The 144,179-nt window shown below is 38.2% G+C and overlaps 5 protein-coding genes across 12 annotated transcripts; all 5 read right to left on the bottom strand.

Annotated features, from left to right (window-relative positions):
• Positions 1-1,364: 1,364 nt before the first annotated feature.
• klhdc4 (kelch domain containing 4) lies at positions 1,365-10,858 on the bottom strand. Its single transcript, XM_079604323.1, has 12 exons — positions 10,565-10,858; positions 10,389-10,480; positions 10,227-10,305; positions 9,253-9,351; positions 8,916-9,052; positions 7,552-7,644; positions 6,986-7,148; positions 4,227-4,305; positions 3,909-4,117; positions 3,421-3,832; positions 2,583-2,708; positions 1,365-1,947 (listed from the first exon to the last, which is right to left on the bottom strand). The coding sequence occupies exons 1-12, from the start codon at positions 10,661-10,663 to the stop codon at positions 1,775-1,777; spliced, it is 1,761 nt and encodes a 586-aa protein (XP_079460449.1). The 5' UTR covers positions 10,664-10,858; the 3' UTR covers positions 1,365-1,774.
• Positions 10,859-19,747: 8,889 nt separating this feature from the next.
• slc7a5 (solute carrier family 7 member 5) lies at positions 19,748-38,844 on the bottom strand. Its single transcript, XM_079603189.1, has 10 exons — positions 38,061-38,844; positions 34,263-34,388; positions 26,706-26,811; positions 26,256-26,300; positions 25,656-25,779; positions 25,399-25,502; positions 25,057-25,153; positions 24,221-24,370; positions 22,985-23,162; positions 19,748-22,694 (listed from the first exon to the last, which is right to left on the bottom strand). Exons 1-10 carry the CDS (start codon positions 38,638-38,640, stop codon positions 22,639-22,641), a joined length of 1,566 nt encoding a protein of 521 aa, XP_079459315.1. The 5' UTR covers positions 38,641-38,844; the 3' UTR covers positions 19,748-22,638.
• A 9,321-nt stretch (positions 38,845-48,165) lies between these two features.
• On the bottom strand, positions 48,166-55,678 carry ca5a (carbonic anhydrase Va). The gene is made up of 7 exons (XM_079603288.1): positions 55,089-55,678; positions 52,430-52,627; positions 52,010-52,128; positions 51,221-51,316; positions 51,065-51,127; positions 50,706-50,864; positions 48,166-49,376 (listed from the first exon to the last, which is right to left on the bottom strand). The coding sequence occupies exons 1-7, from the start codon at positions 55,228-55,230 to the stop codon at positions 49,224-49,226; spliced, it is 930 nt and encodes a 309-aa protein (XP_079459414.1). The 5' UTR covers positions 55,231-55,678; the 3' UTR covers positions 48,166-49,223.
• A 535-nt stretch (positions 55,679-56,213) lies between these two features.
• uba2 (ubiquitin-like modifier activating enzyme 2) lies at positions 56,214-67,841 on the bottom strand. Of its 5 annotated transcripts, none has more exons than XM_079603362.1 (18): positions 67,698-67,841; positions 66,544-66,729; positions 65,463-65,546; positions 65,314-65,384; positions 65,122-65,186; positions 64,944-65,044; positions 64,732-64,853; positions 63,937-64,004; positions 63,559-63,680; positions 60,698-60,797; positions 60,453-60,604; positions 59,928-60,021; positions 59,138-59,250; positions 58,756-58,911; positions 58,539-58,635; positions 58,336-58,441; positions 57,746-57,885; positions 56,214-57,401 (listed from the first exon to the last, which is right to left on the bottom strand). In XM_079603362.1, exons 2-18 carry the CDS (start codon positions 66,682-66,684, stop codon positions 57,205-57,207), a joined length of 1,929 nt encoding a protein of 642 aa, XP_079459488.1. In that variant the 5' UTR covers positions 66,685-66,729; positions 67,698-67,841; the 3' UTR covers positions 56,214-57,204. The 5 variants fall into 5 exon arrangements, with proteins under 5 accessions (XP_079459488.1, XP_079459489.1, XP_079459490.1 ...); XM_079603363.1 differs by having other exon boundaries at positions 67,685-67,712; XM_079603364.1 differs by lacking the exon at positions 67,698-67,841 and adding an exon at positions 66,818-66,996.
• A 7,809-nt stretch (positions 67,842-75,650) lies between these two features.
• septin15 (septin 15) lies at positions 75,651-104,434 on the bottom strand. Of its 4 annotated transcripts, none has more exons than XM_079603665.1 (13): positions 104,137-104,434; positions 99,987-100,083; positions 90,918-91,024; positions 86,325-86,425; positions 85,986-86,120; positions 84,197-84,314; positions 84,016-84,108; positions 83,042-83,138; positions 79,767-79,818; positions 79,479-79,604; positions 78,359-78,494; positions 78,126-78,271; positions 75,651-77,139 (listed from the first exon to the last, which is right to left on the bottom strand). In XM_079603665.1, the coding sequence occupies exons 1-13, from the start codon at positions 104,173-104,175 to the stop codon at positions 77,100-77,102; spliced, it is 1,287 nt and encodes a 428-aa protein (XP_079459791.1). In that variant the 5' UTR covers positions 104,176-104,434; the 3' UTR covers positions 75,651-77,099. The 4 variants fall into 4 exon arrangements, with proteins under 4 accessions (XP_079459791.1, XP_079459790.1, XP_079459789.1 ...); XM_079603664.1 differs by having other exon boundaries at positions 99,987-100,086; XM_079603663.1 differs by lacking the exon at positions 104,137-104,434 and adding an exon at positions 100,446-100,668.
• Between the last annotated feature and the right edge of the window lie 39,745 nt (positions 104,435-144,179).

The raw sequence follows: 144,179 nt of genomic DNA on the forward strand, positions 1-144,179 counted from the left end.
CGAGGTTCTACTCGGCAGATGCTTTCTGAAACTTCATTGTTACTTTTGGTCAGAAAAAGATCATTTAATGGCTCCATTTACAAGCCTATTCAAACTGTGTCCAAGCAAATTAGATGATGTGAGGAAAAGTGTCCCCAAGCTATAGAATTAGTCAAGCCTCAATTATGAATCATTATCTTTTATCAAACTCTCTTTCTGATTGGTTCAACGAACTAATGAGGTCATAAAGACAGCCACTAGGTAAATAAATGGAATTAATCAAGTAATGTGACCTACAAACGTCTTAGCAAATCTTAAAGAACTAGCAATTCTGTCCCCGTTTCTCCTTATTTAAATGTCTTTCTCTCTCACACACACTCACTCTTCTGACACGTCTCTGACGACAGCAGTTTTATGTGCTTCAGGACGTCAGAGCAGCGTTTTAAAAATGGTGACTTTTTAGTTATTTATAAACTCTGTCTTTTTAAAAAAGAAATACAGAATTTAAAAAAAAGATGGCGAGATGGAGAGAGAAAGAGGGGAGATGAGGAGACAGTTGGCTGCGTAATTGTAACCTCATCCATCTCTCTATCCGCCATTTATTATTCATTAGCTTCTCATTCTACATCGCTCATTCTTCACAGCCAAAAAAAAAAAAAAATAGGTCAATGTGGGAAGCGCCTTTCATTTGGAAACTGTGATTGTCGCCCGGCCATCCTCTTTAGCTCAAAGTCTTTGTCGTTATTATCTCTCAAGTTTATAAAATTAACTTTTTGCCACCCATTCTATTGTTTTACTGGCGCACAAGTATTTTGTAGTTTTTCCTTAAAAAAATGTTTTTTCCAGTGTTATTGCTGCTATTATCCTTATAACAATACATTTATTTAGCTTTTTTTCATTTTCATTCCTATTAGTTGTGTTTAGAGCGCTCAATGGCAGGAAAGTATAATAAAAAGACAAAAAAAGGTTTCCTAGTCAAGCTACTGATGATAAGGAGTAAAAAGTTAAGGTAAAAGTTGTAAAAAAGAGAGTAACATTCACTAAGCTTTCCTTTTGTAGACGTTAATATCTCTTTGACTCAATTTGTTCATGTCACGTATGTGAGAATATAAAAAATATTTCTTGAAATATTCACTTTAATAAATCCCTTTTTTATAATCGCTAGTCAGGGATAGAGGCTCTTAAAGTTAAAAAATGTTTCCCTTTCTCTTTGACATTTGAAACAGGACAGAAAAGAAAGATTATGAATAATCTTTATGATTTCTCTGGTTCAAATCACTAACTATATTGCATGATTACTTTAAACAAATACAATTTGTTGAGGGAGCCAATTTTCCTATTGCTTCCGTATTAAAAATAAACTTCTGTTCGCTTATGCTAAATTACAAAATTAATAAAATATTTTGATCAAAATGTATGAAATTTAATAATGCTTAGTATGATTTACAGCAGTGGTCACAACCCAAAAATGGCTTCCAAACCTGTTCAGAAAGGGTCATGGAAAGCAGGGAAAATACAATACTAAAAGCAAATAATAGAACTACTTTGAAGGAGAAATAACAATAAGGACAAAATGGTGAAAATAGGGGTAAGGCCGTTTTTTATAAACATTAAAGTCAGAAGAACATGCTTTAGCTGCTTTTAAAACTCAAACACACATCCATTCATTCTCTTTTGTTCACTTTCTCACACCCACACACACACACGAGAACACATATACATTCTCCTTCTCACAAACAAACCCTTTAATTATCTTAGCACACACACACACACACACACTTATACATGTTTAATCTCATTCCTGATCCTCAAAGACCACCTTTGCCATGGCGTGGGCGACCTTTTGTACTTTCTTCTCTTTGGCATCAGGACCCATGTTTGCTCTGGCCAGACCCAGCCAATACTTCTCAGTCCGTGTTTGATAATCCGCAAGAGCTTCTCCGGGATTTACTGGGGGATGGTCCGCATCTAATAAAGAGATACAGAGGAAAAAGTCAACACCTGTTCAGATTACCGCTTACGCTTTCTTTAAAAATCCCTAAAATATACCTTTTTGTTCACCTCAACTACTTTGGTATTGCCACTTGATGTTCAATGTAAAATCTAGGACCTGAAGTCCTGAAATGGAGATACTTTGAACACGAAACACCCCTGATAAGGATGATGAGGCAACAAAGTCTCTTTGTTTAGCATGCTACCCAACCATTAGGCAGCCACAAGCTAACAATCAGTGATGTTATTACAACTGACAAGCGAAACAGGCATCTAACAATAATGAATTTAAGCGAGAAGGACCCCAAAGCAAAACACACAGCTCTGGTTGTCAAAGAGGATCAGTGGATGTTGATCTAGGTCTTGGCAGCTAAACCCTTGGTCATGTCTACCTCATGGACCTGACCCAAATCATGGCCTTGATCATTCAAGGAAAATGTGCGTGTCCTGCCACAGGGATGGGCTTTGAATTGCTTAACCGGGTATGAAACAGATTAATTTGATCAGTTTTGAAAGTAAAACTTACTATCAAACTACTTTTCTCTGTCATAAATGTGTATGAACTATGAAGTGAACTTCAAAATTAAGAGGACAGTGGCAAAAATACATACCTTCTTCACCCTCCTCTTCAGATTCCTCCTCTTCCTCCTCATCTTCCTCCTCATCACCTCCCTTTGCCTCCTCTTCTTCATCTTCATCCTCCTCTTCTTCTGATTCTTCCAGCCACTCCTGGGTCTCTAAAATAGGGAATTTAGCGCTCGAGTGTGGCAATATCAAAATACTGTTGGCATACTTGTTGCCACTGAACATTTATATGTGTGACGTTAGTTTGAACAACAGTCTATGAGAAATTGTATCATTCTCTGAAAACTGTGGATATAAACCTTTCAACAGCAGAGCATTTAAAAGAAAAACTAAACAAAACAGAAAAACCTTGAAATTAGGGCTGTAATCGAATCCAAAATAAAAGTTTGTGTTTATATAATATATGAGTGTGTATTGTGTATAATTATTTTGTGTACATAAATACACACACATGCATGTATATATTTGGGAAATATTTGCATTTATATACGGCATATATATTTTTATATGAATTATTTTATATAAAAATAGAACTATTTCATATATAAATAACACATTTTTCTTAAATATATACATGCATGTGTGTGTATTTATATATACAAAATAATTATACAGAATACACACATATATTATGTAAACAAATGAAATAAACATTTATTTTGGATTCGATTATTACAGCCCTACTTGAAATATACAAAACTATTTGCAACCTAGATAGATAGATAGATAGATAGATAGATAGATAGATAGATAGATAGATAGATAGATAGATAGATAGATAGATAGATAGATAGATAGATAGATAGATAGATAGATAGATAGATAGATAGATAGATAGCGAATTCTGGGCCTATTTCCACTTACTGGGGTCCATTTCCACTAGGACGTCCCACAGGTCCATCTTATGCAGGTCCAGGCTGTAGAGATCGCTGAGGGTGAACTGTCGATCTCCCACCTCAAACATTCCGCCATACAAGTACAACTTGCCGTGCTTTACTGTTGCCATGGCGCTCGAGCGAGGACAGGGCTCCACCAGGGAAGCCATTGCAGCCGCCTCCACCTCTTCGTCATCCTCCTCCTCCTCCTCGTCCTCAATGTCCTCCTCTGCCTGTGCGGCTGGAATCACTTCCTTGATGGTCATAACCGTTCCGTCCTCGGCGACAATCTCTTTAACAATCTCGGTGGGACCCTGTGCCTCCTCTTTCTCCTCTTCAGTTTCATTCGTCTGTTCTACCTTCGCCCCACGGCGCCTCTTCTTCTTTTCTGACTTGTTGCCCTGCCAAGAAAAGTCAAATATATAAATATTAATGTCTCTATTCAGGGGCTTAACTAAAGCAGAACGTCACACCAACCTTTAGCTGGGCAGGAAACCACCGATTTTTGTTGATATCATAAAAGTAAAGGTCATTAAAGAAGTCTCCATCCAAAAACTCCTCATCTTCCTCATCGCAGACGCCACCGAAGAGGAGCGCTCGGCCCCCGGGGCCCACGGCCAATGAGAAGCCAGAACGAGGAGGGGGCTTCACTCCTGCAGGGTTCACTCGCGTCCATGTCCACTTTTCTGCAGGACAGGGGGCAAAAATCTTTTTCAGAAATGGGAAAGTATGAAGAAATGGAGAGAAAAGCAGCCCACGTTAAACAAGCGATCACTGAGGCTCTAATTATGGTACCTTGCTCCTCTTTGCCTTCCCTTCTCAGCAGGAACATGTCAGAATGGATGGTTCCTTTATCCACATCCTTCTTCGCTCTCTGGAAGAGAAAAGCGGCCATTACCACCTACGTCTGTTTACTCTCGTGGGTTTACTCAAGGACAAGCTCCTGGAAATGACACAATGCCTTGCTCTCTGTGTAGAGCAGTTGAAGTTGGCATCAACATGCTGACGGAAAGCGAGACTAAACACAACATGACTTACCTAATTATGGACAAATAAGGCAAAAACATACTTTTCAATTAATTACACAAACTTGCATGTTAAATATGGAGGTGCTTAATAACCCCATTGTAAGCCTTTAAAATGAACCGTCTTCAATTTAATTGTCATGTTCATATTTTGTTGCATAATTTTGGAATAGTTGGCTGTACAAATTAAGGCACTGTAAAATAGTTTATGTGACCAGACATCAATAGGATTCTATAATAATGTGGCAAGGTGCTTAGCAACTATTACCATGATTTATTGGACATGTAATTACATGAAAAAAACACACTATTCCCACTCCCACAGTATATATACTATTAGTACCACTATTGTAGAAAGTGAATATAGTATTTTGATATACATAAGAATAATGTGATCAAAGTTGAATTTTCAGCATCATTACTCTTCAGTCTAATATGCTGATTTGCTGCTCACTATTATCAATGATGAAAACGGTTGTGTTGGTAAATTATATTATACATTTATAACATGGTCTGTCTGAATACTCGATTTTGATTGGCTGGAAGGTGTGCAATAAAACCGTTTAATGCACAGCAGTGATGCGCGGGTTGATCCAAAATGAGCGGGTGCCTGCGGTCACCCGCGGTTACGAGTCATCCAAAAATATTTTTAATGATATTCGGGTCGCGGTCGGTCGGGTAGTTTGAAATAAAGATGCCAATTAAACCTTTGTAATTTATATAGTACTAGACACAATTTTCTATGAAATACATAGGCCTACGCTTTATTGTCTGAATAACTGGCGCGAAGATGACGCACGAGCTCAGTCTGCAGTCAGAGATGAAAGTGGGAAATCCTTATTTACCTTTTGAATGTTGAGCGTTATTAACTTTTGAAAAAAAGCTGACGCGGGACAAAATGCCCGATTTCCCAACACGTTGAACTGAGCAATGCCATTGTGTTTTTAATAGGCTACTTTTAACCGCATGTCAGTTTTATGTATTTTCTGAGAGAGGGCAGGATTTTTGTTGGGAAAGTCGGGGGAGAGACGCACATTTCATTAGACTGGATAAACACATGCAGCATCTTAATTGTTAAGAAAATGAAACGAAATAAATGAATAAATCAAGCCTTTATTACATAACACTAGGCGATATCATACAGCATTCAGAAAAACGCTACCATGAGCATTTACTAGCTACTTTCAAAAAATGCGGGTCAGGAAACGGGTCGGGTACAATAATGTCTTTCTCTTTTTTTGCGGTCCGAGTTGCAGGCGGGTTAGTTGAAAACGTCGGTCGGGTGCGGGTTGTTTATACATTGACCCTCGCATCACTGATGCACAGGTAGTTCCAAGTCAGTTGAAACACAATTCTATATTAATGCGCTGTTTTCATTGAAGCGCACACACAAACATACGTAACATCACACGCACACAGAGAGCGGAGCACACACACAGAAACATTCAGGAGCACAGAAACTTGTTATCAACGCTGCCCTGCGACTTTTAGCAATAAAAGAGCTTTGCTACTGAATCGCTACATATTTCTCAGCAAGGACGGGGATTCATCGCATTTTTTGAAGTAATTAAACTCATAGCTTCGTTGTTAATGGAGAGAGACGCTAAACGGAGGAGGTACGTATCTCTCTCTCTTTCTTTCTCTCTCTCTCTCTCTCTCAATAATTAATTCAAATAAATGCTATAATGAATTTATTCAAACAAATGTAATCTTACGCACTACTTTGTCTCTGTGTCCGATTCAAAGCGGACAGATCTAACGAGCCGTAACTGCTTTGTATTGTTACAATGTACAATGTACTTGGTCTCCACGTTGCCTGGACAGAGAAACTCATGTTTATTTGTCAGCAAAAGCTTTGCGTCATCAGCTCTCAGGGCTTTCGTGAAAACTACAGATTACGCATTTTTAAATCCATCAAATGACAGTTGGATGACTCGGATAGAGAGAGCTTTTCCTCTCTGTTTGGCCTAAAACACTTTGTGCATGATGGTCATCCAGTTTCAAATGTTGAGTACAAACACAGAGGTTTTTTATATTTTCCATCGCAGCGTTCTCTCCATATTTCTGCCACTTTCAACAACTTGCTGGATCCTCACTGGAAACCGAAAGTAACTCCCTCCGCTAAACGTTTACTCTTTAAATTCTTGCACCCAGGAACAAATCGACACCATTATGAATAAAAGTTTGCTAAGAAGTATTTCCTACTAAAGAAAGGCGGTAAATTTGACTTTGGTCAAGCATATCTATAGCATTCTGGCGGGAGTGGCCTCGGATGGCAACATGCCCAGTGAATTATTGGTGTTGAAGTTCTTACCTATTTGGCAAAAGGGAAGACAATAGCCTTTTTCTCTCTGTTGTCTCTAGTCAGGTAGCACCGGTTTTAAAAACAAAATGTTTTGCATTTCTACTGAATATTCAGCCTAGTTTTATTGAAAGCCCATTTTGCCAGCAGTGAAGAACCCCTTTAAGTCTAAAATCTGAGTAATCAATTGCAGTGTGAATAATCACAGTAATAACCAAAACACATACAGATTTGGAGTATCCGCCATAGATGATGACGCCATTGCCGTCGGGAGTGGGGGTCATTTGACAGGCTGAACGTGGACAGGGGCCAGTTCCTGTGGGCTGGAGACGGCTCCATGTCAATGTGTCCAGGTTAAATGCATGGATATCATTGTAATAGATATAATCCCTGTAGAGCAGAATAGAGAATATTCAAACAGTATTAACTTTCAAACAGGTACCATTCATTTGAATATTGATTTCCAATATATGTGTGTATATATATATATATATATATATATATATATATATACTTAAAATATTTATATTTAAATCCAATATTCAAACATACTATAGCCAATATTAATATATTATTCATTAATATTGTAATTTATTCAATAAATGCGCAAATTTCCCAGGTCATCTCATCTAATAAATAAATACATTCACTGAATATTTTGGGAACCTGTAGCCAGGTACGCAGATCTCATTCCCGTTTCAGAGTACAACAAAAAGTTACAATGTTCCTTATAATACTGATTTTAATAATGTCAAGTTGAAGATGGGGACCTCTGCATCTGCCTGTATTGTACCTGGTGCTCTCATGGAAACCTCCGAACACAAGCAGCTGTCGTTTGCTCAGGACCATGCGATGTCCACTCCTGCCAGACGGAGCGCCAGGAGCTCTGAGAGGACAAGACAATCCTGTTAGTTTAGGGATAACCTGTATAACCTCTGGTCACAGCATGACGACAAAACAGTGGACAGACGTATTAAAGTCCCTGCTGAGCTTCCATAAAGAGTAAATACAATTAGACTTCCAGTTCGACTTAATGAATACGGTCTTCGTAAACGGATTGTGTCAGTGTTTCAGAGTAGTTTTACTATCGAGATACTATTATCGGTTTCTTTAATATTTTAGATTCGTTTTCATTTTTTGTATTTTACATTTCCATTTTAATTGACGTTTTAGTCATTTTTATTAGGTATTGCTTTTGTAAAAATGTCTATATAGATTTTTCTATTATTTCAGTACATCAAAAGTTATGTTTTTTTTTTATATTTGATTTCAGTTAACATTTATTTGATATAATGTAAAAAAAAAAAATTTGTTTTTTTGGTCTTAGCTTTAATTTTCTCCATAAAAACAAATCTATTCTTGTTTTTTTTAATACAATATTTCAGTATTTATTATACATTTATAATACATTATTCTCATTTTGGGAGCCGTTTTTACTTGTATAAATGTCAAAAAGAAAAGACTGATGCACATTCCAATTCATGCCGACTTTAAAGGACTCATAACATGGATTTGTTTTATACTTTAATATTCACTTATAATGTTAATAAAGTTTTGTGATCCATGACACCATTAAAAATAAAGCATCCACTTGTTCCTGGCGCTGGTATCATTCTGAAGTCTCTGCAGAAAATAATAAATGAGCCGTTTAAACAGGAGGCATCGTTTCAATTTATTTTTCCATATGTCCTGCCTTTGGCACCTATGGTGTGATGATGAAAAAACTATTCGCCAATGTATTGATCTGGAGGCAGTCATATGCAAATATATTTGCCCATATGATGCCACAAATCCCACTATATTCGCTATGATATTTTTGCTTACTATTATGCTATTATATATTATATTATGATGAAAGATTGCAAAAACATGCACTAAAGAATTTTGATATACCGGTATATAATGCTACTGAATGATTACCTTTTTATCAACTATAGTATTGAAGATAATAATAAAAAATAATAAAAACTTTTGCTTATGTAAATAGGGTCTTTTATGATGTCATGTTCTCTTTAAGCACATTTTAACAGCTTTTGGCTTGCAAAAACAAAATATGTGATGGTGGTGTCTAGATATTAGCTCAGATTGCATTGTCTTTCACTTGTAATACATTGTTGAGTATTGCATAGTCAGTGAGACAATCAAAACAATTCTCACTTGATTTGCTCCCATGTGCGTGTGCCCAGGTGAAGCACCCACAGATCTTTATAGTGATAGAACTGCTCGCCGTCAGGGGACGCAAACTCCCCCCCAAATATCCACATCTGCCCCCCACCCTGGGGAACTACCACTGCCTGCGGGGAGATGGAGAGAGAGCTACAGAAATATGCTTGAGATAAATGATTATTATGTAAAGACAGTCTGACCCCTGGTGGTAAAGTCTATAATAACATGTCCTTCATTAAATAGAACATGGTTCCTTTGCTGCAGTTCATACATTTTCTGTCAAAAAATAAATATATTTGTACATATTTCAAGCAAGTTAAAGAAGTACCTGTTGAGCGCAGCGTCTTGGAGGAGGGTTCGGGATCTCTGCCTTCACCCAGGTGTTCTTCTTAATGTTGTAGAAGAATAATTCATTGTACAGAAAAGTCTGGAAGAATGGAAACATTGAAGTGACATCAAGTCAAGGTTTTTTGGGAAGGATATAGTTTGCACATGGTAATTATCAACCACAGCCATTCACAGTTTCCTTCACAATTTAAACACAAAATATATCAGCTGATCTGTACATTTGAAAATTCTGACATTGATTTTTTTAATTTAAGTATGCAAGTACAGGAGTTTTCTTCAATCTTTTTGATGCCACAATCACACTCAAATATAAACAACCTCATGCAAGGGATCCCCATCCTAAAACTTAAAAGCCAGCTATATATTTTCATGTATAAAGACAAAATTTATACTGTGAAAAATGTAAAATATTATTTGGAAAATATTTCGTACAATTCATACAATTGTTTTTTCCCTACACAATAATACTGTCCTGTTATATGTCATTTATTTATAAATTTGTATCATTTTAATAGAATTTATATTTCATTTGATCCATTTTTATTTAGTGAGTCATCTAGTTTAATCTTTTTTTTAGTTATTTAAAAAAAAAATCCCTCATTGTTTTTCTCTACACTTTCTCTGAACTCCAGTTTGAAAATCCCTGTGTAATGAACAACTGTGGCATTTGCTAAAAACTGTTTATAAACTTTAATTTACAATGGCGCCGTTTTGTAAGGGATATGACCTGTGCTGGAAAATAAATTGGTATCTGGTTTTCTAATCGGTCCAAGCTGGTGATTACCTGGTAGACCATCTAGTACCAGCACCAAACCAGAATAAGGTGGTCAGGTCAAGATGTTTTTTTGGAACATGACAGCTGATTGACCAGCTAATGGCCATCTTAGATCAGCTAGAAATCAGCTCCAAAGCATAGCTACACATTCGCCAACAGGCGTACAATGAAAAACCTACTTTCTTCCCATTGAAAAATTCCCCTCCGAATAAAATCAGCTCGTCTTTTTCAGGATGCGCACATAGAGAGGCGTTCAACCTGCGGAGAGAACGAGCTGTCAGTCAAATGTCACAGTAACAGTCACGTGATTGATTCACACCTGTACATATGAGCGCGCGCACCTGGGTGACGGAGGGTCACACGCACTCTCGATCACCTGCGTCTTTTTCGCGTCCAGAGACTGAAATTCTGCTATTAAAGCCTCTAAGTCCTCCTATTTCAACAAAACGCAGAACAAAAGTATTGGTTTCTGACATGTAGACTGGTTTAGTGTTTGTGTTGGTATAAATTCCCTCACCTCTTCTCTTTTCGATCGTTTTGACACCTTCTTTTCCATTTTGGCGGCGGTTTTCTCCGCTCCTTTCACTTTCTTCTCTTTTTTACCCTTTTTACCCATTTTGATTGCTTTAGAAGACGCAGAATGAAGTAAGCGTGACAATTACAGCCACATGGAGATTTAAATGAACTACAAGACAGACGTATGATATACTTCCGCCAGCAACACGAACACGCCTCTCGATGGTTTGTCGTGAGCGCTCCTGCGCTACAGCGACACTTGCTGGTCCGGGTGAGCTGCTGTGCAGTAGGCTACACTGTGTAACTCTTGTTTGCACTGATATCACAAATACAACAATGTCTAAAATTAACATCTCTAAAAATGGAAAAAGCTCAAAAAAAATATTTCAGTCTTAGAACGATATGCTGCACAACATCATGCAGCAGCAGACGGCAGGGGGCTTTGGTCATATTATATGGATATAGTGTTCTATAATTCGCTGACCCAGAAAAGGTCATATAAATGTCAAATCATGTATGAATATGAAGGCTCTACATTCCCCTGAACAATGTGGAATGTGTTAACAGAGTGAACTGATAAGGTTTACATTCGTTTACCATGGGACCACTCATACGGGCCCTGACCCACATGAAGCTATGTTTCCCATCCTCCTCATAACTGTGATCCTAATAAACATGCATGTCCCATGCAAAGCTTTTGATTTGTACACCTTACTAAAGTTTCCATAATAATAAGTGGAATATTGAACATATTTTATTGAAAGTCACATTCATTATAATGTGTTGACCCAACAAACAAAACAATGATACTCTGTTATGGGGCATGTTTCAGTGTTACGTAACGGTCCAGGAGGCCAGAGGAAATTAAAATGATCTGAATCTGTGAGAAATATCCTCTCGTACTGTTGACACTCAGGAGCAGAGGAGATATCCTTATCAGACGGGCACTCTTATTTATTACTAGTCAGTTGTATAAGAGAAACTGTATGAAATGCCATTGGTTTTCTTTACACACCATGGACACAGTTGGCCTCAAAAAATGTATTCCATGTGAAAAACGAGACCATGAAAACAGGGTTTAAAGTGATCCCAAAAATGAGTTAATTCAAGCAATTTTAGTGAGTATAACAGTGCATTTGTGATTTTGATTTTGAAATCTCCCGAGTCCCAAGCAAAGTTAGTAGATATGGCGCACTGCCCCTTTTAAATCTTTCTAACATAAAGGACAAATAAAAGTCTGTTGCCAAGCACATGACTGTTTGAATCTTTCTTCCAGTCACCTGACCACCATTGTGAGGGTGGAATTGTGACCTTCAGTGAGATTTTTCTAATTCTGTGTGTGTGTGAGCCTCTCTGCCTCCAGACTTACATTCATACGTCTCACACCTTTTGACCTCTTGTCTCCAACCCTTCCAATCCCAGCCTCCTGTTGATTTTTTTGTTCAGCCATGCGTTTTCCGTAAAAACAAATGGTGCAGAAGGACACGAGGCCTGTCAGGAGTCATTTCTCTGCTTCATTTCTTGTGAGTGCACAACAAGCAGGATCACTGAGGACAGATATTATTATTTCCAATATGTTAAAGAGACATGCTGCTGTATACTTTTGGATCCTTTTTTTTTACCTTTATCTACTTATCATGTTAGTCTTAGTTTTGCACCAAAAGCAAACATAATTTAGCATTACATGACCATTTCGCAAGACTTCTTTATGTAAAATGATTGATATGGGTGGCTAACTTCCAAACACCGACATAGTTCAAGTTGTTTATCAGAAACTTGCTAAATATTAAACATGTGTTGATATTTAAATGTGGGGTGACATTTGTTAAAATGTCAACATGTTAGTGTGGTCTTGTCTCGCGTAACCAGACCGTCAGACTGATGGCAGAAGGTCTGGACCCAGTGGCCGTCTGATTGACATGTGAAGCAACCAATCACAGTTCGTTTTGTTCAGAAAATATATTTTAAAAAAAAACAGTCCCCGGATGACCTACCTACTTTACAATCCCATGAGGCCACGGGAGGGGATTTATGAATGAAAGTGAAGCAACGCAAGTGATGCTAGTACGTCACGTGGCGACATGTAGTAACATGGCGAATGTAGTACATCTGAATTTCATTTACACAACACATATTCATACTGTATAGAGCATGGTCACAAAGTCAATTCAAATTCAAATGTATACCTCTGCGATTTTGGACGCAATGGATGTCAACTTTGAAACTTTTCTAATTTTTTGTGCCATATGCATCAGACGTTCAACGAACAGTCCTTAGGCGTGATGTACATATGCGGCTGAGAATATAGTTTGCTTATGGTTAACATTAGCCATGAATACATAGATTCTAAAATCTAGATACTAGATACTCTAAAATCTATAGAGCAAATTAATGTAGTGTAAAATAGTCCAATAACAATGAACAATAGTTCTACAGCATTTATATAGCATCTTAGTTCGTGTTCATTTCAAAATGTAATACATTATTAAAATCAAAAGTTGCATCTGTTAATATAACTTAATGTAGGCCTACTGTGAACTACAAAGAAGAACTGAATTGTATTCACTAAGATTTTGCTCAGTGTTAGCTAATGCATTAACTAATGTTAATAAATGGGACCTTATTGTAAAGTGTTGGATAAAAGTGTCAGCTAAATGATTAAGTGCCAATGAGGTTTGTTTTCAGTTGTGGCAACCGGATGGAAAATTCTACCTCAGAACGCAGAGAAAGGGAAATAATATGTATTGGTCCTGGAGGTTTAGTAGTGCTTTGCTCACAGACTCAACTAGAAGGTTACAAGCCAATCACAATAACATGAATCACCTCACTGAACACAACAGAATTGTAACAAAATTGGTAAGATTTTTAAATGTTTTTGAGAAGTCTCTTAGCCTATACAGTATGCTCACCAAGGCTGCATTTATTGGATAAAAAATACAGTAAAAACAGTTGCTAATATTGTGAAATATTATTACAATTTATAATAGCTGTTCTCTGTTGAATATATTTAAAAAATGTATGTATTCCCTGTGAATTTTCAGCATCATTACTCCAGTCATCAGTGTCACATGATCATTCAGAAATCATTGCAATATACTGATTTGCTGCTCAAGAAACATTGCTTATTATTATCAGTGATGACAACATTTGAATAGAAGGTTCAAGTGAATAGTATTTATCTGAAATAGAAGACCAAAACATTATAAATGTCTTTACAATCACTTTTGCTCAATTTAACGTCCTCAATGTTTGTAATCGTATTAATCTTACTTCATATTTTATAAATCATAAACCATTTTTGTCTGCCGTGTTGCCTACCATACACTAAATGTATAATTTTCAAATAAAATGTATTACAGTTATTGACATTGTGTGTGCGTGTGTTTACCTGAGAGAATTATCTCTGTTGCTTTAGTCTCTTGGCAACAGACAAATCATCAGTAATTTCTCTCTGGTTCAAAGATAACATCATTTGTTTCCACAGTGTTCAATATTTTCATTATGGTCAATTTCCGATCTCATCTCATTTCTTTATATCACAGACATCTCTGTGGTCACGACTCTAATAAGTTCAGCTGATATCGGGATGGAGTGGAGGCTCTGTTTTCTTTCATAATGTAGGCTCATTCGCACACAGAACCCCATGTTCTCCAAGATGTACACCACAGCAAACACTTATGTGTAAAATCACATGTGTTCCCTGACACTGAGACCATAGAAGGTTTGAGCAGCGCAGATAGGGGCGATGAAGGGGTAATATTAGCTCTGGTCCAAAAACTAGTGTGCTTCCTATGAAGGGAGCATTTACAAAGGCTTCTGAAAAAGGTATGCTTATTCTTTTTTACCAAATAAAAAGGCGGCGTCACATATATCCTTAGTGTACATGGCCATCCCAAAATGTATTGAGACAAGCTCATTGAAAAAAAAAACACATTTAGAAAGCAGATGATTCAATAAATGTTGATTAAAAAAATGCTCCCATTTCATACAATACCAAAAATATCACTAAAAGTATTTGGTAACATTAACATTTTACATGTAACAGGAGCTGTTGATTCTTTGGCTTCAAACAAGGACATAGCTTACCTGACAGGTTCTCCAACATTTCATAAAATTGTTTTAAAATAGAGCAGTGGATCTCATGTGTCAAGCATCACACAGGTCAGTCGACTAGAGGTGCTGTTGTTGACACGATACACTGTCCTTTCACATGATGAGACCTGCAGTCAGAAGGTCAGTCGGTGTCTACATGTTACATTTAACAGTTTAAAGCTACTCGAAGTTATTACACAAGCGCTTTGTCAAAGATTTTGTTTATAGACAAGCCCCACGCCTTGAAACTTAAAGGGATAGTTCACCCAAAAATGAAAACTTTGTCAGCATTTACTCACCCTCATGTTGTTCCAAACCTGTGTGAATTTCTTTCTTCTGTCGAACACAAAAGAAGATATTTTGAAGAATGTTGGTAATCAAACTGTTGAGCCATAAACTTCCATTGTAGAAAAAAAAAGCCTACTATAGAAGTCATGGGTCCTTTCAACTGTCTGGTTACCAATAAGTTCAAAATTAGACTGAAACTCATACAGGTTTGGTTCAACATGAGGTTGAGTAAATGCTGACAAAAAATTACTATATACTAGGCTATATAGAGTAGACATATAGTGAACTATAGTCTCTTCATTGGCATTGGCACTTTTAGGGTGCTTGACTTGTTAAAACAATTCACAATCAAGTTGTAATGTTATGTCATGTCAAAACATAAAAAAATGTAAATGTAAAGAGCAGAAATGTAAAGAGCAGAATATTTCAAATTTAATTCAATAACTTTTCTGCTTCCGAATAAAAACATTTTTTTTATAAACTCGTACAAAATTTGTATATATATATATATATATATATATATATATATATAGAGAGAGAGAGAGAGAGAGAGAGAGAGAGAGAGAGAGAGTATAATGTGCGTAGAAAAGAAAAAGCTATTAATGTGCGTAGACAAAATTTTCAATTAGCCTACCAGTAGGCCTACATGTTCGCACACATTTATTCGACCTTGTTTTAAAGCAGCACTAGGTTACTTTTCTTTTTTTTGCTCTCGGGGTCCCCCTACAGTTGGGAAACAGTATTGTCCTCTACTACTGTCGTAAACTCTGTCATACATGCACGTGCATTTGTTGACAACCATGATAGCCCTGAACACTGTAGGAGTTCACATGCAGGTGTTCTGCTTGCATCGCGTGTGAAATGTCTTCATCCAGGTACAGTGGCATATATTTCAGCATGTCATGATATGAATATAATTTCATGGGTTTTATTTTTTTTTCAAACGACAAATGATCGCGATGCTCACGTTTACAAGCCAGCGTCATTATAGTAGCCTAGTCTATTCGTTACCGTTTTACTGAATCTATATGATACTTCAATGCAATGTTTGAGTGGTAGATAATAACCATATATCGTCAATATTATAATATCAAGCTACCATCGATGAATTGCAAATTTTACAAATCGATTTGCATTATAGCTTGTTTATTTGTTTACAAATAAACAAATATCACTGACATGTTAGGTATCCTAAAATATTATTTTGTACATCTTATATATTTACTTGCAAGAATGTAGCCCCTATCAAACTTGTACACGCCGTTTAGACATAGGCTTTCATTTGATATTTGAAAGTCCGCATCGGTCGAGCATAGGGTTGCCACCTTTGATTTGTGAAAAACCGGGACATTCAGATTATTATTATTTTTTGGGGTCTGAGTCTGAGTTGTAACCAGGGTTCGAAATGAGGGGGGTCTGGGGGGGTCCCGGACCCTCCATAAGTCATTAGGGACCCCCCATAATAATTTATTTGTGGATTTTGGGGGGTCCCCGACAAGTATATTTTAACATTAAAAATTAGTGTGAAAATTATAGGTCTTTAGTGAGGTCGTATTTATAGGTCGTTTTATATTTATAACAGTAATTAATTTATTTTCTAGCGTGAGACAGCAATCAGGGCAGCTATTAGCAGCGTCCTACAGCGTCACAGACGAGACGCGAAGAGGCGTCGTCCATATTTTGTTTACAGTCTATAGTCACAGATTGTTGTTGTGGTGCTCCCGCAGCTGAACGCGGCAAAGGAGTGAAATCCTGAATGAAAATCTTGTAAGTGCTTTGATTATGTTTATATCTTGCTTATAGTAAAATATTAGGAGTTCGAGTTGCATTAACTAGATACCCAGTGTAATGATTAGAAGAGTAGGCTACGTTTGTTTATTGCTTGCTATGAAGTAGAACGGAATGTGTAGTGTGTATTCATATATTGAACCGAAAGAAACGGTACGGCAAATTAAGTAATTAATGTAATGCGGAGTGGAAAAAAAAAATACTATGGAAGTCAATGAGACCAGAAACTGTTTGGTTACTGACATTCTTCTAAATATCTTCCTTTAATGAAATAAATTCATACAGGTTTAAAACCACATGAGGGTTAGTATATGATGACAGAATTTTCATTTTAAAGTATCCCTTTAACACTCATATTATAATAATAAATTGTATTTCTTAAGTAATATTTTTCTTCATTTTAATTTTGAGAACTAGTTAAGACAAATAAATAAAATGTGCCTGGACATGTTGATTTTGAATAATGTGGTTACTATTGGATTATTGTCATTTTAATGGCTTTTAGTCATATTAGAATATATTAGGTTTTTTTTTTTTTCACGTGTCCCTAAATATTTTAGATCAGGTTATGGATTGACTACTTTGAAACAAAGTAAACTTTCTAATGTAGGTACAGTCTTTTCAGACATCATTATTTTTCAATCCAGCGGCCAGTTGTTTTACAAATTACATTTAATGTAACATAAGGGATGAGAAATGCCATTTGTATTTGATCAAACCCCTTGAAGGTGCATGGTGCTGCCATAATGAGTACACCTGGTGGATTTAGAGTCAACTTCCTTGCTCAAGGACAGAATGACCTGTTATTCACTTTGTCATGTCAGGGATTATATTTATTTAAGGTGCTGTAACTTTGTTGCTCCAGAGTTAGAGGTTTACCTGTTAGATTATAGCCACTTCTCCAGACACCACTACAATACTGGGCCTAGCCCAAACCATGAAAAACATCCCAAGACCATTATCCCACCTTCAACATTGGTCCATATAATTTTGCCTACAGTATATAGTGAAGCAAGGTATTCTTCAGAATTTTTTATAATTTAATAATTCAATTTTAGGGGACCCCCCAAGAGTCCTAAGTCATTTCGAACCCTGGTTGTAACTTAGGTTGTAAATAGTATTTTCTTTGACACTGGTGGCTCATCCGACTTTGTTGTGTTATCCTCATAGACAGTGGTTATCCTCCTCGTCCGTCTCTCTCCCCATTTCACACAATAGATGTAAATCGACAGTTTTTAAAAAGCTAGCTAGCAACTAAACTCACACTGTATCATCTTGGATGTGTGTTGATGCGCGCGCGCGACCGACCGACAGCACAGGCAGTTGCTAGGCGATAAGTTGAGCTTCTAATCAAATAAAAGTAAACGCCTGTTTTACCCGTTTTTACCATGGTTTTTACCCGTTTACGGACACAGGATTGGATGTACTGTACACAACTATGAAGAAAACACAGTAGCGGTAGACGGAAACGGTTTAATTTGAAACCAGGAAATTCTACTTCAGAAGTATATTTTCACAAAAAAAACGGGACAATTCGTGTCCCGGGAAAGAATATGAATTTTCTGGGACTGTCGCTAAAAAAAAAAAAAAATCCCTGGAAAACATCGGGCACCCCTCCTCCTCCTTCAGCTCACGCCAGCGAGGAAACGCTGGCCCAATGTTGATCCTCGTTCTGCCTTTAATACGATCACTTTCTCGTTTCCTCTTGTTGCTTTCCTCCGACAAAACCTTTGCTTTCTTGCTTTTCTGTCTGCTTCGGCTATGACTATAACATTTGGCAAACAAACGCTAGTTTGGCTCGCACGTCCGATTTTAAGGAAGTGGTGGTGGAAGTGACGTATATGCCGTAAAGCAGTCGAATTTTGTAGTTCTCTTTGTTCGCCGGTTACTACCCGAAACCCGAAGTTTAAAAGTACGATTAAAAACGCTACAGACCCCGTCGGGCTATGGCAGACGTGTCATTCAACCTATTGTAAGTCGATGTACCATCACAAGAGACTTGGAAATATATTATTAAGGTTGAAAAGTAACCTAGTGCTGCTTTAACGTTGGTAGATAAAAAAAATACTTTTTATTATTGCACGGCCAAGGAGTCTGAATGGAAGATTTTGGTGTTGCTAAACGATATATAATTTATCCGACCTTCAGTGGTCGCAGCTTGTAATTTGCATAAAACGCGCCTAAACCATGTCCATATAAGGACTTCCTACACCCACCAGAGAGCACGCAGCAAAATATATGCGTAAACCAATATATGGCATTCTTATTAAACACAACAAACTGATTATATATATATATATATAATACCAAATATGTCGTCCAAAGATTTTCGTATGAGTGGTTTTAGTTTGTTTTTCAATATTATTTCAATGGCAATTGGGGCCAGTAATAGCCTATTGCAGAAATGATTTACTGTAGCCTACTTTAAATGGCTATTTATCACTAAAGCGTGAAGCGGTTCATAGCGATAGTTTGAATCCTGGATAAAACAACAAATAAAAGAGGAAGTCAAATGACTAATCTGTTCCACGCAACTCACATGACGCGAAAGCTTTCCTTTAGGCCACAGCAGCTGATGCGAGACCAGAGCTATTACGGAATACCCTTAGGAGAAAAATGGCTTTTGGGCCAGATTCTCGGAGTCCAACTACTTGCATGATCCCATTTTTAGGAGTCACGAGCAACACCAAATACTTCCATTCAGACTCCGTGGCCGTGCATAATAAAAAGTATTTTTTTTTATACAACAGCCTATAGGCTATTTGTAGCTTATAATATATTTTGCCTATATAAGTTAATGATGTTTAAATTATTTAACTATAATTTTACTACATAATAAATTATATTTCAATTTTATTTCCAAATATTGTATTTTAATTATAATTTTATAGAGGTTGTTTTTATGAATAGGCCTATATTATTAACTTCAGTAATTTATTAACTTAAGTATCTTCATATTTGTGCTGCTATATCAATGCACATTTTGCTAATCTGCAAAAACACAAGTAGGCTACTCAAGTTTTGAATGCAATCATGTTTTATTTCTCTGAATACTCAACAATGTTCTGTGGCAAAGTAAAAATTACTTCGGAACATGAACTTTTTAATGTCAAAACAAATGTTTGTACAGTAGATGTATAACCATGGCATCGAAAGAAAATGAATTATGAACTGCTCGATAGGATCTCTTGGTATCACAGAGAAGAGAGGACAGAATACTACTAACAACCATTAACAGAGTCCAGGTATACAAGCAGAGTAACTGAATGAACAGAGATCAGCTGAACATGGAACTTACAGATCACACAAGAAAACAAGAAAGTCTTCTCTCAAACAAGCTTCAAAGTGAAGTGACGCAAGACTGAGTCTGCCCTCGGGTTAAAGGGTTTGCCTGTCTGTGTAAGATGGCTGTTCATGTTTGTGGTCTAAAGGTTAGTTATACATGCCAGTTTGTAAATGCAAAAATATGGTGTTTTTAAAGAAACTACAGTTTAAAGAAACGGTTTAGTGAACCATTTTTATTCTGAAACATGAACATGCAAATAAGAATCAGTCAATCTTTGGGATTGTTTTTCTTTTATTTAAAATGTAAAGAATTTTTTTTTAAATACACCAACAAATCTCTTGTGAACAAACGTAATTAAATGTAGTGACAATCGTCTGTTTGATGCCATTGCAATGTTCACATGGATCGGCGGAAACGACTAAAAATGCGTTGTAAAGAAAAACTACTCACCTATAGACTGAACATCGTTTTCACAAACTCACGTTTTTGTAGTTCACACGGAGACGATAACACTGTTGTTTTCAAAAACTGGCACTTTGAAACCATTTTCAAAAGTTTGCATTTTCATCCCCCTAAAACGCCTTGTTGAGTAAATGAAGGGCCAAAACGCATTAAAAGTTTTCTGTTTTTAGTTGAAAACAATGTTGTGTAAACACCTCCTCAGTTATTTTTATATTAATGGGCACCAATGGAAACTAACCAAGCAAGCAGTTACAAAAAAACATTTACAGTTTCACAAAAAAAAAAAAAACACAAGTAGTGTATATAAAAAAATCATTCTGAAGAAAGAAGGAAAAAGTATCAGTAACCATTTTTTTAATAGAAAAATGCCCTGTAAAAATTATTAGAGCACTAACTGAATGACCCTACAAATAAATAAATACAAATAAGTAAATTTCTACATAACTATTTAAATTAGACAAATTGGTCTTATTGGCTGGAGTGTTAGTCATACTGCTGTATTTCTCTAAATAATACAAAGCTTCATTAATCACCCACTAAAATCATAACAGCATTAAAGAAAAGCATCTCAGTTCTTGTAAGTCCTTCTAAGCAGAAGCCTAGGAAATGCTTCTGTAATCATAATAATCAAAGGACAACTTCCATTTGTCCTAAAATATCACCCCCTGCATCACCCAAAACATCCCAAGTTTTTCTCTCACCACTGTTACCGGAAAATTCACACATACAGCACATTTGGTCCAGTATAGGAACACATAACCATTTAACCAAAACTAGGATAATCCAAAAGCACTGCATCCGAATGCAGCCTAAAACTGAAACATAATGATGCATGTCGCATTTTACAGCAAAATCAGTATGATTTTTTTCAGTCCACAAACTGAGGCACTAAAATCTCTTCGGTAAGGGGATTTTTAACAATACCTTGACGGTACAATAAAGAGACGCAATAGCCAACAGGCCATACGTATTACAAAAGCAACAAACTTTTTTAAATAATTATAACGGACAATTTTCTTTAAAAAATTCTCAACTACCAAGCTAATTTTCTTGGTTTAAATAATTGCCAAAATACAAGGAGAATTAAATAAAATAGATGGTCCAGTGTTAAGTACTTCACGTATTTATGCGGTTATCTGTGTGACAGACGCAGAAAAAAGGTGCTAAATATTAAAAATGTTCTTGAAAGAAATAAGACAATCAGCGCCTCACATTTTGTGCTTCATAAAATCATAATTAGGCATACAAATACATAGCCAGGTCTATTGTGTTATGTAGGCTACTATATATTCACTGAGGTAAGCGGAAAGCTTAAGTGTTCTGATTCTGAATTTATGAATCCTGTATGTCTATGCCTTCCATAATAATAATAAAAAATAATAAAGAATTGGATCCATCCAATTAGAGGACCATTGCCCCCCAAAAAATGCAGATTCCTTGAAATTCTTAGTAGCAGTTAAAATGCATTAAGCTATCAAAAATAAATCTGTCGAAGTATAAAGTCATTTCAAGTTGATCTCAAAAAATGATAAATTTCTAACCCGGCAGAAAAGGCACAGCAAACAGGTCAAATCTGCTGTAGAAAAGGAAATGAATGTAGATATACGGTAATACAACATATTGTACGGCAATCCAAGAAGCAAATTTGTCAGTCAGGTGGGAAGCATGTTTCTGGTTGCTGAGAGAGACAATGGCGCCTCCCCACAAAGCATTTTCGGTACGCACTTTTCCTCACGTACATTCTGAAACAAAAGCTGGCGATATGCGATACAGGAAGCTTACGATCATACTACTGCACGCATACAAGGCCCTAAAATAAAGGGATGACCAAAGCAAACCACTCACAGTGGTTATACGACACATAATCGCCAATGGTTGAAAAAATATGTATACAATCCTGATTGAAAACTTGTAACTTGAACGTAAAGACTGAAACGTATACAGTAATACATTTGATTGAGAAAGGACTGACAAGATCTACATCTCAATTGAAATGCTCCTGTGACATTCTGGTTTCGTACGCGGGGATAGATACAGATGTTGCCTGTGGCAGCAGGATAAGACGTTTCTCTGGCTCACGCGAGGAGAGGTGAGGCAGTCGAGGAATACATTAAGGGAGTCTGAGGTGGATATGAGGCATCTGTCGCTCCGTTTGGTCTTCAGGACTCCTGAGGAACCACTTCCATCAGTTTCTGGAATGTCGCCGTGGTAGTGACTGGACAGAAAAAAATAAACATTATATATTATATGTATTAATCAAAAAAGATAGTAAAGACTATCTTTAATCTAAGAATACTGAAAAAAGTATCACGGTTTCCACAATAAAATTAAGCAGCACAACTGTTTTCAACATTGATAATAAAAATAAATGTTTCTTGAGGAGCATATCCGCATATTAGAATGATTTCTGAAGGATCTGAATACCTGAATAGTGTTTCAGATTAAACTGTCTAGAAGCATCTTTTTTCTCATTGTCATCAAGCACACAAGAGGAGAGACACTCACAGATGATGTGCAAGAGCCATTTTGGCTTGGTCTGCCATGTAACGCCGAAGAAGTAGACGGGAACTCCTGTGGCGATGATTCCGAATCCTATAGCACATTCCACAGGGGTTTTCCAAATGGACACCACGATGAGGAACAGGCAGGCCAGCACGAAGGAAGCGGGCAGCAGAATATTGACCTGGTGGACAGAGAGAGAGAGGTGGGAAAGCTTTGAAAATGTGATCAAAAGTCTATTTAAAGTGCTGTCGGAAAGAATGAAGTATGTTTGGAATATTTATTTCACATATGAAAGACACGCACTGCAGAAGTGTATAGCTTAATGTTGCCCTTTTCTCTGACAATCACCATTCTTCTCTGGCTGCTCATTCTAGTAGGACATCCTGATCTTTGATGTTTGGGTTGTGTTTTCTCCATTTATATACAATGAACTTCACAGTGCTCCAAGGTTCAAAGCAATTCTTTTTATAGCCTTCTCCTGTCTTTTTTCTCTTTACAACTACATCACAAAGTTCCCCAGAGTAGATTCTTGCTCTGTGCGATAGCCGGATTGATCCGGTTTTATACCTGGTATTAAGGTGCGTTTTGGTCAATCGGATCATAAGTGGACGACGCTAAATACAGGTGTAAACGGGGTCTAAAAAATGTTAAGCTTGTCAACAGGATTCAACAGGAAAACACATTCAACAGGATTGCTTTCGTGCTGTAAGTAGTCGAATGTGTCTGAACAGCCACAAAACAAATGTTTTGCCATTTTAAAAGTATTAATATCTCACCCAATCTTTTGAATAGTAGTAATTTTCTTTGAAAATATTATAATACTCCTTGTTCCTAGTGAATTATAGAGATTCCTACCATCTAGATGTTTGACACTTCAATAGTTAAAACCCTATTGGATTGTCCCTAATGAGATCTAGAATGAGAAAAAAAAAAAATATGAGCAATAAGCAAATGGCCTCTTTCACTCCAGTGCCTCCAAACCTCCTTTGATGAACATCCCTCTGTGTCCAGCAGATGACCGGAGACAGAATGTGGATGAATGAGAGAGGCGCACAAAAGGGCCTGTGTGTTACCGTTCTCTCGCTGGCTGTGTCCGGATTTAGGCAGAGAACACATATTATGGCAGGTCACTTCTCATGGATTTGAAAGTATGACCTCGTTCCCCCTCACAAAGTCCATCTGTGTTCACTTACAGATGTTCAGCCAAACCAAAGTTGTTTTCTCCGCCCCCTGGCTCACCTTGATTGGTCGTTCCAACTCAGGTTTCTTGTAGCGTAACCACATCATGCCAACGATCGCCATGGCAATGCAAAGCCAATTAAAGAAGCTGAAGAAGTTGATGACAGAGAATATGTCATTGGAGAAAGCGTAGAGGAGAGTCATGATGCACTGTGAAGGGAAAAGTAAAGAAAAGGCGGTTTAAACTTTCTATTTTGCCAATTGTTTGGCAATGTTTTTGTATGTGGGTCAAACATCTCTTTGTGTTAATTGACCTTTACAGTAAAATGCAGTCTAAGTCATTCTGATTTGTGAATCAGTACAAACAATTCACTGGAAAAAAAAAAACTTACTCAAAATATTGATTCACTCAAAAATGAGAACTTGTTAAACCGGTTAATTGAAAAGAATCGACTCGTAAGAATGATTCACTCAAACGAGTCACTTAAAAATTAAACAGTGTATGACATCAAAGTCCCGCAAGAGCGATTCGAAAGCATACAGAGCCGTCTCCTCTCTAATCGCTCGTGGTACTTTGATGTCATACACCGATAAAGTATTTACTCAAAAATTGTAAAATTATTCATCAAAAAGAACTGATTCAACAGATTTATTTGCTCAAAAATGGGAACCGGATAATAATTCAAAAGAATAATTTTTCCAAAAATTGGTTCCAATTGGACTCAAAAGACCGTTTTGCTCAAAATTGGAAACGGCTACAAAGAACAAGCTAAAAAGAACGATTCACTCACAAATTAGAACTGGTTAAAATTATTATGACATAATTTGATCATGAAATGATAATGACATAATTCGAAAGTCATAGTGAGGCGATGTGGTTGGTTGTGGACACCTACAGTAAATATAAGCGAAGGCAGAGGGGTCATCAGATCAGGGTGGATCATCGACAACAAACTGGGAAGATGACCTTCTCGGGAGCCCACAAAGAACAGCCTGAAGGGAAAGAGAAAGATACATAAGAGACCAGAACGTTCTGGCCATTAGGTCTGATACTAACCAGCATTACAAACATTTACAAGACAACCTGAGCAGCGTTTGCAGTGGAAAAGCCTGCAGGGTGACTTTAGTACAACACTAAGTTGTTTATTTGATTAATCTGTACAGTTAAAGTAAAGTCATCTGATTAATGTGACCTCTTTCAACAAAGGATATTTATAACAAGTGTGTGTGTGCATTACCTAGATGAAGTAAACAGAGAGCCATTCACAGAGCCAAAGCAGGACAGGCCCACAAACACAGGGATTATCCAAGCCATTGGCCCTAGGTGGTAGTTTCCAAAGTCCTGAAAACAACAACAACCTAATAATTATTATGTACCTTTAATAAACATTAATAAAAAGGAAACTAGTAACTGAGTTAATAAATAAACACATTGAGTTGATAAAGGTAACTGCGCTGAATATGGAATAGAATGTGTCTATGTGGCGACACTCACCACAGCAACGGCCTCCGATGAGAGCATTTGCTCCGGACTGAGCGTGGTGAAGTAGGCCAGGTTGGTCAGCACATAGACAACGGTCACAATGGGAAGCGAGATGATGATAGCCAGAGGCAGATTTCTGTAAAACGCCAGCACATACACCATAACATAACCCACTACTCTCAAAAACTCAAAAATTTAATTAAAGACCTAATGTGCACTCAGTTGTTTTTTGTGCATCTAATTTTGTAGAAATTATCGAACAACAGGTTGACATGATTTATCGGTTACACTTTATTTGAATGTGTTATTGTTACAGTGTAATTACATATTTAAGTACTGAGTAATATTAATTAACAACATGTACTTACTATAGGGTTAGGGTAGGATTAGGATTTGGTTGAGGGTTAGTTGCATGTAATTATGCATAATTTACTGTTATTACTATGGTAAGTACATGTAACATATGTAACAAGGACACTAAAATAAAGTGTTACAGATTAATTTACTTAGTGAGCGAAAGTACCTATATATAAGCTGTCTTAATCATAAGATCTTTCCAGTGGACAAACGTTTGTTCCCTAAAAAGAGGAAAAAATTAGTTTTTTGACTTACCTGTATGGATCGATCATCTCCTCTGTGACAAAATTCAAATAATTCCTGGTAAAAAAGAGAAAAAGTAAATGCAAACATTAAAAAAATGCTGTCCTACAATTTCAACTGCTGAAGGCCAAAAATTAAGACGTAGAACTATAAAGAAAATAGCCAGGAAAGTGCAAACACTGGAGTTATCAAAACAACTATGTGGGATTTTGGACCAATGGGATTTCACAGTGGACGAGTCTACTCAGCATGACCGAAAAAAAGAAACCAAGCGTTCATCAAAATACCTTCTTCTATGTTGTTGTAGTCAAGACTCTTTAGGATAAAAAATTCGATTTACATGGAAAGATATCTTGGATCGCATGGTGTAGGATTACATTTTACTAGTGATTTCCCTTTTTAAAAGTCAAAGTCTAACTCTTCCTGCTTTCACAGAAATATAGAGAAGTTCTGTGGTCTTACCATCCTCCATAAGCAAACAGCCCACTGTAAAGAGCCAATCCGATGTTGCCAAAGTCAGTTTTGCTTCCTTTGAATGAATTTTCAGGCAGAAGATCAGTAGTATCACCTGCAACAGAAACAATCAGCGTGAAACATGAGATTACAGTGCTGTTGCAAACTATCAGGAACATTATGTAACATAAACAACCCAAACAAGCCATAATATCTGGGGAGTACTCTATAATTCCCACAATATTTCCCATGAGAGGAACAAACAAGCTTGCATGGAAAAAGTTTTAAGGTGGAAGACTGTTTCCTGCTATCATAATACGATGAATTTTCAAAATCAACATGCTGACATTCTCAAGGCTGGTTGTGGCTAGAAGGTCGACACATGAGGGTCAGTGTCGCAGATGACACAACTGAAACGCAAGAGTGATGGGAAAACAAGAACCGGAGAGAAAACGGAGGGTTTGCACATTCTTGAACACCCATAGCCTGTGAATTTCCCACTGGATCAACAGATGAACAGTGTTTTTTCAGGCTGAGGCCCGCTCTCTATCTCTGTTCCATGAGAAAGCCGGGGGAGACCAAGCCTCTACGTACATCCATCTCTCCAAAGCCTGCGGGTCGTACGACGAGGGCTTCCCTAAAAGTAGACGCCGTATTGGTTCAATTTATGGTTAGGAAACAGAGGTCCGAAAAGAACTAGTTTCACAGGTTTGAAGAAATGTATATTATGCAGAACAAAATAATCTGAGACTAAATCATAAAAAAGTGACTTGCAAATTGAGTACTCTAGAAATAATTTCTGTGAATATCGCTACACACGGAGACTCTCTTGTACTTTCTTTCTTGCTTGCTCTTTCTTTTCTTTGAGAATGTGTGGTTATTTTCTTCTTTCATTCCTGAGCAGCTCTTTAACACAATAGCATCAACTGATTTAATGTCCTAATTTGCATAAGACCTTAAGGCCGAGAAAGTAAAGCACATGATAAGCCCAACCTTCTTAAATCTAAAAATGGAAAATCAATAGAATATGTATCTTTGTTTCCCCCATAGTAAATTAATAGTTATGGCAACTATGGCAACTGGGATTTATACTGTATATAGGATATATATACTACTGTTCAAAAGTATGGGGTCAATAAGATTCATTATTTTATTCAGCAAAAGCACATTAAAATGTATCAAAAGTGACAAATAAATTACATTTTAAAATAAATTAAATTAGAAAACAGTCATTTTACATTGTAATAATATTTTATAAAACTACTTTTTTTGTATCTTTGATCAGTGAACATAAGACACTTCTGTACAAGTATATTTGTATATGTAGAAAATAACATTACCCAGATTAATTAAGAACTTATTGTAAAGTGTTGCCTTATGGCAATGTTTTGTGAGAGTAATTTTGTGAACATGTTTGCAGTGTAAGAACGATTGCTGCCAAAGGCGAGCTCATGTGAATCAGTGTGATCGATGGAGGCCAACGCCACCAGGTCACATGACACGACAGGCGAGGTAGATGTGTGTGTGTGTGTGTGTGTGTGTGTGTGTGTGTGTGTGTGTGTGTGAGACTGTGACTGTAGGCCCGAGGCAATCAGGCGCAGAATGAAACTGAAAGCCTGTATAAACTCTTTGTATAAACTTGAGAATTACAGGCTCAGACCTGAGCTTCAGAGAACTATGCTAGCACAGAGCAGCCCAATCTCTGTCTAAGAGAAATGCTTCGACAGCAGATCTCAGCGTACAGCCTAGATTCAATCTGAAGAATTCATAAAAACAACACACAACCTCAAACACACACTTTTCTAACAGGCAACAGCTCAGTGTGTGAAAGTCAGCCGGTTCAGTGAGTTGAGCGTCCTACACTCTAAAAAACACTGGGTTGAGCCTGTTGGGTTATTTTTTGTAACATAGCTGTTGGGGTAGTGGCTAGGGTAAATCTCACTGACAGTTGAAACAATACAGCCCTCCGACGCAACAACCCAGCGGTGGCTTTACTACAACAACCCATCTGATGGGTTACACAGAGCGTGGGCTTCTCCATCCTCGTCAGGAGAGAGCAGATCTTAACGCCGCCGAATTGGTGCAGTACTTCAGTAAATTAAAAGTTTGTATACATTTTATTTCGTCTATAAAGTCTTTACAGTGCTGTAATGTAAATCTCAGCATTCAGAACTCGGTATTGTTTGTTTATGTGTGCAGGTTATAAGGAGCTTGTCAAGATATCTTTCATTTATGTGAAACGAAGAGCAGCGCTCTGAGGTTCGCAGCTGCCCTGCCGAACAGTGGCCCGCCACAGACTCAGATTTCAGCAACACACCGCTGCACTTACGACAGGAATATATGTGGAAAAAAGAGGAAAACTAATTGAAGCGGAGAGGAAAGAGAACTTTGAGAACTGGCTGCAGCGAGTTTTGGCCATAGTGATTTTACTCTGTCTGTTGGCATGAGAAAAATAAGCGAAATACGGTCAAATTGGTTTTAAAATGTATAAAAAGTTATTAAATATTTAACTTTTAAAAAACTATTTCGTTGAAATGTATAAGCTGTATAACTCATACACGTGTACACGTTGTTTTAACTCTTGCCTTTATTTTTGTGCATTCCTGGATGTTCTTGCTTATAATAAATTAATAAATGTTCAGCTTTTGATTAAAACGGTTGCCTGTGTTGTTACTATAGTGATTCTGTGTGTGATTTCGGGGTTCATTTTGTGTTCATTTAAGCCAGCAATATAGTTATTTTTAATCAATAGTTGAGTTTAATAAAAACAACCCAGCATGTTGACTCAACATTTAACCCAATCAGCTGGGTAAAAACAACCCAACACTGGGTTTGTCCAATTTTGACCCAGCGCTGGGTTGCCAAATAACCCGAATTAGGTTGTTTTTAACCCAGCATTTCTTAGAGTGTACGGTGACCTTGAAGTGCAAAACAAATAACAATTATGGAAACAAATGAACAAATCCAAAAACATAACAGCAAATTATAAACACGATGGCAAGTCTATTTTAGTGTGAGCCACGATGCTCAGATTGAGTCCAGCTTGCATCATTTCCTGTTCCCTCCTTTTTACCCATCATTACCCAGCTCTCAACTAAAATGATCTATACAGTGGCAAAAAGACCAAAGCTGAAAACTCCCCACCAATGATTATGTTAATTAGCGAGTGGAGTCTGGGGAGTGGGCGGAGTCTCACTGTCTCAGTGTGGGGGCGGAGCTCCAGTCCCTGCAGAGTTCACCATGGTTGATAAACCACAAGGTGTCTGGTTGCATGCAACGTTTTAGCAACGGCTGTGTGGTTTGGTGTGATAACGTAACGGTATTAAGCTAGTGCTTTTCTCAAAACAAGCACAAGATACACACTGAGACCTTTTCTGGACTTCTAAGTGAGATAAGTCTATCAAGCAGTCAAACAGTGGCCACTTTGTGCACAGACACTGGAAATGTCACAGAGGAAGACGCTGTGAGTTAAACAGTTCTTTCAACAGCAAGACTTCATGAATAAATAAATAGGACACTTGTCTTGTCGTTTTAGCCATACAGATATCTTAGGAAATTTCTACATGTGTTATGAAATATTACTCTCTCAGGACAGGGAGGGTGTGTCTATCTATGGATCAAATTCACAGGCATCATTCTCTGGCCTCACTGTTCTCATGATCATTTTGCATTTGCATATCTAGCTAGCACACAAATACGCCCAATAGCTAGCCAGCTGCCTCGCTGTCTTCAGTCAACATGAACAATCATCTAATGCATTCTAACTAAAACTGAAAGCTATACATGACTGACTGACACATTTTTTTTTACATAGGCATCCGCTTCACATAAGGGGAATCAACTCATCTCACAACTGATTTAAATAAGTTGTGTCCCAAATGACATACTATCCTATCCTATACACTGTGCACTCATCCAATGTCAGAATCTCCTCAGCTACGTAAGAAAAGCTGCAACAGTAGAGTTAATAAAATGTCCAACATTTCAGTTTTTGAAAAGGTTTTTTAGTTTATTAAGTGCAATTTCTGGGTATTTGAAGTGCACCTTTTCAGTGTGAAAATACTACTCACTATTTATACTAACAAAAAAGGCAACAAAATGGCACACAAGTACAAGAATTGGGACGTATTTATAGAGTTTAATCTTATGTTGCTACGCTAAATATGCAATTCACATTAGACCCTGAATATCAAATTCTAAGCATCAAAATACATGCACATATCTGCTAAAATAATATTTCCATTTTAATTTAACATCCCTTCTCATTCACCAACTTTTTCCAGTGAGCATGTCGCAATGCTTATAAATAAATAAGTGTATTGATATTTTTTCAGTATTGAATTAAGTATTTTTATTAAGATTGTCACCGAGCATTCTTGAATTGCTTCACTGTGAAACTTTATTTATTTATAAAAAATAAAAAATGAATACCGGTACTTTAATTAGCAAGGATGCATTAAAGGGGTCATGACATGAGAAACCAAATTTGCCTTGATCTTTTGGTATATAAGAGGTCTTTGTACCATTAAAACATCCTGCAAGTTTCATAGCTTAAGACGTCCTCCCCATTATAAACGAATCATTTATTTAATCAAGCTCGAAATACAGCTCGTTCTGGATCCATGGTAAGAAGTGACGTCACGGTACGAAGTGACGTACCTGCGTTTGCATACGACCACCTCCGGCACAAGACAACTACGCTTTAAGCGCAAGACAACTACGCTCATTTCGTATCATTGTCACGACCGCGCCCGCGCGCCTCACAAGTGTTCAGTCGACGGACAGCGAGTGGGTCTGTGTACAGGGAAATGACGATGCCACGCAGATGTGCTGTTCCTGGCTGTGGACAAACAACATCTTTGAATACGCTGCGAAAGATCCAGTCGTCAGGGAAAAATGGATGCACTTTATTTGTTTGCCGACGTCCCAGTCCATTTGAAGGATGACTGTATTGAGAACAAATCCCAAAATGATGCTGGCTTTGCCAGAAAACTGTTGCTCAAAGATAAGTCCGTGCCGACTATTCTGGGCTCAACAACGACGACGCAAACTGTAAGTAATGTATTTCAAACTTTAAACTACTTTTTAAATACGCTGATCCGCAAATGTTCTGACTGGGGGCGTTAATAATTGATGCATAGGCACTGACGTTAGCCAATCATAACAGTGGGCGTTAACACTGAACTCTTAAAGGGGAAACACCCCCAAAACAGACTGTTTGAATCAGAGGATGAGAAACAGGGTGGGAAAAGGTCATAAATCACTACATTTTAAAAGTTTTTTGTAAAAAAAACTATAGTAATACTATAATTGCACCTAAGGGAACATAATAATAAAATAAAAAAAACCATGTCATGACCCCTTTAAATTGGTTTTAAAGTGACAGTAAAGACTTTTACATTTTTACAAACATTTTATTTTTCAAATAAATGGTTATTTTATTCATCAATGAACAAAAATATTAAGCATCACAACTGTTTTCAACATTGATAATAATCATAAAATGTTTCTAGGGCACCAAATCAGCTTATTAAAAAAAAAAAGTATTTAAATATAGGCCTATATATTAAAAAAAAAAAATCTGATTGGTTATTGCGGTATTTTGCCACAATAACCAATCAGAAAAAAAGAAACCCTGTGATTGGTTAGCGTTAGACAGCATGCTGTCCAGACTGGCCCCGCCCCTGAGCACTTGAGTATTCGTCTTTGAGACCTCTCAGTATCTCTATCCTGCTGTGGCAACCTCAGCAACTAAAGGACACACCCAAAGGCTTAACCAATCAAACAAACACACACCCAAAGGCAAGGCCAAACTCTGGCAGTCTTGGCGAAATTTGGGTGTGGCGGGCCAATTAAAACAGTTCTGGCTCCCATATTGCAGGATTCAGTGATTAATAAGTAGCAGAGCGTCTCCTTCCCCTTTTTCTTCCTTTCAATAACCATCTTGCTGTCTGTCACTACATGTCCACTGCTGTGCTGTGGGCAGTGAGAGTAGAAGGGGAGATAAAAGATCTAATAATCTAATAATCCATTCGAATTAACCTGTCCTGTCTTGCTGACTCACAACTGATTGAGTGATACAGGCTTCAGGCCTTTGTTTGTGCAGCAGACACGGGCATTTAGCAAGTGAATTGACCTTTATTAATCTCCATCTCAGACTGTGAAATCTTCTTGTTCCTTTCTGAATTTGTGAGCTTATACCAGTAGGCTAATGAGAAACCGAACCAAAAAAGTTACATAAAAGGAACAGTAAACTCAAAAATACATCTGCTAAATGTATAAACGTAAAGGTTATTCTCTGTGAAACCACTGATGTTAATTCCATTTGGTTACTGTGGCCATTTAAACAGAAACTACTGTAGTTCATGTCAAGGCTGGGGGTAAGGTCTGCCAGCTAGTACTACAAATCTTTAAACTGCTCTTTCTATTTGTTTGCTCACTATTTCTCTAGAGTCTAGACTATTGCTGTCCGTTGCTTTAGTGTCTCAATGGCAAACAATCAGAGCCTGCTGTTCTGGCTGCACATTCAGCTGCTCTACAATTCAGTCCAATTCTCAGAATCTGAGTCCAGGCAACAGAGAGCCCTAAAAGTGATGGAGTGCTGACATATCAGTGCCTGAGGCATGTGTCAAGATTGCTGATAAACCTTATTTTTATATACGATCATATACATTATGTTCAAGAAATAACCAGTAAATTGAATATAAACATGAAAAATATATATATTAAAATTAAATTAAAATGTAAACAAAATTGTAAATACAATATAATGATTAGATAAAAGAAAAGAAAATTGCCTAAAAAAACTACATAGTTTGGGATCAAATGTTATTTTTTTAGTGATATATTTATATTTAATGTAAATTATAGTAAAATAATGGTTTCATCATATATTTTGTAAAAGGGTTAAATGGCTAAAGCAATATAACACTAAATTGTATTGTATTATAATTATATGGATACTTATTTTGTATGATTTTAATTTTGAAATGATTTTTAATAATGTGTGATTTTAATTGTTGGATACAGTAAAGAAGTCCAGAACCTCTGAGGTAGGATATTTGATGTGTTTAAAAATGCATGCTATGTTTCTTTTATGTTAGCTAATAGTTGATCTATTAATTGATTTTAAAAAAAGTAATGGGACAAATTGTACCCTTTTCATGGAACTTTTGATGTTGAACTGAACTTGGTGTCAAACTTTGTGTAGCTTGCAAATACTTTTAACCAAGCTAAGTAAAGCGCAAATGCAACATTGTAATGAAAATTGTTGGAACAGTACATTGTATCCATAACAAATCTAAACAAAGACCATGCAAACCTTGATTCATATTAGACATTAAACATAATACATTCTCTGGGTTCTTATGGTTACCGTGTGACATGGTCCAATTTTTATATGTATATATATTCGTATATGGATTTTCTTTAATTTATATTATGGAAACACCATTATTTGCCAAAATAACAGCTATTTGGCTGTTTTCCATTACATTCTTCAGCACTTGTTTAGTTACCTGACTGATTGCGGGTGGACATTTAGGTGTTTTTGTGTGTGTTACCCACCTTTGCCAATCTCCACAAAGCCAATAATGATGATGAGGGCCAGGGCGAGTAGCTTAGCAGCGGCAAAGGCATCTTGGACCCTTGTGGCGGCCTTCACGCTGTAGCAGTTGATAGCAGTCAACAACACTATGGGGAGAGAAGGAGGGAGAAAAAGAACCACAGGCACTTATTTTTAGTCTTTCACAACACAGGGTCAGAGAAAGTTAACCTAAATACTCGGTAAACCAATTAGGGAATAATTTGTCAGCCATGCTTGAACTGAACGTTACACGTGGTAGCATGCTCTCTAGTGTGCAACTTTTTCTAATGAAATAGCATGGCTGCCAAATTTGTACTTACCGTATAATCTGTCATCAAATATCTGTCCGATCTTGAACATGTCAGGACCAAATATAAGGTTCAAATGAATATACCGGTAAATTTCATATTCTGCAGGACATATTAATTTGCCTAATGGGTTCTAATTGTATTACAGGGTGGATCTGCGAACGATTACCTGAATCATACTCAAATGTCTCGGCCCTACTTTTTCCATCCACTTATTTTAATTTTTGTTTGGTTAATTCTGTTTCAATGTGATTAAAGGGTTAGTTCACCCAATAATTGACTCAACCTCAAGCTTTCTTCTTTCAGCCAAACACAATCAGTTATATTAAAAAAATATCCTGGCTCTTCCAAGCTCTATAATGGGAGTGAATAGAGCCTCAGATTTTTAAGCCCAAAAAAGTCCATCCATCCATCCATCATAAAACTCATCCATATGGCTCCAGGGGTTAATAAAGGCCTTCTGAAGCAAAAAAATCCATATTTTGAACTGTATAAACCACTGGCTTCTGGAAATAGTCGTACGCGAGTCTAGTTCTGGCGGAAGAGTGAACTCTGACCCGACACATGACGTATTGACAAACACGGAAGCGCAGGGGATAGAGCAAAACAAAACACTGGTCCAGAATTAGAAGTCTAAAACGAGAATTTTTAAAGAGAAATGACAGAGGAGCTTGAGTTTGATGCCCAATATATTGATTAGGCCTATAGTTTATAAAGTTATACAAATTTATATTTTCATTACAAAAACACATCACTTCAGAAGGCCTTATTCACCCCCTGGAGACCTATGGATTACTTTAATCACGGATGGAAACCCTTTAACAGAAAGCCTATTGACTGGACGACTAGGTGACAACATTTTGAATAAGACTGATTGGATTTGTCTGGGCTGATAGCCGTGTGGGTAACAATTTAGGAAAAGGCATTTAATTGCAATTTTTCTGATTTTTTTTCCACAGGTTTGCTATGCTTGTGTGTAGGGCTGTATGAATTAAGAAAAAATATATTTTGAAATTATTTTGTCATATTGTTTTGTTCAATAAATAAATATACTAATACTATAGTCATAATACTTGTACAAAATGTACAAAAAAACATAAAATTATATTTTATGACAGTATGATTATAACTGTATGAATACATGGTGGCTCAATGGGTAGCAACACTGATGCCTCACAGCAAGTAGGTCCCCGGTTTGAGTCCTGAATTAACTATGAGGCTGTGTGGGTGCTACCCTGTCTACGGCCCGGATGAGTTACACAATTTGAAACAGTTTATATAAAAAATAAAATGAGCAGGTATATGTGCCACAGGCTGCTTGGAACATAAAAGTTCACCAATCATACTGGTAAACAGATTTTGAAGGAATAATAAAAATCATGAGCCCCTATCACATCAGCCTCCAGCCCCTGCCTCCAAGGTCCCTATTAAATGTGATTAACTAACTAATACTTCAAAGCAGCATTAGCTGTAAATTGGTCTAGGCACCAAACAGAGGCGAAACCCAAAAGCCCTTGTGTGCCCCTAAAGTACAAAAGGGGGTCTGTATTGGGTAGGACAGTAGAGCCTGGGTCCCTCAAGCAGGAACACATGCACACACTTTTGGATTAATGTCAGGCATTGCAGTTCTCGTTCTTAATAGACTAGGATCAAGTGCAAGTGCATGGTCTGGCTCAAGGGGCGTCTCCCATGGATACACACTTACGCAGCATAGTTTAATGCCAAGAACCAATCCCGGAGGCCCTTTTTCAATCATAACCTCAAAACACATGAGAAATTGGGTCAGGGGAACAATGGCCAGCTGCTACGCCAACAGACACACAAATACTGTCTATGAGGAACCAGACCATAAAAGTGGGCACTTGAGTTTAACATTCAGTGTTTGTATCAAATGTGTAAATCCCATATCTTGTCGTTGCTCATCTTAAGCATATGGTCATAGTCGTCTTTCTGTCTTGTCATGTGGGTTCTTATGGAAGGATTAGACTAGCAGAGCGAGATTACAGCAGATAGTGGGTGCTGTGTTCATTCATTCACTCCCTCACAATCACAAAGAATACACATTCCTGTACCCCAATCAAGCATTCATCTGGCCTAAATGAGAAAGGAGGAGGAGAGTGAGAAAGACAAAAACAGGGAAAGAAAGAGAGAAATATGGGTTTTAATTTGTTGGCCAATTGATAATTAGGGCTTGAGCTAATTCTGCTAATCCTGACTGGTTTAAACCTGCGGGAGGGCTTCATTGCTCGCATAGCTGCCATAGTGTATTACACCCTCAACATATTGCCATGAGCATGAATGTCAAAGACCTGTGAATGTGTGATTGTGATTGTAGCACTGCAGGGCTACATTCATTAACTCTTATTGGTCTTTACTCTCACGGCACGAAACACCCACAATTTATGGTACGCTAGCCCTAATAGCACACATACTTCTCTGAAACGTCTATTTGATGTGCGTGTTTTAATCTGGAAGACTTTTTTTTTTTTTACAGCGTTTGCCATCTGCAAATCATCTATGAGAAGTTTCCTCAGATGTTAAATAGATATTTAGAAAACGTCTTTAAGATGTTTATGATAAAAGAATGTATGTAAAACTGACTTTTTAAAGATGTTTATCAGATGTTTGTACACAGCAGATCACTAACAGACATCTTTAAGACGTACGTGTGCTATCTATAAGGGAATACAATTAGTAGCCAGATCATTTTTTACAATGAATAATCTTAGTTTAGACAGGTTATGTTATTGCATACAGGCCAACAAGTAGGCCTATATTTAAGTGGAGATTCTGAAACATAAAAAAGCAGAGTAATTATTAAGTTATTCATGTAAGATGTTTTACATTATTAGCATTGGTCAATAACTTAAAACATCAAATAAACTACATTATACTCTGCATTTTTAAGTTTCTTGCTAAAAGAAATCTGATGTGCATTTTCTCAAAATATAATATACATTCGAAATCAAAATATAATTCATATTAAAGCGTCGCTAAATTGGTATTTAATTAATACTAACAATACAACTAATTTGCATAAAGCCCGCCAAGGGTGTAGCAGCGCGTGCCACTTCCTCCTCACTAGATGATGAAATTTCTCATCACCTTTTCAACATAGCCTACTAATTTCCTCATATGCTACACACGCCGTATCAGTGTCAAAACATGGCGTTTCTCTCTCGAATTACACATTTTCTGTGAGACACGTAGTAAAAAAAATATATATTTAGAACTTGGCCGAACTGAGATAAATATTTGACGGCGGGTAACGTTAAATGAGACTTGAACGCTGAGAAGATGGAAGCGCGCAAATGGCACGTGGAATGACAGCTGAGGTAAATTCTAACGTCAGAAACGTTAAACGGTGGATATTCATAAAGGCTGACTTAAGCCCTCTGTGGTTTTGTTTATATAGGAAATAAAGGGGTAAAACATGTTGTATGTGACCTAACGAGGTAACCGGTTACTTACGGATACATAGGCAGGCGACCAGCTTTGCCCCAGACTCAGGGACAGGGCAGAAGGGAAAGATGGGCTTCAGGAGGTATGTGGCGAAAACATAGGCGACAATATACTGCGAGGACGGCCTTATGATGAGAAGCTCGATCCAGAGTTTCAGAAAAGCAGGTAGGGAGCCGTAAACTTCAAGGATGTAGGCGTAGTCACCCCCTGATTTGGTGATGGTGGTCCCCAGTTCGGCATAGCACAGCGCGCCTATAGTGGAGAAGACGCCGCATACAGACCACACGATCAGTGACAACCCGACTGAACCGGCTTCTTTCACCACTCCGGTTGGAGTCACGAAGATACCAGAGCCAATAATGGTGCCTACAATAATGGCCACGCCGTTGACGAGAGTTATAGTTCTTTTAAGCTCGACTGTCGCTTCTCCCTCCGCAGCGCTGATATCTGCGGTCGGGCTTTCAGGCGTGCCGTCTCCTGGGCGGCTCATGTTGCCATTCCCTCCTCTGCTGGAGAGCATCTTCTCCGTCACCTGTTCTTCATCCCGGTCCGCGGATGTATTCGAACTCCGTTTCTTCAACGCTGACATTGCTTCCTTTTGTCAAACAAAGCCAGACCCTTTGTTTTGCGTTTGTTAAGTGTGAAAAGACCCTTTCAGCTCCTCAGACTGGGCTCGCTAATGCACGGCGGTACCGTGGAGTCAGGTCTGACTCAGAGAAACGTGGTTTCTGAAGTGTGTCAAGTCAACGTTGTAGAGCACAAAAGCATCTCCTGATTCGGCCTGCCTCTTTCCTCCTAATAACGCGTCACTGAGTGCAGTATTAATGGCATATCTATCGCCCTCTAGTGTTAAGAAAACTCCTTTGCATTTTCTGGACTGAGCGGTCCAGCAGGTTGAGCAAGACAAACCAGGGCATTTCATCATTTTTTATCCAGTTTAACCCCCTAAGTACCCCTTGAGATTTTAAGTCACGTCATGACATTAATACATATAATCATTGAATTGCATGTTTATGACAATCAATATGGACAATTATTTCTCCTGATATTACAAATGTAATTAATTTCAAAAGTATGGAAAAACTATAGGGGTGAATTCAAGTTGTTGGGACACTTTTTGACCTGAACTTTTTGAACGCTATAGAGAGCAAGGAATGCTACTAAATATTTTAAAAGACTTGACTGTTTTTATTATTAATTGTGCTGTATTTTGACACATTTTTTCTATAGTCTTTACTTAATTTACACAGTTGGAATGTTTTGCTTGATGTTTTTAATTTTACACATTTTGAATACACTTTATTTTAATATTTAATTTACCTTCCTAGCACAATCTTACAACCCCCCTGCAGTTTCACTATGAACTAGGCATTTGAGAACAACTCGTTGGAAAACCAGTTTCCCCAGTAGCATAATTAGTCTTTTTTTTCTTTTTTTCCAGTCAAGTATTTTCTGTTATATATATTCAGATAATCCTTGGCTAGACGTGAATTGCTATTACTTGCTGTTTCAGGTTCAGCCCTTAAAAATTCTTCAGACTCAAACTTGATCATAATGTCTGAAGAAGCATATGAAAAAATAACAAAAGTTGTCCCTGCTGATTTCCTGTTTTCAGGTAAAGGCCCTTGAAACATCATGTCACATTCCCTGTGGGCTTTAAAGATATTAGTTCTCAAATTAAACAAAACAACTTAAAATTTCATCCACAAGCATGTGTGTTTCAAAGAGAATGACTTGCATGTCACATTGCCTTCAAGGTATCAATCACGGAGGACCTGAAGAGTATTATCTGCAGGGGGGAAGTGTGTTAATACTTCATGGCCTAGGTTAGCATTTCATATAAAGGTTATTCATCAAGCATGTTTTAGACAAATATGTTGCTGCCACCTGCCTTCTCTCTGCACATGTGCTCTCATCTAGGCTACACATTTTTTAAGTTAGCCTCCCCATCATGAGAATTACATTTTATTTATGTTTTCTCAGCTTAAAGATAAATGAGACAGCAGGTGACTTTTTATTTGATAAGTTACATGGTTTCTGCTGTGTTGTGGCCTGATATTTAAGAGTTGTTTTCTTTCTCTACAGGAGAGAGGGGCGTGGGCGTCTCGGTTCCCTGGCATCACAAGAGCTGGATGTCATTAGAAGTAGAAAACAACCAGCTCTGAAACTTTCGAGGGCATATCAGGTTTGTGCCAAGATTTTATGTACGTTTTAGACAAATTTGGGGATATTCACCGACAGGGGCATCAGTACTGACATTCTCTCTGTGAATATCTGAAATAACACTCAATTGATTGGTTTGAAACGTTAACGTATTTCAGTTCAACCAACAGTTAGTCAAAACACTCTGTTTGATCTAAAAAGGAAAACCGCTGGATTGGAGTTCTGAGAAACATCTTTAAGGCATAGGTTCCTGTTTATAGAAAGCTGAATGGAGTTTTCTTTTTGTCTAAAAATAACCTGCGAAAACACAACAACAAAACCATAGTAAGAAGCCTCATATTAGAAGCTTTCATCTATGATTTCTATTCAATTATGGATGCCTGACATCTCAGAAGACACCAGCATCCACCATCCGTTGAGCTATTCCACAGTTGCAGAACATCTTTCTTCATCAAAACTGACCATCTCCAGGGTTTTCCAAAGTCGTCATCTTGATCTCCGTACTCTTCAATCAGTTCACCTCTATGGTTTGTTTTTCCTGTTGAGCTCAAAGAGCACGTTTATAAATTCTCTCACACAATGATGGGAAACCATGGTGTGTTTGGGATACGCAAAAACCCAGTGTCTCGTCCCATTTTTATAACTCATGCAGCCAAGAACAACAAACATGGAACGGAATCTTTTTGAACCAAGTTTGAGACAAAACTCAATCCAGGTTCCCCCCAGCCTCTACAAACACACCCACACCCTGGCCTTATTCTCTGTCTCTTGTCTTTTAAGGTGCTGTTTAGCCCCAAACTCATCTGAAACTTGCTCTTCACTGATTCAGATGTATTGCCTGAAATCTTCTTAACTCTTAGAGAAGGTCAATAGATAGCAGCCATGGTTATACAAAGGTGTTTACCTTTGAGAACAGTCCTAAAAAAGGTACATTCTTCCAATAATGAGACACCATCATCCTATATGTTTTTTAGTTTTTACTTCATCTTCACAGTGCAATTCTGCATTTATATTACTACGATTATAAATTGTATTTCATATTGGTTGACGGAGATCTTAGCAGATTTTTTTACTTTAAAATAATTCTAAAAATACACTTTCTTGAGTGGCATTCCATAACTGGCCATTAAAATGTAAACATAAAAATTAAGAAGTTTAGGTAAATTTGGTCATGAAAGATTTAATGATATGTAATGTTACTTATGCACAACTGTAAATTCATTTTTGATTAAAGGTTTTAAAATAAAACAGTTATTTTATACAAGAGCACTGAATGCATTTTAAAATAGTTTAAAGGAAGTGTGTGTAACACAGTCCACCCATGAAGACTTGGCTCAAGATTGTTTTATTTTATTTTAAAACAAATGTTAATACACAACATGTCAGACAGCATGAATGCATTTGTTAATGTTCATTTTTGGGTCTGTAGGCTCCCCCCCTGCTAAATCTGCCAAAACACGTACTTTTTAGCGCAGCTGATCCGGACCTAACCAGCACCTGGCGCAACAACGCTTGCTGGGATGGGGCCCCATAAACCTCCGGCACCACCCTCTTCCTGCTTAAATCCCCAGGGCACATGCTTGCATACACCCAAAAGTAAAACAAATTGAAAATCAACCAAATATGGGCCAAATACACACACACAAAAAAAAGACATTTCCATTTCTTAAAAATATCATGCAACTTACAACGAATAATACAGTGTTTGCACACACTACAAGAATGAAATCATAAAGTTTTGCATACATTTGCATCATACAATGTATAATAGGCAGCATAAGTGACAGTTATGTAAATGATTGCAGGTGATAAGTAAAGGGACTGTCTATAAAACGAAACTAGATTTAGTGTTAAATCATGTTTAATAATTTCCCTTAAAAGTAGCAAGCCTCAAGCTACTTAAAAAGACAAAACAGAGGCAAATCATATCAATGGGTGTGGAGGAAAAAAGAAGAAACAAAATGCCAACAGCAAAAAGTGTCCAAGACCCTCAAACCATAATTCATTCACTGCATAATTCAAATTCACCAACAAAAGCTGTCTTCACACACTATTCATTGCTGCTTCAATGAGAAAACATTGTTCCAGGACCTCCTAATGTGAAAGAATGTTCACAACTCTGAGATTGTACTAAAGACTTGGGCAGGTGGAGGGAAGGGATCCCAGTCTCCCTGTAACCTAAAGTGTGTACAGTGCAAATCCAGCTTTCCAGTCTAGTTAGGATTTCTTTGAGTTTCAACCATGAACCCAATAGGGAAAGTACCAGGTGGCCCATTCAGATGAGAGGCCACTTCAGGGACAGTTTACACTAGAGCATTGTTATTCAGCAATCACAAAGAGACTGTCAGCGTCTCTTCGCAGTTATAGCTGCATGTTGAACTTCTGCCGATTCTGCAGCTCTCACTTTACTTTACAACCATCCTCTAAATATCATCAATCTAAAAACATTGATGTACATGCAAAATTCATTTGCACATAAATAAAACTATTAACATAAGAGGTCCTTGATGTTTCTAACAATTTTAGTGTCTCATTTTTAACAGTTTCATTCTTATTGCATTTACAGCATATTTCAGACGAGGAAAACGGAATGCACCAATATTGAAGTATAACAATCAGTTGGTCTTACTGTAGATCTCATTTCTACATTGTGCCTTGTTTCATGTCCACCTAGTGGAGGAATTTAATAGAGCATACATGCTCGAAAATGGAGGTTCCCTTTCGAAAGCTACAATCGATGCTGCGCTGCTTAGCGCATTGGGAACGTCTTTAATCGTGACCTGCTGTGAATATAGTGTGTAAACACGTCGATGGAATCGACCGGAAGTAATATAGCCTCGGTCGGTGACGTCATCGGCGCGCACCCGCGACGCGAGGCTATAATTAGATGAGCCGCAGGTGCATCGTCAGGTCTTTTGTCTTCAGAGAGACCTTTCTGTGTTTGGTGTGCAAGCATTTATCTCCTCTCTATCTACTACAGATCTTTGTTAGGAGTTATTTAGTTTATCACTGACAGTGTGCAGATTTTCTCTTTCTCATCTCTCTACGATCTAAAAAGGAGTTTAGAAAAAGTGAAAGAGAAATGTGTCAACAGAGTAAGCGCTGTGTCCCTCCATGTTCTCGTCCTATTCAGAACTGGATGTACACACATTTACTGCTTTGTTTGTTTGGAAAAGAGCATGCTGCCCTTGCGTTTGAGCATGGTGAATTCGAGCACAGTGGAATGTTCACAGTTAAAGTGCTTCGCGTTCGCTTTGCTTATTTCAAAGGGGTGGCACCTACAATGAGATTGTGGGGCTCGCGTGTCGATCTGGCTGAGGAGCGAGAGACGGGTGCGTCCTTTTCGCTTGCTCTCTCTCCAGATCGCGACGTCCTTTTGCCTGACTACCGAAGCGTGCCTCGGCGCTTCTTCGGCTCGGGCAGAGGACATTTAATCTCGTGAGTTTGCCGCCGACGAGCGTTCCTCCCGTGATAATAAAAGGAGAACTGCTCGGGGCGATCGTTCGTGCAGTGGCCAGACTACACTGATCACAACAAAACACTCAAAGATTATAAATAAAGATGTAAGATATAATATATATTATACATGATGTGTCTTTGTGCCCTCGACGTCGACCAATTTGACTATCGCGGGTGCAAAGGCACGCGATTATATGATGCTGTCTCAGATTGGAGAGACGCGCGCGAGCTTTCTCTCCCCTGGGATCGTATTATCACATGCATTTTCAGCGGGTCACGCTGGTACTGCGCTGTACACTACAGGCATACCAGGCTGATCTTATGAAGGATTTAAATACAGCCTATCATCCAGACCGTGTCTGATTGATATTTGGCTGTATTTATTGCTGATGAATTGAATGATGATGAGAAATCAGATATTCAATGCAATATATCAAATGCTTGTAATAATTTATTGTCTGGCTGTTCTTTGGCCACATTTAATTCTAAGGGATTAAATATTGAAAAAGCCATCTAGATATATATATATATATATATTATGTTGGACTTTGAGAGTACTGACTCCGAGCACTTCTCTCGTTATGATAAGCGTGTGAGAGGTTACTCGAGTTGGTGACTCGTGCAGTGGCCAGATTACAGCTAGACTGCCCTCCTTGAGGATCTCCATGACGTTTACTCGTGCATGGGGAAAACCTTATTCTTTGTGCCCTTGATGTCAATTTATTAGACTATCATGGGGGCATGTGCATACGATGATGCGCCAGTCCGAAGAGACGCTCGCTGGCTATCTCTTCTCTGTGGCTCATCGTCATTTAAGGAGTCAGCACTACCCACCATGCCGTGTATAAGGACATCCACGCTGGTGGGGGTCAGACTGGTGCTGCTCTGCACACTATGGCAGTGTTGCAGGCGTACCAGGCTGATCTGATTAAAAAAAAGAGGGCTCAAAAGCAGAGTGTGGCGAGTTGCGTTCCCCCTCGTAATGACTGGGGACCGGTTTGTCGCGCTCAGCAGCCTCATAATATACCAGAGACAGAAATCCTGAGTTTTTTTGTCCCAGGTCTGTGGGGGTGTGCCCCTTCGGGATAGGGCATGTAAAATACATCAATCAGCCCCTACCTGACACCCTCACGGAACCACTGTTACATCCCTGCCACCTTTGGTGATTCAGGGGGTAGCAGTTTCCAGCGAAATGTTGAAGGTTCTGTTGTTTCCTGTTATCGCCCAGGACACAGAACAGTTAACATTCCCCCAATTCGAAGTATTAAATATTGGTACCCTTTAAAGAGACTTTGGCAGCGTGAAAGCTACTGCCGGGTATCTCTTTTTGTGTCCTAAAGACAGTAAAAAGGAATATGTTGCCCTCCTCGTTTTAACGGTGTGTTCCCACTACCATAAAATAGGAGTAGGCACATCTGCTGTCACAAGAAAGAAATGGGGGACTGCGTCCGTTTTTAGATCTTTGAGGCTTGAACCGTTCCGTCAGAACGCTCAAGTTCAAGATGCTAACTATCAGGTAGATCGTGTTGCAAATTCAACATCATGATTGGATCTTCACGGTCGATCTTAAAGACGCATATTTTCACATAGAAATATTGCCACAACACAGGAAGTTCCCGAGGTTTGCTTTTGGGGGCGAAGCCTACCAATATCGGGTTCTTCCATTCGACCTAGCCATGTTACATAGACGATTGACTGATACTGGCACAGTCTCAGGAGCTTGTGCTTTCGACATCAATATCAATCCACGCTTCTCTCTATGGGGTTGAGTTGCAACGCTAAGAAGAGCGTTCACTCTCCAACGTGCTTGGGGTTTAAATGGGACTCTGTCACCATCGGGGGCACAACTGTCCCCCGTTTGTCAAGACCATTTTTAAACACCCTAAAGCAACATCTGGCTAGGTCAGGATAGGTCTCATGGCAGCTGCGTCCACAGGGATCCCTCTGGGCCTTTTGCACATGAGACCACTTCATTTGTGGCTCAAATTCCCCAAGGGCAAATAGAGGCAAGAGCACGCATTGGGTGCTTTGTGTCCTTTCTAAAAATCCATGTTTATGGTAAGTCACGCGCTGAACGCTTCGTGTACTTTCTAAAATCCATGTTTATGGTAAGGGTTACGCGCTGTAGCTTCGTTCCCTTTCTATGTGGTTCAGACCCCGGTTCCTCACCTTGGGTCCCACTCTTGGTGCGTCTTCTCGTCGCATAATGCTAACGACAGACGCCTGCCTGTCGGGCTGGGTAGCGGTCTTAAGTGATCGTCCAGCCCAAGGGTTTGGGGAGGCATCATCTTGACTAGCAAATCAATTGCCTCAAGTTGATGGAATATGTATTTCTGGCCCTGAAATACTTTCTCCCTCAGTTGAGACGCTGCCATGTCCTAGGCTGTCATTTCCTAGTGCTAGAGCGGCAGCCTCTTACTTAAATCACCAGGGAGGTCTACGCTCACGCAATCTGTACAGAATAGTGAGGCAGATTTTCTCTGGGCCCAGGAAAAGTTCCTGTCACTCAGGGCAGTGTACATTTCCAGGGCATCTGAATGTGGGAGCAAAATTACTGTCCGGACAGAGATTACCAATGGGGGAATAGAAATTCCACCCAGATGTAGTAAAACAGATCTGGACCAGATTTTATGTAGCGGAGGTGGACCTCTTCGCCGCCCAGCAGACAGCGCAATGTCTCCTCTTCTCTCTGAGTCACCCAGCCCCCTGGGTCTGGATGCGATTGCGCACACATGGCCCAAAATGCGCCTGTATGCGTTTCCTCCAGTGGCTCTGCTCCCAGGAGTTCTAGACAGAGTTCGCCAGCAAGGGTCTTGCCTCTTACTGATAGCACTGCGTTGGCCGAACAGAGTATGGTTCTCTGAGATATTTCTCTCCTCAACGGCTCGCCATGGCGATTCCGGAGAGGAGGGACCTTCTCAGGCGGAGGGTACGATATTCCATCCCAGGCCCAACCTGTGGAATCTTCATGTTTGGCCCCTGATGGGTACCAACTGAGGGACACTGGGCTTTCGCCTGCCGTTATTGAGACCATTCTAAGTGTTAGGACTCCCTCCACTAGAAAGAGTTATGCCAACAAATGGGGTGTCTTTGAAAGGTGGTGTGTTGTACATAATGCAGATCCGGTCAACTGCCAGATTGCTTCAGTTCTGGATTTCCTGCAGGGAAAATTATCAACAGGTACATGCCCCGCCACTCTCAAGGTTTATGTGGTTGCTCTTTGGCTTGCCACGCCTTGGTTGACGGGGTGCCACTCGGGAGACATCCTCTGCTCGCTCGCTTCAATATTGGGGCCAGATGACTGAGGCCTCCCATAAGAACCAAAGATCCCTTCATGGGACTTAGCAATAGTCCTAGAGGGTCTGGTTGAAGACCCCCTTTGAACCTCTAGAGTCAGCGTCTGATAAACTTCTGACCCTAAAGATGGTTTTTCTTATGGCTATAACCTCTCTAAAAAGAATCGGGGACATGCAGGCTCTGTCAATATCGCCACCCTGCTTAGACTTTGCCCCAAGAATGGTGAAAGTGATTTTGCATCCTCATCCTGATTACCTGCCTAAGGTACCATTCTCGGCTGTACATCCGGTCACTCTAGAGGCCTTCTGCCCTCCACCGTTCACAACGCCGGAGCAGGAGAGATCTCACAGACGGTGTCCAGTCCGTTCCCTTCAGACCTACGTCCACCGCACTAGCCAGTGGCGTAAGTCAGAGCAACTATTCGTTTGTTATAAACAGACCATGTCACATTGGGTCAGGGATGCTATTGCTCTTGCCTATGAGGCGTGCGGCCAAGCTTCGCCAACGGGTCTAAGGGCTCACTCCACCAGAGGGGTCGCCTCCTCTGCTGCCTTGGTAAGAGGTGCCCCCTTGCAGTTTGTTTGTGATGCGGCAGGCTGGTCCTCTCCGCACACATGCATAAGATTTTATAGTTTGGATGTTCATACCACTCCGGGCTCTCACGTCCTTGAGTCGACATCGCAAGCTAATGTCTAGGGCTTTCCTACGTTTCTTGTGAGCACACCTACACAGCCGTAGGGAGTCCAGACACCTTCAAGCACGGCGGCGTGGGTATTCTCGTTCCCAATGCGCTAAGCAGCGCAGCATCGATTGTAGCTTTCGAAAGGGAACTTCTCCGGTTACTTAACTGTAACCTTGTTCCCTGAGAAAGCGGAACGAGATGCTGCGCTGCTTTGCCGTGCTGATGATGTCCCAGGACTGCTCTTCAGACAAAATATCCTGACGATGCACCTGCGGCTCATCTAATTATAGCCTCGCGTCGCGGGTGCGCGCCGATGACGTCACCGACCGAGGCTATATTACTTCCGGTCGATTCCATCGACGTGTTTACACACTATATTCACAGCAGGTCACGATTAAAGACGTTCCCAATGCGCTAAGCAGCGCAGCATCTCGTTCCGCTTTCTCAGGGAACAAGGTTACAGTTAAGTAACCGGAGAAGTTCCTCTCTGAAAGGTATTTCATGAAATAGTGGAAAGACATGTCCAGGTGCTCCCAAATACATTTTACAAAACGTTCTCACATAAAGACTATTCTCTTTGTTAAAGTTTTTTAAAATCAACAACACTAAATACACTTTCAAGATCAACAGATGAACAATTACGACTGTGATATCATGAGAACAACAAAAACTATAAGAGATTTTGAGGCACATTTGACCAAAAGGCAAATATGGCCAGCCACTTGTGCAGTTGATCAGATTACTGATTATATAAGAGCAAAGGAGAACTAATCAGAGATTATGTCCAATGCAAAAGGCACTAGGGATGATAACCCATTTTGCACAAATCTGAAGCACATAACTAGTAATGCATTACTTAACTGTGCGCATTAATCTACTTTTCCTTTTACATTTCTAAATGTCTAGTGCACATTTTATAAAGACAATATTTCTAGTCTTATTTATACTGCAATGCACAAATGTAGCGTTCAAATATTTCAGATTTTCTCTCTAGATGTGTATTAGATCTACTGAAAATACTTCAAACAAATCAAAAGTGAAAGACATTGTGCAGTATCGTGCATAAAATAAATTCCCTCGCAGCAAACAAGGTAAGTGTACTACTAAACTAAAACTACTGTACATAAATTAAAAACTTTACAAGATCTAATGCCTCAAAACAAGGCATGTGCATTCTGTCAGAGATCCACAAGAGGAGGCTGTTTGTCAAACATGGACAACCCTTAACACTATAGATAGAGGAAATGTGCGTGTTTCATGCTGAAATTAGAATTTCTTGAATTCTAGCATTTTTTTTGTACAAATACAGCAAAATGCCAATGAATTGGATGAACCTTTTGACATAGAAGAATAAACAAACTCTTTCAATAACTATAAATCTTTGTTAATCCCTTTCAATGGAATCTCTCCAATCTATACCTACAGTATATGCCTGGTTGGAAATGGTGAAAATATTTACAAAATCCAGTTAAGACCACACGGATATCAGAACCCCATAATAAAAAGTGACCGATGAGTCTTTTTGTGATTTTTGGAGGTTAGAATGTGAATAAGGTCACTGAGTTGTGTTGCTACTCCATTGGGGGAGCATCTTGGAGGAAGGGGGAAAATGAAGAACGTACAGTCCGTCCCTTCAAAGACTGCTGAACGCGGAAGTTGTTGACCATACTTCTTTGCACCTGCTCTTCTGCCGATGTGAACAGCAAGCTTCGAAACACTGCCAACTGAGAGAAAGAGAAACAAAAAGAATAGGAGAGAATATATAAAAAAAGAAAACATCCAAATATTGGTATTTAGAATGAAAGAGAAAAAAAGGGAGATTATATGTAAAAGACAAACGGGGTGAACAGAGAAAACAGATGTCAGCAGTCAGACAGATGAGCTTTTCCGTTCCATTTCCCAGGTTACCATGGAGCAGAGGAACTTGGAGTCGGAATAACAAACAAGACTCCCAGCAGAGTCAAAACCTCCAGTGCAAGGTGACTCATAGCTTTCATAAGCTGTTGGCAGTTTGATGTTACATTTATTGAAACCAAGCTGCAAAAATCCAAATTGCTCTGATCTTCCACAGCTTTCTGACGTCAAAAGGAAGCAGAATATACCATAATATTATTCCTAAACGCCAGAAAAACTAACGACTAGCCTTAAATGTAAACGTTTGTTAAACCCTGCACTGTTCCTACACATCTTTTACAATTTAATGGACCCTTTTCACAGACTGTGATGACGAGTTTCCGCAATTATCAACATCTCGTCTTCCATTCACCGCTATAGAAGTTTATCCAACTACGACGACTTCCGCTTCTGAAAACCATGGAAATGTGAAAAGGGTCTATAGAGATTTTTTTTTATCCTTTTACAATCTAATAGACGCTTTGCAAAGAGGCTGTTATTGAAGTATGTAGCATTAAAAAAACAATACTGGACAGGCACAACAAAGCTAAGCAGAGATGGAGAACATACTCACTTAATGCTAATTTTACATTAGAAGGTGTTTCTTAAAGGTGCAGCAGCAAAAACTGACCATTTAATTCTAAAGGTTAGACAGCAGGTGGAAAATAGTCATATAAACTATATCATGCCTGTTGTGGATGCGACACTAGACCTCAGGGGAATTCTTTTCGACATTTTACTGCACAATCACACTTAAATTTACAATTACATAAGACCATGTTTGTTTGTTTTTGCTATAAAAGGCATTCATTGAATTAAATTCATCCATGCGTTTGACTGACTGACTGAGGCTGGATTGGGCTGGACTTCTCCGATCATTTAGTCTGCTTAAACCCCACCCCTTTTTTACTGCAAGCTCGCATTCAGCATTATTTGCCTCCATCCAATCAACAACAACCGATGGATTGAACAATCCACGTGATACATGGTTTTCTTTCGATAATTCATTTCACTTTACTTTAAAGTAAGACTTAAAGATCTACTGACTACCTTGTCCGTGTGTGTAATGTCCATGAATATTAGTAATAATAATACATTTCTTTAAATATACTATCAAGGAAAATATCCCTTAAATTTCCTGTCTCATATCAGCCTCCTACCTGATCGTGACTGACTTCAATATGCTGTTTCATCACAAGCCATGTCACCGCCTCAGTAAGAGGAGGAGTGGTCAGAGAACCTGCGTATGTCCAATAGTCATCGATGTTCTCCGGAAGGAGACATGCAGGGTCGAACTTGGTAAACTCTACCAAGCTATCCTGGGTGACAAAGGATGAGAATATTACATATTGCAAGATTGTACACACACACACACACACACAAAAAAAATGTATGTATGCAACAAGATTAACCACCCTCATCCCTCGGTTACCAAAATATCATGCTCTGAGGTTCTTAATCTCAGTTTATGACTCACAACAATGCCAATGTGTACAAAACACAATATTTGATGCCCTACCTTGTGTCTGACAGCTGGCAAGGCATCCACCAGTTTCTGTAGACCCTCGTGCCTCTTTCCAATCTGCGAAAATACCAATCAAATGTACTTTTTGATTACAAGGCCTACTAAGCTTAAAGATCCAAGAAGTTTGAGAATAATTACACACATCAGTACCTTAAGAAAGACTCCAATAACAGCGAGTCCATTATCCTCCATAACAGCCTCTTCAAACAAACTGTACTTGTCAGAGTTCCAGTGAACAATATGGAGCTGTGGGAAAAAACAAACCAGATACACACTCATGCTAATATGAACTATAATTAAGGGCTCTTTTTCCATTATGCTTTTTTACTTGGTTCAGTTTACGATTACACAATCCTGCAGTTGAACATATCAAGGTTTTGTGTTTTTGAAGTGCCACGTTAGCTTAAACCAACATCCGTACAATCTGACGGTCCTCCATTCATTCTGGAACGATTAGATTAAACTGAGGAGGAGGGAATAAAAGCACTTTACGCAATAGAGGATCCATTTACAGGGCTGAAATCTGAGCTTTCTTTGTTATATGCACTCACACAGACAAATCAGTAAAGCTAAAGGAGTGTTGAGAGCCGTAACAAGGTCACATTCTCACCGGCACACACTTGGCTTTTTCACTCACACATGCCTCCTTATGTAACTGGCTAGGAGGAGTTAAAAAGTACAGAACTTATCCAGGGTTAGTGCCACACATTCATGGAGGTGACAACCTTTCAGATTTTACAATAGAAATAGTGGGTTGTTCCTAACAGTAAAGTGTCTCCGCCTCTATTATAGAGAAGCTCTGTCTATTTCGCAAGAGAGAAATGCTTCCTCATTGTAAAAAAAATGACATCCAGATGGCTAAGTTAGAAACAAAGTAATTTTTCATTCTTCGTTGCTATATAAATCCTTAAAATGTACTGAAATCTTACGTAAGTGTACCTCAGCAGGGTAAAGGCGGCGGTCTATGGAGTGTTCAGAGCCCCAGGCGTTGTTCTCTCCCCAGTGGAAATGAAACTGACACAGTCTGAACTGATCCTCCAGAGGTCCTCCCTTCAGAGCTGAAAGAGATTCATTTCAGCTCACAAAACATTTCAAACAAAATGTTCCGTTTTGTTCTCTGTACCACAATTTTAACCAAGCTCACATAGGAAATCCCTACTTCCTAACTCTCGACCAAAGTAATATATAAAGTTACTATAGTAAAACCACAATTAATTCATATAACTAAAGTCATTTCAATTTATTTCATTTTATAGATGACAGTACTTCCTAATGCAGTTTTATTTCAGTAACTGTAGTACCGAACATACTATGGATACCATAGCAAATTTTTAAATTAAGACAATGAAGATTACTTACTGGATTTGTCAGTGGTGTCGTCATACTCGACCAGAAAAGAGTAGCCATTGTTCCAGATCTGTTGGCTGGTCCTTGGGTCATACTGCACCTTCAGCGGCCTGAGCTGCGGATCAAAGACGCTTCTACGCTCCGCGATGTCAATAGGTGACTGGCGATCTCCACCGGGAATGGCAAGCGGCCCCTGCCACATCGGATGTACTGGGGAGAGAATGACCGGTCAGGATAAGGAAAACTAGCGATCTAGGCAGCATTTTGGCTATAAAAGAAATGTGCAAAAACAAGCATGATGCTCCAAAATGATGTCTAGACAGGCAGCACACTAGGCTAGTCTAACAACAGCACAAGACATTTCAGAAAATGTATGCAGCTTTTTTCAACAAATATGACAAGATAATAAATGAAAGAATAAATACAGAATAAATAAAACATACAGTACACAAGAAAGATAGATAGATAGATAGATAGATAGATAGATAGATAGATAGATAGATAGATAGATAGATAGATAGATAGATAGATAACATAGACCTACATTTTATGGCACACAGTGCAGCCTCACATGTTGCGTTATACATTTTTTTTCTGATTCTAAAACGAAATGCTTAAAATCCCAACAGGAAAAAAGCAGCAAAAAGAAATCCACCACAAAGCGGCACCAAGAGCCGACGAGCCGTCCTTCTGGAATGTGTCAGAGAAGTAAAAGTCGAAAAGAAAATACGCTTCCTCCTGTGACTCGATAACTCAAAAGAAGAAGAAGAAAAAAACCCTGACGTTTGGAATGTCAGGGAAAAACTGAGTGTAACGCTTAACAGGAAGACAGTCAGCAGAGTTTTATGCCACCTTTATGAATAGACATTGCGTTGGGAATGATATAGCCAATCCTTGAGCAAACATGAACACAAGTTCCTATACAGCAAGAAGGTTTGCCATCAGAGCTCTTCTTACACAATAACTGCTTAGAGATTGTGGTCACATGCTCTAGATTCAACAAAAGGAATTAAATCACCCAGAGAATGTGAGCAACGGGCCTTTCATGAGATTAAAATGCCCTTTACTTTCATTCCTGTCCACCATTTAAGTGGTCTAGTAAAAGGGGGATTATAACTGTCCTGACCCATTTTGCGGTAAGCAAACACAGCATGGGTTCTAACTATAACTCTATAAAATCTCAAAAGACATGCTTATTTAAGCTTAGTCTTTGATTAAACGTAGATTAAAATGAACTTTTGTAATAAACTTGATTTGGGATGTTTACTCTGTAATTTTCATTCCCAAAACCATGTAGATGTCAGACCACAATAACTAAACTTTTTCTTCTTCTTGGTAACACTTTAAAATACGTTTTCACTTGTTAACATTAGTTGATGCATGAACGAACATGACCAAACAATGAGCAATTACATTTGTTACAGTATTTATTCATCTTTGTTATTGTTAGTTAATAAAAATACAGTTGTTCATTGTTCATTTTAGTTTACAGGGTATTAACTAAATTAGTTAATGCCCTGTATACTAAAATGAACAATGAATAAATGTTAAGAAATATTTTTGATTTCATTATCAGTTTCATGTATTGGTTAACTAATGAAATTAATTATATTTCTTTGTTAATTTTCACTTGTTTTAACAACTAGTATTTAACCTTTATTATTTTAACGTTAACTCTTTTTTGCTTTTATTAGGCTTTCAATGTGAGGCTTAAACAATTACAATCGGAAAAGACTGGCTTCATGCTTTGATAAACTAATCGGGTTTAGATAAGATAAGGTCTACACACAATAGAAATTAAAGCTATAAGCAGCAACTAATTGCATGGTAAAGATATGAGTACAAACATACACAACTGTTATAATAATATTCAAGAATATGACATTGTTATACATGATATACATCTTGTGTGCAAACCATCTAAGTTTATAAAGAACAACTCCCACTGAGTGACAGCTTTGTTTTCACCTAAAATTTCAACCTTGTGTCCCACTCATTCTTGCAAAAATGGCATAAAAAAAAGGGTTTAAGAGTTTCATACCCCCGTTTAATGTTCTTTATTTGCCTACTTACTACAATCTGATAAAACTATATATATTTTAAAAGCACTAACAAACAAAAAACCTGTGACTTTATTGCATCTTCAGGGCCGTTTTCAAAGAAATGTTCTGCAGACATCATAAACATGGCCCATATACCTTGTGGGCGTGGCCTGTGGAAAAACAGTGACATGTAAAACATGTAAAGCACGATGTAAAAGGATGGGGTTATTTCATAATTCATACATCCAAAATGATACCACTCAAGGTGTATTTGCCCCACAGAAACGATGCGCAACGCACTACTGCAGCTGTCCTGACATAATCAATGCAGTCATCATTTACCATCGTGTTTCATGTAAACATTCGCTGTCATTCAAAACCCGGAAGTCATTCAGGAGGGCGATGTCGCTCATAATAAACATACACATTGTGACTCCATAATCATCACCCAAGTCATAAATTACTTTTTAACATATGTAATAAAACCTAGTGGTGAGAGAATGGAAAATAGTGCACAAGTGGTCTATCAAAAAGACCAAACATTGGGGGGCCCGGGAGGGGGGGATTATTTACATAACGCAAAAACTTCAGCAAAAAAATAATCAACTTAAAGAAAAAAATGCACCAACCTTGACTCAGGGCTAGTTTGCTGGAGCATGCACTCAAGTTGCATGCCCGAGCAGGTATCCAGCGCTGACTTCTGACATGATTCACCAGATGTCTGTGTATCTGCCGACCGAGAGGCGCTACGATCGCTGTCAGTGTCACCATGGTTTGTTCAGTTTACTTTACCAATGTGAAAATGAATTATGTAGGACAAAACTGCCGGAAGACTCGGATTAAAACTTAAAAGCTTGATTAATAGAAAGTGTCACGCCACACCATGTGAAATATAGTCCTTTGGCGTGCGCCCTCGCGCAGAGCTCGTGCCAACAACACTGAACTAACTTAACGTTACTCTCGCGCCCTCCCGATTGGCGGATGAAGATAAAGAAGAAGAAAAAAGGGCTGGTTAACACCCCACCAAACTACGAATGGGGATCTAGATGTTTCCAATTGTCTCGGTCTCACGGAACTCAAAAGGTTTTTGTTTGTAGTCGAGACAGCCAGACGAAATGTGGACGAACAGGTTTAAATATCCCAGTAGAAGGTGGATAAAATGGAGGACTAGGTCCAGTTGGGGGTCGGGTGTCCCGCCTCAATCCAATCAGCTTCATCCTCTGAGGGGCGTTGGGTCTTAATTATATGCGGAGGGTGGACCGACATTACATTTTTATTTAGGGTATTTTTTTAAATGAAATATGCACTTTAAAAACTTATTTATTGTGGTGACCATAAGTTTTATTTAATTATGTTTATTGTCATATCATGCATCCCGGTTCAGTTTTTTTATGGCCTAATAAAACCAATTCAGAGCCAACAATTTGCATTTACAATAACAAATTATGGAAATAATATGAAAGCAAATAAGTCTTAAAATGCAACTTGTTATGAGATTTAATTTTTCAAAACTTATGTTAACGGGTACGATGGGGAAAAAATCGCTCTCTATACCCTTAAAAACATGCTTAAAAAGAGCATTCGTTTTTTTAGTGTCTATGGCATAGACTGTAAAAAAAATAGGGTCTATGGTCGAAACCGAGTGCACTCATTCAATCCCATAATGCACCGCAATAACGCCGATGTGAGCGACTCTAGCAGAATAAATTCCCTCGTCTCTTTTTTTCCCCTTTATGAAACATTTCTAAATTATTGCTCCAAAAGTAGTCGAGATAGTATTACATATTTGTCGTGTAAAATATATATTTTATGCAAAGACTATTTTCTTATATCACCCAGACGGAAGAAATATGTCAAAAACAAAACAAAAAACATTGACCATCGCCCACAAAATGTCCCACTGAAAACGTAAACCTTGCATTTTACTTGGGGTGCCAACTAGGGGAAGGGTAAACAGGTCATGTAGCATCTTATGAACCCTAATGACGACATCTATCCCGTGATCTGTGGACTCTGACATCTACGTGAGTAACAAGTGAAAACAGAATGTTCTTACGTCAAACATCTAAATGTAAACAACGCGCAATTAGGACATTGTACCCTTTCAAGAAGCTTTTATGGAGAATAAAGGTTAAATGAGATAATGTCCTTTATTCAGCTCCTCAGTTTGGTCAGTAAATGAGGCATGGACTCATTTATACTGCTAAAGACTACAACTATAAGAATGAAACACAATGGTATAAATAGTTGTCTTGAGTGTATTTTTTTTTTCTGTTAAAAAAGGACAATATTTTTCATTGTGGTGCTAAAGCAATGCAACAGAAGATAGACAAGCCATCATACAGTAAGTGTTACTGTACAATGATTTGGTTATTTTGAAATATTACAGAGGTTGGCAACAAAAACAACCTGTAATAAATATGTAATATGGTTTTCAAGATGAAAAATGCATTCAAATACCGTGTCAGCTTTTCTAAAACACTGCAAAATACCAGGACGCACATTTTGTAAAAAATACAAAGTTGAAAAGCATTTTATCCATCGGAGGAAAACCTAACCGAGTGCAGTTCATAACTCAGCCGTTTTCTGTTCCCAAAAAGCAAAGGACAGAAGGAAAAGACAACATCCATTGAGCTTGAACCATATTGTACAGATATATTTACATGTTTGGTGAGAGAAACAGTACAAAAATTCAACTTGAGGAAAGTCCTCTATTGTTGGGCAGGTGAAATCTTGACAAAGATGCTAGTCTAGAGCGATGATGTCTTCATCATCATCGGCCGGCTGCTGGTCGAGGCGTTTGCGCTTGGACACCGCATCGTCTGTTTCAGCGTCATGATGCTTCCTCTTACGGTTACTGGACTCCGGGGAAGCTTCCATGGTGCTCGAGGACGGTTCTTCGTCTGAGTCTACGATGAGGATGTCATCATCCTCTGCAGCTGCTGCAAACACACAAACAGTGTATTACCCTTAAACAGCCATGATGAAATTAAAATTCTGTCATTGCAATGCTGGATTATTTTCTTTCGCCCGTGAAACAAAGATGATGTTCATCAGCAGAACTGAAGCTGTTTGTTTCCAAACTATAAAAGTGGATGATTTTTATAATGCAAAACTCCAATAGGCAAGTATGAGTACTGTGTGCTATATTACGTTTTTTGGAGAAATGTGAGTTTTGCACGAGGAACCATTGAAAATGCAGGTTTAGAATGATTTTTTAAGTGAACTATTCCTTTGAAAAGGAATGTTTGGCCAAAGGTTTGCAGGCAATCAATGTTGTTCTTACCTTTAGATGAGGTAGAAGGCTGGGCAGAATCTTTGTTTCCATTGGCAATGTTTTTCCCCTCTTCCGGGGCACTGGGAGTTGGCGCCTTATCCGGGGCGTCACCCACTACTTCAAACTCAACATCCTTTTCCAATTCCTCACTACAATAAATGTAAGAATCATTTTAAATGTTCAAGAAAGAGCTAAGTAGTATCCTCTAACGGTACGTTCACACGGTGCGTGAGCGTCAACGCTTGACGGAAGGCGTGGCTGAAGTTTGGCACGACGCCATGGTCATAGCAGCGTCAGCCAATGAAATTAGACAGGAATGACAGGATGAACGTGATTAACGTGATTGGCTGCCGCCTGGCTACTGTATTTGCATAGAGCGATCCTGATTGGCTGACGCTTCCGCCTGCGGCGATTCACTGGCGTTGCTCGCGGCAGAAGTTGAAAAATTCTCAACTTCTGCCGCGAGCAACGCCAGTGAAGCCCTGCCGACAGATCCACAATTCATTTCGGCAACGCTTGACGTCACCCATTCAAAGTCAATGGGAAGCGTTGACGCTCACGCCCCGTGTGAACGTACCGTAAGCTAAATGAACACCAACCTGTGAATGACATTGACCAGAAGTGTGTAATCCTGTAGGAAGTCATCTGCTTGAAGACGGCTCCCGTTTCGAATCCCAAAGTCGGACAAAAACTTGTTATTGTTTGCTATAGAGAAACAGAGACACCAAAACATTAAAGCAAATCTCAAGAGTTTTGTTATAGTAGAGAAAGAATGCCCTCTAGAGGCAGACTTAATTCACACCTTCAGTCTCTCCTTCCTCCGAGGAGATGAGGATTGTTCCCTTTCCATCCTCAATTTGCACATCTGGTGCCACCATGCCAAACTTCTCCTTAAGTATCTGAAAAAGCACCAACGTGAATATAAATAAGAACTTTCCAATCCAAACTTTAACCTCTCATGGAGGTCACAAAGTTCAGCATCTAAACCAAAGCTTGAGCATTGAAAAACTTGTCAATACCTTGTCCTGGAGAGCTAGCACAATGGTTTTGTGCACATTAAGTTTGACTGTGACCTCAGGTTTGCTAGTACACACATAACAGTTGGGATTGGGAGGATCCAGCGCACATGGTACGAGAAGCTTTTTCCTGGGGTTCGGCTGCTTGTTCAGAAAGATCTAAAGAGAAACGTAGTAATTAAAACCATAACTCCCAACTAAACCGCTTGACAAAACTTTCAAAACAGGAAAAGGTCAAAATGTTCTTCACAACTGCAGAGATGTAATCAACTTAAACCAAGTGAGAAAAAGAAATATAAAGATGTGCAAGATAACACAGGATATGCTGCACTTCAGCTGTCACATTTCTGATCATAATCTTTGAAATGAACCACCGCAAGCTCACCGTGCGACACTGTTCGAAGTCTGAGTTGAGAATTTTGAGTCCCTCCAGAACAATGAGACCGGCAATGACTGCATTAGTGGTGGCTATTGCTGGAATGATGTTTCCTGCCATGGCTAAAAGAGAAGACGACATGGTTTAAAGTCACATTGAATTCAGAACCAACTTTTTATTGAAACATCATTCTGAAGCATGTTGTTCATTTGTTTCATAGCCAAGTCTAGTCTGGGTCTCTTGAGTTATAAGTCCATAATGAATCTATCTTAAGTTGAGTTCTTGGTAAAGAAAGCATTACAACAACTTTATTAAGCCAAAAAGGGACAACAACAAAAAAACGTAGTTTTGTCTCACTCTAAAAAGCAAAAAATGGCGCTTTTCCATTGCGTGGTACGACTCGGCTCGCTTTGCTTTTCCACTGCACTTTAGTACCGCTTCAAAGTGGGTGGGATTATGGACCATTTAAAAAAGTCGTGCGAACAAATTAACTGTGGTGGCTGTGTGTTTTTGTATCTCGTGACACAAATCCAATGACGCTGGTAGGGATGATTCTCTCTAACCAATCGGTGATCTGCAGTGTTTACACGTCACATTTTAGTATTGGTACAGCTTGGTTGATAACCTCAACCGAGGTGTTACTAAAAAAAAGTACCAGGTACTAGGTACTGTACAGTGGAAAACCCCCAAAAGTGAGCCATACCATGCAGTGGAAAAGTGCCAAGATATTGTTTAACAACAACTAAAAAGAATTTCAAATAATGTCAGACAATCACAGTGCAGCCTTGAAATCCCTTACATTTGACATCAAAGCGGCTTTTCATGTTCATGCTGAAGACATTCATTCGCAAGTTTGAAGCTGCTGTTACGAAGTCCATGGCTGGAGGATCGTCCTGAAAATAGCACCACTAATGTAAATTCATGCTGAACAATCTTTAATAATTAGAAATTAAAACTGCATTTATTTTATTTTGATTGAATATATAGAAATTGACAGATAGCCGATAATATTTTTTTTTATATAATTCAACACTTTTGCTTGTTAAAAAAAAAGATCTGCATCATGACCAGTTTTCACTCTTCAGTGTCCACTCTTCACTCTTTTAAATAAGCTGATTTTTGCTGCACTAGAAAAATTTCTTATGATAAATGCTAAAATCAGTTGTGCAGCTTAATATTTCTGTAGAAACCATAACCATTTTGAATTAATTCTGCTGGACGCTCACATTGGCCTGACCATTGAGTGTATTGGTTGTTCTCTAGTTTGAATCCATTCACATAACCATAACTTTTGGACAATTCAAGCCATTTTGTGGAAACTCACCTTGTCCCAGACTAGCTCCGCACCCTCACCCTTCTCTCTCAGCTGAGATCGGAGAGTTTCTACACTGTGTTGGAAGAGCTGAGCGTAACCCAGAACACCCAAAACCTGCTGGTCCTTCAGACCTGTGCCACAGGCCTCCTCCTGAGAACATGCTTTTACACACACCATACAGCCTCATTAAACACAATTTTAAATACAATTACATATATTTGTTTACATAACTAGATTTAACTAGTCAGACTTACCATGCTGCTGGATTTCCACCCAGTCTAGAGGTAATGGGGCTTTCCTCTTTTTCCACAACTTATCCATGGTCAACAGATACATGATGTCATCTTTAAAAAGCTGAAAGAAAGCACAAGATCACTTTTAGACCGCTTCTAAAAGAACGGACTGGCTAATGATGTAATGTCAGTAGGGGTGTGACGATACATTGTAATATCGAGATATGTATCTTTGATGAAACAATATGATTCGCGATATTAGTTAAGTTTTATCCAAGACTTAGGTTTACTGTATTTCTAAATTGTAATTCACCCAAAAATGTAAATTCTGTCATGTACTCACCCTCATGTCGTTTCTAACTTATATGATTTTCGTTCATCTTCTAAACACAACTTAAGATTTCTGTGTATTTGAATATTTGTGGGTCCTGATAATGCCGAAATGTCTGATTTTACCAGTAAAAAAGGGCATACATTATTTATATCTGTGCAAGTATTAGGGATGGGCATTTCAAGCAAAAATAATATTCGATGATCGCTGGGATTTATTCGATTATTATTAGAAAATCGCACCCCTCCCCCATATTCTCATCGGTTAAATGGCGTTCGCTTAAATCGCGCTCCAACATTAAATGTATCTGTACTGTCCTATACGTGCTGAAACCATTCAAGAAAACTGATTTAGTAGGGCTGTAATCTCCCAGTCGATTGTTGGTTGATACGTTCTGGCTCGACCAAAATTCTGATTGGTCGATTTTTTGGCGCGTTCATTTCATTAGTTTTGCCGCGTTCGCTTCATCAGTTTTCCCGCGTTCGTTTCATCAGTTTTGCCGTGTTCGTTTCATCAGTTTTGCCGTGTTCGTTTCATCAGGTGGAAAGCACTAATTGCTAATGGGGGTGTTTTCAGAGCACCGCTGTTCCACAGGTAACTGTCTGTCTTCAGAACACCCCCCTTGGTTTCACTTCTTTTGGATTAGCCCAACCACCGGAGAAGAGAGACAGATTGAAGAAAGTAGGCTACTAACAGGTTTGCTGAATATTATTTATTTAATTGTGAGAGCGTTTAATTCATAGTCAGTCCTCTTCTACCATGTCAACAAAGACATCGGCAGTGTGGCAGCATTTTTTTTATGTATATAGAAAACGGGAAAAAATTATTGGAGCGCAATGCGCTGTGCCACTGTTTGTATTAGTTTTGAGCCTAGATGCTTTATTTTCAGTTATGCACTTTATTTCGTTTTTGCTCTTGATCTGGTTTGTTCAATAAATATTATTTTTTTTATTGAAATGGACGTGCCTTTTGTGTTTAAGAGTAAAGCTTTAAGTTAATAGTCTATTCGTGTCTCAGCCGCGAAGCTGCGCTCTTGTGTTCAGCCTCACTCTGTGCGAGCTGTCAGTTATTATAATACATATGATAAAAACAATTGTCTCTTTCCAAACAATTGATTGGAAATCATAGGCTATGATATTGCGCAGGTGCGTGTGATGCAACGCTGTCAGAGCCGACAGACTCGTGTGTCAGACTCATTTCAGTGCAAAATTATTAGGTCAAAAACGATTTAATATACTGCAAATAGCCTACTATTTTTTTGTTTATTTATAATTCATTTAGGCGGACAACAAGGCTACCAAGTACTGCGCACAGTGCGCAGCTAATTAATTTTTCGTTTTGTATAAATTGTCCCTTCATTTTAATCAGTGTTACATCAACCAATAGGCCCTATGCACAGCTGCACTACTTCCTGAACTTAAGCAGGGTCCTTTGTTTCCTGTCTGCCAGGATTGGCCAAACTGATTAATCCAGGTGTGTCTGACCAACAACAATAATCAGACACACCTGGATTAATCAGTTTGGCCAATCCTGGCAGACAGGAAACAAAGGACCCTGCTTAAGTTCAGGAAGTAGTGCAGCTGTGCATAGGGCCTATTGCCTGGATTTAATAAATAAGAAGCAAATATAGCAGACAATATATCAGGACGTGGAGGTGCGGGCGCGATCACTTGCATTGCACGTGACCTGAAGCTTATCTCATAAATGAATCGAAACTACTTGTCTCACATGAGAAATATATCTATAGAAAGCTTGAAATGTCTACTTTTCAACAAAACAATTAAAAATTAAAAGAAACAGACTACTCTCTGCTTATGTAATCCATATGAAATATGCATTTCTCTCGAAGCACGTTCACTACATGGCGAGTCAGCATCGTCAACATCATCTTTGCATTCGACACGGAGTGAAAACATTAGATTTTTAATAAACAATTCAAATGTCTCCTTCCAATATCGGACACATTCATAATCATTACTTTTACTGCTTCTTTGTGGCAAGCTTTATGCGTGCACTTGAGTGCGGAATAGGCTATATTACTTAACCGCTCATTATTTAGTATTCTCTCCAAAATATATTTAAGTAATTAAATTAATATAAATGGGCGATACGTTGATTAATGGCTTAAATGAACAACTACTAGTTGACTAGAAGAAAAACTTTAGTCGGGGGCAGCCTCTTATTTCACATATTTTCGAACTAGCATGTCAGAGTTGATTGACAGCTTTTAGGTGCGTTATTGGCAGCGGCACCCTCTGGTTACGAACGCGTCACCACAGAAAACATGGGGATTTTTTTTTAGACTATTCGATATTCTATAATTAAATCAACTAATCGAATATTCAAAAATCGCGACTCATCCCTAGCAAGTATGTGTGTCTAACATAATAATTTAAATTAATTTGTTAACTTGTTACCATAGGTCTTAGAAGTAATAACCCTCTTCTTTATTTTGGTAACGCAATAGTATTGTATCGGGAATTCAATATCGTATCAGGACACAAGTGTATCGTTACATCCCTAAACACCAAGCTTGTAAAAGAGCTTGCACCTTGTTGAAGAGTTTGACGGGATCGTAGCCTGTTGAGCGAGCCCACTCTTTAGTGGACACCCGCTTGATGTCTCCGTCCTGATCTGAGGCTGTAGCTCGGGCTGCTGCATCTGCTAGGTTCCCTGTGGTTGATAAACAAAGCACAAACATATTTTCATCAAACGGTCACAATAAATACAACAGCATGTTGAGCAATTAGTTCACTTGCAGTACATACTCGACAGAACAAGTTTCCATTAATAAATACAAAGGTAGTTTCTAGCTCCGATACACCAAATCGTACATTATTTAGTTTTTTGTTCAAATATATATATAGAACCACCGAAATAATCACCATTGTAGTAGTAAATAAGTTGCTGTAAATGTGCGGCTACTCACAAGCAGCCTCGGGGTCTGCCGTGTCGGGCGATACCTCCTGATCCGCATCCTCTTCACCAAAAAGCTGACTATGGAAGCAATTCAATATGACATGTAAGCTTAGGGCAATTTAATTAGCTCTCAAAACTAAGATAATCCACCCACAACAGGCCTGAATTCATTTCATACAGCATTTAATTTGACAAAAATATCCCTCAAACTCAAAGGTTTTCCACCAAAACCAGCCCAAAAATGGTTTCAAAAAAGTTTAAAAACAATTAAGGCAGAAATATATTACCATTGTACAGTACAATGTCCTTCTCAAAGTAATAATAATGCTAATCAAAAAAATTAACAATATCACACAATGTTTTATCCATATTTTAATTTAAACTTTAAACAACTGTTGTGCAGCAAGGTTTACCAAACAATTAAAGGAATTGTTCAAATTTAATTTGATCATTTAAAAGATTAATGTGGCAAAGTATTACACATTCATTTTATTTACATCATTTTTGATATTACAATTTGTATTAAATAAAATAAAAAATATAGAAAAATAATTGTAGGGAAAAGATCAAACATTTAACACTTTTATTATTATAAAAATATTAATAAATTATTATGAAGTCAGTTGGTTAGAAATCCTTTTTAATTATTAAAACTTAACATTAAAAACAGAATCCAGAAAATTTTAAACGGAAAACATGGAATTTGGGGGGAAATAAAAACTGATTTCATAGGGCCCTAGATTAGGAACTACATCAGTTTAGTCACTGAGATGAGACGGGACAGATGTTATCGTAGAGAACTTACTTGAAGAGATATTTGGCCCACACAATGCAGTGAATGGGTTCAGAGGGCGTGTTGCGAATGGTGCAACCTGGGAAGGTTTTCTGTGTAGGTTTAGGCTGGCACTCGTAGCATTCCGTCTGACCCTGCAGTTTGGAAATTTACAAAACATGAATGCCAAGAGTATAACATTAAAATGATTATACAAAAAAGTTGATTTAATAGAAGAGCCTTGCCTTCTTGATAACTGTGACTTGTCCCAGATAGCCAGCCGTGCCGCTCTCGATGAGGGGAATGTCGGCAGCCAAACACATTCTGTTGACGTGATTCCTGGCCGCTGCAAGGACGACAGAAAAGACACATTTAAGGTGGAATTAAGGTAGTTTTTCTTCAGATTTGCTGAATAAATCATACCTCTGTTGTCCAAAGCGTTCATGACAAGTTGGAAATTCCTGAAGAATTCCACATTGTAGTCTGGGCTGCAAGGAGCAAAGACAACAACAATGGAGATCAAACTTTTTGGACAAAGAGTTTGATATAGTAACCAGACACTTGAAATGTTCATACGATAAGTTTTTATCTTGGAAATAACGTAACGGGACTCACTTCATGATGCTGTCATGGTAGGCAGTGATGTTCGCAGATGGGCAAAACCGAAGCACGCTCTCCTTTGCAACCTGAAACATACCAAGTCGTCAATATCTGGTGAATATCTCTAAATCACACACGACTTGAAGTCAGTTTTCCCCATTTACCTGAGCTTTGGACTTCCCAACATGTTTCTTCTGAAACAGGAACTGTCTGTTGAGGTTGCTGACATCAATGGTGTCCAGGTCAATCTGCAAATGAGGATTATAAAAAAATTAAAACAAACAACAGAACAAATTATTAGTGAAAACCCTGATATCACCATTAAACCACCAAGCATTTTAAAGACACCCTAACAGTTGTCAGGTTGTGTTCCATTGTAACACTGCCTAAATAAAATTATGTACAATTACATAAATAAATAAAACACTGATATAATCAATCATCCTTTCATAACATACACTCGAGTTCAAATATGTCTCTGCTTTTTATCAAAACACTGATATAATCAATCATCCTTTCAGGACATACACTCAAGTTCAAATATGTCTCTGCTTTTTATCACTTTGTGCTTATTCCATTTGTCAGTAGGAAACTTTCTTTAATAATCAACCCTGTTACCATGATTTTGTACAGAAAACAACTGATTATTGAGGATTGAAAATTAAAATAATTGTATCCAATAAACACCTTGCCGTTTCATAACCTTGTGTAAAATATGAATAATGGCTGAATAAACTACAAAACAATCAATCCTGCAACTATCAACCCAGTTACTTAGTAGATACATAACGTTAGAGGTTGTATATCATAACATTACCTTTAGAGATGGAAAGAAGCTGTTTATTAACACTAAACCATTCTTTGTCGGATATAATGTATAAATATGTTATATATCATGTTAAAGAAAATTGCATTTTAAAGTATTTTTTGAATAGAAAAAGCACCCATGTGCGTGATGACCCGGGGAAACTGGTAATTTAGCGTAAAGTATGGCCACAATGGTCAATGTTTTCAAGGGATATTTTACGTCATAGAGCATGGCGCCAAAGAAAAAAAATCTGTTCTCTATGTTTACGATGAGAGACGAACAGCATTACTTTATTAAAACGTCTAATGCAACGTGAAATACATTGTTATTACCAGTCCATGACTCTCATTTTCATTGTAGATTATAATAAATGAGGGTCGGTGATAATGGGGCCTGACTCATGCAGCACAAAGAGAGTCCGCCTTCCTCCAACTTACCACTTCAATATTCTTAAAGCCGGTGAGCACCAAGTTTTTCAGCAGCTCGCAACCAATACCTCCCGCCCCGACCACCAACACTCGGCATGAGGAGAGGGAGTCGGCGAGCTCTTTACGGAGAGGTCCCACCAGTTGTGCCATTGTCGGCTCGGCGTTTCGGTGGCGCGGACAAGCAGCAGTTTGATCCTGCGGGGAGGGAAGAGACGCGAGATGAGTGCGCATGCGCAAAGGTTCCATCGAGCTACAAAAAAGCGCCGAAGGTTTTACTGGTGACCTCTGCTGGTGCGGCTGAGCTACATTGAATTTCCTGTTAAGTAGAGACTAGACTAGAATGCATGTTACAGAGTACACTCAAAAGATTTGTGCAACTACAAAATCAAGGTCAGTGAGATATTCATTCTGCCTCAGGCATCACGTCTTCGTGTTGAGTCCGGCCTGAGGACACTGTCCACCATACCTGTCAACATTTGGGTACTGAAATACGGGAGATCTGAACGGGGGGGGGGGGGGGTTGCTTGGTTAGAGACAAAAAAAAAATGTGATTACTCACGATAAAAAAAACTTGTTTTTAATATATTTTATAATGTCATAATTTCACATTTAATCTCCAAATTAATGTAGAAACAACAAAGACAGTATATTTTAAATATTTGTCAAAAAGGTAGGAAATATACAGACATTTTATAAAGTTATCAAACAGTTTGCACTGCATAAATGTTAAATTATACATAGATGAATCATTATTAAAGTTACAAATGTTCTTTTGTCAAGAGCAGTGAGTGTTTTTCTCTGTTCTTTGGCTACTGTGTCTTTAAGAGCAGCCGCTGCTGACAGAGAGAGACGCACGCGGATCTCACACGCGCATCATTCTCTCACAACTCTTCTTTATGTTCATTTAAAACTATTTAACTAATTTAAGAGTGCTCAGTCTGCTCTTATGAGGATAGGCTACTCGACAAAACTGACATTTTTGCAGAATTGCGTGTTAATTCGGTCAACTTCAAGCCGAAAGAAAACTCGATTCTGGCGCTCAATTTGTCTTTGCGTGAATGGTTTAAAAGCATTTGCAAGAATACAAGCGCATCATATAATGTAACGCCAGCCAAAGGATGACAGAAAAAACGGATGCTGCGTTAATTACGTGAAATATTTACCACGGAGTCTTCTCCTCCTATTTCTACCAGTGATGCTTTATTCAACTTCCCGCGTCGATCTGCTCACGTCAACAGCGCAACTGAGTTGAAGGTTGCCAGGTTGAGCTCACAAATGGGTTGAAATGTGTATGATGTGTTGATTGCGCGAGTAGGATGGGTTTCATACAAGATCTGACAACTGGGCAGACTTGGAATAATATATTGATGTGATTATTCATATATCAACGTTTGGGAACACAAATTACGGGAGTTTCACGGGAGAAAGGACAAAACGGGAGGGGGGCGGGAGATGGGTGTGAAATACGGGAGAGTCCCGGTGAAAACGGGAGTGTTGACAGGTATGCTGTCCACATTACACAGGCCTGGAAACCCCCTAGTGTGCCAGATCCAACCATAGACATGTATAAAGGCTAGATGGCTCAAGGCGGAGTCAGCTGTGTCGTCACTTTGGCGGCCATCTTAGGTCAGGAGACTGCGCTGCTGCTCCCTGCTGCTGTGGACGGAAGGTGAGTGACAAATGCTCGTAACTTGCTGAATTCTTGACGGATTTACAAACGGTTTGGTTTATTACAAACCTTATTAACGTGGCTATGATTTGTGCTGATGCTGGTGTTTAAATTGTAGCTTCACGTTTTGAGAAACGCTTAACATTGCAGCATAGCTGTGTGTTTCATGGCATCCCTGACGTTTATGACACACCAAGCCGTTTGAAAATCGGTTGAAAATTGAGCAAAATATAGTTATTTCAGCACTACATGCACAATAGACTTTAATGTTATAACTGGAGGACGAGCGGTCCTGTCCTAAGATGGCCGCCGTGTGACGTCGTCGGGTCCCATTGGCTCTCAGCGCCGGTAAGCCATCTAGCCTTTATACATGTCTATGGATCCAACACCCACACCTCTTTTTCATCCTCATCCTCTTCCTCCTCGTCGTCAACCACCTCTTACACATACTCATCCTCCTCTCGATATCGTTCATATCAACATTCAATGCACCTGTGTGCTCTTAACAGACTTATTTGGTACAGTTGGTTTGATCACAGAAATAGGCTAAGTGAACAATTTTGGGTTGTTGTGTGTAAATTATGACAACAGTGTTTTAGTTGTTTAACTTTTGCCTGCCTGCATGTGATTAACGTTTTGCAGCACAAGTGTATCACAGTGCAAAATATGTTTTAGTGGGTGTTTTGCCAAAAAAAAAAAAAAAAGAAAGAGTGCATGAGATGTGCAAATGCTAACTGCCTGAATTTGTTTAAGGTTCTACAGGAAGAGTGATTTATTCAACAAATTGTTTTGAAGGCAACTCTATCAGGAAAACAGATAGAAGGATAGCGAGAAAGATAAGGTTTTAGGTTTTGACACATTCCTATCATGATTCAGCACATTGCTACCATGTTACTAGCATGATTTAGCACAATGCTAACATGTTTCTAGCATGTTTTAACACATTTTTAGCCCGTTTTAGCGCATTGATAACACGAATTAGCATGTTTTAACCAAGCGCAAACCTTCCGGTCTATCTCTTAAATCCTACACGGAAGTTACTTAAACTGCAATTCATCGACTGGCCGCTAGAGACAGGCTCCAAAAGAGAGTCTATCCCATATACCCCCCATGCTAATATGCCCTACTTCTTACAGCTTGCATAAAGTGGGTTTGGTCTGGCTAATTTTGCCCTCCATGACAACTGTGAGAGGGGTGAATTTTTTTTAACTCATCCGTTGAAGTTATATTAAGCCTTAAAGTTCTGCATAAGTAAGGGTGTGCCCACTTGAGTGACAGGTGGATTGCCACTGCTGTCACTACTAGCATGTTTAACACATTGCTATCATGAATAACCATGTTGCAAGCATGCTTTAAGACAAAAATTTGCATGTTGCTAGCATGTCCCAAGGAAGTTGCAAGCGTGATGGAAATGTGGTGGATGAAGCTTAAAAACTCTATGGCCTGGTTTCACAGCATTTAAGTAGCTTTTATAATCGTGCCTTAGAAAAAGAAAACATTTACTGCTGTAGATCTTAAAACAAAACAATGCTACTGATAGATTTTAAGATATATCAGTGCAAGTTGCTTTCAGTTAAAACAGCTCAAGCATATTTTAGTCTGGGATAGGTTTAAGAGTTGTCTGTAAAACCAGTATAAGTCTTATTGTCTTATCAAAAGTCTTGACCCCATGAATGAAAGTCTATGGGACTTTTCGTCCATTTAACAAAATCGTAAGTCAGATCAGTTAGAAAAGATCTAGCATATACCGAGCCAGAACAGTCTGAAGGTCTGCCCCGAGTTTGGTGGTTCTAGCTTTAGAGATAGAATTGGACATTTTAGTCTCAGAAGAAGAACGCATTTCAGTGTTTTGGCATTTTCAAGCCAACATAACTGGCATTTCCTTCAACATATAATAACAACATGGCCTATGTAATTTATTTATGGTCACACTTTATATTAAGGTGTCCCTGTAACAACACGTTACTGAGATAACGATCAGGTTTGGTTAATGGTTCGTTGCATGTAATTGCACTGTAAAATATTTATGCATGTATTCATTTATTTATTAATTTCCATGCAAGTTTGGTCCTTTAGTGAATGAAGAGAATGCAAACTGTAACAGAAAAATTGCTGTGCAATAAATAGCCACCGCAGAATGTTTGTGAAATGTAGGCGAGAGTTTCAGAAGGTTATGTTTCTCAGAATAATGGGGGTATATTTCTGTTCCAGTGAACTAAAAGTTGTGTTCTGCTCCTCTGGTAAAACTAATTCTTATATGAGGGGAATATGTCAAATATTTAAAAGATTAATTTAGATTAAGTGGATTCGCCTTTATATGGTGATTGTATAGTAACTGTAGTAAGAGAGCATTGCATTAAACCTGAAAAACCTCGAAGTTAAGTCTCTAAACCATGCGTGTGGTGTGACTAATAAGAGTTAAATCACATTGTGCACTGTACATGGATTACTAAGCTAAAGACTAAATGAGTCACGCTTTATAGCAAATCAACTTTTCTCATTTCACTTACTTAGGAAATTAAACATGTCACACACTAATTCTGCTGAATCAGTTATGATAAATTAGTATTTACCAGGTCTATGATATTCTAATTAGTTATCAAACATTTATTTGTGAATACTGCTGAAAACAAATAGACATGCACAGGTTGTGAGCTATGATTATGTGATACGGATATACATATTCATTAATTTACACCTAGTACAATATTTGCATGCCATTTGCCACACATGAAAATGAGGGTACATATCGTAAAACAAACCACAGGCAGATAGTGCTGAACTAGATCATTATCAGGCTGCGCAAATTCTTGCTGAGATGCATCACCTTTATCTTATAACATGACTTTGTAAGGTATGTAAAGAGTACCACTAAACAGATCAAGATTTTCTTAAAAGAAAGTTGAAAAATCATGTGGACAGAGTGAAATGCTGAAGACATCTAAGTGGAAAAAACCTCACATCGATGTCAGACAGAACGTAGATGTCACAGTTTGATAATGAGAGCATGCAGGGGTTTTCTTTTTTTGGTTTAGATTTTTTTCCACAAATAACAGCACTAAATAAACCACTACAAAAAAAAAAAAGAAAAAAAAGGAGATAAAACTTGTGTGGGATCTTGATGGAAAAAAAGAGATAACATTTTTTAATAAAATATAGGCATATATTTGTACATCTGATAATCATCTAAATTAATTAAAGATTATGTTTAAAAATATATTAATTATAATTGTATTTTAACTTATTGTTAGTAGTAGTAGCATAAGAATGATAATCATAATATTTAAATAAAGTTTAAAATGAAATCATAATTTATTCTTTAATTAGTTATTACAACATGTCATTGATTAAATAATACATCATATTTATATAATAAATATAGTTATACATGACTATGTATGAATTCTGCCATGAAACATTGATGCATATTCATATCACTGTAAAAAAAAATCCACCTATTTCAACTTAAAAACTGAAGTTCAGTTCTAACTTAATTTTTTTAAGTTGAATCAGTTTGTTCGTAAATCATTCGTAAATCATTTAAATTTACAATTGTATTGTAGTTTAATCTCGTATTACTTATTCAAAAAAGTTGAAATTGCTTAAATTATTTTGATGAGTTGAAGTAATGTGAAAACATAGTTGCCGTGACTTACTGATCATATCACAATTTGGTGTGAATTAACTAGCCTATTGATCTGTTCGTTAATTAATACATGAAAGTTATCACAAAGAATTATAATTATTTACTTCAACATGTTTCCATATAGTTTAATATACTTATAAAATAAATGCAGTGGGTATGAACTTTTCTTTCCTCCGCAAATGCTGACGGGTGGAAAAAGTCGCATCATGAATTTACCACAATAGCCCTAGAGGAATTATAGTCTGTATATGTTTTGGACATAAAGAAATTTACAAGAGTAACGCAGAAATTATTTTGCACTGAATGTTAAACAAGTAAAACATAAATAAGTACGCTTCCTTTTAATGGTCATCAGCAAAAAAAACTGTACAGTCTAAAGATGTGTATCATTGCTGTAAACTTGTGACACCAGCACTTTATCACCTCACAATCTCTTCTTGCAAAAAGCAGAAAGCCAATAGCAAATGTGATTATCCGTGTAGGCTTTGAAAAAGAGGTGGGGGGCTGCAATACATGTCCTTATCTAACCACACATCTGAGTTTCTATCTTGCATCACTTTCGAAAGCATTTAAAAATGCGAAGCAGACACGGATTGACTCAGACATCTTCAACGATTAGCAAGCTTCCTCAACTTCAGATCAGAAACTATGAGGGCATCTTCTTTGTGTTTGGTGTTCGGGCTGGTCCTGATGATGGCTTGGACTTCTGAGGCTCAGCGTAAGTTCTCTTGGAGTATAGTTTTGCTCTTGACTAAATTATCATGTATATGGACATATAGGCCATTATAATTAAATTGCACATAAATGTAAAGTGATATTTCACACTTGAAATATCAAGTTAGATCAAGTTAGAAACAAAATAATTTTACAGTCTTTGCAAGTTCCTCAATGAACTTTGTATTCTCAAGTTTTGAACAAAAAAAATGATAATATGACATATGGTTTGTGAAAGAACCCCAGAAACCAATATGCTGACCTGAATATTTTGCAAATTAACATAAAGAACTACAAAGGACCTTTATTTTGAAGGATGTATTTCAACACATTAATATTTAATGTATTTTGAATAGGTTTAAATATAGTCAAGTTCTCTACTAAAACAAATACTTAAAGATATACGTTTTATCTCTTCAACAGCTCACGCTGCAGTACCTCAGAGGTGTTGCTTCGATTTTGTCGACTTCCAAATACCAGGCAAAAGAATTGTGAGCGCTGCAAGGACAAGCTCACATTGTCCTGTCGCAGGCGTTGTGTAAGTATATAGGGCTATATTAAACTCTAAAATATAGGCTATAATTTAGAAAAATTGTCACATGCTCATTTTAAATTGTAGACAAATTCTACAAATTATTTTGCGTAAGCTATGACAAAAAATGTGAATATGAACTTTTTCCCCCTTAGGGTTACGACACCTAGAACCGAATTCTGTGTGAAAGCAGACGCGGCTTGGATAAAGAATCTGCTGTAATGGGGCAGCAGCTCCGGAAATGGAAACGCAACACCTCTACACAAAATAATACTGTTACTGCTTTAGGTTATAGGCCTACGACTAGCCTTTCTTATTCATTTTTGCATCTCCTGACAAATACTGCAATATACTGAATGTTAAACCTGTTGTCATTTCATGCTCTATATATGCAAATGAATATTAAAATGCACAGAAATTACCTGGTGTCAGACTCACTTTATGTGTTCATATCCATGTACAAAATGAAAAAGACAGTATGACTCTCATCAGCATAACAGCTCATGTTTAATAATATAGTTAGGCAGAAATAATAACAGACAATGATCAGATGAAAAAATAACAACAACAACTGGAAATTAACAAAGGCCTATAGGCCTACAAATAAAGAAACACGTTTGCATAAACACAATGCTGCAAAAAGAGTGTGTGATCATATAAGGTATAGCCTATAGGTATCTTTGTTGCCCTTTGTATAAAATAAGATATTTTTTAACTCATCTAGGACCAGCCCCATAAGTCTGAAATTCCAAGTCTCCTCAACTGAAATGAAACAAACTCTCAGCTTAGTTTAGGAATAATTTTAGACGTCTTTGTAATGCTTTTCGTAACAACATACCACTTATATTCGAGTGAGTTTTGTAGGTCCAGGAAACTCAGTAGGCAGGGGTTGAAAACATATCATTGTTTATCAAACTTCAGATCAGAGTTTTTATGTAACACCACCACAGACAAGCAAGGGAAGCAAATGTGACTCTCTCAGACATCTCCAAAAACTATTATCGAAGACTGCAGATCAACTTCAGAAACCATGAGGACATCTTATGTTTATCTGGGGGTCTGGACGGTCCTGCTAATGGCCTGGACTTCTGAGGCTCAAAGTAGGTTATCTTGGAGTCTCGATTAGATTTATTTAGGTGTACACAACTTAACACAAGGACACTGTTGTTCTGCAGATAAATCAGTTGTTTTCTGAAGATCAGTGTTGTTTTTATCTCACCAACAGCTCAAGCTTCTCCAATCTCTGAAAGGTGTTGTTTCAGTTTTATAGACTTCCAAAATTCCACATAACATACATATTTATCATGTTTCGCCACAGCAATTTAAACAAACTTTTCCCCCTCAGGGTTTCAACATTTAGAGGCAACTTTTGTGTGAAACCAGATGCGGCTTGGAAAAATGGAGAAATGTGAGCTTTGTCATTGAAAAAGCAACGTTTGTATCCAAAATAAGTTTGTTGTTGAACCATCTCCTTTCTAACTAAATGCATTTTTGTTCTGTCTCATTAACAGGGGTGGTGTGACAGAACTGGCAACTCTTTCCTCAACTAGTGTCCAAAATTCATCCTGGCAACCCAAGACCCGATACCCGGACCCTTTGCAAATGCCCATGCCAGCAAACGACCTCCAACTTTGACCCTGACGCAGAAAACAGTGGAGATGGAGAAAATTAACTCAAATTTTTGTAAGTTTTCTTTTCCAAACAGGCTACAGAACATCAGAAAATGGTATTGGAATAAGAGCAGCATTGTTGTTTTTTGGTTTAACTGCTGTGAATACTACTAAAACTCAGTAAAAATAATGTAAAAACTTAAAAGACCCGATTCTGAGAGGCGTTTTTTATTTTCATTGACTTTCAAATTCCACACAACAAAAATAAAGTACTGTGAAGACCAATTCATTGTGTCTGCATTTAATTCTAAAAAGATTTAAAAGGAATGAATGTGTTCATCTTAAAGTCCCCCTGTGGCGAAAATCAAGCTTTTAATGTTGTGTATGTCTATGTGGTGTATTTAGTATGCTTAAATACAAACCATGTACAAATATTGTACATAAGTCAACACCACAAACTACCTTGTAACCAATCAGATCAACATGTGATCATCAACGAGTGGATCTCAGAGCTGGTGCGAGTGAGTGGACGCCTAAATGAGGCAAGGGTATTGTTACTATTTTAAAGCATGAATACATTTTTTCTTAAATATGTAATTTTGGTGATCAAATATGAGTTATAAGGGGTACAATTATTGACTACAGGGGGGCTTTAAATGATAGAAAAATTTAAAAATAATAATATAATAAATCCCCTCAGGGGTTATGATATTAAAAAAAATAATTATACCAGCCGAGACTTGTGTTTTATTGGGCTTATATTTGACTTCCTCTTCAATATTGCAAGATATTAGGCGCATATAAGACTAAAACTAAACAGTAAAATCAGAATACTAAAACTGTTCTCATTTCACAGTAAAATGAATATCAAAATACATAGATTACCTGGTGTCTCGACATTGTGTCATAAATATTGATAAGATAAGAAAAGACAAGACAACCATCATCAGCATAACATCTCGAGTTTAATCATGTACAGTTAGGCAGAAAGAATAACAGACGAAGATAACAATTGGAGATTGAAAATCGTATACATGTACAAAAAATAATAAGAAAACAAACATGTCTAGAGCCATGTTCAGGTCTACTATTAAAAAAAGTGTAGAGTGGTTAAAGAAAAGAGTTTTTCCTTTTTTCCAAAACACTGTTCAACTAAAAACCAAACGTACTTCAGAGCGTCTGTGTGGCTTGGCGATCCACGACAGGAAGAACTGAGTGTTCGAACTTGCATAATGACAAACCTGCAAAATATATAATAGTGCGTGAACACATGAGGCATACAGGGACTCTTTGCAATGGGTAGGCTGAGAGTTTTGTGCACGTTGCGGTCTATACGCTGTTTGGCATGCGATAGAGCCTGCGTGCCGTCAATCTAAACTATCCAACAGAAACAAAGAGCGCTTCGATTCTCATCAACATTTGGAATGTAAAGTGAGTTTATTATAAAGGGGTGTAAGTATGACTAAAATAAGATCTGTTTAGATATACTGAACTCACTTAGGTTAAAACTGACCACCAAGCCCTGATCCAGGACCAGCCCCAACAACTAAAAAGCCAAGTCCCAACTATTAAAATGAAACAAACTGGTCTCAGATCAGTTTAGGAATAGACTGAGGGACATCTGACATGATCACAATAAAAACAAAAACATGAGCAGACATATGCCGAAACAGTCTGCAATTTTAAGGCAGAACGTTCGAGCAACGTCCTAAAATATTATCGTAATTATTTTATATTCATCCATATCAAAACTGACTATTGTTTGTTATCAATGTTGACAATCATGCCATTTTGTAGAACACCGACTATGGTAGGGACACAATTATCTACGTACACAGCCAGCAAATGGTTTAAAAACATGGAAAACGGTTATGGTCATCATTTAGCTGTGCAATAATGTTTAAACAGGTTTGTCTATGACCCCAGAGAAACACACAACATCATGTGACGCACACCAGGTCGTCTCAAACGCCATAAACCATCTATTCATAGCTTTGCTTTTCAACACATACATGCTTAATTCCATATTAACTCTATGCACATGCTTCCATCCGTCTGTCTCATTCTCCATCACATCTGTACAAACCTACTGAGACCTTCTTAAGACTTAGACTCAAGACTAAGACAAAGTCTTGTTTGTAATAACCATCACTTAACGTTTCAAGGGAATGTTGGTCAAGTAAGACGTGCACTTGACACACTGGGCATGTGGTGTAATGTGACAGTCAACCAGAAGATGGTGATAAACTCATTTCATTTGGTTCAGTGGAGTGCGCAGTAAACGTGTACAGTAGCACTTGTGCATGTGTTTCTTATGGGGTCATAGAACATCAGAGCATCAAAAGAGATGCAAGGAGCTTCTGGTTTTAAGAGGAATGGAGCTGCATGATTTCTTTAAAAGATTTTCCCTTTTTTCTTGTTCTTTTCCATTGTCCTGAAAACAAAGAAAGACAAAAGAAATGAACCAATAGGAACCATTTCAAATATAAATTTAACAAGACAGAGTGAAATATTAGCTATAGCTATTGTAACTGTATTGTAATTACTAATATTTTCCTATTTTAGTTGTTATAATTTATACCCACTGCTTTTGTTTTGTGTATTGATGCTCTAGTAATAATATACACTACCCTTCAAAACTCTGGAGGTAGTAAGGTTGTTTTTAAGAAATTGGAAACATTAAATTGATTAAAAAGTGACAGTAAAGACATTTATAATGTTACAAAAAAATCTAATCATCAAACAATAAAATTATGTTTCCAACATTGATGTTTCTTGAGCATCAAATCAGTATATTAGAATGATTCCTGAAGATCATGTGCCACTGAAGACTGGGGTAATGATGCTGAAAATTCAGCGTTGATCACAGGAATAAATTACATTTTAAAATATATTAAAATAGAAAAAAGTTATTTTAAATTAAAATAATATTTCAAAATATATTACTGTTTTTATTGTATTTTTAATTAAATAAATGCAGCCTTGATATGAGCATTAAAAAATCATACCGACCCTGAATCTTAGTATATATTCAATAATATATATATATAGTATGTAAAGAATGTATAACAGTAATCAAGTATTTTGTATGAAGTATAAAGAGAGTTTAGAAAAGATATAAACCACAATATGCAGAATATCTTGGATTTGTCTCATACATTTTAAATAATACTTTTTATTAGATTGATCAAATATAAATTTACTATAATACTTTATTTCAATCAAAATATTTTGATTATAAGAGGCAAATGTGACAGTCAGCCTGATTGAATCTACTTCTATGGCTGAGTGCGGTTCCTTATTTAAAAAAATAACTGCATTATTTAGTGACTGAATAATGCAGAGTTACAGAAATACTTTTTTAAGGGAGAGAAAGCAGGGCACTGAGGAATTGAGATGAAAGAACAGAGAAAGTCTCACTTTGATGCATCGAGTTTCTGCTGCTCCAGGATGCGCTGATGGGTCTCCCAGTTGACCTTTTCCTCCTCAAACTGGCGTCTCTTCTCATCAAGCTCTTTATACTGAGCTTCTAGATTCTTCTTCATCTGTTCATGACGCCGTTCCAACTGAATCCAGGAAGCACAGGGATGAACTCGGTTAAGCATTTGTGATTCTCCATGTTGAATGTAACTAGAAACCGAACACATACACACCTCTGCCTCAGAGTCCTTCAGTTTTTGCTTCTTTTCTTTGACCTTCATCTCAAAGACTTGCTCCATCTCCGTCTCCATCTTCTTCATCTTCATCACATGCTCCCTCCTCTCCTCCTCCATCTGGGCCAAGGGACTCCTACAAGAGTGACATCGCAACAATGAACTTTTTTTTATATGTTCAGACTAGACGTGTTAACTTCAACATGAAGCGGAAGTTGTGATAGTCTTTTCTTTCCTAACGTATATCTAAGTTAAATGTTGGGCGGGACTTAGTTTTGTCCATTGGGGAATTGATTGGATCATTGTGGTTGGCTATTGTTGTGATCTCATGTGAGTGACACGCCATCAGAGAAGAGTTACTTTGATTAAAGATAACAAGGTCACATGAATAAAAACCATTATGTGGACAAATAAATAATTTATAATAAATACTGCAATATTCTAGCCTGGTTGACACCAGACCCTTCTCAGTTGTATCTGAGAGTGCATCTGGGGAAGGTTCATTCACAGCCCATTTCCAAAGGGGCGTCACCAACTGACGTCGCTCAAATGCCTCTGGGCGCAATTGGACGGACCTAAAACCAATCAGAGTGATCGTCATCGTGTAAAGCCAGCCTCAACGTTTGTGATTGGTGCCTCCATTTGGAAAAATTGGAAATGGGCTTGAATGGGCTCTTGGCCAGACGGACTTGCAGAGCAAATCTCAAATTTGCTGGAAGTTCGTCAGGGTTTTCCCAGGCAAGCAATATTCTATAAAAAATAAGAATTGTCGATTTCGGTTTCATGGTGACTAAGAATTTGTGACCACTAGGTTTGAGATGTTCACCATCAATGTCTTGAGTTGCAAGAAATCCAGGATCTCAGTAATATACTCAATAGATATGTTTCCATTCAAAGTTGAGAATGTAAATTATGCGCATTTATTCTGTAAATGTGTTTCCATTATAGTTTATGCGCATCATCGTAGTTTATGCGCGCAATATATTTGCATTAGAATTTATGCGTTTCCATCCAGCGATTTTTTATGCGATAACACAAAATGAGCATAAAAATAGGTGGATGGAAACAGCTTATGTTGTTTGGGACAAAAATGTGACTAAAAATGAAACTGTTCTCGTACTTTGTTAGCTGGCCCTTGTTCTTGGTGGCATCGACCCCGTTGCAGGTGACGGCTGCTAGTTTCTTGCTGCGGTAGTTCTCATAGTGAACATTATTGGTCACGTCCTTCAGGTCCTGCATGTGAGTCCTGGAACGGGAAAGGACAGTTAGCTGATAGGTTAAACGCTGATTAAAACTCGAATTAACAAAGAAATGTAACATGCATTTTGTTAGAAACAGAAATTATCTACATCTGGAGACCAAGAAACCTGTCAGGACACAGTGTTAATTCACAACGGTCTCATCTCACCTGATGAGCATATTCCTCAGGACCGTGAAGTCACAGTGCTCACCGTTCTCCACTGAAACAAGACGAAACAGATGATTTAGACCAATAACATCGTCAGAATGACTTCCAAAACTGTAGAATCCATAAGAGATCATTTTTTTAGATTTTACTTAAAATATAAAGTTAAGCACTTAATTTATTTAAAAAATAGTAAGTCGGCATAATTGCATATTCATGTGCAGGACTACAACATATAATGCAGTAAAATTGTTAAGTGTAACAATAAAAGTTGACATGAAATGCATTATTTTTGTGGATGTATGCAGTTATGATGACCTCTATTTTGATTAAAAACCCCAGTCAAAACAATTTAGTAGGGATGCATGATATATCAATACAGTATCAGTTATAGGCCCTTTAAAAAAAAAAAATCTGTATCAGTCAATATTGGATATTTCATTGCGGATGCTCATTTCCAATATTTTTTTTTTTTAAACAGTGTTCGCCATCTTTTAATCTTTAAAAACAATAATTTAATAACGGTGTTAAATGTAATTTTTAATAAATCTCAAAACTCATACTGTATAATATAATTTTCTGATGCCTAAATTCATTTGTAGCCTTTATTTGAGTATTTAGTCTTTATTTAGGCAAAATAGTATATAATTATACTATTAGCCATTTATTAATGATCAGCTATAACATGAACTTATCATATCAGCCAGAATTTTTATATCAGTGCATCCCTAATTATTAAAACATTTAAAAACAGACATAATACAGTGAAAAATTAAACATTTAAAGCAAACAGGATCAGACACCAAAGGTTGTTGACGGAACATAAATTGAACAACATCAGACAAATGAAAAATCAAAAAACATGTCAGGTGGTTGTCAATTAAAAGAAAACACAATTGAGTATTTAGATACCAAACTGAATATGCTAAAAGGTTAAACAGTCACAAAAATTAGGTTAGCAGTTTAGACCGCTGTTATGTGATCATACACAGTATGTATGATCAAACGTCGCTGTCATCACATGGGATTCTGGAAAAGGACCAGAGACACTGGTTTCTGACAGATGGTTAAAGGATGAAACGTTTTCTGCATGTCTAACCTGCACAGTTATAACAGTTATAGAGCCCTAAGATGCTTTACCAAGCGAGAACCTTACCTATACGGAGAACTCATTCTGATTGACTGCCGCACGTGTCAATCATCTGCTACAACCACCTACCTGTGAGAGAGCGGTTGGAGGGGCGGGACTAAAGTCTCTCCTGTAGGAACCCCCACTCAACCTGTGATTTATGGGCTACTAAGACTAAAAATGGTGTGTTGTAGGAAGGGTTACATGGCACAGCGATGACAAGCAGAGATAACAGGCAAATGGAGCTAGGGGGAGGGACAGGAGGTGGAGTCATATGTCTAAAGGGATCATGGGATTTGTAATTTCTTTTTTGATGGGACACCAACAGCAAACTCCTGATGCTGACAGGTATGGACGGGTGCCTCAAAAACACATCCCATTTATTGAATCATGTGTTAGAATAATGTTCATCAGAGGTTAGGATGGAAACATTAGCACTCAGTCAACCCGGCATCAGAGTTCAGGGGCAAAAATGCTTATAAATGATGATGTCAAAAGTACTATAATAAAAAATTATATAATGGGAAAAAAAATGTACCCCAGACCCAAGGCGCATTTTGTACCCCTCAATGTATTTAAATCCAAAATGGAAATTGGAAATAAGTAATGGGAGGCATGCATGTCTGAATAAGGTTTTGTTTAAAAATAAGAGTAGGGCTGGATGATATCTTAAATATTTATGATGTATTCGCAATGATTTTGTTGGCAATATCAAATTAAGCAACAACATACAGTTTTGATTTAGACAAGGTTTGTGTTCCCTCCTTGTCTATGATTCACAAAATATCTGCAAGTAAACATTGCTGCTTATCAACATTGCCACATTAGCAAATATAAAATAAACATGATAAAAAATTTGGTCATTTTGTGGATTATATATACAAGTTAAAAAACTGAAATGTATAATATATAGGTTTTGATTAGTGCGGTCAAATCGATTAATCGCGATTAATCACATCTAACATAAAAGTATATATAAAATAATATACACACACATGTTAGATGTGATTAATTGATTTGACAGCACTAGTTATGTTATGTAACAATGTCAAAAAAAAATTATTCTTTTGAATTCAAAGAATCCTTAAAAATGTATCACAAAAATATTAAGCAGCACAACTGTTTTTAATATGGAAAATAATAATAAATGTTTCTTGAGCCGTAAATCATCATATTAGAATGATTTCTGAAGAATCATGTGACACTGATGACTGGAGAAATAATGCTGAAAACTCAGCTTTGGATCACAGGAATAAATATATTTTAAAAATATTAATGTAGAAAACAGATTTTTTTGTAAATGTTATAATATTTAACAATATTACAGTTTTTACTTTTGATCAAATAAATGCAGCCTTGGTGAGCAAAATACTTTCCAACTATATTATGCAACAATATAATAATTTGAGTTTTTACTTTCATTTTCAAATTATATTTTACTTTTAATTTTTTTTTTTTATAAATCAGAAAACTGCATAATCAAAAGGCTGTAAAATAGTGAGATATAACGTCCAGCCCTACATAGAGGGTAATTAAGAACATATAAACATGTTAGAGAGCAGCGCTGCTCTATTTTCTAAGGGGGCTTTAGCTTATAGGTTTCTCCATGACTAGAGCAAACATCTGACAATCAGCAAAGTTTCAGAGCAGCAAAAAGGTGGAAGAGGAAGGAGGGGGAGGCCTTAACGAAGAGAGTATAAATGAAAAATGGTTTTCTTTACCAATAATGCCCTCTGTCAGTCATGGAAAAGAGCAGACAGAAAGAAAAAAAAAGAGAAAAGAAAGAATGACACGTAAACAACTGAGGAAAAAAGACACACTCACTCACCAACAACAACAATTCCAAATGAAAAAGTTTTGCAGGGAGGAGAGAGCTTTGTAAAGAAAGAAAGGCGGGGAAAGTAAAACCACAACAACAAGTCATTTGTGGGCCATGATGAAAAGAAGGGGTGACAGTCTTTCTCTCTGGAAAACCTTATACCTCGTCGTCATCCCTTTTCCAGAATCCCTCAGCTGGGAGGGAGATCATCCAGCAAGCTCATGCATTTGCTTTGTATACGCACTGGAACACCCTAGAACACCCAATTCCCTTAGAAATGGTGCAATCCTCATGACGAACACATATGGGTCATGCTGATGCAGGACGTACCTTCTGCCACACCCCAGGGGTACTGGCGACCTCTGACCTTCCTGCCATTCACTTCGATCACCACGTTGCTTCCGACCACGGCCAGAGGCATCTTCTCCTGTCGGTACAAAGCACATAATTACAGAGAGTCTGTATCGACCACGCACTGGGAAAGTGAACGGATGCAGGGGGTCTGACGCAGGTTCGCATCAATCTTTAGATCCAGATCAGACAACTAAATTAGTTCTGTAGCAGTTCGCATCTCGTCAATAATAACCTCAAGCTGACCTAGAGAAGCAAACAACACTGTGGATGCGGTTTATAATAAAGACTTCAATGACGAAAAAAACATTTAGCATTGCTATTCCATTGTGAAATTCAAAGTTCATAATTGAAGTAACATTGTGTATGTTAACATTAGTTAATGCGTTCAGAAGTCTTCAAGATTCTCACTGAATGTGTTTCCATGACTTCTTCATAGTTAGACTTTTCGAGTTGTTCACGATTTTTATATAATTACATATCGTCACTGTCGGGCAGAAATCTCATATCTCCAAAACCACTAACATCAGGAAATGGAAAAAACACTTAATTAAACAACTGCGGCTGTAGTCGAAATAGAATACTTCCCTTCCCATTTAGTAGGGGGAAAACAGTACGCCAAAAGAGTCTGTCCGAATTAACTGTATTCGAAACATACCCGGATGACCTACTACTTCCGTAGAAGTGCGCATTGAATGGACACTTTACTATCCCATGAGGCCACGGGAGAGGATTTGTGAATGGCAATGAAGCGACGCAACAACAAGAACATGGCGGTTGCAGTATATCCGAATTTCACTCACACTACCCATATTCATACTATATAGGACATACTCAAATTAAAATGTAGTACCTACTTTATATATGTCCGGACACTTGTATGTCATTATATTATTAACGTTTGACCAAAATCAAGCTCATCAAAAGGTTTTTGACCTGGACTGACTCCTTACCTTTATCTTTCGGATCAGTTTGCTGTCCTCATCGTCCTCTGTGTCGGGAAACTCGTAGATCTTGATTTTGTGCTCTTGGATCTCCTTCATAATCTTATGATGAGAGAATAGTAGTATACTTGAGAGAAATGGTGAAATGTAAATCATTAGCAGTAAAATGTGAAATCACACTAACACACACCTGTTTCTTGAAAAGCTGGCACTCTTCTGGCGTAAGAGTGTCGGCCTTCGCAATGAGGGGAATGACATTGACTTTGTCATGTAGACGCTTCATAAACTCGATATCAAGAGGCTTCAGTCTGAAAAAGATTCAGAATACAATTCAATCGCATTAACATTTTAGATTTGTTTAGTGAAGCTGCTTGTGGTGCTAATACATTATTATTTAGATTACTATATTAATTATTGTATGCCATATAATATAAAATGGAAATATTTAATTTAAATATTCTAAAAACGTTAATGCTGATATCACTACAATACACTAAATGGTCAAATAAACTGAAAATAAATATATATATACATACAAAATAAATACAAAAATTATTATTTGAATGAAATAAATTTATTGCGGCCATTACATTTTGTCTTCTAGGGGTATTGAATATAGAATAGAATTGTAAAGCAAAGTATAGAGTAGTATATGATTTAATATAGCATAGCATAGGATATTGTACAGTGCATTATGGAAATAATTTTACAACCAAGTGTATGAATAATCCTGCAAAAGTCTTACAAGTAGAGAAACCACTACAACTACATGAAACAATGGGAAACAATAAATAAAATACAAAAGGTGCAGCTTTTCCACACAGGTTATATGACTCTAATGAACAGTAACAGTACGGTAAAGTAAAACATTAGATGAGTCTGCAAAGCTTACACATAAACCAAATACGAAATGGTCCTTTGAAGTGATGCAATAAAACTAAAAAGCAGTCAGGGTCCAGAAACGGGCATGAATAAACAGATCAGAGCAGAGGATCCACTGTCAGCACAGAGCCACCACACAGCGCTGACCCCTTTTCTCATCGTTTCCTTCCAAACCAGAAAAATTATGTCATGGAGGGAATGAGGGCTTTGCTCTGTCTCTCTTAGCATCACTTTCACTTGGGATTCCAGACAAAGAGGCTGTTCTTTACACTGAGCTGGGTTTGTGTGTGTTTGTGTGGCTTTGGGGGCCAGCTGAGGGGCTGTTTATACATTTCAGGAATGTCCAGACTGAAGATGCAACACAAAGGTCACAGAGATATGAATGTTGCTTCATAGTGGCGTCTCAAAAAGGGCACGCGAGAAAATGTGGGGCTGTTTGAACAGATAGGACCGCGGGGTCACTGAATGTAAATAGAAAAGTAAACAGGGCTTTGTTTTTTCTATTCAGAGAGTGTAGACGATGAACTATACGCTAATGAATTATAGAGGGTTTTCCCACATCAATGCCAATAAATCACACAAGAATGGACAGATGAATTGAAAAAGATAAATAAAAAACATCCAAAAATAAATGAAAAATTTTCCCAAAGCAAACAAAGCATTCTTGCATCACAAAAAATGTCATATTTTATTACAAATCTTATTTCTATCTTAACAAATGTTCCTTTCCATAGTAAAACTAAGCCAAATAAGCTATTCATTTTCAAAAACAAACAAGGCAACGCCTATCATGCGTCAGGCCCAGTTTAGTGGGCATTATGTAATGTTTTTGGATATGGGAGTGGGAAGTATGTATCTCCATCTGTGCTCATGTGTCCATTTCACTCGTTAATGCATTTAAATCAGTGAGTGCACAGTCACATGTTCTGATGCCTTCATTGTACCACAGTCGTATAGTATTCATGTACAAAATTCCAACATCATCCCACTCCTGAACAAAGTGCAAAATGTGTAAATCAGGACGTGTGTGTGTGGTGCTTCTATTTTAAGCTGGTTGATTCATGCCAGGCTTCATTTGTGAAGGGTGTAGTACCTACCCGTGACCAGAGGGGGCGATGAAGTACAAGCAACAGTGCACCCTGTTGTCAGGCATCTGCCTCCTGTTGACACGGGATTCAGCATTCAGGAAGTCTTCAAACTTACTGTCGATGTAGTTGATGACTGGCTGCCAGCTGAAAAAGGGGGAGGAGAGATGATAGGCAAAGTCAGATGCAAAGCTTGAGAAGTCATTACATCATAATCTTTAATAAATCGATTTAAAACCATCACATATAGCATTCTGCATATAAAATTATTTTATCTTTTGACTATAATAGAGTTTATGTCTCTGACAGGGTCTATCCAAGAGTCTGAAAGGCACTTGAAATTATACTCACCAGTTGCTGTTGTCCACCGCATCTCCAAAGCCTGGTGTGTCGACGATGGTGAGCGTGAGCTGAACGCCCCCCTCCTTTATCAGCACTTTGGACTGTTCCACCTGAAAGAAGGACCAGAATTGTTACAACAGGATATGCGACACAGCCTGAGAAAGCAGGCTTGCCTGTTTGCTCCAGATTCACGTCATTGACCAAACCTAAATGCTAACTAACCCTAAACTACAAACACTCATGTGATTGGAGAGTTTGGTTAATACATGTTTTTGCATAAGAGTTTGTACTTTTGCATATGCATCAAACCAAAAGTGAGCCTACAAAGGTCATAGATGACTCTAGAACATAAACATTGATGAACACTATAGCCTTATAGCTCATACAAAATAAGCTAATGACTAATAGGCATTAACAAGGGATAAGCCATGATAGTCAACTAGTTGTCCAACAAATGTCTACATTGACTAGTTTATGAATCTTTAAACCCAATGCTGCTTCAGACATACACATTCATGTTTTAAAATAGGTCAAGCTAAAAATGTGAGTATTCAAAATCTTCCAATTAGTCAACTAGTAATGACTAAATATAGTAGTTCCAATTAGTCTGCTAAATGACTAAATGTAGTAATTCAGGCTTCCATGTGTATTAGCTGTATTCTAGGGCAGGCCATGTGTGAGACACCGCGTTGAGATGAGACATTGAAATAGTCATCTCCGATGTCACTATGATTCAGCTTCATCTCCTGAAGTTATTTCAGCTGCTTTCAGTACAAACGCTTATTCTCACAGGCCTGGTTATTTTTGGCTGACCCTGTTTTTCTAAAACTGCACTCTCATTCACACATGCGCAGCTTTCTCGCTAACAAAAACAGCCATAACCTCTCGAAGTTCTTCAAAAAGAGGAGAGAGAGGGAGGGAGAAAAAGGAGAGACTTGAGAAGAAAGTGTGAGAAAGAGAAAAAGAAAAGAGCGCAATGGAGGAGAGAAGAGCTCGCTCATGCTAGGATGTTTATGAGGCACATCGGACCACTTCAGTTTGCAACAACATAGAAAAAGAAATAAATTAAAATGTAGAAACACAAAGCCACAAAAATGTCAAGACTTTCATTCGATGCAACCAGACTGGCCCTTGTGTGGATCCTATCACAAACACTGCAGATTGTTTTGGAATATAAATACCCTCACCGCTGTCTCCATGTCCTGCCTGAACTGACCACAGAGAACTAGACAGCCACACATCACAACATGGCCTTTGGCCAGGCTGACAAATTTATACCACGGGCATTCATGGTGGAACAGCTCAAGTGCATCACGCAAAGCCATCCAGCCACCCAGGAGAATGCCAGAGTAGGTTATCAAGAGGAAAGCATGGACATGAGAAACGTTAATATGTCAGAGAGATTTCATCTGTGAAAGCAGGGATGCAGAGAAAGTAAAGTCCAAGTAAGCCTACTGCAAGTGACATGATGAAATCTAAAATCTCTCAAAACTTAAGTTGTTTTGTGGTAAAAACAGAGAGGTGGTGCCTTGGGATGAATCTTCCATTAAATTCCAGTGGCAGCAAGCAAAGCCCTTTTGGTTTTAGATCATCTATCCAAACGAGAATGGGTTTGTTTAGATGTTGGGTGACAGATGCCACAGTTTCATTCAAACTGTAAGATGATGTGAAGGTTGTGGTTGGTCGGTTTCTGCACAGCGCTGAGAAAAGCAAATAACCCACATGAACACATACAGCACAAAGAGAACACAGGCAACTCTGAGTGGAATGAAATCAACATGTCAGTATTAGGGGAATAAACTGAACTGTAATTGTCACCAACTGTCATCCATACGTATTAATTTTAATAATTAATCTAATTTTACATGTGGGATCTAGCCTGAGAAAATCATGTCTACTCAGATCAACTCAGATCTGATTTGTGCCCTCTTCACCTCGAAACGCATAAGTATCACTGATAAGTTCAAACGTGCTTTCGAGCGTTGGCTGGCGCTGAGCCAAAGATGGACGTGTTCAGTGCTTTTCATATCACAGCTATTCTGAGTTTTTAACCACATAATGTTCATTTAAATTAAGTACTACTATTATACAGTATATACACAAAAATACTTAGTTATTATTATAGTTTTAGTTCAAATTCCATACACTGATGTCTATGGAAGCTGCAATAATTATCCTTTCAATTATAATTTGACGTTGTGTTTTATTCATATCAGATGCACATTGTGTATGAAACAGTTTATTCCTCTCCCATGTTCACACTGGCCACACTTACTTTTATGTATTTCGGGAAAAATGGATGTATTTACATGAGGTAAATCCGACAGATCCTCTGAATTGAAACGGTCATCGCAGGTTTGATCAACTAACATGGTCATTATAAACGACACAACACATTCACTTTCACATATTTGACTATCAGAATATATTATATAACTCATGATAGCCTATAGTTAACAAGTTTGTGAATATTTTGAATAAACAAGAAAATAACTAAAACATGATACGTGTGGCTGCATGACGCATCGGCATGGAAATAATAGTTAATAATTATAATTCAATTATAATTATTTCTAATAACAGTCGCCTTAAACTCACGCTGGGGGTTCAGCTAGAATATAGACTGCCAACTTCAGGCATTTCTTTGGTGGAAATAAAGCTTCATGGGTACAGTAGTAGCCTCTGTGTCTCGGCACTTTAAGCTGGCACGCTGGCACTTTAAGCAAGGCACTTGGTGCACCGCTGGTGTAACTTTGTTTTCGTTTTGTGTAAGTTGCAACAGTTCCGTTCTGTGTAACAGAAACACACGGTGTAGCAGAGCCTTTACGATTAATTATCCATCGACGTTCTAAATCGTGGTTAATAGTGAAATCAGTTAATCGCTGCATCCCTAGCCTTCACTGATGCGGTCTCCACAGCAGACTTCTACCCAACAGTCTATGTGGCATTACGTCACTGAAGAGTGGACTTGGAGAAGGACTGGAGGGATTTAGGGAGTCATTGGAGACAGGGTTTGACACAACGGCTGCAGGACACACGTGAATTTGACCACCCTAATTTGAGCAAAAGAAGAAAAACGTATGATTCCAGTCAGATTTTATTGGTGCATTTGACATGTTATTGTAAGGGTGCCCAATCCTGCTCCTGGAGGGCCAATGTCATCCAGAGTTTAGCTCTAACACACTTGCCGTGTAGTTTCTAGTAATCCTGAAGACCTTGATTAACTGGTTCAGGTGTGTTAATTAGGATTAGAAGTAAACTCCGCAGTATAGTCTCCGGAAGCAGAATTTGACATCCCTGTTTCATCACAAAATAAGCATGGCAGACAAGTTCTTGAGATTTTGATTTTACCTATTCAAGTAGACTGGAGCTGTACTTGCATGATTGAGTAGCTTTTTTCAAGATTGCCACCAAGTCAATAGACTTGCTTTAGAAAGGATTTGTCATGTCATCCAAGCTACAACTTTGACCTGAATCTAAACTGTGAACTTAGTCTTGAGTGCAGCAAAGACAGAGATTATTTGTTCATCATAATAAGAGAAACGAGAGTGGCTGCACTTAAATACCAGAAAGGGCTGGGCCACCTCAGAACACGTCCCATTTCTAGGGTGGTGGGAAAGTCAACGCCGAGTGTTGGGTTTCGTGGGAAAATTCTTGACCTCCTACTGAACCCTACTAGCCTCCAGAGGAATCTAGACCCCTTCGTATTGCCCCTCCTATACTCTTTAAAAAACACTCCAATTGAGTCACTCCATCATATCGCTAGCAGTGTATCCTCCCACATTTCTGATGTTCCAGCCTCAGCATCTGTTCTCATCCTGTTTATCAAATCCATATAAGGTCAAAACTCTGCTGTCTCTTTCCTCTGGTGAGTCTAGGAGCATTTGCTCTGTCCTGGAACTCTCAGAAGGCAGCATCTGTTTGTGATTGCTTGAGCCTGATTGGTGCTCTGCACTCTAGCTTTCTGAATGCATTCAGGTGTTGGTTGACTAGGACTTGAAGAGGCAAAAAAACAACACTGAGCGCATGAGTGCGATTAATGTGATAAGCCCCAAGGATCCATAGTCATGCAGGTAATCTAATGAACCGCATAAGAAGCTGAACTGGTCAGGTAGGTAGCACAGTTCCACTCGAATGGCGAACTTTGATCATTAAAAAAAGGTTTCCAATTCCTGGTCCAAGGTAAGGACAAGAAATCAGACCTCCTTCATGGCTTCTCTACATCACATCTGGCTGCAAGGCAGTGGAGGATAACGGTGGCTGGAGATAAAGGGTCGAAGGTAAGGAAAGTAAGAGAAAGCAAGACTAATATAGAGTAGGAATGTCACGGTGAGAAAACGTTCAGAGCAGAGCAGACGCTTTCAGTTTATAATTGTAGCGCCCATAGTCCAACTAAACTGTACAGTATTTATTTCTATAAAAAAGCAAAACGACAATGAGGGCAGTGCCATGGTGGGCAAGGAATATAATCCTTGTAATGTGTATGGTCGAATAGAGTGTAACACCGACTACTGCAGCAAGCCTAATATATAGACAATGGTAGATTAAGCAAAGACCAGAGGATCAGTATCAGGAGTTAAATGTCAGCTAAAGAGGCCATACCTGAACAGTCTTCTTGATCCTCTGAGATGGGCCAGGGTAGTCTTTGGAGTACAGGTCTGTCAGAAAGAGGGAATTGATGAGCGTGGATTTGCCCAGTCCAGACTCACCTAGAAAAGAGGCAAACAAAAATGTTAAGTTGCCATGCTCAACTGGTGCCATGAAATGCACTAATATAAGCAAAAAGTGGGAGAGGGATGAAATGCCACATGCAACAGACATCCATACTTTAAAAACAGGAGGTGATGATTATGAGATTCTCCACAGATCCTCACAAGCTTTCTCACATTCATCCACCCACACAGAATCACACAACTAGTTTGTTGTTTTTGAGCCAACCAATGGCACATGTGGGACCCTGGCCAGAAACTCAATAGTTTCTTCCTGAGGACAGAAATCGAAAGACAGCGGATTCATGGGTATATTGGGAAAATGTTGTGGACATAAAGGAAGAGTGAGAGAGAGAGAAAGTGCTTTTATTCTGAAGGAATAAAACATTGCTTGCTCCATTCTTTCTAGACAATTACGCACTTCTCTTTACAGCTGATGAGCAGGAGGCGGTGTCATTTTTGAACATCTCTTGAGTTGGGGGAAGGGAACACTCGGGCTCATCTGGCGGAGCAGACACTGAATGCATCACTGAAGTGTACACCATCTTCACCCACTCAAATACACATTCTCACTCAACATTTTTGACACAAGCTTGATCCTAGGCTTCAAGGGGGTGTTGAAAGCTTCTTCTCTCAATAAACAATCTTCCCACTGACAGTCCTCAGCGCCTGAGCTTCCAATTCTAATCTTATTCATTTACCACATGGGAGAGCAAACAGGCCTGAAAATGCCAGTGTCATTGCTGATAATGTCACAAACATGGACTACACATTTGCATTCACCTTCTGTAAGATAAAACCAAACACAAAATTTGACAATTCATATACTCTTCTTTTTTTTTATGCTTCTAAATAAATAACACTGTTGACAATTAGCTAATCACAGGAGTTTGATTGATGCATTAAGAAATACTATTAATCATAATTTAGTTGTAAATTAATCGTAAATTTGTTGAGTTTAAGCTTATGACGTAATGCAATTTAGAAAGTAAAAAAATCCAGTTAAATTGGAAAATGAGACACTGATGACCCAATGCCCTCATGATATCAGTGCCTAACCTTCAACCCTGACCCCCTCATTTGGACCCTCTCCCTCTCTTTGCCAAAGCAGGAGCAGTTCCCAGTGCGTCCTATGGAGCCGAAACATCTGTACAGACACACTTAAAGATTCTCTGTGCTGTGCCAGAGATAACACACAGACACCAAACCCACCCTCTGTCTGTTAAGTAAATTTACTCCTCCATGCCCCAGGCTACGTGGACTTACCCAAACAAGACAGAGTGACTGGACTGTGAGAGCATCTATAGTGTATGTGTTTGTGGGGGTGGGGTGGGAGGACATCAGAGACCAATGGAAGAGAAGTAAAGGGGGAGGAGGAAAGACAGATAAAGAGACACAGAGTGTTGTTTTATCGGTCTACACTTACACTGGTATTTTAATGGAAGCCATGTACCAACACACAAGAAAAGACTAATGGGGAAAAGCATCTTCTCTTCTGCTATGCAGTTAGATATAGCCAAAAACAAAATCTATATTTTGCGTCCATTTAGATCTGAAAACAACTTTTCATAATAATAAATATATTTTTTTACTATATTTTAATTATTGTAGTTTACTTTTGATTACATAACCACATACAATTTTTGTGAAAACATACCAAAAATTCATTACAAATTGAATTGATCAAACCATTTTCACACGAAGCAGGATGTGTCTATGGAATCATGATGCCACTGCTTTAACGGGTGAGAATGAGTAGATTAGCAAGCGTCTCCAGCTCCAGCTAGCTCTAAAGCCCCGTTTCTCCCGCTCTTTCCCTTTCACCCCCTCAGGGTAAAGCCAGAACTAATTAGCCTCATCCCCTCTTTTAATTAAATATCGGTCCACATGATCTCTGAAAACGAGACACAGCAAGGATCCAGGTCTAGTTCACAGTTGGCTGACCTTTGTCAGACCCATGGATGAATGGAGAGAACTCACCTCCCCTTCTCATTTTGGTCCCTCTATCATCTGTCTTTTACTACTACAGCACATGTGCCTCTCCAGCAGGGACAAACAGAGACACTGGAAAAAAACATTAAATAGAGGAAAAGGTCTATAGTTGTGCTAATAGACTGGCACAACCACATGCGGATATATAGACCCTATTTCCACTGGCTTTACATTGAACTAGACCCAGACAGGCTACCAGGGGAACAGACATTTCCGAATTAAAAGCGCATGCTAGCAACACTTCCTGACCCAGTTTGACACAGTTAGCGCTTAGCTTCAAAAAGTGGGGCGAATGGTGTTCCAAAAGCATTTGAATAACCAGTGTTTTGTGCAGTATGCTAATACAGCATGTCCAGCACCAACATAATGTTTAATTTTATTACAGATTTACATATCAAACACCATTAAATATTCATTTACCATTAACATCATTAAATATATTTTAGATAGTTTAGCTTTCTAGTGGTGTCAAATTAGCATTACATGACATGAACCTCAAACAGATTGCACCTTTTTATACAAAAAATGACCTTTACATTTAAAAAGATTCACTCAAAAATAAAAAGTTGTCATTTTCTACTCTTTCATCGATTTAAATAAAATAATTAGATGAGAAATAACTAATATAACTAAAACTTTAAAAATAAACATTAAATAGAAAGATTTAAAAAATAAAACTAATAATAAACAAAAGCACATACAATTACTAAACCTAAAATGAAACTTAAATCATATTTAAATACATGAAAAATAAAAAAATTCCAATAATGAATAAATACTATAATAGTATATAAAAAATACTAATGAACACTGGTCAAAACGGTATTATTTTCTTCTGTGGAACATGAAATAAGTATTTTGAGAAATGTGTTTTTTTTTTGTTCATACAATGGAAGTCAATGGGCTGCAATGTTGTTTGGTTTCCAACGTTCTTCAAAATATCTTCTTTTGTGTTCAACAGAAAAAAAAGAAAGCCATACAGGTTTGGAGCGATATAAGCAAATGATTTTTTTTGGTTAACCTTTAAAATGGACTTTTAAAAATGTATGACGATCCATCAATCAATCATAAACAGTCCTATTCTGATTTAGAGATCAGTTTTAAAAAAAATTAAATGTATTTTCTACTTATTACTACTACCCTGAATGGATGGGTGGATTGGAGGACTGGGACAAATGGACAAACTTTCTAGGAGATTCCACACATTCTTCTTGACTTTCATCTATTTACCTCTTCCTGTCATCATGCTATGGGCCAGAAAGCACCCCAGGGCCCATTACTGGGCTCAGATATCCTGACAATCCCCCACCTCCACCCCCTTTCCACTGCCCTGCCCCCATCTAATCCCAGCTATCCCTTTTCTTCCTCACTCTTTTCCCCTCATAAAAGGGGCTCTAGTACTACTGCCCTACAGTTGCTTAACTCTTTAACAAACAGATAGCTGACAGAGAGCAAAAGAGAGGCCCACTACCTCAACAGATAAACAGAGAACAATGGGCAAACTATGATCATTTAAACTAATTACAATAAACTAGAGCTTTGGAAAACACTCCGATCTAGTATTTACAACAGTTACGGATTTTATAGGATGTGAGAATGCAAGTATGACAGTAATTGTGTGTTTAACTGGTTTGCAGAGAGGATCTCCTGTAGTGATAAGATCCATTGTTCGGCAACAAAGGTCAGAGTTCATCTCCGAACAGCCTGAGATAACAATCAGCAATGCTCTGTAAAAACTCCTATGGACACACACACACGCACGCACGCACGCACGCACGCACGCACGCACGCACGCACTTCAAGTCACTTCAAGTAGGAAAATGAATCTGTCCTACATAGAAAATAAGATCTATGAGGTGGCACGTGTGATGTTACACACTGCACGTGCGCAATCAACATAGACACTCTATATCTTGTGTCAAACTCCGCTCCTGGAGGGCCAGCTCCAAAATACATGCCTTGAAGTTTCCAGAAGACCTTGATTAGCTTGTTCAAGTGTGTTTAATTAGGGTTGGAGCTAAACTCTGCAGGACGGTGGCCCTCTAGGAACTGAGTTTGACACCCCTGCTCTATGGGTACGTCCCTAGATCAGAAGGCAGGGCACTGATCAGGGAGTCGACCATTATAAGGGCAGACTCGATTGCAAAATCCTTCCAGTGCACTGGAATGTTCGCTCCCTAAAAAAATCCCACAATGCACCGCAAAAAAACAGGGAGCATCGATGCTCACTACGCTCCCTTACAGTATGTTATGTTACATTTCTGAAGCGCGTAACAAAACGCACAAGCCAACTCAAACAATGACACTTTTTTAAATTATCTGTCAGCAAAAACACACAACGCTAGACAGGTAGTGAACACATCTAGTTAACATTTATAATTAATATTCGGCTGAAATGTTGTAAGGATATGTAACAGAACAAAGCAAAATATTAACCTCTTTTTTACTGGTAAGCCCAAATCCCTGATTGTTTGTTACTAAAACCCCATTTAAACATAAATCTGTCCAACACAATGAAACTCATCAATGGCATCTGTAGAGTGAGGGAAGGCATATAGCACACACATAGCTTTTGAGAGTTAAGAACACGTCTGATGAAAAAAGAACAAACTTAAAATATTCCCATATTTGACTTGAATGAAACTTAGTTAGTTTGAATACCCAAAGAAATGCCAGTGTTTATTTGGGCATTTACGGATGCATTAGCATGTGTTGGCTAAGACCTTCTGACAGGCTTAGCTCCATGACCAGGTTGTTAGATGACCTGTTGGCAGAGAGGGGAAGCTTTGGCTTCATAATCCAGGGATTAAATATCCTCCATGTGTGTGTCCGTGTTTCAGCCAGGGACCTTTTAAACGGACCTACAGCATAGTAATGTACGAGAAAAGTTGCAGCTCCTAGCGGTAGCTATGCTAACGCAGCCGCATTAGACAAATTGCTGTCGTGTTGTTGAAAATATCTGTGAATGACTTGGAATTCAACAACATGTCATGTCTGAAGACTTCAGCTACCGATTGGAAAAATCAACACTTTAAAACATCTCAAGTTTTGTCCAAACACAGCTGTCGTAGTTGTTGTTGTAAAGGAATGCGAACTGCGCAATTAACGAAAACAAGCTTGAAGTAGTTACTATTTTTTTCTATTCGTTGCTTGTACAGGTGTGAAATCTCCTACACAGCTTGAAAGTTGGCTATTAAAAGAGACTTTGTACAAAGAAAACCATATTTTAAACAAGACTAGAAACTGCAAGGCCTGTTTTACCACCTCAAACACGCCTCAGATAACTCAATTTGAAAAACGAACCTCGACAACTCTTCACATTTTCCAACGCTTTCTCCCTGAAGAAACATGTTGCCAGCTGGTGTGAGAGGGAAAGCTCAAGAAAGGAAATGCTTGTGGAAAAAAAACACAAGGGAGCGAGCGAGAGAAAAGACAGGAAACAGATTTTTTCCTCCCTGAAATTTTGGAGGGAAAGTTGGAGTCCACGGCCAAAGGCCTGTAGTGTCTGTCAGGACGAGTGACAAGAGAACAAGACGACAGTTTTGTTCTTTAAAAGGCCGTTGGACGTGCCCTAGGACAGTTTTAAGAAAACCCAGCAAGCCCCTATCACATGTATTAGACACTGACTACATTACAGTAAATTTCAGCCCAGTCTGAGGAAGATGTATGATGTTATGGAGAGAATTTGTGGAGGTGGAATCTTGCTTCTGTGGTCAAATGTGGCGGGAGTGCATTTTAATATTAGTGAATGCAAAACAGAAAGACAAATATTAATACTTACTAGATTTCCAGAGCTATTAGTGTAAAATACACTACCATTCAAATGTTTTGAGTCAGTAACCTTTTTATTTAAAGTAAATTAATACTTTTATTCAGCAAGGATGAATCAAGCAACAGTAAAGACATTTACATGTTACGAAAGTCAAATAAATGCTGTATCTTTCCATATATGCTGAATTTTCTATTCATCAAAGAATCTTGAAAAACAAAATGTATTACATTTTCCATAGAAATATTAAGTTGCACAACTGTTAACTTAAACATTGATAATAATAATAAATGTTTATTTGAGCAACAAATCAGCCTATTAGAATGATTTCTGAAGGATCATGTGATCATATTGAAAATTCAGCTTTGCCATTACAGGAATAAATAAAAAATGTAAATGTATTAAAATAGAAAAAAGTTATTTTAAAGTGTAATATTTTGCAACATTACTTTTTTTTTTTTACTGTATTTTTTTCAAAACGTTTAAAAATCTTACCGACCACACACTTTTCAATGGTACTGTATACAGTATGTGAAATATATGACCAATCAGTATCAGTGCTGCAAATGTGTAAAATATAAGACTAAACCCTATTCAGTGTGCAAATATATGTAAATATAAAGACCAATTGCAATTTCATGTGCAAATATTGTTGGTCACAGAATTCGGAATATTCTATACATTTTCAAACTGTAATATTAAATTAAATTTCTTAAAGCAAAAACACAATGTATAGCCCAACGGACTCTGAAATTTTCTACAAAAGAGTTTGATTAAAAGTGTAATACTATAAAGTAGGTGAGGTCACATTTACCATTTACACATTTACCGCGCTGCTCGGCAAGATTTCATGGACAATTTCGTTTAAATTGAAACCCACGTTCGGGAGCTTCGCGTAAGGGCGGAAATATTTAATATATAATATTTAAGCGTTTTTTCTATGGAAAACATTTCTTCATGCCTTAAAATAGCTTGAATTTAACTCTACCCTTGCCTCATTTAGTATATACGGTTCTGTAAATATGCAAATTAGCCCCGCCTCCACTCACTCACACCATCTCAGAGATCCACTCGTTAGTGATCACATGTTTGTCAGAAACACCAGCAATTTCAAACCATGTTTTTGAGACTGTCTTTGGTTCACTGCAGTTTTAAGGAGAAAATACTCAATGGCGTCGACTTAAGAATTTGCGCATGGCTTTTCTTAAAGAATATTAAAAATACCACATATACAACATTAAATCATTGATTTTCACCACAGAGGGGCTTTAAACTTGACACGCTGACCAACAGAAAGCTACTTGGTTTGAAATTGACTTCTGTGTGAGCAGTGCTTCATACAAAGCTACCCTATTGACAACAGACCTTATTTTTACCTGCACAATTCCACTGACATATTTAGCTAATGTTACTGTACCTTAATACTTCATAATGATGCACAAATGCAATAAACATACAGCAATAAAAAATAAAAAACATTATGTTATTCCTAGTTTTGGCCTACCAGTAAGCGGGCAACATTTAGGTAGCCCCGCTCACACTGGAATATTATTGGACTCCTCATACATATTCAAAAAGAACAAATATGACAAACATCACAAAGACAATTGTGAAAAACTATGAAAATATATGATTTCACAAGTAAACAGACAAATTGCTTGCTGCTGGAAATTCATCAGAGTAAGGAATCTTTTGTTTTACAAATATACACAAAATATATTTTAAAATAAATATTCTTAATAGAGGCCACAGATGATAATGAAGGCAACACAACTAGTTCTCTACAAAGACTAGTGCGGCTTGTCTCCTAATGCCAGTACAAGCATCTCAATAGGCCGGTTTACCAAACAGGAAACCCCAAACTAGACAACTAGCCTATAAACAGACGTAGGGAATGAGTGAGAGACAAAGACACAGAATGAGTAACAACTTGGAAGAGGAAGAGGAAGAGAGAACTAAAGAGATTATTTTGCACCAGAACTGGGAAGCAAACCCACTGCAAGCACCAACAGACATACACACCCGGTTACTATGGTGAGGCGCTCCACCACAGTTATGTCACCGAGATCCATATTTCCAATATAGCTTTAGTCACAGCATCCAAACCACAGAGAGAGCGTGTGATAATGACAATATGATTGATCATCTATCTACTCTTTATGTGGGAATAAAGTTATTCGTTCATCTTTCATCCAAAGCCACAGATTATTTGCTTAAAGTAAAAAACAGAAAGCTTATTTTATGTATCATTCTACAAAACAAGTGCCATTTGTGGTTCTCGTGTATGCAAAATAAGAATACTTTACTGTTACAGACATTCTTTAACATTTTTAATTTGCAGGCCTGTTCCCACTCCTATTTCTTCTTACTATATGAGGAAATATGCAAATTTGAGCGAATGTGTGAAAATTCAGCGAAAATTAAACACTCACATTTTATCTTTATATCTATCTACGGGTTTTTTTCATTATAGTTGACAATGAAGATTTTAGCTGTAACCTGCCCCAGGTTATGCATCAACCATGTTATAATCTTTATATAAATAAATACATTTTATTATTTTTAGTATATATATATAGTGATTAATCGCATCTTATAAAAAGTTTATATAATATATGCGTGTGTGTGTATATATATATATATATATATATACTGTATGCACATGTATACTGTATTATATATATGTGTGTGTACACACCCATTTATGTATGCATTTATATTTATTTATATATTAAATCATCAACATTTCAAGACATGAATGTGAAAGAACTTAAACATGAACTTAAAACCTCATCCTTTTATGTTTTCATCTTTTCAAATTTAAATCAGCCAGTCAACCCTGTTAGTGTTTCCTGAACGACCGTTTCCTGAACATTTCCTAAATGTTTCCTGTAGGCATAATTACAGTAAACTATGTTAATATAGCTGGAAATGGCGCAATGTTATGGAGTCCCGAACATGACATGGACAAAAATATATATCGTGGTCATATTCGTTCACTCGTTTTAGTTAAAACGTGTCCTGTGCGGGGTTCGATACGATGCAATTGATTAACACACTTTTTATCTGATATGTCGTCTAAAATTGTACAAAAATATACTTAACCAAACTAAACATTGAAAATCACTTCATCAAACTGGAACAGGCACCCATTTCACAGAATGCAATCTCAGAGGTGAGCAAAATAATTTTGTGACTTACCGACAACCATGAGTGTGAACTCAAATCCCCTCTTCACGGACTTCCTGTACACCTGGTTGGGGAGGTTGGCGAAGCCGACATAACCCTCCAGATTCCTCTGCTGGAAGAAAACACAGCTTTACTCCACATTCCACTGATTAAAGAGCAGAACGGCTCCTCCATTACTGTTATCCCTCTCAAAACAGAGCTCAAGAAGACTTCAGAGGAAAGATATTAAAGGCTATGCTAATACTAACATTAGTTACAGTGGATAACGCCTTAGCACAGTCAAACTCTTAAACTAACATGCAGGGACACCACAACAAAGGATAACATGGAGTTGTGCTAATTTGAGGATGAGTAAACAGATCTGCGTTAAGCACGTAACTGCAAAACTGCTTGCCTAAACACAACTTTTGGAAAGCCAAGAGGCTGGGGAAGGGAGGACACATGGGATCTCGTGCTCATTTGCTCATTTACGTTTCGTATCAAATCCATCATGAACTCAATGTCGTCGTGGAGGCAGTGAATTTCGCTCCAGATCACAGCCAGCGCCTTGTCCAGATGCAAGTTCTCCTTCACAAGCTTCTCCATCCCTTTCTCTCCGTCGCTTTCCTTCTCTTGTAATCTCATGCTCTCGGAAGCACAGCGCTGAAGCACACGCTAGGCGAGGCAAACACAATTGATCGCTCTGCTTTGGCTCCGCTGAGCTTCTCATGCATGGTAGGCCAGTGGAAAACTAACTAGTAGGGGCCATGCTGATCATTTAGAGAGAGGCAGATAGTTTGAACGGGGAGGGCTACGATCACCAGGGAGAGTTAACTCTTTTTGACCTGAATGAATGACCATGGCCAAAAACGAACTTATCAGAACTAAGCCAATAGACTCTTTGGGAAACAGTGCATGCCATGGTTCTTTTAAAAATGAAAATTTAACTTTTTTTCATCATTCTTGAAAGAAAGAATATCATGTTAAGTCAGTACCATATAGGTCATTGGCTGGTATTGTTGTTATTTTCCCTTTTTTTTACATTTAGATAAAAGGTGTCATCACTTGATGCTCAATCGTTAAAAACGCAAATAATTTAATAACACAATATTCAGCAAAATATAATTTTTTGATTTAGTATATTATGATGTTGCAATGACAAAATTCCCTTGTAGCATTTAAAAGGATTGATTTTCTGAATTTCATTTAAACAAAATATATTATATGATTATATAAAAGAGCAGGTTGGCCAATGTACGATATATGGCTGATAAATTTGACACCATTTAATATTACACTATTTAATTTAAATAACATGCATTACAAAAAAAATGCAATGATTTATTTAGAAATAATTCATTGTAAAATGAATGAATATAAAAAGTAAATCTATAAAATAAACAGATTTATGTTTAATATCTTGTATTTCTAATCCTATTATAATATTTCTCACAAATAAAGAAATAGTTTAAAAACATGAATAAAAAGGAAAACACTGTAACCAATAGTGCACTCAGTCAACTGGTAAAATTGCACGCACTGGGAATCATATTTTCTCACATAAAGAAAAGGTAACAGTTATTTTATACAGTAGCCTACTACACAGTGAATATGACATGAATATGACTGCGGCAAGCTGGGTATAGCACAGCATAGTTAGCATAGCATAGCATAGCTAGCACTATTTTAAGAATAAGTATTGACTTCGTGACCGCTAAAATTGTATATTTTCTTTATATTATCATCTATACAGTATGAATGTGTGTAGTTTGAATGTAATCTGGACCTATCATTACATTCGCCATGCTGTCATTATCATGCATCGCTTTACTGCCATTCATAAATCGTCTCCCGTGGCCTCATGGAATAGTAAAGTGTGCTGCGTATGTACACTTCAAAATCTCGCCCTGAAGTAGCAGGTCATCCGGGTACTTTTTGCCTACTATAGGGAAATATGTGATTTCAGATGCAGATTTTAAAGATTGCGCTTACATCGGCGTTCCGGTGATGTCGTTCTTCTTAGTGCTGTCAAAATAAGAGTCCTATTAATTTCAAAATAAAAGCTGCGTTGATACTTTACAGCCAAACAGAAAAACGTATCAGTCGATGTCGATAATTTAAAAATGCTAAATAACCATTATATTTTTACATAACTAAATAATAGAAAAAATATAATAGCAATTTAGAGGTTATCAGCCAATTATCAGTAAATAATCATCAGCCATAATTTTAATATCGGTGAGAAATCATACAGCTTTGGAACGACATGCTTAAATAAATGATGACAGAATTGTTTTGTGTGAACTACCCTTTATATATTAACAATATAGAACAATATATTAAAATGGATTTGATACGAAACCTCTGACAGTTTATGGACACTCGCATCCCAAAACGCGATTCTTCAAATCTATACTATATAATTCATACACCAGTCTATAAATAGCCATGCTCTGTGAACAGCTCAGGGCATTTTCCATGCTTTCGCTCTTGAAACGCTCTTACGTAACTATAAGATTGATGTAATGCCCCAACATGGCAAACAACACATCTGACCAGAAGAGTGAATCAAATCATAGATTATTGAACCCCTATCCGTGTTACTATCCACATTAGATTGAAGGATGCATTTCATTATTGAACCTCTATCCATGTTAGTATCCACGTTAGATTGAAGGATGCATATAATTATTGAACCCCTATCAATGATGCAAGTATCCACATTAGATTGAAGGATGCATATAGCGTAGGTGGGAAAAAAAAGTGTGGGTGTTCACAAGCTTAATATTCAGAATAGGTTCATTTGTGCAATTCATTCATCGATTGAAGGATGTATGACATGATATGAGGACCCTAAATATAATGGGAGCAAAAAGCACGGAGTATTAAAATGTATAAACGTCAAAGCACTAGATAACAAAATACCAAAAATATCACCTGGCATCTGCAAACAAATGGCCTTTTCTCGTAGCTAACTTCACTTTCCTGAGCACTTATTTTTACACAAATGGCCCCATGTTGATTTTAAATAGATTTATGAAGTCAGTTTCCTTCAAGTTCACACAGAAAGGATCATGATATATGCTCAGTGACAGTTTTTGGCTGCTCTTCTCTCTCTCTAACCCTATTGAAATGCATCTCCACTCACTGCTCTCCACAAGAGAGCTGGGCATCACACTTAGAGCCTGTCATTCTCATTTGCTTCTCCAAACAGCTATTAACACACAGCAGCCCAACTATTTACTCTAAAAAAAAACACATTTGTAATCACGATAGTATGTCTTGAGGTCAATGAACAATGGTTTTCAACATATTACATATGTATGGTCTGACACAACAGTAATTTAGGTACATTATGGCAATATGGAAATTGTTTTTGACCTCATCATGTTTAATACTGTTATAAGATATTGTACAATGTACTTAAAATGTAGATTCTGGTGAGTTTGTTTCTTAGTTCTCGCATGGTTTGGATGAAAGTACAATGTTTTACTGCATGAGCTAAAGAGCATATGGCATAATTTACTTTAACTATAATACACAAGAACCAGTGAGCTTTTGATCAAGGAAGCCCAGATTATGTTAAGCTATTTTAACATTTAATTCTATAAAACAAAAAGCATCGGTTTCTTTTTTTTTTTAGTACTTATTTTTAATTACTTAAAAGTAATCTAATAGTGACTAAAATTGTTTTCATATATTATAATTCCTTTACCTTATTAAATATTTGCCATTGAATTCTATTAAGATCTGTGGTATTCCAACTGTTGTTGTGAACAATCACATTTTTACTAGTACTAATTGTTGATAGATTAACAAAAATGACCACAGATATGTTTCCTGTACCAAAGAAATGATTTGTCACTATTTGTATAGTGAAAAACAGTAAATTAATAAAATGTTGTATGTAATGATAGAGTAACATAACATAACATTGGCAAATGTATGAGTGTCTATTGAATAATTATTGGTGAAATGAATTGTATCAAAAATAGATGCTAGTTAGTTTTAAGTAGCCTGATAAATGTGAATACGGCTTGCCATAACAGACAGATGATTAAGGGACAGTCACACTAGGAATCAATTGGCCCACCACCATGCAAATCCATGAATCAATGAGCCAGATGTGGTTTACATGTATTTTCTGGACAGATTTAGAAAAATATATGAATATTGTACTCACTGCAACGCTGGAAACAGCTGAGTCGGGTCTCTCGATCATCGTCCTGTGACAACACCCACTCTGAATCCCAATAGATCAGGCATAAAAAGATGAGTCGACTCAGAAACGGTCGAGTGCAGAAGCGATGATGAACCCTTACGGCTGCTTCTGAATTGGATTAAATAAATGGATTTTTATGGGAGGTAAACGTGCACAGGACAAAAACAAGCATGCGAGCATCGGCCGGGGGAAAATGTTACAATGCTGCGAGCATGAAAGGCGATTGTCCTCCTCCTAGAGAATTCAACCCCTATTGGTCAGCGACTGGCCGCTAGTAGTGATGTCATAGAATTCCGCCCACTCTCGCATTTCATTGGCTTACTGTATTTTACAATGAATTGTGGTATTTGTAGTGGCAGGCACGTGGACGCAGGAAAAATATGCGGCAGATGCATGAGCAATACTTCAAAAACAAATGAAAATATTTAAAAAACAAATGATGTCAGCATCGATATCGCAGACAGAAAAAGGAAAAAAGGGAAATACTTGGGAGAGCATATTATGAGGCGTTTATGATATGTGATGATGTAGGCTACATGTGCCCTCTAGTGAAATATTTTAATAGCCTCGTAGTTGTGATGTATCCCAATTCATAATATTATTGATTATAGGATATTCTATTGCCTTTAGAAAATGAATGTTGACATGTTTGATAATCTTTGTTCATAAAATATCAAATTAAAATATATTTGTAGGATGCTTTTTATGAAGTTTGTTTGGAGACAACACTAGCATCAATGAAATAAATAAATCCAAGACGTTTTTTACTCAAAATACTGTTTTTACTTAAACTATTTGAAGCAAATATGAATTATAACTGCAACTTGATAAAACTGTTGTTTTACCTAAACTGTTAAGTAACATAGTAAAAAAAATCTATTAATTTTGTAATAAAAAATCCAAAAATCACTTGCACAGTATATTTCCTGCAGTTGTATACTTACAATATCCCAAAAGTTTTTCAGACCAGTAGGCCTATGGTTTATTATTGACAAATAATGAGATCAACACATTTGAATAACATTACAATAATAACACCTGAAATGTTACAATATCATTTATTTTTTCTGTGTAGATGTAAAGCGTTTCTTTCACAGTTAAGTTCAGTTAGTTTCCGTTTTCATGGACTTTTAGATTGTTTTCATCAGTCACATGTGTTCCTTTCATAGACTGTAAAAAAATTTCTTTGTTTAGATTCCCGCCACCCAGTTTATATGGTTACTGTGATGAGTTAGTTTGGTTAAGTTGTGTTCACCTCATTATCTTAGCCATAATAAGTTCACATGTGTTCCCATTGAGTTTTTCTGGTTACGTTATAAGTTCTATGTGAGAATACTCATGCCTGTTTGGAATATTATTAGTAAACTTTGTGCTGAAACTTTATTGATGTCTTCATCTGTCTGCCCCCATACATGAGTTACAATTTCTTCCAAGTTTCATTTAGGCTTTGAAGCAATCTTGTCTGTGTGGTTTATGTACTTGACCCATTATCAGGTTTCACACAGTGTTTCATTGTAACTGTTCAAATTCTGCAGCACATGAGAGACAAAAACGTTAAAACAACATGAATGCGAGTAAATAGTAAATGTTAGCATATGCTACATCTAAACCTATTGAGAGGATACTCGTGTCTGAGGGGGCAACTGCAACCCTGAGGGGAAAAAAATCTCATTTGAAATGTTTGTTTTAAGTGCTGCCATACAGGTAAAAAATTATGGGTTATACTTTATTTTAAGTTGTCCTTGTTACAGTTTAACAATACATTTAACTGTTAAGTTTTACTATATAATTAGGGCTAAGGTTAAGGTTTGGTTTAAGGTTAGTTGCACATAATCATGCATAATTTACTACAGTAAGTACAGTACATGTAACAAGTAGCAAGGGCACAGTAAAATTAAGTGTTACCAAATTATGTTATGTGGAATTTGAAATTAAACAGCACCTTTTAGAAACTACCTGGCACCAGTTTCAAGAAATATATTTTCGAGTTTTTACCTTTTATTGTGAAAGGAAAATATTGGATTTAAAAAAAGCCAGCGAGCCGGGATTTGAACTTGTGTCTCCTAAAAATCTTCAGCTCTTAATGTCTGGACCACTAGGCTGTGGCAACCATGGAATTCAAAGCACTTTGATAGATATTAGAAGATCCTCCTTGTGTAAAAAATACAGGGGGAACGGATTTCGACGGCTGTTTTTTGGCCGTCGGATTCTGTTCCCCCTGTAAAATAAACAGCTGTCGGAATCCGTTCCCCCACTCCCATTATGAGGTGTTTTAGTGGCTTAAAAAAATCTTATTTTATTTTGTGTGGGGATGGAGCTTACCTGGCACCAGTTTAAAGAAATATATTTTCGATTGGATAAAAAAAAGCCAGCGAGCCGGGACTTGAACTTGGGTCACCTAAAAATCTTTACCTCTAAATGTCAGTGCCTGGACCACTAGGCTGTGGCAACCTTGGAATTCAAAGCACTTTGATAGATATTAGAAGATCCTCCTTGTGTAAAAAATACAGGGGGAACGGATTTCGACGGCTGTTTTTTGGCCGTCGGATTCTGTTCCCCCTGTAAAATAAACAGCTGTCGGAATCCGTTCCCCCACTCCCATTATGAGGTGTTTTAGTGGCTTAAAAAAATCTTATTTTATTTTGTGTGGGGATGGAGCTTACCTGGCACCAGTTTAAAGAAATATATTTTCGATTGGATAAAAAAAAGCCAGCGAGCTGGGACTTGAACTTGGGTCACCTAAAAATCTTTGGCTCTAAATGTCAGTGCCTGGACCATAGGCTGTGGCAACCTTGAAAATAAAGCACTTTGATAGATATTAGAAGATCCTCCTTGTGTAAGAAATACAGGGGGAACGGATTTCGACGGCTCTTTTTGGGCCGTCGGATTCTGTTCCCCCTGTAAAATAAACAGCTGTCTAAATCCGTTCCCCCACTCCCATTATGAGAGGCGATGTAGTGGCTTAAAAAAATCTTATTTTATTTTGTGTGGGGATGGAGCTTACCTGGCACCAGTTTCAAGAAATATATTTTCGAGTTTTTACCTTTTATTGTGAAAGGAAAGTATTGGATTTAAAAAAAGCCAGCGAGCCGGGATTTGAACTTGTGTCTCCTAAAAATCTTCAGCTCTTAATGTCTGGACCACTAGGCTGTGGCAACCTTGGAATTCAAAGCACTTTGATAGATATTAGAAGATCCTCCTTGTGTAAAAAATACAGGGGGAACGGATTTCGACGGCTGTTTTTTGGCCGTCGGATTCTGTTCCCCCTGTAAAAAAAAATAGCTGTCGGAATCCGTTCCCCCACTCCCATTATGAGAGGCGTTGTAGTGGCTTAAAAAAATCTTATTTTATTTTGTGTGGGGATGGAGCTTACCTTGCACCAGTTTAAAGAAAAATATTTTCGATTTTTTTACCTTTTATTGTGAAAGGAAAATATTGGATAAAAAAAAGCCAGCGAGCCGGGACTTGAACTTGCGTCACCTAAAAATCTTTACCTCTAAATGTCAGTGCCTGGACCACTAGGCTGTGGCAACCTTGGAATTCAAAGCACTTTGATAGATATTAGAAGATCCTCCTTGTGTAAAAAATACAGGGGGAACGGATTTCGACGGCTGTTTTTTGGCCGTCGGCGGATTCTGTTCCCCCTGTAAAATAAACAGCTGTCGGAATCCGTTCCCCCACTCCCATTATGAGGTGTTTTAGTGGCTTAAAAAAATCTTATTTTATTTTGTGTGGGGATGGAGCTTACCTGGCACCAGTTTCAAGAAATATATTTTCGAGTTTTTACCTTTTATTGTGAAAGGAAAATATTGGATTTAAAAAAAGCCAGCGAGCCGGGATTTGAACTTGTGTCTCCTAAAAATCTTCAGCTCTTAATGTCTGGACCACTAGGCTGTGGCAACCTTGGAATTCAAAGAGCACTTTGATAGATATTAGAAGATCCTCCTTGTGTAAAAAATACAGGGGGAACGGATTTCGACGGCTGTTTTTTGGCCGTCGGATTCTGTTCCCCCTGTAAAAAAAAATAGCTGTCGGAATCCGTTCCCCCACTCCCATTATGAGAGGCGTTTTAGTGGCTTAAGAAAATCTTATTTTATTTTGTGTGGGGATGGAGCTTACCTTGCACCAGTTTAAAGAAAAATATTTTCGATTTTTTTACCTTTTATTGTGAAAGGAAAATATTGGATAAAAAAAAGCCAGCGAGCCGGGACTTGAACTTGGGTCTCCTAAAAATCTTTACCTCTAAATGTCAGTGCCTGGACCACTAGGCTGTGGCAACCTTGGAATTAAAAGCACTTTGATAGATATTAGAAGATCCTCCTTGTGTAAAAAATACAGGGGGAACGGATTTCGACGGCTGTTTTTTGGCCGTCGGATTCTGTTCCCCCTGTAAAATAAACAGCTGTCGGAATCCGTTCCCCCACTCCCATTATGAGAGGCGATGTAGTGGCTTAAAAAAATCTTATTTTATTTTGTGTGGGGATGGAGCTTACCTGGCACCAGTTTCAAGAAATATATTTTCGAGTTTTTACCTTTTATTGTGAAAGGAAAATATTGGATTTAAAAAAAGCCAGCGAGCCGGGATTTGAACTTGTGTCTCCTAAAAATCTTCAGCTCTTAATGTCTGGACCACTAGGCTGTGGCAACCTTGGAATTCAAAGCACTTTGATAGATATTAGAAGATCCTCCTTGTGTAAAAAATACAGGGGGAACGGATTTCGACGGCTGTTTTTTGGCCGTCGGATTCTGTTCCCCCTGTAAAATAAACAGCTGTCGGAATCCGTTCCCCCACTCCCATTATGAGGTGTTTTAGTGGCTTAAAAAAATCTTATTTTATTTTGTGTGGGGATGGAGCTTACCTGGCACCAGTTTCAAGAAATATATTTTCGAGTTTTTACCTTTTATTGTAAAAAGGAAAATATTGGATAAAAAAAGCCAGCGAGCTGGGACTTGAACTTGGGTCACCTAAAAATCTTTTGCTCTAAATGTCAGTGCCTGGACCACTAGGCTGTGGCAACCTTGGAATTCAAAGCACTTTGATAGATATTAGAAGATCCTCCTTGTGTAAAAAATACAGGGGGAACGGATTTCGACGGCTGTTTTTTGGCCGTCGGATTCTGTTCCCCCTGTAAAAAAAAATAGCTGTCGGAATCCGTTCCCCCACTCCCATTATGAGAGGCGTTGTAGTGGCTTAAAAAAATCTTATTTTATTTTGTGTGGGGATGGAGCTTACCTTGCACCAGTTTAAAGAAATATATTTTCGATTTTTTTACCTTTTATTGTGAAAGGAAAATATTGGATAAAAAAAAGCCAGCGAGCCGGGACTTGAACTTGGGTCACCTAAAAATCTTTACCTCTAAATGTCAGTGCCTGGACCACTAGGCTGTGGCAACCTTGGAATTCAAAGCACTTTGATAGATATTAGAAGATCCTCCTTGTGTAAAAAATACAGGGGGAACGGATTTCGACGGCTGTTTTTTGACCGTCGGATTCTGTTCCCCCTGTAAAATAAACAGCTGTCGGAATCCGTTCCCCCCACTCCCTTTATGAGAGGCGTTGTAGTGGCTTAAAAAAATCTTATTTTATTTTGTGTGGGGATGGAGCTTACCTGGCACCAGTTTCAAGAAATATATTTTCGAGTTTTTACCTTTTATTGTGAAAGGAAAATATTGGATTAAAAAAAAGCCAGCGAGCCGGGATTTGAACTTGTGTCTCCTAAAAATCTTCAGCTCTTAATGTCTGGACCACTAGGCTGTGGCAACCTTGGAATTCAAAACACTTTGATAGATATTAGAAGATCCTCCTTGTGTAAAAAATGCAGGGGGAACGGATTTCGACGGCTGTTTTTTGGCCGTCGGATTCTGTTCCCCCTGTAAAATAAACAGCTGTCGGAATCCGTTCCCCCACTCCCATTATGAGGTGTTTTAGTGGCTTAAAAAAATCTTATTTTATTTTGTGTGGGGATGGAGCTTACCTGGCACCAGTTTAAAGAAATATATTTTCGATTGGATAAAAAAAAGCCAGCGAGCTGGGACTTGAACTTGGGTCACCTAGAAATCTTTGGCTCTAAATGTCAGTGCCTGGACCACTAGGCTGTGGCAACCTTTGAAATAAAGCACTTTGATAGATATTTGAAGATCCTCCTTGTGTAAGAAATACAGGGGGAACGGATTTCGACGGCTGTTTTTTGGCCGTCGGATTCTGTTCCCCTTGTAAAATAAACAGCTGTCGGAATCCGTTCCCCCACTCCCATTATGAGGTGTTTTAGTGGCTTAAAAAAATCTTATTTTATTTTGTGGGGGGATGGAGCTTACCTTGCACCAGTTTAAATAAATATATTTTCGAGTTTTTACCTTTTATTGTGAAAGGAAAATATTGGTTTAAAAAAAAAGCCAGCGCGCCGGGATTTGAACTTGTGTCTCCTAAAAATCTTCAGCTCTTAATGTCTGGACCACTAGGCTGTGGCAACCTTGGAATTCAAAGAGCACTTTGATAGATATTAGAAGATCCTCCTTGTGTAAAAAATACAGGGGGAACGGATTTCGACGGCTGTTTTTTGGCCGTCGGATTCTGTTCCCCCTGTAAAAAAAAATAGCTGTCGGAATCCGTTCCCCCAATCCCATTATGAGAGGCGTTTTAGTGGCTTAAAAAAATCTTTTTTTTTTTTTGTGTGGGGATGGAGCTTACCTTGCACCAGTTTAAAGAAAAATATTTTCGATTTTTTTACCTTTTATTGTGAAAGGAAAATATTGGATAAAAAAAAGCCAGCGAGCCGGGACTTGAACTTGGGTCTCCTAAAAATCTTTACCTCTAAATGTCAGTGCCTGGACCACTAGGCTGTGGCAACCTTGGAATTCAAAGCACTTTGATAGATATTAGAAGATCCTCCTTGTGTAAAAAATACAGGGGGAACGGATTTCGACGGCTGTTTTTTGGCCGTCGGATTCTGTTCCCCCTGTAAAATAAACAGCTGTCGGAATCCGTTCCCCCACTCCCATTATGAGGTGTTTTAGTGGCTTAAAAAAATCTTATTTTATTTTGTGTGGGGATGGAGCTTACCTGGCACCAGTTTAAAGAAATATATTTTCGAGTTTTTACCTTTTATTGTGAAAGGAAAATATTGGATAAAAAAAGCCAGCGAGCTGGGACTTGAACTTGGGTCACCTAAAAATCTTTTGCTCTAAATGTCAGTGCCTGGACCACTAGGCTGTGGCAACCTTGGAATTCAAAGCACTTTGATAGATATTAGAAGATCCTCCTTGTGTAAAAAATACAGGGGGAACGGATTTCGACGGCTGTTTTTTGGCCGTCGGATTCTGTTCCCCCTGTAAAATAAACAGCTGTCGGAATCCGTTCCCCCACTCCCATTATGAGAGGCGATGTAGTGGCTTAAAAAAATCTTATTTTATTTTGTGTGGGGATGGAGCTTACCTGGCACCAGTTTCAAGAAATATATTTTCGAGTTTTTACCTTTTATTGTGAAAGGAAAATATTGGATTTAAAAAAAGCCAGCGAGCCGGGATTTGAACTTGTGTCTCCTAAAAATCTTCAGCTCTTAATGTCTGGACCACTAGGCTGTGGCAACCTTGGAATTCAAAGCACTTTGATAGATATTAGAAGATCCTCCTTGTGTAAAAAATGCAGGGGGAACGGATTTCGACGGCTGTTTTTTGGCCGTCGGATTCTGTTCCCCCTGTAAAAAAAAAATAGCTGTCGGAATCCGTTCCCCCACTCCCATTATGAGAGGCGTTGTAGTGGCTTAAAAAAATCTTATTTTATTTTGTGTGGGGATGGAGCTTACCTTGCACCAGTTTAAAGAAATATATTTTCGATTTTTTTACCTTTTATTGTGAAAGGAAAATATTGGATAAAAAAAAGCCAGCGAGCCGGGACTTGAACTTGGGTCACCTAAAAATCTTTACCTCTAAATGTCAGTGCCTGGACCACTAGGCTGTGGCAACCTTGGAATTCAAAGCACTTTGATAGATACTAGAAGATCCTCCTTGTGTAAAAAATACAGGAGGAACGGATTTCGACGGTTGTTTTTTGGCCGTCGGATTCTGTTCCCCCTGTAAAATAAATAGCTGTCGGAATCTGTTACCCCACTCCCATTATGAGGTGTTTTAGTGGCTTAAAAAAATCTTATTTTATTTTGTGTGGGGATGGAGCTTACCTGGCACCAGTTTAAAGAAATATATTTTCGATTGGATAAAAAAAAGCCAGCGAGCTGGGACTTGAACTTGGGTCACCTAAAAATCTTTGGCTCTAAATGTCAGTGCCTGGACCACTAGGCTGTGGCAACCTTGAAAATAAAGCACTTTGATAGATATTAGAAGATCCTCCTTGTGTAAGAAATACAGGGGGAACGGATTTCGACGGCTGTTTTTGGGCCGTCGGATTCTGTTCCCCCTGTAAAATAAACAGCTGTCTGAATCCGTTCCCCCACTCCCATTATGAGAGGCGATGTAGTGGCTTAAAAAAATCTTATTTTATTTTGTGTGGGGATGGAGCTTACCTGGCACCAGTTTCAAGAAATATATTTTCGAGTTTTTACCTTTTATTGTGAAAGGAAAATATTGGATTTAAAAAAAGCCAGCGAGCCGGGATTTGAACTTGTGTCTCCTAAAAATCTTCAGCTCTTAATGTCTGGATCACTAGGCTGTGGCAACCTTGAAATTCAAAGAGCACTTTGATAGATATTAGAAGATCCTCCTTGTGTAAAAAATACAGGGGGAACGGATTTCGACGGCTGTTTTTTGGCCGTCGGATTCTGTTCCCCCTGTAAAAAAAAATAGCTGTCGGAATCCGTTCCCCCACTCCCATTATGAGAGGCGTTTTAGTGGCTTAAAAAAATCTTATTTTATTTTGTGTGGGGATGGAGCTTACCTTGCACCAGTTTAAAGAAAAATATTTTCGATTTTTTTTACCTTTTATTGTGAAAGGAAAATATTGGATAAAAAAAAGCCAGCGAGCCGGGACTTGAACTTGGGTCTCCTAAAAATCTTTACCTCTAAATGTCAGTGCCTGGACCACTAGGCTGTGGCAACCTTGGAATTCAAAGCACTTTGATAGATATTAGAAGATCCTCCTTGTGTAAAAAATACAGGGGGAACGCATTTCGACGGCTGTTTTTTGGCCGTCGGATTCTGTTCCCCCTGTAAAATAAACAGCTGTCGGAATCCGTTCCCCCACTTCCATTATGAGGTGTTTTAGTGGCTTAAAAAAATCTTATTTTATTTTGTGTGGGGACGGAGCTTACCTGGCACCAGTTAAAAGAAATATATTTTCGATTGGATAAAAAAAAGCCAGCGAGCTGGGACTTGAACTTGGGTCACCTAAAAATCTTTAGCTCTAAATGTCAGTGCCTGGACCACTAGGCTGTGGCAACCTTGTAAATAACGCACTTTGATAGATATTAGAAGATCCTCCTTGTGTAAGAAATACAGGGGGAACGGATTTCGACGGCTGTTTTTTGGCCATCGGATTCTGTTCCCCCTGTAAAATAAACAGCTGTCGGAATCCGTTCCCCCACTCCCATTATGGGAGGCGATGTAGTGGCTTAAAAAAATCTTATTTTATTTTGTGTGGGGATGGAGCTTACCTGGCACCAGTTTCAAGAAATATATTTTCGAGTTTTTACCTTTTATTGTGAAAGGAAAATATTGGATTTAAAAAAAGCCAGCGAGCCGGGATTTGAACTTGTGTCTCCTAAAAATCTTCAGCTCTTAATGTCTGGACCACTAGGCTGTGGCAACCTTGGAATTCAAAGCACTTTGATAGATATTAGAAGATCCTCCTTGTGTAAGAAATACAGGGGGAAAAGAATCCGACGGCAAAAAAAACATATGTCGGAATACGTTCCCATTATTAGAGGTGTTGATGTAGTGGCTTGAATAAAGGTTGATAGTGTTTAGTTTGAGGATAGAGGTTAACTGTCATCGTTTACATTGAAGCATTTGGCAAATTTTTGATCCAGAGCAACGTAGATTGAATTTCATGGTACACATTTTGTATTCTTTCCAGTTTCTGCTTTCCCTTGGAATCGAACCTTTGACCTTAGCATTGCAAGCACCAATGCTCTACTGTTTGAGCTACAGGACAGCTCTTTAAATAAGTGCATCAGTTTAAGGAAATATATTTTCGAGTTTTTACCTTTTATTGTGAAAGGAAAATATTGGATTAAAAAAAAGTCAGCGAGCCAGGATTTGAACTTGTGTCTCCTAAAAATCTTAAGCTCTTAATGTCTGGACCACTAGGCTGTGGCAACCTTGCAATTCAAAGCACTTTGATAGATATTAGAAGATCCTCCTTGTGTAAAAAATACAGGGGGAACGGATTTCGACGGTTGTTTTTTGGCCGTCGGATTCTGTTCCCCCTGTAAAATAAATAGCTGTCGGAATCTGTTACCCCACTCCCATTATGAGGTGTTTTAGTGGCTTAAAAAAATCTTATTTTATTTTGTGTGGGGATGGAGCTTACCTGGCACCAGTTTCAAGAAATATATTTTCGAGTTTTTAACCTTTTATTGTGAAAGGAAAATATTGGATTTAAAAAAAGCCAGCGAGCCAGGATTTGAACTTGTGTCTCCTAAACATCTTCAGCTCTTAATGTCTGGACCACTAGGCTGTGGCAACCTTGGAATTCAAAGCACTTTGATAGATATTAGAAGATCCTCCTTGTGTAAAAAATGCAGGGGGAACGGATTTCGACGGCTGTTTTTTGGCCGTCGGATTCTGTTCCCCCTGTAAAATAAACAGCTGTCGGAATCCGTTCCCCCACTCCCATTATGAGGTGTTTTAGTGGCTTAAAAAAATCTTATTTTATTTTGTGTGGGGATGGAGCTTACCTGGCACCAGTTTAAAGAAATATATTTTCGAGTTTTTACCTTTTATTGTGAAAGGAAAATATTGGATAAAAAAAGCCAGCGAGCTGGGACTTGAACTTGGGTCACCTAAAAATCTTTTGCTCTAAATGTCAGTGCCTGGACCACTAGGCTGTGGCAACCTTGGAATTCAAAGCACTTTGATAGATATTAGAAGATCCTCCTTGTGTAAAAAATACAGGGGGACGGATTTCGACGGCTGTTTTTTGGCCGTCGGATTCTGTTCCCCCTGTAAAATAAACAGCTGTCGGAATCCGTTCCCCCACTCCCATTATGAGAGGCGATGTAGTGGCTTAAAAAAATCTTATTTTATTTTGTGTGGGGATGGAGCTTACCTGGCACCAGTTTCAAGAAATATATTTTCGAGTTTTTACCTTTTATTGTGAAAGGAAAATATTGGATTTAAAAAAAGCCAGCGAGCCGGGATTTGAACTTGTGTCTCCTAAAAATCTTCAGCTTTTAATGTCTGGACCACTAGGCTGTGGCAACCTTGGAATTCAAAGCACTTTGATAGATATTAGAAGATCCTCCTTGTGTAAAAAATGCAGGGGGAACGGATTTCGACGGCTGTTTTTTGGCCGTCGGATTCTGTTCCCCCTGTAAAAAAAAATAGCTGTCGGAATCTGTTCCCCCACTCCCTTTATGAGAGGCGTTGTAGTGGCTTAAAAAAATCTTATTTTATTTTGTGTGGGGATGGAGCTTACCTTGCACCAGTTTAAAGAAATATATTTTCGATTTTTTTACCTTTTATTGTGAAAGGAAAATATTGGATAAAAAAAAGCCAGCGAGCCGGGACTTGAACTTGGGTCACCTAAAAATCTTTACCTCTAAATGTCAGTGCCTGGACCACTAGGCTGTGGCAACCTTTGAATTCAAAGCACTTTGATAGATATTAGAAGATCCTCCTTGTGTAAAAAATACAGGGGGAACGGATTTCGACGGCTGTTTTTTGGCCGTCGGATTCTGTTCCCCCTGTAAAATAAACAGCTGTCGGAATCCGTTCCCCCACTCCCATTATGAGGTGTTTTAGTGGCTTAAAAAAATCTTATTTTATTTTGTGTGGGGATGGAGCTTACCTGGCACCAGTTTCAAGAAATATATTTTCGAGTTTTTACCTTTTATTGTAAAAAGGAAAATATTGGATAAAAAAAGCCAGCGAGCTGGGACTTGAACTTGGGTCACCTAAAAATCTTTTGCTCTAAATGTCAGTGCCTGGACCACTAGGCTGTGGCAACCTTGGAATTCAAAGCACTTTGATAGATATTAGAAGATCCTCCTTGTGTAAAAAATACAGGGGGAACGGATTTCGACGGCTGTTTTTTGACCGTCGGATTCTGTTCCCCCTGTAAAAAAAAAATAGCTGTCGGAATCCGTTCCCCCACTCCCATTATGAGAGGCGTTGTAGTGGCTTAAAAAAATCTTATTTTATTTTGTGTGGGGATGGAGCTTACCTTGCACCAGTTTAAAGAAATATATTTTCGATTTTTTTACCTTTTATTGTGAAAGGAAAATATTGGATAAAAAAAAGCCAGCGAGCCGGGACTTGAACTTGGGTCACCTAAAAATCTTTACCTCTAAATGTCAGTGCCTGGACCACTAGGCTGTGGCAACCTTGGAATTCAAAGCACTTTGATAGATATTAGAAGATCCTCCTTGTGTAAAAAATACAGGGGGAACGGATTTCGACGGCTGTTTTTTGACCGTCGGATTCTGTTCCCCCTGTAAAATAAACAGCTGTCGGAATCCGTTCCCCCCACTCCCTTTATGAGAGGCGTTGTAGTGGCTTAAAAAAATCTTATTTTATTTTGTGTGGGGATGGAGCTTACCTGGCACCAGTTTCAAGAAATATATTTTCGAGTTTTTACCTTTTATTGTGAAAGGAAAATATTGGATTAAAAAAAAGCCAGCGAGCCGGGATTTGAACTTGTGTCTCCTAAAAATCTTCAGCTCTTAATGTCTGGACCACTAGGCTGTGGCAACCTTGGAATTCAAAACACTTTGATAGATATTAGAAGATCCTCCTTGTGTAAAAAATGCAGGGGGAACGGATTTCGACGGCTGTTTTTTGGCCGTCGGATTCTGTTCCCCCTGTAAAATAAACAGCTGTCGGAATCCGTTCCCCCACTCCCATTATGAGGTGTTTTAGTGGCTTAAAAAAATCTTATTTTATTTTGTGTGGGGATGGAGCTTACCTGGCACCAGTTTAAAGAAATATATTTTCGATTGGATAAAAAAAAGCCAGCGAGCTGGGACTTGAACTTGGGTCACCTAGAAATCTTTGGCTCTAAATGTCAGTGCCTGGACCACTAGGCTGTGGCAACCTTTGAAATAAAGCACTTTGATAGATATTTGAAGATCCTCCTTGTGTAAAAAATGCAGGGGGAACGGATTTCGACGGCTGTTTTTTGGCCGTCGGATTCTGTTCCCCTTGTAAAATAAACAGCTGTCGGAATCCGTTCCCCCACTCCCATTATGAGGTGTTTTAGTGGCTTAAAAAAATCTTATTTTATTTTGTGGGGGGATGGAGCTTACCTTGCACCAGTTTAAATAAATATATTTTCGAGTTTTTACCTTTTATTGTGAAAGGAAAATATTGGTTTAAAAAAAAAGCCAGCGCGCCGGGATTTGAACTTGTGTCTCCTAAAAATCTTCAGCTCTTAATGTCTGGACCACTAGGCTGTGGCAACCTTGGAATTCAAAGAGCACTTTGATAGATATTAGAAGATCCTCCTTGTGTAAAAAATACAGGGGGAACGGATTTCGACGGCTGTTTTTTGGCCGTCGGATTCTGTTCCCCCTGTAAAAAAAAATAGCTGTCGGAATCCGTTCCCCCAATCCCATTATGAGAGGCGTTTTAGTGGCTTAAAAAAATCTTTTTTTTTTTGTGTGTGGGGATGGAGCTTACCTTGCACCAGTTTAAAGAAAAATATTTTCGATTTTTTTACCTTTTATTGTGAAAGGAAAATATTGGATAAAAAAAAGCCAGCGAGCCGGGACTTGAACTTGGGTCTCCTAAAAATCTTTACCTCTAAATGTCAGTGCCTGGACCACTAGGCTGTGGCAACCTTGGAATTCAAAGCACTTTGATAGATATTAGAAGATCCTCCTTGTGTAAAAAATACAGGGGGAACGGATTTCGACGGCTGTTTTTTGGCCGTCGGATTCTGTTCCCCCTGTAAAATAAACAGCTGTCGGAATCCGTTCCCCCACTCCCATTATGAGGTGTTTTAGTGGCTTAAAAAAATCTTATTTTATTTTGTGTGGGGATGGAGCTTACCTGGCACCAGTTTAAAGAAATATATTTTCGAGTTTTTACCTTTTATTGTGAAAGGAAAATATTGGATAAAAAAAGCCAGCGAGCTGGGACTTGAACTTGGGTCACCTAAAAATCTTTTGCTCTAAATGTCAGTGCCTGGACCACTAGGCTGTGGCAACCTTGGAATTCAAAGCACTTTGATAGATATTAGAAGATCCTCCTTGTGTAAAAAATACAGGGGGAACGGATTTCGACGGCTGTTTTTTGGCCGTCGGATTCTGTTCCCCCTGTAAAATAAACAGCTGTCGGAATCCGTTCCCCCACTCCCATTATGAGAGGCGATGTAGTGGCTTAAAAAAATCTTATTTTATTTTGTGTGGGGATGGAGCTTACCTGGCACCAGTTTCAAGAAATATATTTTCGAGTTTTTACCTTTTATTGTGAAAGGAAAATATTGGATTTAAAAAAAGCCAGCGAGCCGGGATTTGAACTTGTGTCTCCTAAAAATCTTCAGCTCTTAATGTCTGGACCACTAGGCTGTGGCAACCTTGGAATTCAAAGCACTTTGATAGATATTAGAAGATCCTCCTTGTGTAAAAAATACAGGGGGAACGGATTTCGACGGCTGTTTTTTGGCCGTCGGATTCTGTTCCCCCTGTAAAATAAACAGCTGTCGGAATCCGTTCCCCCACTCCCATTATGAGGTGTTTTAGTGGCTTAAAAAAATCTTATTTTATTTTGTGTGGGGATGGAGCTTACCTGGCACCAGTTTAAAGAAATATATTTTCGATTTTTTTACCTTTTATTGTGAAAGGAAAATATTGGATAAAAAAAAGCCAGCGAGCCGGGATTTGAACTTGGGTCACCTAAAAATCTTTTGCTCTAAATGTCATTGCCTGGACCACTAGGCTGTGGCAACCTTGGAATTCAAAGCACTTTGATAGATATTAGAAGATCCTCCTTGTGTAAAAAATACAGGGGGAACGGATTTCGACGGCTGTTTTTTGGCCGTCGGATTCTGTTCCCCCTGTAAAAAAAAATAGCTGTCGGAATCCGTTCCCCCACTCCCATTATGAGAGGCGTTGTAGTGGCTTAAAAAAATCTTATTTTATTTTGTGTGGGGATGGAGCTTACCTTGCACCAGTTTAAAGAAATATATTTTCGATTTTTTTACCTTTTATTGTGAAAGGAAAATATTGGATAAAAAAAAGCCAGCGAGCCGGGACTTGAACTTGGGTCACCTAAAAATCTTTACCTCTAAATGTCAGTGCCTGGACCACTAGGCTGTGGCAACCTTGGAATTCAAAGCACTTTGATAGATATTAGAAGATCCTCCTTGTGTAAAAAATACAGGGGGAACGGATTTCGACGGCTGTTTTTTGACCGTCGGATTCTGTTCCCCCTGTAAAATAAACAGCTGTCGGAATCCGTTCCCCCCACTCCCTTTATGAGAGGCGTTGTAGTGGCTTAAAAAAATCTTATTTTATTTTGTGTGGGGATGGAGCTTACCTGGCACCAGTTTCAAGAAATATATTTTCGAGTTTTTACCTTTTATTGTGAAAGGAAAATATTGGATTAAAAAAAAGCCAGCGAGCCGGGATTTGAACTTGTGTCTCCTAAAAATCTTCAGCTCTTAATGTCTGGACCACTAGGCTGTGGCAACCTTGGAATTCAAAACACTTTGATAGATATTAGAAGATCCTCCTTGTGTAAAAAATGCAGGGGGAACGGATTTCGACGGCTGTTTTTTGGCCGTCGGATTCTGTTCCCCCTGTAAAATAAACAGCTGTCGGAATCCGTTCCCCCACTCCCATTATGAGGTGTTTTAGTGGCTTAAAAAAATCTTATTTTATTTTGTGTGGGGATGGAGCTTACCTGGCACCAGTTTAAAGAAATATATTTTCGATTGGATAAAAAAAAGCCAGCGAGCTGGGACTTGAACTTGGGTCACCTAGAAATCTTTGGCTCTAAATGTCAGTGCCTGGACCACTAGGCTGTGGCAACCTTTGAAATAAAGCACTTTGATAGATATTTGAAGATCCTCCTTGTGTAAAAAATGCAGGGGGAACGGATTTCGACGGCTGTTTTTTGGCCGTCGGATTCTGTTCCCCTTGTAAAATAAACAGCTGTCGGAATCCGTTCCCCCACTCCCATTATGAGGTGTTTTAGTGGCTTAAAAAAATCTTATTTTATTTTGTGGGGGGATGGAGCTTACCTTGCACCAGTTTAAAGAAATATATTTTCGAGTTTTTACCTTTTATTGTGAAAGGAAAATATTGGTTTAAAAAAAAAGCCAACGCGCCGGGATTTGAACTTGTGTCTCCTAAAAATCTTCAGCTCTTAATGTCTGGACCACTAGGCTGTGGCAACCTTGGAATTCAAAGAGCACTTTGATAGATATTAGAAGATCCTCCTTGTGTAAAAAATACAGGGGGAACGGATTTCGACGGCTGTTTTTTGGCCGTCGGATTCTGTTCCCCCTGTAAAAAAAAATAGCTGTCGGAATCCGTTCCCCCACTCCCATTATGAGAGGCGTTTTAGTGGCTTAAAAAAATCTTATTTTATTTTGTGTGGGGATGGAGCTTACCTTGCACCAGTTTAAAGAAAAATATTTTCGATTTTTTTACCTTTTATTGTGAAAGGAAAATATTGGATAAAAAAAAGCCAGCGAGCCGGGACTTGAACTTGGGTCTCCTAAAAATCTTTACCTCTAAATGTCAGTGCCTGGACCACTAGGCTGTGGCAACCTTGGAATTCAAAGCACTTTGATAGATATTAGAAGATCCTCCTTGTGTAAAAAATACAGGGGGAACGAATTTCGACGGCTGTTTTTTGGCCGTCGGATTCTGTTCCCCCTGTAAAATAAACAGCTGTCGGAATCCGTTCCCCCACTCCCATTATGAGAGGCGATGTAGTGGCTTAAAAAAATCTTATTTTATTTTGTGTGGGGATGGAGCTTACCTGGCACCAGTTTCAAGAAATATATTTTCGAGTTTTTACCTTTTATTGTGAAAGGAAAATATTGGATTTAAAAAAAGCCAGCGAGCCGGGATTTGAACTTGTGTCTCCTAAAAATCTTCAGCTCTTAATGTCTGGACCACTAGGCTGTGGCAACCTTGGAATTCAAAGCACTTTGATAGATATTAGAAGATCCTCCTTGTGTAAAAAATGCAGGGGGAACGGATTTCGACGGCTGTTTTTTGGCCGTCGGATTCTGTTCCCCCTGTAAAAAAAAATAGCTGTCGGAATCCGTTCCCCCACTCCCATTATGAGAGGCGTTGTAGTGGCTTAAAAAAATCTTATTTTATTTTGTGTGGGGATGGAGCTTACCTTGCACCAGTTTAAAGAAATATATTTTCGATTTTTTTACCTTTTATTGTGAAAGGAAAATATTGGATAAAAAAAAGCCAGCGAGCCGGGACTTGAACTTGGGTCACCTAAAAATCTTTACCTCTAAATGTCAGTGCCTGGACCACTAGGCTGTGGCAACCTTGGAATTCAAAGCACTTTGATAGATACTAGAAGATCCTCCTTGTGTAAAAAATACAGGGGGAACGGATTTCGACGGCTGTTTTTTGGCCGTCGGATTCTGTTCCCCCTGTAAAATAAACAGCTGTCGGAATCCGTTCCCCCACTCCCTTTATGAGAGGCGTTGTAGTGGCTTAAAAAAATCTTATTTTATTTTGTGTGGGGATGGAGCTTACCTGGCACCAGTTTCAAGAAATATATTTTCGAGTTTTTACCTTTTATTGTGAAAGGAAAATATTGGATAAAAAAAAGCCAGCGAGCCGGGACTTGAACTTGGGTCTCCTAAAAATCTTTACCTCTAAATGTCAGTGCCTGGACCACTAGGCTGTGGCAACCTTGGAATTCAAAGCACTTTGATAGATATTAGAAGATCCTCCTTGTGTAAGAAATACAGGGGGAAAAGAATCCGACGGCAAAAAAAACATATGTCGGAATACGTTTCGATTATTAGAGGTGTTGATGTAGTGGCTTGCATAAAGGTTGATAGTGTTTAGTTTGAGGATAGAGGTTAACTGTCATCGTTTACATTGAAGCATTTGGCAGATTTTTGATCCAGAGCAACGTAGATTGAATTTCATGGTACACATTTTGTATTCTTTCCAGTTTCTGCTTTCCCTTGAATCGAACCTTTGACCTTAGCATTGCAAGCACCAATGCTCTACTGTTTGAGCTACAGGACAGCTCTTTAAATAAGTGCATCAGTTTAAGGAAATATATTTTCGAGTTTTTACCTTTTATTGTGAAAGGAAAATATTGGATTAAAAAAAAGTCAGCGAGCCAGGATTTGAACTTGTGTCTCCTAAAAATCTTAAGCTCTTAATGTCTGGACCACTAGGCTGTGGCAACCTTGCAATTCAAAGCACTTTGATAGATATTAGAAGATCCTCCTTGTGTAAAAAATACAGGGGGAACGGATTTCGACGGTTGTTTTTTGGCCGTCGGATTCTGTTCCCCCTGTAAAATAAATAGCTGTCGGAATCTGTTACCCCACTCCCATTATGAGGTGTTTTAGTGGCTTAAAAAAATCTTATTTTATTTTGTGTGGGGATGGAGCTTACCTGGCACCAGTTTAAAGAAATATATTTTCGATTGGATAAAAAAAAGTCAGCGAGCTGGGACTTGAACTTGGGTCACCTAAAAATCTTTGGCTCTAAATGTCAGTGCCTGGACCACTAGGCTGTGGCAACCTTGAAAATAAAGCACTTTGATAGATATTAGAAGATCCTCCTTGTGTAAGAAATACAGGGGGAACGGATTTCGACGGCTGTTTTTGGGCCGTCGGATTCTGTTCCCCCTGTAAAATAAACAGCTGTCTGAATCCGTTCCTCCACTCCCATTATGAGAGGCGATGTAGTGGCTTAAAAAAATCTTATTTTATTTTGTTTGGGGATGGAGCTTACCTGGCACCAGTTTCAAGAAATATATTTTCGAGTTTTTACCTTTTATTGTGAAAGGAAAATATTGGATTTAAAAAAAGCCAGCGAGCCGGGATTTGAACTTGTGTCTCCTAAAAATCTTCAGCTCTTAATGTCTGGACCACTAGGCTGTGGCAACCTTGAAATTCAAAGAGCACTTTGATAGATATTAGAAGATCCTCCTTGTGTAAAAAATACAGGGGGAACGGATTTCGACGGCTGTTTTTTGGCCGTCGGATTCTGTTCCCCCTGTAAAAAAAAATAGCTGTCGGAATCCGTTCCCCCACTCCCATTATGAGAGGCGTTTTAGTGGCTTAAAAAAATCTTATTTTATTTTGTGTGGGGATGGAGCTTACCTTGCACCAGTTTAAAGAAAAATATTTTCGATTTTTTTTACCTTTTATTGTGAAAGGAAAATATTGGATAAAAAAAAGCCAGCGAGCCGGGACTTGAACTTGGGTCTCCTAAAAATCTTTACCTCTAAATGTCAGTGCCTGGACCACTAGGCTGTGGCAACCTTGGAATTCAAAGCACTTTGATAGATATTAGAAGATCCTCCTTGTGTAAAAAATACAGGGGGAACGCATTTCGACGGCTGTTTTTTGGCCGTCGGATTCTGTTCCCCCTGTAAAATAAACAGCTGTCGGAATCCGTTCCCCCACTTCCATTATGAGGTGTTTTAGTGGCTTAAAAAAATCTTATTTTATTTTGTGTGGGGACGGAGCTTACCTGGCACCAGTTAAAAGAAATATATTTTCGATTGGATAAAAAAAAGCCAGCGAGCTGGGACTTGAACTTGGGTCACCTAAAAATCTTTAGCTCTAAATGTCAGTGCCTGGACCACTAGGCTGTGGCAACCTTGTAAATAACGCACTTTGATAGATATTAGAAGATCCTCCTTGTGTAAGAAATACAGGGGGAACGGATTTCGACGGCTGTTTTTTGGCCATCGGATTCTGTTCCCCCTGTAAAATAAACAGCTGTCGGAATCCGTTCCCCCACTCCCATTATGGGAGGCGATGTAGTGGCTTAAAAAAATCTTATTTTATTTTGTGTGGGGATGGAGCTTACCTGGCACCAGTTTCAAGAAATATATTTTCGAGTTTTTACCTTTTATTGTGAAAGGAAAATATTGGATTTAAAAAAAGCCAGCGAGCCGGGATTTGAACTTGTGTCTCCTAAAAATCTTCAGCTCTTAATGTCTGGACCACTAGGCTGTGGCAACCTTGGAATTCAAAGCACTTTGATAGATATTAGAAGATCCTCCTTGTGTAAGAAATACAGGGGGAAAAGAATCCGACGGCAAAAAAAACATATGTCGGAATACGTTCCCATTATTAGAGGTGTTGATGTAGTGGCTTGAATAAAGGTTGATAGTGTTTAGTTTGAGGATAGAGGTTAACTGTCATCGTTTACATTGAAGCATTTGGCAAATTTTTGATCCAGAGCAACGTAGATTGAATTTCATGGTACACATTTTGTATTCTTTCCAGTTTCTGCTTTCCCTTGGAATCGAACCTTTGACCTTAGCATTGCAAGCACCAATGCTCTACTGTTCTACTGTTTGAGCTACAGGACAGCTCTTTAAATAAGTGCATCAGTTTAAGGAAATATATTTTCGAGTTTTTACCTTTTATTGTGAAAGGAAAATAATGGATTAAAAAAAAGTCAGCGAGCCAGGATTTGAACTTGTGTCTCCTAAAAATCTTAAGCTCTTAATGTCTGGATCACTAGGCTGTGGCAACCTTGCAATTCAAAGCACTTTGATAGATATTAGAAGATCCTCCTTGTGTAAAAAATACAGGGGGAACGGATTTCGACGGTTGTTTTTTGGCCGTCGGATTCTGTTCCCCCTGTAAAATAAATAGCTGTCGGAATCTGTTACCCCACTCCCATTATGAGGTGTTTTAGTGGCTTAAAAAAATCTTATTTTATTTTTTGTGGGGATGGAGCTTACCTGGCACCAGTTTCAAGAAATATATTTTCGAGTTTTTACCTTTTATTGTGAAAGGAAAATATTGGATTTAAAAAAAGCCAGCGAGCCGGGATTTGAACTTGTGTCTCCTAAAAATCTTCAGCTCTTAATGTCTGGACCACTAGGCTGTGGCAACCTTGGAATTCAAAGAGCACTTTGATAGATATTAGAAGATCCTCCTTGTGTAAAAAATACAGAGGGAACGGATTTCGACGGCTGTTTTTTGGCCGTCGGATTCTGTTCCCCCTGTAAAAAAAAATAGCTGTCGGAATCCGTTCCCCCACTCCCATTATGAGAGGCGTTTTAGTGGCTTAAAAAAATCTTATTTTATTTTGTGTGGGGATGGAGCTTACCTTGCACCAGTTTAAAGAAAAATATTTTCGATTTTTTTACCTTTTATTGTGAAAGGAAAATATTGGATAAAAAAAAGCCAGCGAGCCGGGACTTGGGTCTCCTACAAATCTTTACCTCTAAATGTCAGTGCCTGGACCACTAGGCTGTGGCAACCTTGGAATTCAAAGCACTTTGATAGATATTAGAAGATCCTCCTTGTGTAAAAAATACAGGGGGAACGGATTTCGACGGCTGTTTTTTGGCCGTCGGATTCTGTTCCCCCTGTAAAATAAACAGCTGTCGGAATCCGTTCCCCCACTCCCTTTATGAGAGGCGTTGTAGTGGCTTAAAAAAATCTTATTTTATTTTGTGTGGGGATGGAGCTTACCTGGCACCAGTTTCAAGAAATATATTTTCGAGTTTTTACCTTTTATTGTGAAAGGAAAATATTGGATAAAAAAAAGCCAGCGAGCCGGGACTTGAACTTGGGTCTCCTAAAAATCTTAAGCTCTTAATGTCTGGACCACTAGGCTGTGGCAACCTTGCAATTCAAAGCACTTTGATAGATATTAGAAGATCCTCCTTGTGTAAAAAATACAGGGGGAAAAGAATCCGACGGCAAAAAAAACATATGTCGGAATACGTTTCCATTATTAGAGGTGTTGATGTAGTGGCTTGCATAAAGGTTGATAGTGTTTAGTTTGAGGATAGAGGTTAACTGTCATCGTTTACATTGAAGCATTTGGCAGATTTTTGATCCAGAGCAACGTAGATTGAATTTCATGGTACACATTTTGTATTCTTTCCAGTTTCTGCTTTCCCTTGGAATCGAACCTTTGACCTTAGCATTGCAAGCACCAATGCTCTACTGTTTGAGCTACAGGACAGCTCTTTAAATAAGTGCATCAGTTTAAGGAAATATATTTTCGAGTTTTTACCTTTTATTGTGAAAGGAAAATATTGGATTAAAAAAAAGTCAGCGAGCCAGGATTTGAACTTGTGTCTCCTAAAAATCTTAAGCTCTTAATGTCTGGACCACTAGGCTGTGGCAACCTTGCAATTCAAAGCACTTTGATAGATATTAGAAGATCCTCCTTGTGTAAAAAATACAGGGGGAACGGATTTCGACGGTTGTTTTTTGGCCGTCGGATTCTGTTCCCCCTGTAAAATAAACAGCTGTCGGAATCCGTTCCCCCACTTCCATTATGAGGTGTTTTAGTGGCTTAAAAAAATCTTATTTTATTTTGTGTGGGGACGGAGCTTACCTGGCACCAGTTAAAAGAAATATATTTTCGATTGGATAAAAAAAAGCCAGCGAGCTGGGACTTGAACTTGGGTCACCTAAAAATCTTTAGCTCTAAATGTCAGTGCCTGGACCACTAGGCTGTGGCAACCTTGTAAATAACGCACTTTGATAGATATTAGAAGATCCTCCTTGTGTAAGAAATACAGGGGGAACGGATTTCGACGGCTGTTTTTTGGCCATCGGATTCTGTTCCCCCTGTAAAATAAACAGCTGTCGGAATCCGTTCCCCCACTCCCATTATGAGAGGCGATGTAGTGGCTTAAAAAAATCTTATTTTATTTTGTGTGGGGATGGAGCTTACCTGGCACCAGTTTCAAGAAATATATTTTCGAGTTTTTACCTTTTATTGTGAAAGGAAAATATTGGATTTAAAAAAAGCCAGCGAGCCGGGATTTGAACTTGTGTCTCCTAAAAATCTTCAGCTCTTAATGTCTGGACCACTAGGCTGTGGCAACCTTGGAATTCAAAGCACTTTGATAGATATTAGAAGATCCTCCTTGTGTAAAAAATACAGAGGGAACGGATTTCGACGGCTGTTTTTTGGCCGTCGGATTCTGTTCCCCCTGTAAAAAAAAATAGCTGTCGGAATCCGTTCCCCCACTCCCATTATGAGAGGCGTTTTAGTGGCTTAAAAAAATCTTATTTTATTTTGTGTGGGGATGGAGCTTACCTTGCACCAGTTTAAAGAAAAATATTTTCGATTTTTTTACCTTTTATTGTGAAAGGAAAATATTGGATAAAAAAAAGCCAGCGAGCCGGGACTTGGGTCTCCTACAAATCTTTACCTCTAAATGTCAGTGCCTGGACCACTAGGCTGTGGCAACCTTGGAATTCAAAGCACTTTGATAGATATTAGAAGATCCTCCTTGTGTAAAAAATACAGGGGGAACGGATTTCGACGGCTGTTTTTTGGCCGTCGGATTCTGTTCCCCCTGTAAAAAAAAATAGCTGTCGGAATCCGTTCCCCCACTCCCATTATGAGAGGCGTTGTAGTGGCTTAAAAAAATCTTATTTTATTTTGTGTGGGGATGGAGCTTACCTTGCACCAGTTTAAAGAAATATATTTTCGATTTTTTTACCTTTTATTGTGAAAGGAAAATATTGGATAAAAAAAAGCCAGCGAGCCGGGACTTGAACTTGGGTCACCTAAAAATCTTTACCTCTATATGTCAGTGCCTGGACCACTAGGCTGTGGCAACCTTGGAATTCAAAGCACTTTGATAGATATTAGAAGATCCTCCTTGTGTAAAAAATACAGGGGGAACGGATTTCGACGGCTGTTTTTTGACCGTCGGATTCTGTTCCCCCTGTAAAAAAAAAAATAGCTGTCGGAATCCGTTCCCCCACTCCCTTTATGAGAGGCGTTGTAATGGCTTAAAAAAATCTTATTTTATTTTGTGTGGGGATGGAGCTTACCTGGAGCCAGTTTCAAGAAATATATTTTCGAGTTTTTACCTTTTATTGTGAAAGGAAAATATTGGATTAAAAAAAAGCCAGCGAGCCGGGATTTGAACTTGTGTCTCCTAAAAATCTTCAGCTCTTAATGTCTGGACCACTAGGCTGTGGCAACCTTAGAATTCAAAACACTTTGATAGATATTAGAAGATCCTCCTTGTGTAAAAAATGCAGGGGGAACGGATTTCGACGGCTGTTTTTTGGCCGTCGGATTCTGTTCCCCCTGTAAAATAAACAGCTGTCGGAATCCGTTCCCCCACTCCCATTATGAGGTGTTTTAGTGGCTTAAAAAAATCTTATTTTATTTTGTGTGGGGATGGAGCTTACCTGGCACCAGTTTAAAGAAATATATTTTCGATTGGATAAAAAAAAGCCAGCGAGCTGGGACTTGAACTTGGGTCACCTAGAAATCTTTGGCTCTAAATGTCAGTGCCTGGACCACTAGGCTGTGGCAACCTTTGAAATAAAGCACTTTGATAGATATTTGAAGATCCTCCTTGTGTAAAAAATGCAGGGGGAACGGATTTCGACGGCTGTTTTTTGGCCGTCGGATTCTGTTCCCCTTGTAAAATAAACAGCTGTCGGAATCCGTTCCCCCACTCCCATTATGAGGTGTTTTAGTGGCTTAAAAAAATCTTATTTTATTTTGTGGGGGGATGGAGCTTACCTTGCACCAGTTTAAAGAAATATATTTTCGAGTTTTTACCTTTTATTGTGAAAGGAAAATATTGGTTTAAAAAAAAAGCCAGCGCGCCGGGATTTGAACTTGTGTCTCCTAAAAATCTTCAGCTCTTAATGTCTGGACCACTAGGCTGTGGCAACCTTGGAATTCAAAGCACTTTGATAGATATTAGAAGATCCTCCTTGTGTAAAAACTACAGGGGGAACGGATTTCGACGGCTGTTTTTTGGCCGTCGGATTCTGTTCCCCCTGTAAAATAAACAGCTGTCGGAATCCGTTCCCCCACTCCCATTATGAGGTGTTTTAGTGGCTTAAAAAAATCTTATTTTATTTTGTGTGGGGATGGAGCTTACCTGGCACCAGTTTAAAGAAATATATTTTTGATTGGATAAAAAAAAGCCAGCGAGCTGGGACTTGAACTTGGGTCACCTAGAAATCTTTGGCTCTAAATGTCAGTGCCTGGACCACTAGGCTGTGGCAACCTTGGAAATAAAGCACTTTGATAGATATTTGAAGATCCTCCTTGTGTAAAAAATGCAGGGGGAACGGATTTCGACGGCTGTTTTTTGGCCGTCGGATTCTGTTCCCCCTGTAAAAAAAAAATAGCTGTCGGAATCCGTTCTCCCACTCCCTTTATGAGAGGCGTTGTAGTGGCTTAAAAAAATCTTATTTTATTTTGTGTGGGGATGGAGCTTACCTGGCACCAGTTTCAAGAAATATATTTTTCGAGTTTTTACCTTTTATTGTGAAAGGAAAATATTGGATTAAAAAAAAGCCAGCGAGCCGGGATTTGAACTTGTGTCTCCTAAAAATCTTCAGCTCTTAATGTCTGGACCACTAGGCTGTGGCAACCTTGGAATTTAAAGCACTTTGATAGATATTAGAAGATCCTCCTTGTGTAAGAAATACAGGGGGAAAAGAATCCGACGGCAAAAAAAACATATGTCGGAATACGTTCCCATTATTAGAGGTGTTGATATAGTGCATGGCTTGAATAAAGGTTGATAGTGTTTAGTTTGAGGATAGAGGTTAACTGTCATCGTTTACATTGAAGCATTTGGCAGATTTTTGATCCAGAGCAAAGAAGAAGATTTTTTAGATCCTCTAAAAGATCCTCCTTGTGTAAAAAACACAGGGGGAACGGATTTCGACGGCTGTTTTTTGGCCGTCGGATTCTGATCCCCCTGTAAAAAAAAAAATAGCTGTCGGAATCCGTTCCCCCACTCCCTTTATGAGAGGCGTTGTAGTGGCTTAAAAAAATCTTATTTTATTTTGTGTGGGGATGGAGCTTACCTGGCACCAGTTTCAAGAAATATATTTTCGAGTTTTTACCTTTTATTGTGAAAGGAAAATATTGGATTAAAAAAAAGCCAGCGAGCCGGGATTTGAACTTGTGTCTCCTAAAAATCTTCAGCTCTTAATGTCTGGACCACTAGGCTGTGGCAACCTTGGAATTCAAAGCACTTTGATAGATATTAGAAGATCCTCCTTGTGTAAAAAATGCAGGGGGAACGGATTTCGACGGCTGTTTTTGGCCGTCGGATTCTGTTCCCCCTGTAAAATAAACAGCTGTCGGAATCCGTTCCCCCACTCCCATTATGAGGTGTTTTAGTGGCTTAAAAAAAATCTTATTTTATTTTGTGTGGGGATGGAGCTTACCTGGCACCAGTTTAAAGAAAAATATTTTCGATTTTTTTACCTTTTATTGTGAAAGGAAAATATTGGATAAAAAAAAGCCAGCGAGCCGGGACTTGAACTTGGGTCAACTAAAAATCTTTACCTCTAAATGTCAGTGCCTGGACCACTAGGCTGTGGCAACCTTGGAATTCAAAGCACTTTGATAGATATTAGAAGATCCTCCTTGTGTAAAAAATACAGGGGGACGGATTTCGACGGCTGTTTTTTGGCCGTCGGATTCTGTTCCCCCTGTAAAATAAACAGCTGTCGGAATCCGTTCCCCCACTCCCATTATGAGAGGCGATGTAGTGGCTTAAAAAAATCTTATTTTATTTTGTGTGGGGATGGAGCTTACCTGGCACCAGTTAAAATAAATATATTTTCGATTGGATAAAAAAAAGCCAGCGAGCTGGGACTTGAACTTGGGTCACCTAAAAATCTTTAGCTCTAAATGTCAGTGCCTGGACCACTAGGCTGTGGCAACCTTGGAAATAACGCACTTTGATAGATATTAGAAGATCCTCCTTGTGTAAGAAATACAGGGGGAACGGATTTCGACGGCTGTTTTTTGGCCATCGGATTCTGTTCCCCCTGTAAAATAAACAGCTGTCGGAATCCGTTCCCCCACTCCCATTATGAGAGGCGATGTAGTGGCTTAAAAAAATCTTATTTTATTTTGTGTGGGGATGGAGCTTACCTGGCACCAGTTTCAAGAAATATATTTTCGAGTTTTTACCTTTTATTGTGAAAGGAAAATATTGGATTTAAAAAAAGCCAGCGAGCCGGGAGTTGTACTTGTGTCTCCTAAAAATCTTCAGCTCTTAATGTCTGGACCACTAGGCTGTGGCAACCTTGGAATTCAAAGCACTTTGATAGATATTAGAAGATCCTCCTTGTGTAAGAAATACAGGGGGAAAAGAATCCGACGGCAAAAAAAACATATGTCGGAATACGTTCCCATTATTAGAGGTGTTGATGTAGTGGCTTGAATAAAGGTTGATAGTGTTTAGTTTGAGGATAGAGGTTAACTGTCATCGTTTACATTGAAGCATTTGGCAGATTTTTGATTCAGAGCAACGTAGATTGAATTTCATGGTACACATTTTGTATTCTTTCCAGTTTCTGCTTTCCCTTGGAATCGAACCTTTGACCTTAGCATTGCAAGCACCAATGCTCTACTGTTTGAGCTACAGGACAGCTCTTTAAATAAGTGCATCAGTTTAAAGAAATATATTTTCGAGTTTTTACCTTTTATTGTGAAAGGAAAATATTGGATTAAAAAAAAGTCAGCGAGCCGGGATTTGAACTTGTGTCTCCTAAAAATCTTAAGCTCTTAATATCTGGACCACTAGGCTGTGGCAACCTTGCAATTCAAAGCACTTTGATAGATATTAGAAGATCCTCCTTGTGTAAAAAATACAGGGGGAACGGATTTCGACGGTTGTTTTTTGGCCGTCGGATTCTGTACCCCCTGTAAAATAAATAGCTGTCGGAATCCGTTCCCCCACTCCCATTATGAGGTGTTTTAGTGGCTTAAAAAAATCTTATTTTATTTTGTGTGGGGATGGAGCTTACCTGGCACCAGTTTAAAGAAATATATTTTCGATTGGATAAAAAAAAGCCAGCGAGCTGGGACTTGAACTTGGGTCACCTAGAAATCTTTGGCTCTAAATGTCAGTGCCTGGACCACTAGGCTGTGGCAACCTTGGAAATAAAGCACTTTGATAGATATTTGAAGATCCTCCTTGTGTAAAAAATGCAGGGGGAACGGATTTCGACGGCTGTTTTTTGGCCGTCGGATTCTGTTCCCCTTGTAAAATAAACAGCTGTCGGAATCCGTTCCCCCACTCCCATTATGAGGTGTTTTAGTGGCTTAAAAAAATCTTATTTTATTTTGTGTGGGGATGGAGCTTACCTTGCACCAGTTTAAAGAAATATATTTTCGAGTTTTTACCTTTTATTGTGAAAGGAAAATATTGGATTAAAAAAAAGCCAGCGAGCCGGGATTTGAACTTGTGTCTCCTAAAAATCTTCAGCTCTTAATGTCTGGACCACTAGGCTGTGGCAACCTTGGAATTTAAAGCACTTTGATAGATATTAGAAGATCCTCCTTGTGTAAGAAATACAGGGGGAAAAGAATCCGACGGCAAAAAAAACATATGTCGGAATACGTTCCCATTATTAGAGGTGTTGATGTAGTGGCTTGAATAAAGGTTGATAGTGTTTAGTTTGAGGATAGAGGTTAACTGTCATCGTTTAGATTGAAGCATTTGGCAGATTTTTGATCCAGAGCAACGTAGATTGAATTTCATGGTACACATTTTGTATTCTTTCCAGTTTCTGCTTTCCCTTGGAATCGAACCTATGACGTTAGCATTGCAAGCACCAATGCTCTACTGTTTGAGCTACAGGACAGCTTTTTAAATAAGTGCATCAGTTTAAGGAAATATATTTTCGAGTTTTTACCTTTTATTATGAAAGGAAAATATTGGATTAAAAAAAAGTAATTTGAACTTAAAAAGTAATTTGAGCCGGGATTTGAACTTGTGTCTCCTAAAAATCTTTACCTCTAAATGTCAGTGCCTGGACCACTAGGCTGTGGCAACCTTGGAAATAAAGCACTTTGATAGATATTAGAAGATCCTCCTTGTGTAAAAAATACAGGGGGAACGGATTTCGACGGCTGTTTTTTGGCCGTCGGATTCTGTTCCCCCTGTAAAATAAACAGCTGTCGGAATCCGTTCCCCCACTCCCATTATGAGGTGTTTTAGTGGCTTAAAAAAATCTTATTTTATTTTGTGTGGGGATGAAGCTTACCTGGCACCAGTTTAAAGAAATATATTTTCGATTGGATAAAAAAAAGCCAGCGAGCTGGGACTTGAACTTGGGTCACCTAAAAATCTTTGGCTCTAAATGTCAGTGCCTGGACCACTAGGCTGTGGCAACCTTGGAATTCAAAGCACTTTGATAGATATTAGAAGATCCTCCTTGTGTAAAAAATGCAGGGGGAACGGATTTCGACGGCTGTTTTTTGGCCGTCGGATTCTGTTCCCCCTGTAAAAAAAAAAAATAGCTGTCGGAATCCGTTCCCCCACTCCCTTTATGAGAGGCGTTGTAGTGGATTAAAAAAATCTTATTTTATTTTGTGTGGGGATGGAGCTTACCTGGCACCAGTTTCAAGAAATATATTTTCGAGTTTTTACCTTTTATTGTGAAAGGAAAATATTGGATTTAAAAAAAGCCAGCGAGCCGGGATTTGAACTTGTGTCTCCTAAAAATCTTCAGCTCTTAATGTCTGGACCACTAGGCTGTGGCAACCTTGGAATTCAAAGCACTTTGATAGATATTAGAAGATCCTCCTTGTGTAAGAAATACAGGGGGAAAAGAATCCGACGGCAAAAAAAACATATGTCGGAATACGTTCCCATTATTAGAGGTGTTGATGTAGTGGCTTGAATAAAGGTTGATAGTGTTTAGTTTGAGGATAGAGGTTAACTGTCATCGTTTACATTGAAGCATTTGGCAGATTTTTGATCCAGAGCAAAGAAGAAGATTTTTTAGATCCTCTAAAAGATCCTCCTTGTGTAAAAAATACAAGGGGAACGGATTTCGACGGCTGTTTTTTGGCCGTCGGATTCTGTTCCCCCTGTAAAATAAACAGCTGTCGGAATCCGTTCCCCCACTCCCATTATGAGGTGTTTTAGTGGCTTAAAAAAATCTTATTTTATTTTGTGTGGGGATGGAGCTTACCTGGCACCAGTTTAAAGAAATATATTTTCGATTGGATAAAAAAAAGCCAGCGAGCTGGGACTTGAACTTGGGTCACCTAAAAATATTTGGCTCTAAATGTCAGTGCCTGGACCACTAGGCTGTGGCAATATTGGAAATAAAGCACTTTGATAGATATTAGAAGATCCTCCTTTGTGTAAAAAATGCAGGGGGAACGGATTTCGACGGCTGTTTTTTGGCCGTCGGATTCTGTTCCCCCTGTAAAAAAAAAAAATAGCTGTCGGAATCCGTTCCCCCACTCCCTTTATGAGAGGCGTTGTAGTAGCTTAAAAAAATCTTATTTTATTTTGTGTGGGGATGGAGCTTACCTGGCACCAGTTTCAAGAAATATATTTTCGAGTTTTTACCTTTTATTGTGAAAGGAAAATATTGGATTAAAAAAAAGCCAGCGAGCCGGGATTTGAACTTGTGTCTCCTAAAAATCTTCAGCTCTTAATGTCTGGACCACTAGGCTGTGGCAACCTTGGAATTCAAAGCACTTTGATAGATATTAGAAGATCCTCCTTGTGTAAAAAATGCAGGGGGAACGGATTTCGACGGCTGTTTTTGGCCGTCGGATTCTGTTCCCCCTGTAAAATAAACAGCTGTCGGAATCCGTTCCCCCACTCCCATTATGAGGTGTTTTAGTGGCTTAAAAAAATCTTATTTTATTTTGTGTGGGGATGGAGCTTACCTGGCACCAGTTTAAAGAAAAATCTTTTCGATTTCTTTACCTTTTATTGTGAAAGGAAAATATTGGATAAAAAAAAGCCAGCGAGCCGGGACTTGAACTTGGGTCAACTACAAATCTTTACCTCTAAATGTCAGTGCCTGGACCACTAGGCTGTGGCAACCTTGGAATTCAAAGCACTTTGATAGATATTAGAAGATCCTCCTTGTGTAAAAAATACAGGGGGACGGATTTCGACGGCTGTTTTTTGGCCGTCGGATTCTGTTCCCCCTGTAAAATAAACAGCTGTCGGAATCCGTTCCCCCACTCCCTTTATGAGAGGCGTTGTAGTGGCTTAAAAAAATCTTATTTTATTTTGTGTGGGGATGGAGCTAGAAGAGCTTGAGCTGTAGGCGTGATAACATGCATTAGTCTGAGCATCCTTTAGTTTAGCAATTGAGAGATTATTCAATTTACAAATACTCAAGACTAAACTATATCTGTGCAATATATGTGGAACAACAGTTTCGGAACATTTTTAAACATTATTTTTATTCCTTAGGTTTTAAATAGAGAATAAATTATAGTAATCCAACATTTTCTCAAAAAGAAGATACAATATGTTAGTGATTTGAATATGGAGCCTGAAATGCTTTCTGCAATGTGACAGAAACAGATACTCGCAGCTGATAAGATGCAAAGCACAGCACAGTATCAGAAACATTAATAAAGTCTTTGTGAAGGTCTTCATTCTCCAGGTATGATACACCTCGACAGAAGAATATGTGGTAAATTGCCAGCAGAAATAGAGAAATAGATAAAAAAAAAATGTTTTACCCTTTTGTTTCTTTTATTCTGTAACAACAAATTTCTGTGTCCGAACCCTCTTCCTCTTAATTTGGTCTTGTTGCAAGGTACTAAAACTCTTAAGGCCTGCTCAGTACATTTCACACAATACCCTATTTCTGTCTCCTTCATAGGCGCCTTAAAATTGGCCTAGTGCTCTGCTGGCGCACCAGACTATTCATTCCTTAGCGTCTGTTTGGATCATGCAAGTGAAAATACACGCTCTTGGAATGCCTTTTATCATAACTGAAACATTTGGCAACTCTATGAGAAACACTTTGGCTTGTGTGATAACCTATAGAAGTCCTTTTCATATCTGTGCGGGTATTTCCATTAAAAAAAAACAGAAGAAAGTCTTTTACCCTTGATATAATATTATTTATGCCGTCTAAAGCTCAGGAGTTGCTGGAAAAGGGTAGGGGGTGGAGTAAACGTTTTTCAGTTAGTTACATTTTTTGGAAAGTGAAAATGATTTCTATTTTTATCCTCTCAACAGTTTAGGAAAGCTATGCAAGTTTCTCTCATAAATGCGGGTCGTCTGCACATGTGTTTGCACTGTGTTGAAATTTTGTGAATGACGGGAATGCAGCCAATGAGAATGTGTTTCTATCAGTGTTTCTTGCAGCACATCAGACTAAGACATCAGCCAAGTTAACAGGTGAAATTCAAAATAATGTAGTTTACTATGGAGCATGGTGAATGTGATTTCACCAAGTAGAACTTGTTCTTGGATCAATATGCTTGTTGATCCTACCAATCAGATTTGAGGGATAGGTTTACCGGCAAGTTTAGGCTTACAACCAGGGTCAGGGGCTTCTACACCATTCTTATCCACCTATCTCTTTTCCCTTATTTTAGAGGGAAGTGATGGAGTAGGGTTAGATTTAGGAGCAGGGATAGAGATTGACTATGTTTTCGGAGGTACTGAGTCCAGGGCATGTATTTAAAGGGGGGAGTTCCAGTTCAAAATGTCGATGATTTACATGTTTTATCCATCTAGCCTCCAAACATTATGCAAATTTCATACATAAATATGGTGGTATTTTCTAGCCTGGCTCCGCCCTCCTACGTACTTCCGCTCAATTTTCATTTTCCTTCAGTACTACGTCTGGGCTTGTGGTATACAAATGAAATGTATGAGAGTCTGGTAGGACCAGGCTAGGTATTTTCTGCATCTATGGTTTAAAAATCAAAAATATGTCCCCAACTAGTATTCCACCAGTGAAGCTCGGCCATTTCCACCACTGTATATATATAGAGGTCTGTAGTCCATGAGCCAGGGCCCCAAATTTGGTCCATCGGTATCATCTGGGGGGACAAAGTCTCATAGTGATTTTTGGCAAGGTATACACCCCTAGTACTAGAAAAATCACGATAGCAGTGCAGGGGTGGTATAGCGAAATCACTTTTTTCAGCTCATGAAGTTACTAACCCCCTAAGATAAATTCTGTTATTGAAATCTGGTGTATATCTGGTTTAGGCTCATGCTAGGGATATTGTCAATATTCTATAATATGGTGCTTGGTATCGTTAGAAAGGGGACCTTTTAGGCTTTCATTTAAGCCAAGGACTGAATCTGTCTGACAAACACAGAGGTCACATGACTTCTTTAAACCAGAAATGACACACATTTTTTCACAATTTCCACCTAAACTGTATGCTTTCTTTTATCCCTGTGGCATGAAAGAACACCACGGACACAAAACTCAACAACTTCAATACTCAAGGCACTCTGATGACTGAAAATGTATAATATACCCATACTATTTATTTATGAGAGCCTTAAATTAGACTTGGGCAGCCAGCACAAGTCTTCAAAATAGAATAGAGCCAAAAGAATGGACAAATAGAATACCCTATTAGTCCAGGGCCAAATGGCCTATTTATTCATGTACAGTTATAATAAAAAGTAATTGTTTCATAATGGACAGTAAAATGAAGAAAATCTTAACATTTGACAACTTCTGCAATATTCATTAATATTAGTAACAATAATACAGCTCATTTAAAGTTCATATCAGTACATTTGACTGATAATGAGATTAATATTACAATAATAACACTGAAATGTAGATGTAGAAAATTTCTTCCAAGTGTCACTTTGGTGAATTTGAAGCCATTTTCTTGCCTATGTGGTTTAAGTTCAACTTGGCCCAGATATTTTCAGGGTTCATACAGAATCGCCTCTTCTGAACTGTTACGAACCTACAGCGGATTACAGACAAAAGCATTAAAACAACATGAATGTGAGTGAGTTCTAAAGGTTAGTAGATATTGAGAGGATACTCACACAATGTGTCTAAGGGGGCAACTGCTACTTGTCCAGAAATAAGAGTCCAGCTGTTTCTTAGGAATTCTCAAATTGTTTACATTAAAGCAGCAGATACTTTTTGCGACATCATCTGCAAGAGGACCTGAAAAAGTAAAGGGTTCAAAACTTTAACCCCAGTTTTCACTCTGAAAGAGAAAAAGATGTCAGAAGCAGACACTCACAGCTGAGGTAAGTTGCACAGCACAACACAGCAGCAGAAGCAGTAATGAAGTCTTCAGGACGGTCATCATTCTCCAGGTATAAGAACACGAGAGAAAGTGAGAGTATCGTGAACTTTCGGCACTCCATTATATAGAGACGGTGAATTAGTTTCTGTGTTGAAAGAAATCCCCTATGCAGATTCTATGGACCAGTGACACAGCCTTTTCTAAGTAGCATTGTCTCTGAACCCTCTTCCTCTTTACTTGAAGGTGTTGCTATATGTGCTAAAAATACATGAGCTTCTACAACTTCACGTAAATGCCCCACTTCAATTCAAATGACCTCCCACAGGCTCCTTAAAATAACTGCCCTTTGATGTATACCACGTACAGTATCAATAAAAGTTTCCTATATCTTTCAACGGCTTTTAATAATATTCAACTAGATTTATCGGCGAGAAATATAATTGATTTACAGCTAAATCCATACCTTATGTGTTTCTCACATGTAGAATACAGATAGTGAAGATAAATGATACATTTTCCTTTCCAAATTGAAACAGCGTTTTTATCTCCTTTGTTGGTTTTAGATCTTTTGAAGCAAATAATAATTTTGTATTGTATACAACTTGGTTTAATAGCTTGTCTGTAACCCTTAATCTAATTTATGAAATTATTCATATTCAAAATTATTCAATTTATTCTTTTGATGAATGCCTTTTATTTGTTTATTTTATTCATTATTACTTTGTATGAATCTCATTAATCTCTTCTATTCCAGTCAATGATGGCTATGTATTCATTTAATCATCATTTATTGATTTCTTTAATTCTTTAATATATAATCCATATCCTCTGATATGTTTGATTATTTCCAAATAAAAGATCTATGGTGTCTCTTCTTTGCTGTAAGATAAAGTAGGTGCATTGTCCCTCAGATATGATTAGGTGATGTACGTTTGTGAGATCTGATATATTCTCTTAAAGGTCCTAAAGGTGTCAAAACTTTGCCTATCTATTTTCATCTCTTTGCAACTGTAGAGTTTGACCAGTCACGCCAACCTAACCATTACACCAACTATGACAACTGTTTGACCTTTTCTTATCAGATCAAATCACAAGTTTAGGAAGATGTAGGTTTCCTGCATATCTATTATTTACTCTTATTTTGTTCTTCACTTCTGCTTCTTCTCTTACCGCTCCTTTCATTCTGCAAATATCTTACTTTGCAGAAATACAAATTAAATTGAATTACTGCCTCAATGCGGCGTGGTATGGATGCTATCAGCCTGTGGCACTGCGGAGGTGTTATGGAAGACCAGGATGCTTCAATAGCGGCCTTCAGCTCTTCTGCATTGTTTGGTCTCATGTCTCTCATCTTTCTCTTGGCAATGCCCCATATATTCTCTATGGGGTTCAGGTCAGGTGAGTTTGCTGGCCAATCAAGCACAGTATAATCCCATGGTCATTGAACCAGGTTTTGGTTCTTTTGGCAGTGTGGGCAGGTGCCAAGTCCTGCTGGAAAAGGAAGTCCGCATCCCCATAAAGCTTGTCTGCTGAAGGAAGCATGAAGTGCTCTAAAATCAATGTCCTGGTAGATGGCTGCGTTGACTCTGGACTTAAAGGGATACTCCACTTTTTTTGGAAATAGGCTCATTTTACAACTCCCCCGGAGTTAAACAGTTGAGTTTTACCGTTTTCGAATCCATTCAGCCGATCTCCGGGTCTGACGGTACCACTTTTAGCATAGCTTACTACTAAGCTTAGCATAGATCATTGATTCTGATGAGTCCAGTAGTATTTCTTTCAAAATGACCAACGAGTTTCAATATTTTTCCTATTTAAAACTTGACTCTTCCGTAGTTAAACCGTGTACTAAGATCGACGGAAAATGAAAAGTTGCGATTTTCCAAGCCTATATGGCTAGGAACTACTCTCATTCCGGCGTAAGAATTAAGGAACTGTGCGGCCGTACCATGGGTGCAGCAGGCGTAATGATATGACGAAGCACCTGAAAATAGTCCCCAGCTCGGTAACTTCCAACATGACCGGGACTAAGTTTGTGTAGTTTTTAGGCGGCAAATTAGGTTTCCAAATAAATACGGTTCGGGATCAGTACCAAAGTAAATGTCATCTAAATCGTCTCTCACAAATGTCTCCATGCTACAAGGCACGCTCCCTGTGCAATCAGGTTGTCACCCTGGTTTGTTGACGGCAAGTGCTTCACATTGGACTTCAAGCATCTTGGGTTGTGTGCCTCTCCATTGTTCCTCCAGACTCTGGGACTTTGGTTTCCAAATGAGATGCAAAATTTGCTCTCATCAGAAATGAGGACTTTGGTCCACTGTGCTTTATTAAGTCCTATTAAGTGCTTTAAGAGTCAACGCAGCTGTTTACCAGGACATTTTAGAGAACTTCATGCTTCCTTCAGTGCCAGGAATACGGGGGAGTAGCCTACTCTGGGTTCGGGCCACATACCGAGCCCGGAGCCCTCTCATCGGACTGCACGCCAAATATGCATAGACCTACCAAATTCCATCTGACTTGTAAGTGTGAAAGAGTGATTAAATTGTGAATTGAGCATAGCCTATCGCTCATGCCCAGGAAAAAATGAAAAAAGATACAGCGCGCTTGGAATAAACACATTTAACAACATATTGCATTAAAATAAAGTAACGAGAAGAACGTCGCAAAACGTAATGAAATAAAAGTGTTAAAAAAAATCATTAGAAATGTAGGCCTACTCGAGTTAAAGTAAAGGTACCCACACTTAATTACTCTTAAAAGTAAAACATTTCCCAAATTTCCCGTTACCATGGTTAGCCTACCCACCTGTGTACATTTGTGATGAATAATACAATACTTGTACAAAACCTTGTTCGAACCTCACATTAGTTATTGTAACGTAATTTGGTGTAATACCTACCCGAGTCACTTAAATAAATTGATAAGTCTACAAAAGAAGATAATACGAGCTATATCGTGGTCTTGGTACAACACTCCTACAAGACCTCTCTTTCACCGCTTAGGTCTCCTTCGGCTTACTGAGTTGAACATATACCACAATGCGTGTATTATGCACCAAGTAGTTAATGTGACAAACAGCAGGCTATCTCAGCTCATTCCAATTAGTAGTCCGCTTCATGCTCATGCCACTAAAAACAAACATCAAATTACTGGTAAAATCAGAAGACTTAAAAGTGCAAATTTGAGCATTACAAGTAGAGGCCCAAAGATTTGGAATGAGCTAGATGGCAGGCTGAAGGTGTTGAAATCCGTATCCATCTTTAAGAAAACACTAAAAAAGGAACTTTTACGCTTATATCTATAACTTTTCCAGTAGCTTACCTAGACTACAGTTGATCCTAAAAGCATTGTCCTGTCCTTGTGTGTCTTATGTTGTATTGTGTATTTTCGTATGATATCATTGTTGTGTGATTGGTGTTTAGTTTAAGTACTTGTTCATAATGTATCATTTCAATATGTCCTGAGGCTCCCTATTATAAGCTTTGAATAGCTTCTTTGGGAGACCTGATTCACACATTACAATATGTGCCACTTGGTTGTGCCAACTGTCTTGATTTTATGTGTGGATGAACTAATAAAAGAAAAAGAATACAATTACTCGTTAGGCCTACGTTTTGCTTTTGCATGGCACCCATCTTTTTCAGCAGCAGTTTATTTCTGCTACAACAGAAGCAATATCGCCATCTACAGGACATTGAAGGTACTAGTACTATGACTTGTGCGTTTTGCCCTTATTCCCAATGCACTTGCATAGTTGCTGAATGAATCGCAAGTGTTTCATATTCAAGATGAAGACAGTCGGTGATGAGGCCGATGACGTCCAGTACAAGTAGTCTTTGACAATTTAATTTTACTTAACATTATTTTAATTATTCATTATATTGAAGTTTTTTAAGGATATTGGTTTACTTATGCCCTTGTTGAGCACTTGAGATTAACTGAGATTTGAGTGTTTGTATTTAGCCTACTTAAGAGAGGCTGTTGTGTCGGCCTTGATTTATTGCAATATTGAGGTGTTACGTTTTATTTTGATTTTTTAAAAATAAACATGTGATTGCTCTCATCACAAATAGGCCTAAACTGTTTCTTGTTTTTCACTGGCATGTCTCTTATGTGTTAATGACTATAGTGCATTTTTCAGCATACATATGAGTAAAATAGCCTACTTAAGTACTGTTAAAACAAGACTTTTACTCAAGTTGAATTGGAATTGGTCATTTTCACTATAAGTATCTGTACTTGGTTTTCAGGTAGCGGCGCTTTACACCTCTGGAGACATCTCTACAACACTGAGTTTGAGAGTTCTGAATATTTTTCTGATCTCTCTAGAAAGGAAGATCAGAGAGCCTTTCACCATACAATGAATCCGTTTCTGTGACATTTGGTATATTCAACCTTTTCCTAATTATTATAGACCCTTTTTATTGTATTTCTGTGACTTTTACACCCTGTTTGCTCCACAGCGCCCCCTTTCAACAAAATGCATATTTAACATATACACTGCATATTTAATGGCCTGCTTTTGTTCATTGTTTTATATGGTGTGTAATTTGAAGAAACTTATGAAAGTATTATATTATTATGTCTTTTGTACAATATTACCAAAACAGATCAAGTAGCCTACTGTTTCCCTTGAAATCCTTGAAAAACCCAATACATTTAATAATTCTCAAAAAAAGAGCTAACTTCAGAAATAAATAGCACTATGTATTATAATGAAAGATCACAATCAGAAGACACCTTTAGAAATTCACTTTTATTAAAAGTCAATTTAATGTCCACAAAACACTATACAATGCAACTTGTATAAATATAGAGAAAACGTTTAGAATGTAGGATAATTTAGAATAAATATTAATAATACAAATAATTATAAATAATAGAACAATAAGTATGAAGATTTTTCTCCATTTAAATACTAAACAAGATTTAGAGTGTAGTGCTCTGAGTCTTTGCTGTAGTTGTTGTTCTGTTTCTGGTGTTCACTTGGTCAACATGGTCAACATGGTGATCCAACTTCAAGTGCTCTAGGACCTGAAATAATTTAATGTGTTTTATAACATATGTCACTGAAAAACATTCCAAAATGTTTCACCTTTAAACGTAATAAACATACAGTACATGCAAATGCTGCCGAAATAAAATGAACCGTGTTATAATCCCCAAAATAAACTGCATTATAACAGCTCATTCTTCAGGAGGATCTGCTCACGCGTTTCAGCCCTCACCGATAGATCGGCTGAGTCTGGTCTGAGAGTGTGTACTCAATGACTTGTCAGTGTCGCATATGGGACATTGACGTTCATTGACGACATTCACAGAAATCTGTTTCAAAGTAGTGACTGAATGAGGATCCATATTTGTTCCCTTTTTGTCTGTTCCTTCTCTTGCACAAATGCTAGACATTAAATAAGGGGTCACAGAAAGTATTGTTTACTTTAGAATTTCTGCAAATAATTTTAATGGGTACAATTGTAATGTTTATGTGTAATTTCTGGATTCTGAAAGTGCCTTAGCCTATATTTAGAATCAATATCTCTGCACTCCAAAAGTTTTTTTTTTCTTGCATGTAGAAGTACCATATTTGGTTCCCCAAAGAACCTTTCAATTACCTTTTCTTAAAAGAAGCATAGTCTGAAGAACATTATAATCTATAGAAGCTTTTCCACTATAAAGAACCTTTTGTGCAATGGAAATGTTCCATGGATGTTAA

Source organism: Phoxinus phoxinus, assembly GCF_949152265.1.
Source record: "Phoxinus phoxinus genome assembly, chromosome: 25".
NCBI lineage: Eukaryota > Metazoa > Chordata > Actinopteri > Cypriniformes > Leuciscidae > Phoxinus > Phoxinus phoxinus.

Bases quoted from the DNA above. Each gene is read 5' to 3' on its own strand.
- klhdc4 (XM_079604323.1), bottom strand. From the start codon at position 10,663: ATGGGTAAAAAGGGTAAAAAAGAGAAGAAAGTGAAAGGAGCGGAGAAA. The intron at 9,053-9,252 runs GTACTTCTTTAA...ATCTCCCCGCAG, and splicing joins CAAGACGCTGCGCTCAACAG to GCAGTGGTAGTTCCCCAGGG. The intron at 1,948-2,582 runs GTATGTATTTTT...TCTCTTTATTAG, and splicing joins TGAAGAGGAGGGTGAAGAAG to ATGCGGACCATCCCCCAGTA.
- slc7a5 (XM_079603189.1), bottom strand. From the start codon at position 38,640: ATGTCAGCGTTGAAGAAACGGAGTTCGAATACATCCGCGGACCGGGAT. The intron at 26,812-34,262 runs GTGGGTAACACA...TTTCTGTTGCAG, and splicing joins CTTTGTGGAGATTGGCAAAG to GTGATACTACTGATCTTCTG. The intron at 22,695-22,984 runs GTGAGTGTCTCT...TTTTCTGTCCAG, and splicing joins ATGGCTCTTGCACATCATCT to TCACTACCACGGCGACATTC.
- ca5a (XM_079603288.1), bottom strand. From the start codon at position 55,230: ATGGTGACACTGACAGCGATCGTAGCGCCTCTCGGTCGGCAGATACAC. The intron at 52,628-55,088 runs GTTGGTGCATTT...TTCTCTCCCCAG, and splicing joins CAAACTAGCCCTGAGTCAAG to TACATCCGATGTGGCAGGGG. The intron at 51,317-52,009 runs GTACACTTACGT...TTTTTCCCACAG, and splicing joins GCCGCCTTTACCCTGCTGAG to CTCCATATTGTTCACTGGAA.
- uba2 (XM_079603360.1), bottom strand. From the start codon at position 66,780: ATGGAACCTTTGCGCATGCGCACTCATCTCGCGTCTCTTCCCTCCCCG. The intron at 64,854-64,943 runs GCAAGGCTCTTC...TCCAAACTGCAG, and splicing joins AAGTCACAGTTATCAAGAAG to GGTCAGACGGAATGCTACGA. The intron at 58,442-58,538 runs GTGTGAATTAAG...GTTTCTCTATAG, and splicing joins GGAGGAAGGAGAGACTGAAG to CAAACAATAACAAGTTTTTG.
- septin15 (XM_079603662.1), bottom strand. From the start codon at position 100,598: ATGAGATTACAAGAGAAGGAAAGCGACGGAGAGAAAGGGATGGAGAAG. The intron at 86,426-90,917 runs GTATGGCCTCTT...TCCTTCTTTCAG, and splicing joins GGATCAAGAAGACTGTTCAG to GTGGAACAGTCCAAAGTGCT. The intron at 79,605-79,766 runs GTGAGATGAGAC...TTCCCGTTCCAG, and splicing joins CTGAGGAATATGCTCATCAG to GACTCACATGCAGGACCTGA.